Source organism: Kogia breviceps, chromosome 7 (assembly GCF_026419965.1).
Source record: "Kogia breviceps isolate mKogBre1 chromosome 7, mKogBre1 haplotype 1, whole genome shotgun sequence".
Taxonomy (NCBI): Eukaryota; Metazoa; Chordata; class Mammalia; order Artiodactyla; family Physeteridae; genus Kogia; species Kogia breviceps.
In genome coordinates, this window is record NC_081316.1 from 96,752,538 (window position 1) to 96,896,716 (window position 144,179).

At 39.9% G+C, this 144,179-nt stretch overlaps 1 protein-coding gene across 1 annotated transcript; it reads right to left on the minus strand.

Annotated features, from left to right (window-relative positions):
- Positions 1-31,170: 31,170 nt before the first annotated feature.
- Positions 31,171-93,520, minus strand: SLC35F2 (solute carrier family 35 member F2). The gene is made up of 8 exons (XM_059070364.2): positions 93,340-93,520; positions 52,887-53,062; positions 50,799-50,926; positions 38,374-38,533; positions 37,355-37,511; positions 36,758-36,810; positions 35,553-35,707; positions 31,171-32,213 (listed from the first exon to the last, which is right to left on the minus strand). Exons 1-8 carry the CDS (start codon positions 93,447-93,449, stop codon positions 32,028-32,030), a joined length of 1,125 nt encoding a protein of 374 aa, XP_058926347.1. The 5' UTR covers positions 93,450-93,520; the 3' UTR covers positions 31,171-32,027.
- Positions 93,521-144,179: the final 50,659 nt, after the last annotated feature.

Below are 144,179 nucleotides of genomic sequence, written 5' to 3' on the forward strand. Positions count from 1 at the left end.
CATCAATTTTGTTTCCTCTAGCAAAGGTCATTTGGGTGGTATTCTTTCTCTCAAACAGACTGGACTCCCACTATCCCGATATTTTTGCCTCTGAGTTCCTTTTCCCCTGGTGATATACCCAAAGTAAGGAGCTGTGGCCCAGACTCTTGTTTGCACTAACCCTGGGGAGTTGGGGTAAGAAGCTATTCCACTTTTTATACCTTCACCAGGTGACCCTGACCTAACCTCTAGGTTGTTGGAGAGGCTACATAAATCTCTCAAAAATCTCCTTGAAAGATCTTTTTACTCTCTGCATTGTAATTGTCCAATCCTGGAGGTGTGATATTATGATTTATAATAAGAAATAAATATTTGGTCTTCATCCTTCTTGGCACAAAGCTCTTAAAATTCTTGGAATTTCCTAAATGAGAAGAGTGATAAAAGTGAAAGGAATGTCTTTTGTTACTCATAACAAGCCCCTTTCAGCCACACCTGAGTTTATCTTAATGTGATGACTCTTGGAGGATGGGGCCTGGTTATCAGAACCAACCAGTGATTAGAGGGATTCAGCCCCATCCCCTGACATCTGGGGAAGGGAGATGGTATGGAGATTGAGTTCATTCACCAATGGTAAATGATTTAATCATTCATGACTACATAATGAAGCCTCCCCCAAAACTATAACCAAAGTTCAGAGAGCTTTTGGGTTGGAGAACACATCGAAGTGATGGGAAGGCCACCCTGAGTAGGCAATGAAATCTCCATGTCCCTTCCTACAAAACCTTGCCTTATGCACCTCTTCCATCCGACAGTTGTATCTTTGTATAACAAACCAGTAATCCAGTACGTAAACTCTTTTCCTGAGTTCTGTGAGCCATTCTAACAAATTACTGAACCTGAGAAGGCTGTCACTGTTGAAGGAACCCCTACTTTATAGCTGGTCAGTCAAAAGTACAGGTGACAATTTGGGGCTTGTGATTGGCATCTGAAGGGGGATGAGGGAAGTCTTGTGGGACTGAGCCCTTTAACTTGTAGGATATGATGTTAACTCTAGGGTAGATAGGATCATAAGTAAAGCAGCATGAGTATAATAGTAGAGAAAAACAGTGTTGTTTGTTTGTTCTTTTAGGAGGAGATGGGAGGGAGTAGGGAACAAACAGAGGCTCAATAATCTGACTACATCATTGTCATCTGCTCCACACCACGGCCAATCACCCTGCTGACTCTTCAAGTCCTGGACTAGAGCTGCTACATTTCTGTTCTACATTACAACATAGCCATCAGTGATCCACTGTGGGCAATGGATAAAAGAGCATAACTCAAAATTTCCCTCCCTTGTCCTGGTCTTCTACCTCATGCTGAGCTTTCCTTCCCATACTAGGTCATAATCACTTTGTATTTCCCCAAGTGTTTCTCATGGACTTCTCATGGATTTAGCTCCAGTACTTCAAATCCTAATGCTTTTCTCTCATTTCTGTGATATGACTATGGTTCAGTTAGAAAAAGAGCCAACAGTCCTTTAATTCACTATCACGTCTAGAAACAAAAGTAGTTTTGTTCCTTATCAGCACTAGTTGAAGTCTCATTTGACCTTTGATTTTTTTTTTTTTTTTTTTTTTTTTTTGGTATGCGGGCCTCTCACTGTTGTGGCCTCTCCCGTTGCGGAGCACAGGCTCCGGACGCGCAGGCCTAGCGGCCATGGCTCACGGGCTTAGTTGCTCCGCGGCATGTGGGATCTTCCCGGACCAGGGCACGAACCCGTGTCTCCTGCATCGGCAGGCGGATTCTCAACCACTGCGCCACCAGGGAAGCCCCTGACCTTTGATTTTTGAAACTTTATATCTTATAATCCTGTTTCTTCCATCTACTAGCAATTTGATCATGAGCAAATCAACTCTCTACAATCTCTGATTTTTTTGTCCCATCTCATGTAAGATAACATGCCAAATCTTCTGTAAAATGTGTTGTACAAAGTAAATAGAGAGTAATTTAGAAGCAGCATAGTGTTAGCCTTTGTTGCTTAACTATCCCAAATCTTAGGGGTTAAAGACAACCTGTTAACCTTTAGGGGATCAGGAAATTCCTGATTAACTGGTTTAAAATTCTATTTCTGGAAGAGCTGAAAATATGTCTCGGTTGGTGACGTAGAGCTTAACCATAAGTGACTCCATTTGGGGCCTGTTGTCTTGCTTTTAACAAACCACAATTTATTTAGCTCATGATTTTGTGGGTTGGCAATTTGGGCTGGGATGAGCTGGGTGGTTCTGGGAATTGGCTACTGTCAGCTAGAATAAAGGAGTATGGGGAATTAAACTGCTGGGAATTAAAAAGTTACTGCCAGACCCAGCAGCTCTGTGGAACATCATGGACCTGTCCTAGAAAACACAGAGATATGTTTGTCTGGGCCAGCAAGTGAGAGAGAGAGAGAGAGAGAGAGAGAGAGAGAGAGAGAGAGAGAGAGAGAGAGAGAGAGAGAGAGAGAGAGAGAGAGAGAGAGAGAGAGAGAGAGAGAGAGAGAGAGAGAGAGAACAAAACACTGGGACATGTGTTTCTCATCAACCAGCAGGCTAACTCCAGCTTATTCACTTGGTGGCCAGAAAGGTTCTTATAGTGAGAGTGGAAGCATGTGTGGTCTAGGCTTGGAACTGGTACAGTGTTTCTTCTGTTGCATGTGATTGACCGAAGCAAGTCATAATATCAGTCCAAACTCAAGGGGTAGAGAAGTAGACTCCACCTCTTGATGGGAAGAACCATGAAGTCACAGTCCAAGGCCGTGGACACAGAGAAAAGCAATCTGCACCCACTCTTGCAATTCACCACAACTGGTTAACACAATCTCTGGAGACTAATTGCCTGGGTTTGAATGCTGGCTCTGTCTCTTAGTGGTTGTGTGACCTTGAACATTACTCGACCTCTCTGTGCCTCAGTTCCCTCATCTGTTAGATGAGGATAATTATAGCACGTATCTCATAGGGTTACTGTGAATTAAATGAGTCGATGCTTTTAAAGTGCTTAAAGCAGTGCCTGCCACAGGAGGCCTATAAGTGTTTCCTTTTGTTTTGTTTTGAAGTTTGTCTTCCCCTTGTCTCTCTCTACTTCCTTGCCTGTGCTCATCATGTTTCCTATTAGACAAGAGATCAATCTCTATCACCCTCCTTCCCCCGCATCAAAATTCCACCCATCCCTCAAAGTTCTGCTCAGATACTTCTTTCCCTCAGCACTCTCCCTTTTTCCTTTTAATTGGCATTACTGCTTGCCCCTCTGCTTTCCAACATCACTATTTGATAGCAGTTGTCACATTCTGCCTTGCATGGATTATATGTTTATTCATCCCCCCAAAATAATGAGCTCCTCCATGTTCCAGGAATGCGATAAAGGGTGATGAACAAGATATACAAAGTCCCTGGGCTTACTGGACTACAGTAGAGAAGACAATTGTGTATATGTTTATCTATTCTAGATTATACCTCCTTATGGTGGGGTTGAAGTCAAATTCATTTCTTCATCTTTCACATACTCTAGCTACAGTAGGGACTCAAAAGCTGTTAATAGAATCAAAATATATTGAATTGAATTTAATTGACTCAAATCTTATCAAATTGACAATGTTTTATTTAGGTCACTAGTTAACTCTCTTTTTGGTTGCTTGTGCCCAGGTAGCAAGCTAGATTGCACTTAATGCTTCAATAATGTCCCTTCCCAAAACATCTCCTCAAGCTCTCCCTCTTCAGGCACTGAAATTAAGACAGACATTTTCTCCAGCTGAAACCAAAAGGGTTAGCTTCCAGAGCAAGTGTCACTTGTGGCTTTTCATAGAGTTTGTGTGAACAAACCCACTTATCTTCCCCTTGTGCTACTTCCCGTAAGACGAAATTTTGTCCATTACTCAGTGCTATAATAGACCGTGTAGTTAGAGCTCTGACTTGGAAAATACCCTTGTGCCCTGAATCACAGAGAATTTTGATGGTACTAAGCTTGTAGGAGCCCCTACTATGGAGTGGTTTGAGAAGTCAGTGTGGTGTAAGATAAAAACAAACTAAATCACAAAATAAATATTAAAAAATTCATAACGTTCTGATTTTTCCTATGACAGCTATTTTTAAAAATAGAAATTATCAAATTCTTTCAGAATATTTTTTCTCATTTTTTTATGGGTGGGGCTGGGAGGGCCCTAAGCAAACATATGGTCTACATATTTAATACCCCAGAGTGGAGCCAGCTGTTGTTATTACTCAGACTTAACAAAACTGAGATGAAGAAATAGGGTAAGGGAGGTAAGGGATTTAACAAAGTCCACAAGGTCAGTTATTAGCCAAGCTGAAACTCCAGACTTGCTTCTTGCACACTTTCCAATAGAGCATTCTGCAAAAATACCAATGGGTGTGTGTGTGTGTGCGTGTGTGTGTGTGTGTGTGTCTGGGTGGGGGTTATGTGTTGGGATCAGAAGTACAAAGTATCTGCAAAAAAACAAAGAAAAAATAAAACCAAAGAAACCCAAGGAAGACTGGAATTCTGAAGGTCTGGGTTGATCTGTTATCTCCCTGTGGACACAGTTGCTATGGGGAATAAAGATTCCCAGGAGAGTTGGATCAAGGTCTCTGGGACTTGGAATCTCAAAGTGAAGCACAATCCAGAGTACCCTGGGCCAGAGAGGGAGCCAGTTCTTGCCTAACTGCCATGGAGCAAGAATCAGTGTTGCTTTTTGGGGTGGGGAGGGAGGCGGCAAGAGTGTCAATCCATCTGTTGTGTCTGGCAGCGGGGTTGGGGAGAGAGTGTGAAAGAAATAGCAAGTAGAGCAGATTTTCAGTTTCACAGATGGATGGTAAAAGAAATCATAATGCAGTCTTATAAATCTTAGAAGCTTGATGTCTGCAGCCCAAGCTGGGGGAATATGGAGCCGCCAAAGTAATAGTCTTAATCAGAATAATTATCAGGATGTCAGGAACAGGATTCAGCAGAACAAAGTCCCGTACGCCTTTTGTTCAAGCAGGGTTTATTTTCCAAAATTTTCGTTTCAACGCCGCCACCTAGTGTCCAGTTATCTGATTTGTAGTTATCCAACGGATAACTCAGGTTATCCGTTGGAGGAAACACTATTCAACTCTTAGGAAGGTTAATATTCTCTGCCTTAGAAAGATGTCTATGACACCTTGTTGAATGAAAAAATGAAAATTTAGATTGTACTATATAGCTATATATTATATAGTTCCATACATGTAGATCTGTGTGTATATATGTGTGCAAAGTTTAATTATATATCCATATGCATAAAAATCTAGAAAAATATTCTCCAAATTATCGATGGTATCTCTGGTTGGTAGGATGTGAGGAAATTTTTTGTGATTTCCTTATCTTTACTTCATCAGTTTTCCATAACAGTAATAGATCATCTGTGTTAATAAGAGGAAAACTTATTTTAAAAGACCAAATGAACCCCAGGATGAAAATCCACCCAAAAATGGTTATTTTCTGGAGTTAAATAAATTCAACAGAAATTTACTGAGCATCAACTACATACAATGCATACTTTTGATCTGAAAGTATACCTCTAAAGTCATATCACATCCTTCTACCTTTTAATAAGTGCTTACTATGTGTTAGGCACCATGCTGAGTTTTTCCCATTCTGAATCTTAATCCTGAAGGTGAAACTACTAAGGTGAGAGTGCTGAGGCTCAGAGAGATTAAGTGATTTACCCAAAGTCACAAAAAATATATGAGATTCAAATCCAGGTGTTTCTCCAAAACCTGAATACTGAACCACCGCACAATTCCGTTCCAAGTTTCTAAGGAATTCTCCCACATTATCCAAAAGGAATGTTTTTATTTTGTTTTTTTTTTGAATGCTTACTAAGTGCCAGGCACCATTCTTTTTTAAAAAAATATTTATTTATTTATTTGGTTGCGCTGGGTCTTATTTGTGATAGGCGGACTCCTTAGTTGCGGCACATGGGCTCCTTAGTTGTGGCAGGTAAACTCTTAGTTACAGCATGCATGTGGGATCTAGTTCCTGGACCAGGGATTGAACACAGGCCCCCTGCACTGGGAGCACAGTCTTAACCACCAGGGAAGTCCCTTAGGCACCATTCTTTAATCCTCATAGAAATCTATGAAGTACATGTTTTTTCGAGTACAACCACATTATAAGTAAACAAAAGCCCTTCTTTATATGATAACTTTACCTAAGGTCACAGAGATAATAAACACAACAAATAGTGTGCTGATCACTTGCTATATGCCAGGACTTGTTCTAAGAGCTTAACATGTGTTGACAGTTTACTCCCATGAGGTAATAGGCATGATTATCCTTCTCATTTTGCAGATGAAGAAAAGACTCAGAGAGGTTATGTAACTTGCCTACGATTTAAGCCAGTAAATAAGAGAGCTGGAATTTGAACACAGGTCTGACTAACTACAAAACCCAGGCCCTTCCCTCAATCTGATTCTTCTCTGGGCTCAGGGTACTGATCAACACATATTTCAGATAAATAGTTTAAAGATGAGGCTGCCATCATCCCCATTTTACAGAAGAGGATCAGGGCCCAGAGACCTGAACAGAATAATTGTCCATGGTCACTCAGCTAGTTGATAAGAATAGAACCAGGATGCCTGACACTCAGCCCTCTTGTACCCCTATACCACCTGACCCCTGGATGCAAGTGTATATTAACCACAAATGGTTGGTGTATGTTTTCTAGTGCTGTGTAACAAACTACCACAAACCTGAGGACTTAAAACAACACAAACTTACTGTCATATGGTTCTGGAGATCAGAAAGCTGAAATGGATCTCACTGAACTAAAATTAAGGTTTGGGCGGGGCTGTGTTCCTTTGTGGAATCTCTAGTTTTCTTGGCTTTTTCCAGTTTCTAGAATCTACCCACCTTCCTTGTTTCATGGTGTCCCTCCAACTTCGAAGTCAGCAATGGCCAGTCAAGTCTTTTTCATGTTGTATCACTCTGATTCTGCTTTCATTGTCACATCTCCTTCTCTGACTCTCCTTCGTCCTTCTTTCACTTATAAGGAGCCCATGTGATTACACTGGACCCACCCAATAACCCAGGATACTCTCTCCATCTCAACATCCTTAACTTGATCACATCTGTAAAGTTTCTTTTAATATGTAAGGTCACATATTCATGGGTTCCAAGGATTAGGACTTGGACATATTTAGGAGGCCATTATTCTGCCTAACATGGCATACTGACCTTTAAGATTTTTACTTATTTAAAATTATAATTTAAAAAATGTATACCTATATTAGTTTGTCTTCATTAAGTTAATAAAATGTCCTTGAAGGAGGCTGCTATTTGGAGTGTCAAGTTCTCCTCTCACAAAGAGCAGACAAAAATTTCCTTACTTGTTTGGCAGGAGGCTCCTAAACCTCTAGGAGAATTCTAAGGTTGGAAGGTCCTATCCCACACCCACACTTCTGGACTGTATGCTGTTTACCACCATACCAGGGTCCACAGGGAACTGTGTCATCCTTGTTGTGCAACACTTCCTTCACAACCCACTATGGTTTCCCCTTCTGGGAAGTACCAAGACAGGTCACAGCTGGAAGGTGGAAGGTAGAACCCAGGTGGGTCATATAGAATAGGAACAATGCAAGATGAGATAGATTTGAATAGAAGGAATCAGTGGCCATAAAAAGACTATTGGAGACAGACCTTCGAGATGGCGGAGGAGTAAGATGTGGAGATCACCTTTCTCCCTAAAAATACATCAGAAATACATTTACATACGGAACAACTCCTACAGAACACCTACCAAATGCTTGCAGAAGACCTCAGACTTCCCAAAAGGCAAGAAACTCCCCACGTACCTGGGTAGGGCAAAAGAAAAAACAGAGACAAAAGAACAGGGACGGGACCTGCCCCTCTGGGAGGGAGCTGTGAAGGAGGAAAAGTCTCCACATACTAGAAGCCCCTTCACTGGTGGAGGCGGGGGGCAGGGGTGGTGGTGGTGGGGAAGCTTCAGAGACATGGAGGAGAGCGCAGCGACAGGGGTGCAGAGGGCAAAGTGGAGAGATTCCCACACAGAGGATCGGTGCTGACCAGCACTCACCAGCCTGAGAGACTTGTCTGCTCATCTGCCAGGGTGGGAGGGAGCTAAGAGCTGAGGCTCGGGCTTCAGAGTTCGGATCCCAGGGAGAGGACTGGGGTTGGCTGCCTGAACACAATCTACAGGGGGCTACTGTGCCACAGCTAGCCGGGAGGGAGTCTGGGAAAATGTCTGGAACTGCCTAAGAGGCAAGAGACCATTGTTTCAGGGTGCACGAGGAGAACGGACTCAGAGCACCACCTAAACGAGCTTCAGAGATGGTCACGAGCCACGGCTATAAGCGCAGACAACAGAGACGGGCATGAAACACTAAGGCTGCTACTGCAGCCACCAAGAAGCCTGTGTGCAAGCACAGGTCACTATCCACACCTCCCCTCCCAGGAGCCTGTGCAGCCTGCCACTACCAGGGTCCCATGATCCAGGGACAACTTTCCCAGGAGAACACATAGCCTGAGCACGCCTCAGGCTATTGCAATATTGTGTCGGTTTCTGCCACCACAGGCTTGCCCCACATTCCATACCCCTCCCTCCCCCCGGCCTGAGTAAGCCAGAGGTCCCGAATCAGCTGCTCCTTTAACCCCATCCTGTCTGGGTTGGAACAGTTGCCCTCAGGCAACCTACATGCAGAGGTGGGGCCAAATCCAAAGCTGAACCCCGGGAGCTGTGCGAACAAAGAAGAGAAAGGGAAATTTCTCCCAGGAGCCTCAGGAGCAGTGGATTAAATCACCACAATCAACTTGATGTACCCTGCATCTGTGGGATACCAAAATACAGAATGAATCATCCCAAAAGTGAGGCGGTGGACTTTGGGAACAACTATAGACTTGGGGTTTGCTTTCTGCATCTAATTTGTTTTGGTTTTATGTTTATCTTAGTTTAGTATTTAGAGTTTAGTATCTCATTGGTAGATTTCTTCATTGATTTGGCTGTTCTCTTCCTTTTTCTTTTTTATATATACATTTTTTTTCCTTTTTCGCTATGTGTGAGTGTGTATGTGTATGCTTCTTTGTGTGATTTTGTCTGTATAGATTTGCCTTTACCATTTGTCCAAGGGTTCTGTCCGTATTTTTTTTTTTTAGTATAGTTTTTAGTGCTTGTTATCATTTGTGGATTTGTTTTTTGGTTTGGTTGCTCTCTTCTTTCTTTCTTTTCTTTTTTAAATTACTTTTTAATGTTTTTATTTTTAATAATTTTTCTTAATTTTTATTTTAATAACTATTTTATTTTCTTTCTCTCTCTCTCTCTCTCTCTCTCTCTCTCTCTCTCTTTCTATCTATCTCTCTCTCTCTCTCTCTCTCTCTCTCTTTCTTTCTTTTTTTCAGTTTTGGTGCTCCAGCCAGGTGTCAGCCCTGTGCCTCTGAGGTGGGAGAGCCAAGTTCAGGACATTGATCCACCAGAGACCTCCAGGCTCCACATATTATCAAACAGCAAAAGCTCTCCCAGAGACCTCCATCTCAATGCCAAGACACAGCTCCACTCAGCGATCAGCCAGCAAGCTACAGTGCTGGACACCCTATGCCAAACAACTAGCAAGACAGGAACACAACACCACCCATTAGCAGAGAGGCTGCCTAAAATCATAATAAGGTCACAGAGACCCCAAAACACACCCCCGGGATGCGATCCTGCCCACCAGAAAGACAAGATCCAGCCACACCCACCAGACCACAGGCACTAGTTCCCTCCACCAGGAAGCTACACAACTCACTGAACAACACTTAGCCACCAGGGGCAGACACCAAAAACAACAGGAACTATGAATCAGCAGACTGTGAAAAGGAGACCCCAAACACAGTAAGTTAAGCAAAATGAGAAGACAGAGAGGGCTTCCCTGGTGGCGCATTGGTTGAGAGTCCACCTGCCGATTCAGCAGACATGGGTTCGTGCACCGGTCCAGGAAGACCTCACATGCTGTGGAGCGGCTAGGCCCATGAGCCATGGCCGCTGAACCTGCGCATCCAGAGCCTGTGCTCTGCAAAGGGGAGGCCACAACAGTGAGAGGCCCCGCGTACCACAAAAAAAAAAAAAAAGAGAGAGAAGACAGAGAAACACAGCAGATGATGAAGCAAGGTAAAAACCCACCAGAACAAACAAATGAAGAGGAAGTAGGCAGTCTATCTGAAAAAGAATTCAGAGTAATGATAGTAAAGATGATCCAAAATCTTGGAATAGAATGGAGAAAACACAAGAAACGTTTAAAAAGGACTTAGAAGAACTAAAGAGCAAACAAACAATGATGAATAACACAGTAAATGAAATTTAAAATTCTCTAGAAGGAATCAATAGCAGAATAACTGAGGTAGAAGACCAGATAAGTGACCTGGAAGATAAAATAGTGGAAATAACTACCACAGAGCAGAATAAAGAAAAAAGAATGAAAATAATTGAGGACAGTCTTAGAGACCTTCTGGGACAACATTAAACACATGAACATTCAAATTATTGGGGTCCCAGAAGAATAAGAGAAAAAGAAAGGGACTGAGAAAATATTTGAAGAGATTATAGTTGAAAACTTCCCTAATATGGGAAAAGAAATAGGCAATCAAGTCCAGGAAGTGCAGGGAGTCCCACACAGGATAAATCCAAGGAGAAACACGCCAAGACGCATATTAATCAAACTATCAAAAATTAAATACAAAGAAAAAATATTAAAAGCAGCAAGGGAAAGACAACAAATAACACACAAGGGAATCCCCATAAGGTTAATAGCTGATATTTCAGCAGAAACTCTGCAAGCCAGAAGGGACTGGCAGGACATATTTAAAGTGATGTAAGGGAAAAACCTGCAACCAAGAATACTCTACCCAGCGAGGATCTCATTCAGATTTTATGGAGAAATTAAAACCTTTACAGACAAGCAAAAGCTGAGAGAGTTCAGCATCACCAAACCAGCTTTACAACAAATGCTAAAGTAACTTCTCTAGGCAAGAAACAAAAGAGAAGGAAAAGACCTACAATAACAAACCCAAAACAACTAAGAAAATGGTAATAGGAACATACATATCAATAATTACCTTAAAAGTAAATGGATTGTGTCCAACCAAAAGACATAGACTGGCTGAATGGATACAAAAACAAGACCCAAATATATGGTGTCTACAAGAGACCCACTTCAGACCTAGGGACACATACAGACTGAAAGTGAGGGGATGGAAAAAGATATTCCATGCAAATGGAAATCAGAAGAAAGCTGGAATAGCAATTCTCATATCAGAAAAAATAGACTTTAAAATAAAGACTATTACAAGAGACAAAGAAGGACACTACATAATGATCAAGGGATCAATCCAAGAAGAAGATATAACAATTGTAAGTATTTATGCACGCAACATAGGAGTAAGTCAATACATAAGGCAAACGCTAATAGCCATAAAAGGGGAAATGCACAGTAACACAATCATAGTAGGGGACTTTAACACCCCACTTTCACCAATGGACAGATCATCAAATATGAAAATAAATAAGGAAACACAAGATTTAAAGGACATATTTGACAAGATGAACTTAACTGATATTTATAGGACAGTCCATCCCCAAACAACAGAATACACTTTCTTCTCAAGTGCTCATGGAACATTCTCCAGGACAGTTCATACCTTGGGCCACAAATCAAGCCTCAATAAATTTTAAAAAATTGAAATCATATCAAGCATCTTTTCTGACCACAACAATATGATGCTAGATATCAATTACAAGAAAAAAACTGTAAAAGAGCCAAACACATGGAGGTTAACAATACACTACTAGATTACCAAGAGATCACTGAAGAAATCAAAGAGGAAATCAAAAAATTCCTAGAAACAAATGACAGTGAAAACACAATGATCCAAAACCTGTGGGGTGCAGCAAAAGGAGTTCTAAGAGGGAAGTTTATAGCAATACAATCCTACCTACCTCAAGAAACAAGAAAAATCTCAAATAAACAACCTAATGTTACACCTTAAGCAATTAGAAAAAAAGAAGAAAACAAACCCCAAAGTTAGCAGAAGGAAAGAAATCATAAAGACCAGATCAGAAATAAATGAAAAATAAATGAAGGAAACGATAGCAAAGATCAATAAAACTAAAATCTTGTTCTTTGAGAAGATAAACAAAATTGATAAACCATTAGCCAGACTCATCAAGGAAAAAAGGGAGTAGACTCAAATCAATAGAATTAGAAATGAAAAAGGAGAAGTAACAACTGGCACTGCAGAAATAAAAAGGATCATGAGATCATGAGTTTACAGGCAACTATATGCCAATAAAATGGATAACCTGGAAGAAGTGGACAAATTCTTAGAAACGCACAACCTGCCAAGACTGAACCAGGAAGAAATAGAAAATATGAACAGACCAATCACAAGCACTGAAATTGAGACTTTGATTAAAAATCTTCTGACAAACAAAAGCCCAGGCCCAGATGGCTTCACAGGCGAATTCTATTAAACATTTAGAGAAGAGCTAACCCCTATCCTTCTCAAACTTTTCCAAAACATAGCAGAAGGAGGAACACTCTCAAACTCATTCTACAAGGCCTCCATTATTCTGATACAAAAAGCAGACAAAGAGGTCACAAAGAAAGAAAACTACAGACCAATATCACTGAGGAACATAGATACAAAAATCCTCAACAAAATATTAGCAAGCAGAAGCCAACAGCACATTAAAAGGATCATACACCATGATTAAATGGGGTTTATTCCAGGAATGCAAGGATTCTTCAATATATGCAAATCAATCAGTATTAACAAACTGAAGGATAAAACTATATGATAATCTCAATAGGTGCAGAAAAAGCTCTGACAAAATTCGACACACATTTATGATAAAAACTCTCCAGAAAGTAGTCATAGAGGGAACCTACCTCAGCATAATAAAGGCCATATATGACAAACCCACAGCCAATGTCATTCTCAATGGTGAAAAACTGAAACCATTTCCTCTAAGATCAGGAACAAGACAAGGTTGCCCACTCTCACCACTATTATTCAACGTAGTTTTGAAAGTTTAACCATGGCAATCAGAGAAGAAAAAGGAATCCAAATCAGAAAAGAAGTAAAACTGTCACTGTTTTCATCCTAAAGATTTGGTAAAGTAGCAGGATGCAAAATTCATGCACAGAAATCCCTTGCATACTTATACACTAACGATGAAAAATCTGAAAGAGAAATTAAGGAAACACTCCCATTTACCATTGCAACAAAAAGAATAAAATACCTAGGAATAAACCTACCTAAGGAGACAAAAGACCTGTAAGCCGAAAACTATAAGGCACTGATGAAAGAAATTAAAGATGATACAAACAGGTGGAGGGATATACCATATTCTTGGATTGGAAGAATCAACACGTGAAAATGACTATACAACCCAAAGCAATCTACAGATTCAATGCAATCCCTATCAAACTACCAATGGCATTTTTCACAGAACTAGAACAAAAAAATTTCACAATTTGTATGGAAACACAAAAGACCTGAAATAGTGAAAGCAATCTTGAGAAGGAAAAGTGGAGCTGGAGGAATCAGGCTCCTGGACTTCAGACTACACTACAAAGCTACAGTAATCAAGACAGTATGGTACTGGCACAAAAACAGAAATATAGATCAATGGAACAGGATAGAAGCCCAGAGATTAACCAATGCACATATGGTCACCTTATCTTTGATAAAGGAGGCAAGAATATACAATGGAGAAAAGACAGCCTCTTCAATAAGTGGTGTTGGGAAAACTGGACAGCTACATGTCAAAGTATGAAATTAGAACACTCCCTAACACCATACACAAAATTAAACTCAAAATGGATTAAGGACCGAAATGTAAGGCCAGACGCTATCAAACTCTTAGAGGAAAACATAGGCAGAACACTCTATGACATAAATCACAGCAAGATCCTTTTTGACCTACCTCCTAGAGAAATGAAAATAAAAACAAAAATACACAAATTGGACCTAATGAAACTTAAAAGCTTTTGCACAGAAAAGGAAACCATAAACAAGATGAAAAGACAACCCTCAGAATGGGAGAAAATATATACAAATGAAGCAACTGACAAAGGATTAATCTCCAAAATTTACAAGCAGCTCAAGCAGCTCAATACCAAAAAAACAAAGAACACAATCCAAAAATGGGCAGAAGACCTACATAGACATTTCTCCAGAGAAGATATACAGATTGCCAACAAAAACATGAAAGAATGCTCAACATCATTAATCATTAGAAAAATGCAAATCAAAACTATAACGAGATATCATCTCACACCAGTCAGAATGGCCATCACCAAAAAATCTACAAACAATAAATGCTGGAGAGGATGTGGAGAAAGGGGAACCCTCTTGCACTGTTGGTGAGAATGTAAGTTGATACAGCCACGATGGAGAACAGTATGGAGGTTCCTTAAAAAACTAAAAATAGAACTACCGTATGACACAGCAATCCCACTACTGGGCATATACCCTGAGAAAACCATGAATTCAAAAAGAGTCATGTACCACAATATTCATTGCAGTTCTATTTACAATAGCCAGGACATGGAAGCAACCTAAGTGTCCATCAACAGATGAATGGATAAAGAAGATGTGGCACATATACACAATGAAATATTACTCAGCCATAAAAAGAAACGAAATTGAGTTATTTATAGTGAGGTGGATGGACCTAGAGTCTGTCATACAGAGTGAAGTAAGTCAGAAAGAGAAAAACAAATACCATATGCTAACACATATATATGGAATCTAAAACAAAACCAAAAAAATCCTTCTGAAGAACCTAGGGGCAGGACAGGAATAAAGACGCAGACATAGAGAATGGACTTGAGGACATGGGGAGGGGGAAGGGGAAGCTGGGACAAAGTGAGAGACTGGCACGGACTTTATCCTAGAAAGTTCCTTCATGCCCCTTCCAATAACCCTTGTGCTGCCTTAAGGCAGCCACCATTCCAATTCCTATTCCCATAAATTAGCTTTTGAACTTCATATAAATGGAATCATACAATATGTACTCTTTTGTTAACTGACTTCTTTCACTCATATAATATTTTGTATTCATGTTATTACATTTATCAGTAGTGTATACTTTTTTATTTCTGAGTGGTAGTACATTTGCAAATATACCAAACTTTATAAATCCTTTCTCCTGTTGATAGATCAATTGTTTCCAACATTTTGCTATTATGATTAAAGCTGCAGTAAGCATTCTTGTTAATGGAAGGCCACTGGACTGACAATCTCTGTTATCTCAAAGGGCCCCAGGTAGTAGTACCCCACATTTTACTTAGCACAGTAGGGAAGTAAGTAAGTAATGGGGGAGACCTGGTACATATGCCACTTGAACAGTTGTACCTGAGGTCAGATACTTACAAGAAAACTTGTTGAACTGGTCGTTAGCCTTCTTGAAGGTAGGGAAGTAACAGAAATACAGTGGGACATTCTGAATGGAGGAATGCAGTTGCTTATGCTATACAGTTGATAGGTGAATCATTTGCTGTGTTGGTAGGAGATATAGTAATAGAAGAATACTTCCTATACCTGGCGATATTTTCCATTCGCCTGTCAGTCTGGAGATCATTGAATATGGACTTGGAGGGCTTTTGACTCCTCCAAAACCAAAAACCAAACTGAGGATCAATTGCTAAAATCATGGCATTTAGAGTAAATTATCAATGACAAACAATTTGACAAAAGAAAAGTTGGTTGATAGAGTGCATGAAAGTGCCACATTGCAAAGGATCTACCGTCAGGACAATTTGGAATAGAAATGCAGGATGAGCAGTCCAGCCTACCTGGTACAAAAGTTGAATGAAAGCACCCCTCAACCATTTGGAATTGCTGAAGTCCCTGTGTTTTCAGGTAATTCAGGGAATGGGGAGAGCCTCTAAAAAGAGAACTTCTTACTAATAAGATTATGAGTTCTAGAATAATTCATTAGTAAAATAAATGAGACATAACTGTGCCCCAATTTTATGGAGCAGTTTATATTTGTGACATTAATAATGACAAGTTACTTTGCACTTCCTTTATTTTTGGATCTTCCTCTTTCCCTGTCAACAACAGAAACAGCTGGCTGTCTTAAGATAACAAAGAAGGTAGTGAGATTATGAAACTTGAAATAGCCAGAGTGTATGAAGGGAGTGACTGCAAGCCCAGGTAGACAGAACTGGCCCCCTCAGAGGACAGTGGGCCCCAAAAATTGCCAGAGGAGCAGTACCTCATGTGCTCAGCACTTGACATGCATTCTCTCACCTAATCTTCACATTTTCAGATGAGTAAACAGAGACACACAAATGAAATCACTTGCCCGAGGCTCACTCAGCAATAGGAAGAGCCAGGATTGTACCCAGCTGTGCTCACAATCACTATGCCAGCTGCTTTGTGATCCCAAGGCTGATGGTTTCCTCCAGAATAGCTCTCTGGTCAGGTTTGCCAATCTGTTTGTGAACTCCAATTCACCCAGGAGTTTTTTGGTTTGGTTGCTTTTTGGTTAACGTTTTTTTTAAGCTGTAGATGAAGAACTCCATCTCTCTCAGGGTTTAATATAGCAGCACATTAACTATTCTGGCTGGCATTTCTAATAGTTCCCTGGGTAGCAGGCCTGTGTCTGGGAAGCATCCAAAACCTGAAGCTCAGAACTTATTTTCAAATTCCCAAGGACGAAAAACACTCTCTGGAAGGCTTGAATGCTACCAAATCAAGAACTGTCAAATAGTTGTTCTTGAGTATCAATGCTTAAAGCTCAAATTCTCCATGTATCTAAATAATAATTATTTAATTATATTAGGGGCAAGTCCTTCTTCCACTTCTTCTTTTTGTATTTAACGTTTACTTCATTGTCCAAGCTTCAGCTCAAGTCCATCTCCTCCTCCTAGTAGATGGAGTCCACAGGGTTCTCTCCCTTCTCGGAGCGCTTGTAGCCCTTCCTTGCTTGTTCCATTCAGTTGAAAACACATGAGTTATTCCCAACTGCATTATCTATCACTGCTGAAACAGAAAAATTAGTAACGAGGGAAGAAAATTAAAAGGATAACCAAATTGAAAGGTATTGTTTTTTTGCGGTACGCGGGCCTCTCACTGCTGTGGCCTCTCCTGTTGCAGAGCACAGGCTCCAGACGCGCAGGCCCAGCGGCCATGGCTCACGGGCCCGGCCGCTCCGCGGCATGTGGGATCTTCCCAGGCCGGGGCACGAACCCGTGTCCCCTGCATCGGGAGGCGGACTCTCAACAACTGCGCCACCAGGGAAGCCCAAAGGTATTGTTTTTAATTGTTATAAATTGGTCCCCAATTAGGCCTGTGGCCTTAGAATATTCTTTAACCTTCTAAAAGGGACATTTCTCCACCTGCTACGTTAAAAGGTGAGGCAGATGATGAAGTGAAGGGGACAGAAACCATGATGTGCTTCAGTTCAACTTACTGAGCTTAATGGTAGGATAGTCAGCTGGAGAAATGTACATGTTAGAAGGTTAAAGAACATTCTAAGGCCACAGGCCTATTTGAGGGCCAAATTGAGTTGTCTGTCTTTGATGCCCCCAGTTACTTTTCTTGAACTCATCCTAGTACCAGAAGCCTAGGACTCACACCTTCCCCAGTTTCTTCTCCCTGCCCCCTGCATCCCTGTTTGGGGGATCTATGTGAGTGTCCTCCCATAATCTAGCCAGCCTTCCTCTAAAGGATTAGCATGTAGTCACTGAACTCCAGGCAAATTGAGAGTTCCCTGCTCTCTGCAAATAGATCTCCCAGACAGTGTCCTTTGGCCTAGCCTAGATTCCTCCTGCACTGCTCTCCACAAGGAGATGTGGACTTGAACCATGTTTCTACATCATGACCAAAGAGTTCTCAGGACTGTGCTCACTTGCCAAATTTAGCTCTCAACTAAGCCAAATCCCCATGCTCTGGCATGTCTCACACTTTAGTTATCAGATCAGATATTAAGACTTGACCCTCCCCCTCCTATTGAATGCTCTAAATTGATGGGAGACCAAATAAATTTTGTACACCAACTATATCCAAGTAAAGTCACTATATACAGGCATATCTTGGAGATATTATGGACTTGATTCCAGTCCTCTGCAATAAAGCAAATATCACAATAAAGTGAGTCACACAATTTTTTCTGGTTTCCCAGTGCATATAAAAGTTACATGTAGTCAGTTAAGTGTGCAATAGTATTGTGTCTAAGAAAACAATGTATATAGCTTAATTTTAAAATACTTTATTGCTGAAAAGTGCTAAGCATCGTCAGAGGCTTCAGCAAGTCTTAATCTGTTTGCTGGTGGAGGGTCTTGCCTCAATGTTGATGGCTGCCAACTGATCAGGGTGGTGGTTGCTAAAATCTGGGGCAGCCATGGCAATTTCTTAATATAAGGCAACAATGAAGTTTGCTGCTTCACTTTACTCTTACTTTCATGAATGATTTCTCTGTAGCATGCAATGCTGTTTGATAGCATTTTTTTTTATACTTTTTTTTTTTTTTTTTTTTTTTTTGCGGTACGCCAGCCTCTCACTGCTATGGCCTCTCCCGTTGCGGAGCACAGGCTCCAGACACGCAGGCTCAGCGGCCATGGCTCACGGACCCAGCCGCTCCGCGGCATGTGGGATCTTCCCGGACCGGGCCACGAACCCGTGTCCCCTGCATCGGCAGGCAGACTCTCAACCACTGCGCCACCAGGGAAGCCCTGTTTGATAGCATTTTACCCACAGTAGAACTTGTTTCAAAGAGACCCCTAATAAGAGAGTCAGCCGTCCTTTGAAGCCAGGCAATGATTTCTCCTCTCTAGCTATTGAAAGTGCTAGATGGCATCTTCTTCCAGCAGAAGGCTCTTTCATCTACATTGAAAATCTGTTGTGTAGAGAAGCCACATTCATGAATTATCTTAGCTAATCTTTTGGATAACTTGCTGCAGCTTCTACATCAGCACTTACTGAGTCACCTTGCACTTTCATGTTATGGAGCTGGCTTCTTGTCTTAAACCTCATGAACCAACCTCTGTCAACTGCAAACGTTTCTTCTGCAGCTTCCTAAACTGTACCAGCCTCACAGAATTGAAGAGAGTTAAGGCCTTGCTCTGGATTGGTCTTTGGTTTAAGGGAATGTTGTGACTGGTTTGATCTTCTATCCAGGCCACCAAAATTTTTGGCATATCAGCAATAAGGCTGTTTCGCTTTTTTATCATTCATGTGTTCACTGGAGTAGCACATAATTTCCTTCAAGAACTTTTCCTTTGCAGTCAAGACTTGGCTGTTTGGCTCAAGAAGCCTAGTTTTTTCAGCTTTCAACCTGCCTTTCTCACTAAGCTTAATCATTTCTAGCTTTTGATTTACAGTGAGAGACATGTGACTCTTCCTTCCACTTGAACACTTAGAGGCCACTGTAGGGTTATTAATAGACCAAATTTCAATATTATTGTGTCTCAGGGAATAGTGAGGCTGAGGGAGAGAGAGAGACAGGAGAATGCCTGGTTGGTGGAATAGTCAGAATACTCACAACATTTATCAATTAAATTCACTATCTTATATGGGCACAGTTCATGGCGCCTGAAACAATTACAACAGTAATACCAAAGATCAATGATCACAGATCACCATGACAAATATATAATAACAAAAAATTTGAAATATTGTGAGAATTACCAAAATGTGACACAGAAACATGAAGTAAGCAATTGCTGTTGGAAAAAATTGTGCTAATATACTTGCTCAATGCAGGGTTGCCACAAACCTTCAATTTGTAAAAAACCATGATATCAGCAAAACACAATAAAGCAAAGTACAATAAAATGGGGTATGCATGTACACTTAATCCAACAGCTGGACTAGGAAACTGAAGTTCTATAGAAATGCCTCTGGATGTGTGTCAGGGATGAGGGCAGATTCCCTGAAACTGCTGCAATCAATCTTACCAAACAACTGTAATTTCTGGAAAAATAAGATGTCGGGGGGAGTGGTCTACATAGGAGTTGGTGATGCTGGTGATGGTGGTGTGTGTGTGTCCTATCATGTAAAGGTACCTGCGCTGGACTTTTTATGAAGACCAAGGTGGATAAGGTCCCACATGAGACCACAAGACCAAAGTCAGAATATGAATCTGAAAGAATGTGAAACACTAAGGGAAAAGTGGAAAAGCACTGTCACCAAGCAGAAAGAAGGCAACATCTTCCTTAAAAAACTACAAATAGAACTACCATATGACCCCACAATCCCACTACTAGGCATATACCCTGAGAAAACCATAATTCAAAAAGAGTCATGTACCAAAATGTTTATTGCAGCTCTATTTACGATAGCCAGGACATGGAAGCAACCTAAATGTCCATCAACAGATGAATGGATAAAGAAGATGTGGCACATATATACAATGGAATATTACTCAGCCATAAAAAGAAATGAAACTGAGTTATTTGTAATGAGGTGGATAGACCTGGAGTCGGTCATACAGAGTGAAGTAAGTCAGAAGGAGAAAAACAAATACCGTATGCTAACACATATATATGGAATCTAAGAAAAAAAAATGTCATGAAGAGATTAGTGGTAGGACAGGAATAAAACACAGACCTACTAGAGCATGGACTTGAGGATATGGGGAGGGGGAAGGGTAAACTGTGACGAAGTGAGAGAGTGGCAGGGACATATACACCTACCAAATGTAAATTAGATAGCTAGTGGGAAGCTGCCGCATAGCACAGGGAGTTCACCTCTGTGCTTTGTGACCACCTAGAGGGGTGGGATAGGGAGGGTGGGAAGGAGGGTGACGCAAGAGGGAAGAGATATGGGAACATATGTATATGTATAACTGATTCACTTTGTTGTAAAGGAGAAACTAACACACTATTGTAAAACAGTTATACTCAAATAAAGATGTTAAAAAAAAAAAAAAAAGAAGGCAACATCTGAGGTCAAGGAAACTGGGACTCCAAGCTCAGGCTACTAGCACTGCAAGTCCTCTACATCTCACCTGGTATATAGAGTCTGGCTTCCCCACTGGGCAGGCTGTGAAGAATAGCTCATTGAGTGGTGATTATATGGCACCATCTGAATGCTTGTTATGGTAAGTTGGAGCCAATAATTGTTCAAATGGCCCATGTTGTTTATTCGTGTCATTTCTCTCCCCTTTCCAATTTTTTCTCCAGAAGTGTCTGCACTTTAAGATTGCTAAAGAGGGCAATATTTAAACCAGGAATAAAGTGTATGAAGAAAGCATTGGGGGAAGAAATTTTGGGACATTAAATCCTACAGGTAAAGTTTTGCTATCCTAAAGAGGCTTTACTCCTCTCGATATTCCACATATACATAGCCAGACTTCTCAAAACACTCTTTATAAAAATACTATTGAAGAACTGTATGTTCAGCATTACCTAATTTCCTCATAAATCTCTTGCCTTTTAATAAGCTAAGTGGCTATTTGCTAAATTTCCCTGATTTATTGGTATCTTTTGAGGGCTGAGGATATATCCAGATACTGAGTGATTAAATGTGGATGAAAATGGTACATCACTGTAATAATGACAGAAAAGAGAATCGTGACTAGGCATACAGAAGACCTCACAGAGATGCATGTCGACAGTTTCTTAAAAGGGCAGGCTCCAGAGCCGCAGAGAAAACTGCACCATCAAGCTAGTTTTTACAGGAAAATCTTCCCAGTTCCTCTCACTGGAGGTGCATTCCACTGGGACTACGGCCCCCTCAGAACTCAGTTTCAAGAAGCAGTGGGAACTTCAGGCTGCCGACTAAACTGAAGGGAATCCTGGATCCTGTATTCACTTTAGCCACCAAACTATGTGACCTGCAAAGGATATTTCAACTTTTCTGACACCTGCATTCTTCAACTGTTAATCAAAGGCAATCCCTGCTAAGGACAGTCATCATAATACCCTCTTTTAAAACGAAACACTTTGATTGAACAGAACGTTATGGAGGCACTACAAAATGAAAGATTATGTCACAGGTCTTTTTTATAATTGTTAAAGCGCCACCTGCTGGAAATACTGTTCTTACATACCAATTCTCTGTGAGACATTGGTATCAGAAAGGTGAGAAATGTTAACTACTCATCCACAAAAGAGAACCTAGATTAAAAATGCAAATAACGAAAATGGCGCCAGCAAAGCCCTCTCTTCTTACAGTGTTGCCACAGTCCAATTGCACAATTTATTACCCCTATTCAACACTAGGGAATGACCTAGCAACTCTATTATATTATTCAGCAGGATTTTTTTTTAATGGCACGAATATCTACAAAAAAATATAGAAAAATCAATATTGCTCTAATAGGCTGAGAAAGAATTTATAGGAGGTTTTCAACTTAAGAACATGTTGTGTTTCAAAAGCTTGTGTGTCGGGCTTCCCTGGTGGCCAGAGGTTAAGGATCCACCTGCCAATGCAGGGGATACGGGTTCGAGCCCTGGTATAGGAACCCACATTCCATGGAGCAACCAAGCCCGAGCACCACAACTATTGAGCCTGCCCTCTAGAGCCTGCGAGCCACAATTACTGAGCCCGTGCACCACAACAACTGAAGCCCACGCACCTAGAGCCCGTGCTCCACAAGAGAAGCCACCGCAGTGAGAAGCCTGCGCACTGCAACAAAGAGTGGCCCCCGCTCACCGCAACTAGAGGAAAACCCGCGCGCAGCAACAAAGACCCAATGCAGGAGAGAAGATGGTGGAAGAGTAAGACGCGGAGATCACCTTCCTCCCCACAGATACATCAGAAATACATCTACACATGGAACTGCTCCTATAGAACACTGACTGAACACTGGCAGAAGACCTCAGACCTCCCAAAAGGCAAGAAACTCCCCCACGTACCTGGGTAGGGCAAAAGAAAAAAGAATAAACAGAGACAAAAAAATAGGGACGGGGCCTGCACCAATGGGAGGGAGCTGTGAAGGAGGAAAGGTTTCCACACACTAGAAGCCCCTTCACGGGCGGAGACTGTGGGTGGCAGAGGGGAAGCTTCAGAGCCACGGAGGAGAGCGCAGTAACAGGGTGCGGAGGGCAAAGCAGAGAGATTCCCGCAGAGGATCGGTGCCGACCTGCACTCACCAGCCTGAGAGGCTTGTCTGCTCACCCGTCGGGACAGGCGGGGGCTGGGAGCTGAGGCTCGGGCTTAGGTCGGATCCCAGGGAGAGGACTGGTGTTGGCAGCGTGAACAGATCCTGAACGGGGTTAGTGCACCACGGCTAGCCGGGAGGGAGTCCGGGAGAAGGTCTGGAGCTGCCGAAGAGGCAAGAGACTTTTTCTTCCCTCTTTGTTTCCTGGAGAGCAAGGAGAGGGGATTAAGCGTGCCACTTAAAGGAGCTCCAGAAATGGGCATGAGCCGCGGCTATCAGCGCGGACCCCAAAGACGAGCATGAGACGCTAAGGCCGCTGCTGCAGCCACCAAGAAGCCTGTGTGCAAGCACAGGTCACTCTCCACACCTCCCCTCCAGGGAGCCTGTGCAGCCCGCCACTGCCAGGTTCCCGGGATCCAAGAACAGCTTCCCCGGGAGAACGCATGGCGTGCCTCAGGCTGGTGCAGCGTCACGCCAGCTTCTGCAGCTGAAAGCTAGTACCCGCATTCCGTGCCCCTCCCTCCCCCCCGGCCTGAGTGAGCCAGAGCCCCCGAATCAGCTGCTCCTTTAACCCCGTCCTGTCTGAGAGAACAGCAGACACCCCCAGGCGACCTACACGCAGAGACGGGTTCAGATCCAAAGACGAACCCAAAGAGCTGTGCGAACAAAGAGAAAAGGAAATCTCTCCCAGCAGCCTCAGAAGCAGCAGATTAAAGGTCCACAATCAACTTGATGTACCCTGCATCTGTAGAATACATGAATAGACAACGAATCATCCCAAATTGAGGAGGTGGACTTTGCGAGCAGGATATATTATTTTTTCCCCTTTTTCTCTTTTTGTGAGTGTGTATGTGTATGCTTCTGTGTGAGATTTTGTCTGTATAGCTTTGCTTTCACCATTTGTCCTAGGGTTCTACAGTAACTTTTTTTTTTACTTTAAAAAAATTTTTCTTCTTAATAATTATTTTTATTTTAATAACTTTATTTTATTTTATCCTACTTTATCTTTTCTTTCTTTCTTTCTTTCTTTCTTTCTTTCTTTCTTTCTTTCTTTCTTTCTTTCTTTCTTTCTTTTCTTTTCTTTCTTTCTTTCTATTTTTTCTCCCTTTTATTCTGAGCCGTATGGATTAAAGCCTCTTGGTACTCCAGGCAGATGTCAGCGCTGTGTCTCTGAGGTGGGAGAACCAACTTAAGGTACTGGTCCACAATAGACCTCACAGCTCCACATAATATCAAACGGCAAAAATCTACCTGAGATCTCCATCTCAACACCAAGACCCAGCTTCATGCAAGGACCAGCAAGCTACAGTGCTGGACACCCTATGCCAAACAACTAGCAAGACAGGAACACAGCCCCATCCATTAGCAGAGAGGCTGCCTAAAATCATAATAAGGCTACCAAGATCCCCAAACACACCACCAGACGTGGACCTGCCCACCAGAAAGACAAGATCCAGACTCATCCACCAGAACACAGGCATTAGTCCCCTCAACCAGGAAACCTACTCAACCCACTGAACCAACGTTAGTCACTGGGGACAGACACCAAAAACAACAGGGACGACGAACCTGCAGCCTGTGAAAAGGAGACCCCAAACACATTAAGATAAGCAAAATGAAAACACAGAAAAACACACGGCAGATGAAGAAGGAAGGTTAAAAACCCACCAGACCTAACAAATGAAGAGGAAATAGGCAATCTACCTGAAAAAGAATTCAGAAAAATGATAGTAGACGATCCAAAATCTTGGAAATAGAATAGAGAAAATGCAAGAAACATTTAACAACGACCTAGAAGAACTAAAGAGGAGGCAAGCAATGATGAACAACACAATAAATGAAATTAAAAATACTCTAGATGGGATCAATAGCAGGATAACTGAGGCAAAAGAACGGATAAGTGACCTGGAAGATAAAATAGTGGAAATAACTACTGCAGAACAGAATAAAGAAAAAAGAATTAAAAGAACTGAGGACAGTCTCAGAGAGATCTGGGACAATATTAAACACACCAATATTCGAATTATAGGGGTCCCAGAGGAAGAAGAGAAAAAGAAAGGGACTGAGAAAATATTTGAAGAGATTATAGTTGAAAACTTCCCTATTGTGGGAAAGGAAATAGTTATTCAAGTCCAGGAAGCATAGAGAGTCCCATACAGGATAAATCCAAGGAGAAACACGCCAAAACACATATTAATCAAACTATCAAAAATTAAATACAAAGAAAATATATTAAAAGCAGCAAGGGAAAGACAACAAATAACACACAAGGGAATCCCCATAAGGTTAGAGGCTGATCTTTCAGCAGAAACTCTGCAAGCCAGAAGGGAGTGACAGGACATATTTAAAGGGACGAAGGAGAAAAACCTACAACCAAGATTACCCTACCCAGCAAGAATCTCATTCAGATTTGATGGAGAAATTAAAACCTTTACAGACAAGCAAAAGCTGAGAGAGTTCAGCACCACCAAACCACCTTTACAACAAATGCAAAAGGAACTTCTCTAGGCAAGAAACACAAGAGAAGGAAAAGACCTTCAAGAACAAACCCAAAACATTTAAGTAAATGGTAATAGGAACATACAATTCAATAATTACCTTAAATGTAAATGGATTAAATGCTCCCACCAAAAGATACAGACTGGCTGAATGGATACAAACACAAGACCCATATATATGCTGTCTACAAGAGACTCACTTCAGACCTAGGGACACATACAGACTGAAAGTGAGGGGATGGAAAAAGATATTCCATGCAGATGGAAATCAGAAGAAAGCTGGAGTAGCAATTCTCATATCAGACAAAATAGACTTTAAAATAAAGACTATTACAAGAGACAAAGAAGGACACTACATAATGATCAAGGGATTGATCCATGAAGAAGATATGACAGTTGTAAATATTTATGCACCCAACATAGGAGCACCTCAATACATAAGGCAAATACTAACAGCCATAAAAGGGGAAATCGACAGCAACACAATTATAGTAGGGGACTTTAACACCCCACTTTCACCAATGGACACATCATCCAAAATGAAAATAAATAAGGAAACACAAGTTTTAAATGATACATTAGAAGAGGTGGACTTAATTGATATTTATAGGATATTCCATCCAAAAACAACAGAATACACATTTTTCTCAAGCACTCATGGAACATTCTCCAGGATAGATCATATCTTGGGTCACAAATCTAGCCTTGGTAAATTTAAGAAAATTGAAATCGTATCAAGTATCTTTTCTGACCACAATGCTATGAGACTAGATATCATTTACAGGAAAAGATCTGTAAAAAGTACAAACACATGGAGGCTAAACAATACACTACTTAATAATGAAATGATCACTGAGGAAATCAAAAAATACCTAGAAACAAATGACAATGGAGACACAATGATCCAAAACCTATGGGATTCAGCAAAAGCAGTTCTAAGAGGGAAGTTAATAGCAATACAATCCTACCGTAACAAACAGGAAACATCTCAAATAAAAAACCTAACCTTGCACCTAAAGGATCTAGAGAAAGAAAAACAAAAATCCCCCCAAATTTAGCAGAAGGAAAGAAATCATAAAGATCAGATCAGAAAAAATGAAAAATAAATGAAGGAAACGATAGCAAACATCAGTAAAACTAAAATCTGGTTCTTTGAGAACATAAACAAAATTGATAAACCATTAGCCAGACTCATCAAGAAAAAAAGGGAGAAGACTCAAATCAATAGAATTAGAAATGAAAAAGGAGAAGTAATGACTGACACTACAGAAATACAAAAGATTATTAGAGATTACTACAAGCAACTCTATGCCAATAAAATGGACAACCTGGAAGAAATGGACAAATTCTTAGAAATGCACAACCTGCCAAGACAGAACCAGGAAGAAATAGAAAATATGAACAGACCAATCACAAGCACTGAAATTGAAACTGTGATTAAAAGTCTTCCAACAAACAAAAGCCCAAGACCAGATGGCTTCACAGGCTAATTCTATCAAACATTTAGAGAAGAGCTAACCCCTATGCTTCTCAAACTCTTCCAAAAGATAGCAGAGGGAGGAACACTCCCAAACTCATTCTCCGAGGCCACCATCACCATGATACCAAAATCAGACAAAGATATCACAAAGAAAGAAAACTACAGGCCAATATCACTGATGCACATAGATGCAAAAATCCTAAACAAAATAATAGCAAACAGAATCCAACAGCACATTAAAAGGATCATACATTATGATTAAGTGGGGTTTATTCCAGGAATGCAAGGATTCTTCAATATATGCAAAGCAATCAACGTGATATGCCATATCAACAAACTGAAGGAGAAAAACCATATGATCATCTCAATAGATGTAGAGACAGCTTTTGACAAAATTCAACACCCATTTATGATTAAAAGTCCTGCAGAAAGTAGGCATAGAGGGAACTTTCCTCAACATAATAAAGGCCATATATGACAAACCCACAGCCAACATTGTCCTCAATGGTGAAAAACTGAAACAATTTCAACTAAGATCAGGAACAAGACAAGGTTGCTCACTCTCACCACTCTTATCAACATAGTCTTGGAAGTTCTAGCCACAGCAATCAGAGAAAAAAAAGAAATAAAAGGAATCCAAATCGGAAAAGAAGAAGTAAAGCTATCAGTGTTTGCAGATGACATGATACTACATATAGAGAATCCTAAAGATGCTACCATAAAACTACTAGAGCTAATCAATGAATTTGGTAAAGTAGCAGGATACAAAATTAATGCACAGAAATCTCTGGCATTCTTATACACTAATGATGAAAAATCTGAGAATGAAATTAAGAAAACACTCCCATTTACCACTGCAACAAAAAGAATAAAATATCTAGGAATAAACCTACCTAAGGAGACAAAAGACTTGTATGCAGAAAACTATAAGACATTGATGAAAGAAATTAAAGATGATACAAATAGATGGAGAGATACACCATGTTCTTGGATCAGATGAATCAACATTGTGAAAATGACTCTACTACCTAAAGCAATCTACAGATTCAGTGCAATCCCTATCAAACTACCACTGGCATATTTTACAGAAGTAAAACAAAAAAATTCACAATTTGTATGGAAACACAAAAGACCCCAAATAGCCAAAGCAATCTTGCGAACGAAAAATGGAGCCTGAGGAATCAGGCTCCCTGACTTCAGACTATACTACAAAGCTACAGTAATCAAGACAGTATGGTCCTGGCACAAAAACAGAAATATAGGTCAATGGAACAGGATAGAAAGCCCAGAGATAAACCCACACACATATGGTCACCTTATCTTTGATAAAGGAGGGAAGAATATACAGTGGAGAAAAGACAGCCTCTTCAATAAGTGGTGTTGGGAAAACTGGACAGCTACATGTAAAAGTGTGAAATTAGAACACTCCCTAACACCATACACAAAAATAAACTCAAAATGGGTTAAAGACCTACATGTAAGGCCAGACACTATCAAACTCTTAGAGGAAAACATAGGCAGAACACTCTATGACATAAATCACAACAAGATCCTTTTTGACCCACCTCCTAGAGAAATGGAAATAAAAACAAAAATAAACAAATGGGACCTAATGAAACTTAAAAGCTTTTGCACAGCAAAAGATACTATAAATAAGACCAAAAGACAACCCTCAGAATGGGAGAAAATATTTGCAACTGACAAAGGATTAATCTCCAAAATTTACAATCATCTCATGCAACTCAATAACAAAAAAACAAACAACCCAATCCAAAAATGGTCAGAAGACCTAAATAGACATTTCTCCAAAGAAGATATACAGATTGTCAACAAATACATGAAAGAATGCTCAACATCATTAATCATTAGAGAAATGCAAATCAAAACTACAATGAGATATCATCTGAAACTGGTCAGAATGGCCATCATCAAAAAATCTAGAAACAGGGGCTTCCCTGGTGGCACAGTGGTTGAGAATCTGCCTGCCGATGCAGAGGACGTGGGTTCGTGCCCTGGTCTGGGAGGATCCCACATGCCGCGGAGCGGCTGGGCCCGTGAGCCATGGCTGCTGAGCCTGCACGTCCGGAGCCTGTGCTCCGCAACGGGAGAGGCCACAACAGTGAGAGGCCCACGTACCGCCAAAAAAAAAAAAAAAATCTAGAAAAAATAAATGCTGGAGAGGGTGTAGAGAAAAGGGAACACTCTTGCACTGTTGGTGGGAATGTAAATTGATACAGCCACTATGGAGAACAGTATGGAAGTTCCATAAAAAGCTACAAATAGAACTACCATACGACCCAGCAATCCCACTACTGGGCATATACCCTGAGAAAACCATTAATTCAAAAAGAGTCATGTACCAAAATGTTCATTGCAGCTCTATTTACAATAGCCAGGACATGGAAGCAACCTAAGTGTCCACCAACAGATGAATGGATATAGAAGATGTGGCACATATATACAATGGAATATTACTCAGCCATCAAAAGAAACAAAATGAGTTATTTGTAGTGAGGTAGATGGACCTGGAGTCTGTCATACAGAGGGAAGTCAGAAGGAGCAAAACAAATACCATATGCTAACACATATATATGGAATCTAAGAAAAAAAATGTCATGAAGAGCTAGGAGTAGGACAGGAATAACACACAGACCTACTACAGCATGGACTTGAGGATATGGGGAGGGCAAAGGGTAAGCTGTGACGAAGTGAGAAAGTGGCATGGACATACATACACTACCAAACGTAGGGTACATAGCTAGTGGGAAGCAGCCACGTGGCACAGGGAGATCAGCTAGGTGGTTTGTGACCACCTAGAGGGGTGGGATAGGGAGGGTGGGAGGGAGGGAGATGCAAGAGGGAAGAGATATGGGAACATATGTATATGTATAACTGATTCACTTTGTTGTAAAGCAGAAACTAACACACCATTGTAAAGCAATTATATTCCAATAAAGATGTTTTTAAAAAAAGACCCAATGCAGCCATAAATAAATAAATAAGAAGTTTGTGTGTAAGCCAGATGTTTGAAAACACATCTTCCATGAAAGTGGTATTATGCAGGCTGGTTAAAGTGACAATCTTCACAACTTCCTTAAACCTTGCACAGCCTTGCAGTACTATTATTTAGTTGCTGAATTTCATTCATAGCATTGCTTCTTTGGAACACTATTCTGAGTTTTAATTTGGGATGCCCAGATTGGAACTCCTCCGCCCTTTTCCAAAGGGAGCAAGCAAGGGGAAACACCAGGATTAAGGGTGATGGGTAGAAAGAGAGTAGGGTAGGACAACTTACTCCCTACAGACATGTATCTGCACAGAAGGCCTTACTTTAGATCAATCTCCCCTTAAACGTTCTGAACTGAGACCAAAGACAAAGTTCATTTAATAATCACTCAAGAAGTAAGATGACCAAAGGACTAGAAAGATGATAAAAGGCTGTTGACCTGGAAAAGCTCAACCCGTGGTGAGGAGAGGCAGGTAAACAGCAACACCTCAATTCAATAAGTGCTACGAAGAAGATGTGAACAAGCAAGGGCCCTGGGAACCTAGAGGAGGTGGGGGACCCAGCCCAGATGGCCTAAAAAAGGCTTCATAGTAGAGATGACATTTGAGCTTAGCCTCGACTGACATGTGGGATATTGTCACCTGAGATTCTCTACTTCACCACTATCCCTATATATACAGGATATTTTAAACAAAATATATCTTTAAAATAAGCAAGATATTTTAAGAAATAATCAGTGTATTAATCAAACTGGAAGTCTTCCCCAAAAGGCCAAACATTTTAACAATCTTTTTCCACTCACTGACAGCTGTTAATGGTAAGGAGTGAAAACCAAACAATCAGTTTTAATTGGCTGCAGGAAATGAAAGGTTATTTCACTCAAAAAGTTTTTTTTAAAAACCCATTAAGGTAATTCAAAAATTTTAAATGTTTATTCCAGCAAATGATCTGGGAGCTTACTCTGATTTCCCCTCCATTCTGGCAGAGCCCCAAATAGATAGGTTTGCTTCACCTTAAGTAGACATGATTCTGAAAAGTTGGATATGAGGAAATCTTGAATATATTAAGTCATTTAAAATCCACAAGGGGAATTAGGTAATCAAAAAAACCACACAGTAAATATATTTCCATGAAATCAAAATCTTTTAATAATATGAACACTTACCCTCAATTTCTTTATTATATTTTTACCTAAAAAAGTTTACATACAGAGTTTTTGTAAAGTGGCATACTAGTAGTTGATATCATAATGATGCTACATATTAACACTCTGTATTGAAGAAGTATCATAAAAATCTCATGGCACATTATTTGTTAAGAAGTAGCATAATAACAATTGGGAGAAGGTTCCTAGGATTACTGTACTCTACTTTATGGCTTCTATAGTACTCACAGTTGTATCTCAGGATTTCTCAAGTACTGCCCCACCCATGTTCCCAACATGTGCAATCAGTCACCAGACCTCATCTAGTGGCCTAAAGGCCATGAGGCTTGTAGAAGGACAATGACTGCCTCATCAGGACAAAACTTGCCTCCAAATGAGGAAACCTACTCCAAAACCATCCTGGGCTGCCCCTCCTCCAGACTACCCAGCCCAGCCTGGACAGCCTGCTTTCAGGCTCTGTCCTGAGGCTGGCTCACACCCAGGTATCTATCCAATCCTGCTTTCCTACTTGTACCTCTAAGACCCCAGTGTGGGCCCCACTCCTTGTCTCCCTGACACTAATAGGTATTGGCCCTCAAACACACAGAAACACAATTATGGCCTTGGCTTCTGCCCTATTTTGGAATTTCTACTTTTGATACATTATTTTGTATTCCTTTGTAAAATCTCACCACTGGATCCACTCCAATGCTACAGAATATTCACTCTGAGTCTGATCATTTTCCAAGTATCCCAAGGCAGTAGGCTCTGCTTTATCCAGGTGACAGCTTCCAGCTTCCCAGGAAACCCCAGGTGTATGTGTGTGCCTTCTTCTCCAGCTACAAGACTGCAGAGTGGGCCTCCTGGAGGTTCTCCTCAAGCTTCAGTCCCAGGTTGTCGATTCCAGTGCTGGTGACTGGTAGCATGCTGCTTTCAGCCGGCTCTGCAGTGCTTGTCGGGGTGGAGCAGTACAGAATGAACCCCACCATGATGACGGTGAAAGAGAGGATGTAGAGTCCTGAAAACTAGGAGGAGATAATAAGCTATGGACAGTGCTCCCTCACATACACATCTTTGCTGCTGCCTTTTGTCAATGGAACTTTGAGGGTTACCTTCTCATAATTTTTTTTTCTGAAAGTTGCCCAAGGAGATGCTAATGACCAAAACCGTCCCGTGTGTGTGTACTGGTGAATGTGTGAGCTCTGCCCACATCACCCACCACATCAGCCAACTGGATTCTTGGATCTTTAGGAAATGGACTTTTGCCTTTCTCTGTGATAACCCAGCTGCATCCCACCTCACAACTAGTCCCACTTACTTAGTGGAGAGACTAAAAGTTTAGCATGGTACCATGAGAGACCCAGATTCAGACCCTAGGCACAGCTTACAACACTGGTGTGAAACAATAAGAAAACAGAATGGTTTGGAGAAGAAGAAGAGAAAGAAGATTAGAGAGAAGAAAAAGTAAGACACACTCCCAGGCTTCCCTGGTGGTGCAGTGGTTGGGAATCCGCCTGCCAGTGCAGGGGACACGGGTTCGAGCCCTGGTCCGGGAGGATCCCACATGCCACAGAGCAACTACGCTCGTGCACCACAACTACTGAGCCTGTGCTCTAGAGCCCGTGAGCCACAACTACTGAGCTCACGTGCTACAACTACTGAAGCCCACGCTCCTAAGGCCTGTGCTTTGCAACAAGAGAAGCCACTGCAATGAGAAGCCCACGCACCACAATGAAGAGTAGCCTCCACTGGCCGCAACTAGAGAACAGCCTGCGCGCAGCAACGAAGACCCCAGCCAAAAATAAATTTTTTTTTTTTAAAAAAAGACATACTCCCACAGGTAGAAGGAAAAAATGAAATGGGTTTTGAAATGAGTATTCAGTAGATTACAGTCATCTCCAGGTGTGGGCTTCTATGGGTCATCATTGGCTTCAACATGTTAATGTTTCATAGATGCTCAATTGCTTCTTAACCTTAAACCGTTTGAACTTTTTAAGGAATGGAATAGCCACAACCCTCCCCAAAGCTGGAAGGCCTCCACTGGATTCAGTGATGATGCAAAGCCAGTGATAATGTCAACCAGAGCAGCAGCCAAACTAATTTCCTCCACAGGTTTCATTCTTGGATCCAATCTCAGCACAGCACCCAGCACATAGCTGGTATTGAATAAATGTTCTTTTGGGGGAAAAAATGATTCAGAAAAGATTAAAGGGAGTTAAAGCTATTTAAAGTACCCTAAACTTTTAAAGTCAGTATCATGAAGGTCAATCATGCTCTCCAATAGAATATTCACTATTACCTGTGGGAAAACCTAAGTAACTTATTCAAAACATGTCCTGTTGGGTTTGGTGGTTTTAAATGTTTATAAGAAAAAAGAATCTTTTTCCTCTTAAGAAGGCACATGATTAAATGAAGCCACCTTTATTAGAAGAGAGAGACTCTGAGGGAGTGAGATAATAAGTCTCCTGAATCAGAGGCTGTTTTTTAAATTTTATCCTTTGTGTCTGTATCTATACAGGAAATATCTTGTGGCTACTCTGTTCAGTGAGTATTTACTCAAGATCAGTCCAGAGGAGGCAGAGTCTGACACCAATGAATACAGAAATTGTTTAATGTCTTTTTCAACTGTGTTTCAAAATATCAAAGCCAAAGTTATTTTAGATACTATATATTTTTTAATTAGTGACATATTGAACTTATGATTCTGTCTTTAAAAATTTCTTCTAAGATCCTAGATATCATCTTTATGCTCTGAATGATTTCCCACCTCTGTAATTTACTCTGAAGATCACAGCAGACCTCCTCTTTGCTCTACAAGTCTTGAAACAGCCTTTGACCAAAAAGAATAAAATCTGATATGAGTTATGACTGAGCTGCTAGACATGCAGGGACAAAGAAACGTAAAGCAAAAGAACTGCAAAGGAACTTATAGTTTGCATGTTCCACTTTTGAGAATAATAGTGTAAGTCATGTGGCCAAAAAAAAATGACACACAAGAAGGCTTTTTCTCATTAAAGTTAATACAGTTAAAAAGCAAATATCTACATTAAGGGAGCTTATACTAGGCAGCGACAAGTATACTTTCACTTTGAAGCTTTTATTTCTTTAACCTTACTTCCTCCTTGGACATTATTTTACTAATGAGGGAAAAGTAAAAGTTAAACTACTAAAGCTACCTCAATATGTTTAATTAAAAAAAAAAAAAGCACACGTAAGCAGGGCCAAATGTTATACTGCAGAACTCTCAAGCTTTCTCTGGGTATGGGTAGCCATCAACTGGCCTTGAACTGCAGAATAAAAACACCATGGTCCCCTAGTGGTGGCCATGTGAAATGCAAGAACAGAACCACAGAACAGCTAACTCACTTTTTTTTTTTTTCTTAACTCACTTTTAGGGCCACTTTGTACCCCTTAATGATTGCTATCATAGAAAAAAAAAAATCTAGGGCTGTCAGGATCACTTCCCTGATTCACTTTGACATTTGTTACTTTTTAATGATGCCACCAAAAAGCTATAAATACTTCTTCAGTCTTAGTTCAGAAATACCTTAACCAGCAAGTTTGTGAAGGTAACAGCTGGTTCCTGTGACATGTAAAAGCAAAAATGGTTTATGCTTCTTAAGCAGAAATTTCTGAGAAAACACTGAACTAGGCATTGTGAATTCCTGGCCAATTCCTGGGAACAGTGTAAGTCAGTGCCAAGCAATTTCCACCCAGATACAAAATTTTATATGGATAAAGAAATATAGTTGCTATCCTCAGCTAAAAAAAAAATTATCAAGCAACAGCCAACATTCTATTTGTTCAAATGACTGTAATAGCAGCCAAGTAAACAAGCTTTATACTATGGAAAGATGGATTTCTTTCTTTCTTTTTAAAATTTATTTATTTATTTATTTATTTTTGGCTCTTCGTTGCCGCATGCGGGCTTTCTCTAGTCGCAGCAAGCAGGGGCTACTCTTCATTGTGGCATGCATGCTTCTCATTGCAGTGGCTTCTCTTGTTGCAGAGCACGGGCTCTAGGTGCACGGGCTCAGTAGTTGTGGCACAGGGGCTTAGTTGCTCCACGGCATGTGAGATCTTCCTGGACCAGGGCTCGAACCCGTGTCCCCTGCATTGGCGGGTGGATTCTTAACCACTGTGCCACCAGGGAAGTCCCAGAAAGATGGATTTCTAAGGCAGTAGTTCTCAAAGCAAGACTCTTATAATAACATTAACATGCTATTTGCCTGGAGTGAGTGTCCAAAGAAATTCTTGCCAAGAAGATGAGAAGGTTTCATTTTGGGATCTAAAATCTAAAAGAAACTCATTACTTCTTTTAAACCAAAAAAGTGTTCTGATTTGAACAAGATCTACTTGCTCACCTTATAGCCAAACAGAAAGAGTCCAAAGAAAAGACTGTAGAGGTCAGCTGTCAGGATGCCCAGGTTGACAGAAGTGGCACTAGTGACTTTAATCACCAGTGGCATGAAGCTGTACAGGCAAAACATACAGAAGGCAAATGCTACAAACAGCAGGGCTGTGAAAAAAATGGAATATCTAATGTTATAGGAAGAAATCAAAAGTTAAAGGTGCTGTGCTTTTAAAGCTTGACTGATATATAAAATTCCCTGATCCTTTAACATACTATCCACAAAGCCCCTTGTTAACAGTAAGCATTGCAAATGAGACATACAAAGCTCTCAGGAAAAAAATAACAAGATATGATGAAGAACTTAAAAAATTCAACAGAGTGTTAGATGATCGAGGCCATAGAATCTTGCTTATGGTGTAAGTCAACAGCTCTTATCACCCCATGTTATCCACCTGTCCAGGGCAGAGAGATGACAATGATAAAAGGCATCATGGTTGGACATGATTTGTGTGGTTGAATTAAAATAAAGTATTTTTAGGGTATCAAAGATAGTCGTTAGGCCCATTATCTTTTGTTCATCTCATAAGAGCTAGGCATGTGGGTGCTGAGAGATAACTACTTATAGCAGTTATCTCTGCTTCACAACCACTTCTCCAACCTCGCTCAACACACACACACACACACACACACAGGGGCAATCTAAGTTATTTACTTGAATGAAATCATCCAAGCATGGTAAATGAATTTCAATGACATTTCATGTAGTACTTAATTTCTTTCCACGCATCACTAAATAAGGTTCAAATCTTTCCTATCAGATGAGAGTAGCAATGGAACATGGTGGTGATTACACACCATCAGATTATTCAGGTTAATATTTCACAAATTACATCAAGCAGACAACCTTCATAAGAAGTCTGAGGACTCGAGATACAGATCTAGTTGAAAGTTAGTGTGACCAAAGGTCAGTCTTGTTCAGAATTCCTAGTAAAGAAAGGCTATTCCTGAAGGTAAAGATTAAGGATTAACTTTTATGGGGGGGTTTATTTACAAGTTCTCAGAGAAAACTCAATGTAAACCACTATAGTTCTCTGTGTACTAAATTACTCTGTGATTTTATATAAAAATGTCTAAATAGTATTACTAAAATGAAGTATTTATTTCTTGATGTGTGTCAGGGGAAAGACTAACAAGAATTATTATGTATGTACATACCAATTTTCCAGTCCCAGTGAATGCTGGCAATATCCTTATATTCCACAATCAATCTGTGATTAAAACAAGAGGTCACAGAGAGATCTTTACACTAATTTTCACTATTTTATAAGCAATTAAATTGCTTCAAGCTTTAAATACTTCACCAAGGGGATTAATTATGTTGACTGTTGAATTTTTCTTAAAGTATAAAAATAACTATCTTTAATTAAAATGACAAAGAATAAAACCCAGAGGAGTCCATAAACACATGTTTGACACCCTTAGAAGCACTCTACAGTAGTCAACTACAGGAGGAAAACATGACACTATGTGTTCCCTTTGAATAGGAAGTTAATATTTTCTAGGAATAATTGAAAAAGAGAGTCTTCACTGGTAATATAAAGTCTACCACATTATAAGCAGGAATCAAGCATCACACATGTATAAGAAAATGAGGCATAATTCTTGATGTTTCAAAAATCTTCTAATAGATATTTAGCAAGTTACTGATTTCAAATGTGAATTGGGGCCAAATAAACAATGAATATTAGTAGCTGGAAAGTAATCATCTATGACATATTTGCTTATTGTTTTTAAGGATGTTTAGAATCTTACAGCTGTATGCCACTGATAATTGTTCCAAACAAGCCCACCATTCCTAAAAACTCCTGTCTGCTCAGCTTCTTCACGATGTATTCTTCACACACATTAGAAACAGCATAGAGGGAAGCCCCAAGAAGGACCAAGACGTCACCAATCAGTACATCACTACCTATAAGGAGATAAGCCACAAAAGGAACACATTTGTCACTAGGGAAAACTTTCGAGCTTGCTTCCAGGAGTTTATCTGGCTCATATTTATTTAAGTAAGATTTTACAGAAGAAGAAACTGATTTTTAGAAGTTTAAAGACTCTTGCTCATCTCACTTTCTGGCACAATTCTGCTTTCATTTTTTAAATTTTGGATCCTCAGGAGACTAACAGATTGGAAAATGGTGGTGTATACCATAATGTAAGGCCTCAGCAAATGATTTTATGACATGAGAAATTAATGGAAATTATTGATGGGAATTCATTGAAAACTATAGGGAAGGAAGCTAGGTAAGCAAAGTACTTTTCTCAATCAAAGGAGACACTGAAGTCACTTGTATATTGGGTGAAATCATAGACCTTATTTAGATTTTACACTATCAAGTATCTGAACCTTGACATAAAGAATATCAAAATGTTCTCATCTACAGAGTAACTGAAAAAAGAGGTCATTCAGTGAACACAAAGTCTCCTTTTTGATGAAAACAAAAACCAAGAATCTACAGTAGGATTTCCAGTAACTAATCCAAATGTATGGGCCAAAAAAAGATTATTACAAATATATAAAGAAACTTCTCTCTCATGACACAAAACAAACTATTTAGTGTGACAAAACACAGCAAGGACACGGGGCAGGTAGAAACATAAAGACTGCTTTGTGGAAATGGTTATATACCAGAAGCAAGCAAATCTAAAAATAAAACTTTAAAGATAGTTAATCAGGACATGTTCTCTGCCTTTTACTTTATCTTTGCACAATAAAAGTGAGGACATAAGCAAAACTTTTTCTGTGACTAAACCATAAACAAGTAACACAGTCTCACCTGAATTGTCTTCCCTCCCTGCTAATATGTCTGCACCAACCATAGTTCCTACGCCCAACAGACAGACAGCCACAGCGATGAAGTGGATCACTCTGTATCTTGCATAAAGAATAAACCACGAGAGAGCCATCAACACAGGAATCCCAAAGCAATCCAAAAGCTGCATGGAAGGAGAAACAGATGGCTTAAAACATCTCTCATTAGCTAAAAGATGATTAAGTGTTTATTGGAGTCAGTGTTTATTGAGCATTTATTATTGCCAGCCCTGTACTAAATGCTTTACCTGGACTAACTCATTTAATCCTCACAACAACTCTATAAGATTAGAACTGCAATCTCCATTTTACACACGAGGAAATCAAAGGCACAGAAAGGTTAAGTGAGTTGCCCAAATTCACATAGTAAAAGTGGTGGACTTCCCTGGTGGCACAGTGGTTAAGAATCCACCTGCCAATGCAGGGGACACGGGTTCGAGCCCTGGTCCGGGAAGATCCCAATGCCGTGGAGCAGATAAGCCCGTCCACCACAACTACTGAGCCCGCGTGCCTAGGGCCCGTGCTCTGCAACAAGAAGCAACTGCAATGAGAAGCACGTGCACCGCAACAAAGAGTAGCCCCCACTCACCGCAACTAGAGAAAGCCCGCGCGCAGCAACGTAGACCCAACACAGCCATAAATAAATAAATAAATGTGTTGGAGCCAGTTGATGAGCCCAAGGAATTCTGCCCAACAGCCTATGCAGTTTACCTCTACACTCCCACCTGTGTTTATCCTTAAGTCCAGTAGACATGTGCCCATTCACTCAGTCAACAAATATTTAAGTATGTGATAAGTGCGAGACACTATGAGAGGAGCTGGAATATAGAGAACAAGAGAGACACAAAGAGGAGTACACAGAAGGCTAGACAGACAAAGAAGCATCACACAACCAATATTTAAATGCAATTGGGCTAAGAGCTACAAAAAAGTACAGGTTATTATGAGAGAGCAAACAGACACCATCTCCCTGACAAAGTGTCCAACCCCACCATGTAAGACAGATGCTGGCTCACAGCAAATACTCTTGCTCATCTTCATCATATACTCCTCCATCACCTGTCGGTCCTGGGTCCAGAAAATACTTGCTAAACCCCTGATATTGCCAGTCTGAAAGGCAGGGGGATTAAGAGTGCCAAAATTATAGTAAATCCAAAATCTTTGTAAGATAAAAGAAAGAGAGATTTTATTCACTGGATTCTTAAAGTCACAAATTTGGTAAAGTACATTCAAGGATAAAATATATTCCTTTTACTAATAATGTTCCTGATTTTTTTTTTTTTTTTTTTTTTTGGCAGTACGCGGGCCTCTCACTGTTGTGGCCTCTCCCACCTCTCCCATTGCGGAGCACAGGCTCCGTACGCGCAGGCTCAGCGGCCATGGCTCACGGGCCAGCTGCTCCGCGGCATGTGGGATCTTCCCGGACCAGGGCACGAACCTGTGTCTCCTGCATCGGCAGGCGGACTCTCAACCACTGCGCCACCAGGGAAGCCCCCTGATAATGTTTTTTGATTGCTCATCCTGTTCTTTTTTTAACCTTGTCCCTGATTTGCTCTGTATCTGTTTAGTCTTGGACAAGGCAGGCCCCTAAATCTCTAACAGCCTGTTTGATCTTGTCCACAGTTGTTTACTGATCACCTTTCACTGCAATGTCAAGTATAGGAATGGGCACCTTGCCTTGTGTTATTTATTCCAGCTGCAGAACTCCAATCTCTTAAGTCCTTTATTGAGCCTGCCTGAATAACAAACCATTAAACGATGCAAATGATAATAGCTTTGTCCTGGAAGACACCCACAGAATCCAGCCATAATGAAGTAACAAAGTCTAAACTACATTCCTTAAACAAAAAAGTGGAAAAAGTCACTCTAAAAACTATTACAGCAGACTCCCTATCCTCAAATTGTATCTTAAAGTCAAACTTAAATCTGCTCTATTTTTAACAATTGTTGGTGGGCAATGAGTAGCCATATAAGGGAGACACCTACATTTGGTAAGAGCTCCCAAGGCCTCAGGCCCCAGACCTACAATTGATCAGCTGTGTGATCTCTAGCTAGTCACCCTTTGAGTCAAAATCTGAAATCAAGAGGTCAGACCAAATGATCTCACAGGTACCTTCCCACTCTAAAATTCCATGACTTCTAATCTGATATCTATCACATTCAGTCATTTATCTACATTGGATCTTTTCAAAATGTGTTCTTGGTAACAGATGCCTTCTGTTTGATGCTTGTAGTTCTAAGAGCCTCCCTATTTAATTTAATCTTTAAAAATTGTTGTACAGTCACAGTAAGCAAGGAACTAAGTAAGAACCTGGAATGAGGAGAAGGCATGGATATAAACATGATTTAGACTTTATTAGAGATACAGTGGAGCATAGAGGAGAAAGTGAAATTGAATTAGGCCTTAGAGAAGGGGCTTTGAAAAGGCTTCATTCTAGAAAGAACAGAGCAACATAAGAGAGAGAAGCCGCCTGTGGGTAGGGAATGTGTAGATGTGGCAGTGAAGTGAGAAGAGACATGAGTAGAAACCTAGGCCAGCAATGTCAATGGCCACATCAAGAACTACTACATTAATACTTGCAATTACAGAATCTTTGAAGGAATCCTTAAGAAGGAGGTTCAAAGACCATTCAATCTAAACTTCCACATTTTCAAGAGTAATTCCCCAGTGGTCCAGTGGTTAGGACTCCAAGCTTCGACTGCAGGGGACACAGGTTCAATCCCTGCTCAGGGAATTAAGATCCCACATGTCACGTGTGGCGATCAATCAATCAATCAGTAAATAACTTCCACACTTTCAGATTAACAAGGCCAGAGATTTATTCAAGGAGAGAATCCGCTTGAAGAATTCCAATGGGAGGCACTCTCTACTGCTGGAAGCACCTCTAGTTGTTAGATGTGCTTTTTATAATAAGGCTTGCTAGGACCATAAGTACAATTTTTTTTTTTTTTTTTAGTGGTACACGGGCCTCTCACTGTTGCAGCCTCTCCCGTTGCGGAGCACAGGCTCCGGATGCTCAGGCTCAATGGTCATGGCTCACGGGCCTAACCGCTCCATGGCATGTGGGATCTTCCCGGACCAGGGCACGAACCCGTGTCCCCTGAATCGGCAGGCGGACTCTCAACCACTGCGCCACCAGGGAAGCCCAGTACATAACTTTTGACAACCAAATGCTTAGCTTTTTCTAAGAGGATAAGACGGAAGAAATTGTTTGAGATTAGTTTAAGGCATGACCTTTAGTCACAATAACCCAGCTATACATGTTTTGTTTAGCTGTGTTTAGACCTTGTACCAATTCAAAACTTACATTGTCATTAGTCAGAGATCAAAGTTTCTGCAAATTGTAATCAAGTAATTAAACTGTGTGTGAGATTATGAGGGTAGATGTGACTAGAAAAATGCCATTTTCTATATACTTATACTCATTATTCATTGCTATTCATTCAGTACTTAATACTATTTGTGATGAACTGCATCTTCTATGTAACTCCTGGTTTTAATTTTTATGAAATTCTGGGTTTTTCACGTGCCTCCTATGATGTCTGTCTTAACAAATATTTCCTATCTTGGCTTTTTAACCCATGCCAGTCAAAACACAAGAGATTTGCTGAGGAAAATGCTTAGCACAATATTAAAAGGCATTCTGGAAATTTAAGAAGATGGCGGAAGAGTAAGAAGCAGAGATCACCTTCTTCCCCACAGATACATCAGAAATACATCTACACATGGAACTGCTCCTGTAGAACACTGACAACACTGGCAGAAGACCTCAGACCTCCCAAAAGGCAAGAAACTCCCCACGTACCTGGGTAGGGCAAAAGAAAAAACAGAGACAAACGAATAGGGACGGGACCTGCACCAGGGGGAGGGAGCTGTGAAGGAGGAAACGTTTCCACACACTAGAAGCCCCTTTGCGGGTGGAGAATCGGGTGGCGGAGAGGGAAGCTTCAGAGCTTCAGAGGAGAGCACAGCCACAGGGGTGCGGAGGACAAAGCGGAGAGATTCCCCGTACAGAGGATCGGTGTCGACCAGCACTCACCAGCCCGAGAGGCTTGTCTGCTCACCCGCCGGGGCGGGCGGGGGCTGGGAGCTGAGGCTCGGGCTTCCGTTGGATCCCAGGGAGAAGATTGGGGTTGGCGGTGTGAACACAGTCTGAAGGGGGTTAGTGCACCACGGCTAGCCGGGAGGGAGTCCGGGAGAAGTCTGGAGCTGCCGAAGAAACAGAGACTTTTTCTTGCCTCTTTGTTTTCGGATGCGCGAGGAGAGGGGATTAAGTGGGCTGGTTAAAGGAGCTCCAGAGACTGGAAGCGAGCCGCGTCTATCAGCGCGGACCCCAGAGACGGGTATGAGATGCTAAGGCTGCTGCTGCCGCCACCAAGAAACCTGTGCAAACCTCTCTTCCCGGGAGCCTGTGCACCCGCTACTGCCAGGGTCCTGTGATCCAGGGACAACTTTCCCGGGGAGAACAAACGACAAGCCTCAGGCTGGTGCAATGTCACGCCGTCCTCTGCCGCCGCAGGCTCGACCCACATCCGTACCCCTCCCTCCCCCCGGCCTGAGCGAGCCAGAGCCCCCGAATCATCTGCTCCTTTGACCCCGTCCTGTCTGAACGAAGAACAGATGCCCTCAGGCGACCTACACGCAGAGGCGGGGCTAAATCCAAAGCTGAACCCCGGGAACTGTGCAAACAAGGAAGAGAAAGGGAAATCTCTCCCAGCAGCCTCAGAAGCAGCGGATTAAAGCTCCACAATCAACTTGATGTACTCTGCATCTGTGGGATACCTGAATAGACAACGAATCATCCCAAATTGAGGAGGTGGACTTTGGGAGCAAAGATATATTATTTTTTCCCCTTTTCCTATTTTTGTGAGTCTGTATGTGTATGCTTCTGTGTGAGATTTTGTCTGCATAGCTTTGCTTTCACCATTTGTCCTAGGGTTCTGTCCGTCTGTTTTTGTTTTTTATTTTAATATTTTTCTTAATAATGTTTTATTTCAATAACTTTATTTTATTTTATCCTATTTCTTTCTTTCTTTCTATTTTTTTCTCCCTTTTATTCGGAACCGTGTGGAGGACAAGCTCTTGGTGCTACATCCAGGCATCAGGGCTGTGCCACTGAGGTGGGAGAGCCAACTTCAGGACAGTGGTCCACAAGAGAGCACCCAGCTCCATGTAGTATCAAACGGCAAAAATCTCCCACACATCTCCATCTCAATGCCAAGACCCAGCTTCACACAAGGACCAGCAACGAACAGTGCTGGATACCCTATGCCAAACAACTAGCAAGACAGGAACACAGCCCCATCCATTAGCAGAGAGGCTGCCTAAAATCATAATAAGGCCACAGACACCCCCAAACACACCACCAGACGTGGACCTGCCCACCAGAAAGACAATATCCAGCCTCATACACCAGAACACAGGCACTACTCCCCTCCACCAGGAAACCTACACAACCCACTGAACCAACCTTAGCCACTGGGGACAGACACCAAAAACAATGGGAACTACGAACCTGCAGCCTGGGAAAAGGAGACCCCAAACACATTAAGATAAGCAAAATGAAAAGACAGAAAAACACACAGCAGATGAAGGAGCAAGGTAAAAACCCACCAGACCTAACAAATGAGGAGGAAATAGTCTACCTGAAAAAGGATTCAGAAAAATAATAGTAAAGATGATCCAAAATCTTGGAAATAGAATAGAGAAAATGCAAGAAACATTTAACAAGGGCCTACAAGAACTAAAGAGGAAACAAGCAATGATGAACAACACAATAAATGAAATTAAAAATACTCTAGAAGGGATCAATAGCAGAATAACTGAGGCAGAACAGATAAGTGACATGGCAGATAAAACAGTGGAAATAACTACTGCAGAGCAGAATAAAGAAAAAAGAATGAAAAGAACTGAGGAGAGTCTAAGAGACCTCTAGGACAACATGAAACGAACCAACATTCGAATTACAGGGGTCCCAGAAGACAAAGAGAAAAAGAAAGGGACAGAGAAAAAAAATTTTTTGGGGGGGGTACGCAGGCTTGTCACCATTGTGGCCTCTCCTGTTGCGGAGCACAGGCTCTGGATGTGCAGGCTCAGTGGCCATGGCTCATGGGCCCAGCTGCTCCGTGGCATGTGGGATCTTCCCGGACCGGGGCACGAACCCGTGTCCCCTGCATCAGCAGGCGGATTCTCAACCACTGTGCCAACAGGGAAGCCCTGTTTTATTTTTTTTTGGTAAAATATTTGAAGACACTATAGTTGAAAACTTCCCTAATATGGGAAAGGAAATAATCAAGTCCAGGAAGCACAGAGTCCCATACAGGATAAATCCAAGGAGAAACATACCAAGACACATATTAATCAAACTACCAAAAATTAAATAAAAAGAAAACATATTAAAAGTAGCAAGAGAGGGCTTCCCTGGTGGCGCAGTGGTTGAGAGTCCACCTGCCAATGCAGGGGACAAAGGTTCGTGCCCTGGTCCGGGAAGATCCCACAGGCCGTGAAGCAGCTATGCCCGTGAGCCATGGCCGCTGAGCCTACGCATTGGGAGGCCGTGCTCCACAACGGGAGAGGCCACAACAGTGAGAGGCCCACGTACCGCCAAAAAAAAAAAAAAAGTAGCAAGGGAAAAATAACAAACAATGAATCCCCATAAGGTTAACAGCTGATCTTTCAGCAGAAACTCTGCAAGCCAGAAGGGACTGGCAGGACATATTTAAAGGGACGAAGGAGAAAAACCTACAACCAAGATTACTCTACCCAGCAAGGATCTTATTCAGATTTGATGGAGAAATTAAAACCTTTACAGACAAGCAAAAGCTGAGAGAGTTCAGCACCATCAAACCAGCTTTACAACAAATGCTAAAGGAACTTCTCTAGGCAAGAAACATAAGAGAAGGAAAAGACCTACAAGAAAAAACCCAAAACAATTAAGAAAATGGGAATAGGAACATACATATCAATAATTACCTTAAATGTAAATGGATTAAATGCTCCCACCAAAAGACACAGACTGGCTGAATGGATACAAAAACAAGACCCATATATATGCTGTCTATAAGAGACACACTTCAGACCTAGGGACACATACAGACTGAAAGTGAGGGGATGGAAAAAGATATTCCATGCAAATGGAAATCAGAAGAAAGCTGGGGTAGCAATTCTCATATCAGACAAAATAGACTTTAAAATAAAGACTATTACAAGAGACAAAGAAGGACACTACATAATGATCAAGGGATCGATCCATGAAGAAGATATAACAATTGTAAATATTTATGCACCCAACATAGGCGCACCTCAATACATAAGGCAAATACTAACAGCCATAAAAGGGGAAATCGACAGTAACACAAACATAGTAGGGGACTTTAACACCCCACTCTTGCCAATGGACAGATCATCAAAACTGAAAATAAATAAGGAAACACAAGCTTTAAATGATACATTAAACAAGATGGACGTAACTGATATTTATAGGACATTCCATCCAAAACAACAGAACACATATTCTTCTCAAGTGCTCATGGAACATTCTCCAGGATAGATCATATTTTGGGTCATAAATCTCGCCTTGGTAAATTTAAGAAAATTGAAATCGTATCAAGTATCTTTTCTGACCACAATGCTATGAGACTAGATATCAATTACAGGAAAAGATTTGTAAAACATACAAATAAATGGAGGCTAAACAATACACTACTTAATAATGAAGTGATCACTGAAGAAATAAAAGAGGAAATCAAAAACCTAGAAACAAATGACAATGGAGAAACGACGACCCAAAACCTATGGGATGCAGCAAAAGCAGTTCTAAGAGGGAAGTTTATAGCAATACAATCCTACGTTAAGAAACAGGAAACATCTCGAATAAACAACCTAACCATGCACCTAAAGCAATTAGAGAAAGAGGAACAAAAAAACCCCAAAGTTAGCAGAAGGAAATAAATCATAAAGATCAGATCAGAAATAAATGAAGGAAACAATAGCAAAGATCAATAAAAGTAAAAGCTGCTTCTTTGAGAAGATAAACAACATTGATAAAACTTTAGCCAGACATCAAGAAAAAAAAGAAGTAGACTCAAATGAATAGAATTGGAAATGAAAAAGGAGAAGTAACAACTGACACTGCAGAAATACAAATGATCGTGAGAGATTACTACAAGCAACTCTATGCCAATAAAATGGACAACCTGGAAGAAATGGACAAATTCTTAGAAATGCACAACCTGCCAAGACTGAACCAGGAAGAAATAGAAAATATGAACAGACCAATCACAAGCACTGAAATTGAAACTGTGATTAAAAATCTTCCAACAAACAAAAGCCCAGGACCAGATGGCTTCACAGGTGAATTCTAGCAAACATTTAGAGAAGAGCTAACACCTATCCTTCTCAAACTCTTCCAAAATATAGCAGAGGGAGTGACACTCCCAAACTCATTCTACAAGGCCATGATACCAAAACCACACAAAGATGTCACAAAGAAAGAAAACTACAGGCCAATATCACTGATGCACATAGATGCAAAAATCCTCAACAAAATACTAGCAAACAGAATCCAACAGCACATTCAAAGGATCATACACCATGATCAAGTGGGGTTTATTCCAGGAATGCAAGGATTCTTCAATATATGCAAATCAATCAATGTGATACACCATATTAACAAATAGAAGGAGAAAAACCATATGATCATCTCAATAGATGCAGAGAAAACTTTTGACAAAATTCAACACAAATTTATGATAAAAACCCTGCAGAAAGTAGGCATAGAGGGAACTTTCCTCAACATAATAAAGGTCACATATGGCAAACCCACAGCCAACATCGTCCTCAATGGTGAAAAACTGAAACCATTTCCACTAAGATCAGGAAGAAGACGAGGTTGCCCACTCTCACCACTCTTATTCAATATAGTTTTGGAAGTTTTAGCCATAGCAATCAGAGAAGAAAATGAAATAAAAGGAATCCAAATAGGAAAAGAAGAAGTAAAGCTGTCACTGTTTGCAGATGACATGATACTATACATAGAGAATACTAAAGATGCTACCAGAAAATTACTAGAGCTAGTCAATGAATTGGGTAAAGTAGCAGGATACAAAATTAATGCACAGAAATCTCTGGCATTCCTATACACTACTGATGAAAAATCTGAAAGTGGAATTAAAAAACCACTCCCATTTACCATTGCAACAAAAAGAATAAAATATCTAGGAATAAACCTACCTAAGGAGACAAAAGACCTATATGCAGAAAATTATAAGACACTGATGAAAGAAATTAAAGATGTTACGAATAGATGGAGAGATATACCATGTTCTTGGATGGGAAGAATCAACATTGTGAAAATGACTATACTACCCAAAGCAATCTACAGATTCAGTGCAATCCCTATCAAACTACCACTGGCATTTTTCACAGAACTAGAACAAAAATTTTCACAAGTTGTATAGAAACACAAAAGACCCCGAATAGCCAAAGCAATCTTGAGAACAAAAAATGGAGCTGGAGGAATCAGGCTCCCTGACTTCAGACTATACTACAAAGCTACAGTAGTCAAGACAGTGTGGTACTGGCACAAAAACAGAAATATAGATCAATGGAACAGTATAGAAAGCCCAGATATAAACCCACGCACATATGGTCACCTTATCTTTGATAAAGGAAGCAAGAATATACAGTGGAGAAAAGACAGCCTCTTCAATAAGTGGTGTTGGGAAAACTGGACCGCTATATGTAAAAGAATGAAACTAGAACACTCCCTAACCCCATACACAAAAATCGACTCAAAATAAATTAAAGACCTAAATGTTAGGCCAGACACTATCAAACTCTTAGAGGAAAATATAGGCAGAACACTCTATGACATAAATCACAACAAGATCCTTTTTGACCCACCTCCTAGAGAAATGGAAATAAAAACAAAAATAAACAAATAGGACCTAATGAAACTTAAAAGCTTTTGCACAGCAAAGGAAACCATAAACAAGATGAAAAGACAACTCTCAGAATGGGAGAAAATATGTGCAAATGAAGCAACTGACAAAGGATTAATCTCCAAAATTTACAAGCAGCTCATACAGCTCAATAACAAAAAAACAAACAACCCAATCCAAAAATGGTCAGAAGACCTAAATAGACATTTCTCCAAAGAAGATATACAGGTTGCCAACAAACACATGAAAGAATGCTCAACATCATTAATCATTAGAGAAATGCAAATCAAAACTACAATGAGATATGTATAACTGATTCACTTTGTTATAAAGCAGAAACTAACACACCATTGTAAAGCAATTATACTCCAATAAAGATGTTAAAAAAGAAACTACAATGAGATATCATCTCACACCAGTTAGGATGGCCATCATCAAAAAATCTAGAAACAATAAATGCTGGAGAGGATGTGGAGAAAGGGGAACCCTCTTGCACTGTTGGTGGGAATGTAAGTTGATACAGCCACTATGGAGAACAGTATGGAGGTTCCTTAAAAAACTACAAATAGAACTACCATATGACCCAACAATCCCACTACTGTGCATATACCCTGAGAAAACCATCATTCAAAAAGAGTCATGTACCAAAATGTTCATTGCAGCTCTATTTACAATAGCCAGGACATGGAAGCAACCTAAGTGTCCATCAACAGATGAATGGATAAAGAAGATGTGGCACATATATACAATGGAATATTACTCAGCCATCAAAAGAAACAAAATTGAATTATTTGTAGTGAGGTAGATGGACCTAGAGTCTGTCATACAGAGTGAAGTAAGTCAGAAAGAGAAAGACAAATATCATATGCTAACACATATATATGGAATCTAAGAAAAAAAAAATTATAAAGAACCTAGTTGTAAGATGGGAATAAAGACACAGACCTACTATAGCATGGACTTAAGGTTATGGGGTGGGGGAAGGGTAAGTTGTGACAAAGTGAGAGAGTGTCATGGACATATATACACTACCAAACATAAAATAGATAACTAGTGGGAAGCAGCCGCGTAGCACAGGGAGATCAGCTAGGTGGTTTGTGACCACCTAGAGGGATGGGATAGGGAAGGTGGGAGGGAGGGAGATGCAAGAGGGAAGAGATATGGGAACATATGTATATGTACAACTGATTCACTGTGTTATAAAGCAGAAACTAACACACCATTGTAAAGCAATTATACTCCAATAAGGATGTTAAAAAAAAAAAAAAAGAAAAGAAACATAAGTTGCAACTCAAAAAAAAAAAAAGGCATTCTGGTAATAATAGAATTTAAAGCATATTCATATTGGAAAAAATACTGTTTTCATTAATCCTTCTTTTCAAAATAAATCTAATCTCACTTCAATTTTACCATGTTCCTATAATTTGGAGATAATACCACCTCTGTTTTATATTAAAAAGTGATGTATCAGGAATTCCTTGCTGGTCCAGTGTTTAAGACTCCGTGCTTACACTGCTGAGGGTGCAGGTTCAATCTCTCCCTGGTCGGGGAACTAAGATCCTGCAAGTCGTGCTGTGCGGCCAAGAAAAAAAAAAGTGTTGCATCAAAAGTCTTAAATTCAGTAAAGTGTGAGGTCTAAACTTGGTATTGGAATCTATCTTACTTTCATCTCCATTTACAACACATTTTGTTGTTAGCAATGGGGAGTCAGTACTATGATACATCAAACAGTTTGCTAACATTAAGACTACTCTTTTCTTTTTTTTTGGCTACATGACACAGCTTGTGGGATCTCAGTTCCCCAACCAGGGATGGAACCAGGCTACAGAAGTGAAAGCCCATAATCCTAACCACTGGCCCAGGAAACTCCCTAACATTAAGACAACTTAAACAATCTTCCTCAACTCCACCAGGTTGAAAAGTACTGCTATGTAGAAACATTTTTCTTTCAATCCAGTGAGAATAAACCTAGAAAAGGAATAGAGATATAAGTTTTACTTTTGGCTACCATCTCTACCCAAGATGTCTAATAGGTTCCTTCTAATTGTTCCTTTGTCATGAATATCCACTTTACTTGGAAACCTCCAATTTTTCTGTAGCACAATGGTATATCCTCTTTATATGCCATGTTTAAGCAACATATAAAACAGAACTCTTGCCAACATCACAGCATTGCCAACTAAATATTTATGTTTATTTTCGTAGCAACTGTTCTATTCTGCTATAGCATTAGCAGTTTGGGAACTGATTAACTTGTACACGTTTTCAGTAATTCCAGGAAACCTTACTCATTAGCACATATGCTCCACTGGAAAACAGATAGCATCCAACTATGTTTAGGTTTTCTTCAAGTGAACAGGTTCTTAATAAAATTAGTTGAGCACATATGAGCTCAGATTCTTCTCTTAAAGCTATAAAACCCAAACTGGTAAGAGGACTCCTTCTTACCTGGACACTGGTTAGAGTTGTGTACTGGTATGCTCTGACAATCAGGTAATTAGCTTCTACATCTGCTAGTCCAAGCAGGATGTACTTCCACCATTTCTTTTTCAAGATGTATAAAAGGTTATCACTACCTGGTTGAAAGAAATCTAGATTAGTACATGTGCTTGAAATGATTCCATGCATGTTTATTTAGAGATAAAGAGTCAAAGCAAGGGTTTACTATGTATTTTGAACGTGGACCCTCCTAATTTCCATTACTCATAACCCAAACTCCTGCAACAGCTCAGCAGTCAGATTTTTTTCTAGTACCCTCATACTTAGCCCAAGCTAAGGTATCATCATAGACCAAGTGTTCAATGAAAACACCAAAGAGAAAGGAAGTAAGAGAAAAGTGGTTAAATTCCCTTTCCTACTGCAACAGAAATATAACATCCAGATCCCTAGGAAATGAAATGTTTTCTTATGAATTCATTGGTTATTTAACCTCTATTCATGACCTTCTTCAAAGAAAACTCTGCATGTGGTCATTCTTTTGGAAAAGATGTGCTTTCAAGAGAAAATTAAGCCAGTGGTAAGTATGGAAAAACGATTTAGTGGCACCATTGAAGAAATACCTTTTATCCCTTAAATTCTATGTATTCAAGTTAAATGTGATTCATTTCTTTGTAGAATCTAGCATCACAAGGAGATATAGAGTTAGCACATATACAAGAAGGCTTTATGGGTAAGATAACCTGCAAGGAAATAAAGGTAGTGAGAATCGTAGCCAAATAATTATCATGAAATCCCAATCAGTAGCAACATCCTGAAAACACAGTTTGTCTTCCTCAAGATGAGATGGCATGGAATGCATCTAATAACCATCCCTTAGGAGGACTTCACTGATATACTTATGAATCACACTGACTTCCTAAAGGCCAATGCTTACATAGAGGAGAAAAGTCTGAGGCTATTAACCATGTACCAGTTCTATTTCCAACTCCTAAATTTCTTGCCAAATTTGGAATTTTCCCCTTAAGATATCTCTCTACCCCTTCCCACAACTGGTTTCCATTTTCTTTCAAAATAAGTTATTTATCCTGACACATAGAAATACCATTGATATATTAAGGTTCATACTAAAAGATGATTAGCAAATACCACACTGGTGATTTTATTATATGCCTTAAATGTGATGAAAATGGGAGTATTGCACCCTACCAATCAGTCTGGGTTACCCATTGTCTTTACACTCTTGAATTCAATCTTATTTAATTTATTTTATAATACCATGCTCTTCTTTTGTGGGAATGATGGCTCTTATCATGACAAGAAGCCTCTAATACAGCATGGTGTTGAGTGCATGGGATCTGGGGCAGGCTGCCTAGGTTGAAATCTGGCTCCACCTGCATGACTTATAGCAAGTTATCTAAGTACTACATGCCTCAGATTACTCGTCTATAAAGTGGAGATGATAATAATACTCACTTGATTTGTTAGGAGGCTTCAATGAGTTAAGCAATTAAAATGATACCTAGCACAATAATGTTAGCCTAGTTTTTCCCATTTATAAATAGTTAGCTAGAAATGATAATTCTACAATGATTCTAAAACAACTTAACCAGCCAGTAATAAGATGTTAATTCCTTGCCAATTCCTTGTTTTGTTTCTCTCACAACATAGTCTTGATCTATCAATACATGCAATTGGTGGTCCATTTAGCATGCTCCACTTAGCTGGAAATACATATTTTGGACAGTGAGGTTCTTGACTTTTTAAGTGTTTCTAATACTGTCTTTTAAATTTATAAACCATGGGGGGAAAAAAAGAAGACCTAACTTGTAATGGCATTTACACTTCTTTTTTTAGACAACTCCTACGTTACAGTTTGGTGCTACTTATTTTAATCAACAATTTCAAAGAGTTATACACAAATCTCTAGTCACCAATTTCATAGAATTCAAAGGTGTCATACTTTTCTAATAACTTTTATAAAAACAGCAGTAGTTTCCTGTTCTTGGTTTTGCCCCATATTTTATTTTTTGAACGTCAAGAGCCAAAAATTTTTATCAAGATAATTTGTTGAAAAGGTAATTCCCACATTTGACATACCTGATTGAAATGCCAGCATCACTGTGTAAATTAGAAACAGCAAGCAATAGTTGATAAAACTCTGAAGCATGGGTGTATTCACTTTGTATCTTTCTGCCAAATACTGGCTGGTGATGGCTGTCCCACATATACACAAGGACAACATCTGACCCAGGGCAATTGTTTTCAAAATATTCCTAGAAAATAAAGGAGGAAATCAGAGGAACTGGCAAGTAAGTTATATCTTTCACACACACACACACACACACACACACACACACACACACACACACACACACACACACACACTTAGGGCTAAACCAAAAGGAAAATGTTAATAATTCCAGGTGGCTCTTTATTTCATTTTATCACTTACTTCATATGCACAAAAATTAAAGTGTTGGATTTTGAGAGACTACAGTTTTATTCTCTTTTACATTTCTAATTTTCCCCTCATTACCACAAAAATACATATCCCCCGAGTTCACTGATGATCTGTTTAGAAAACATTTTGATTACTTAGCTATGTCATATTTTATTTGAATTATTTGTGTGTGAGTTTTTAAAACTCAACTTTAACTCTAGTTTTAAAGTCTTCCTATTCATTAAATGCTTAACATTTTCTCATCCTTTCATTCTCCCAGAGACTTGGTTCCTTCAACTAGAAGCAGAGGCTTTCAATGTTACCTACATGTTAGAATTATGGAGCTTTAAAAAATGCTAATATCCCGGGCTGCACCTGAGACCAATTATATCGTCGCCTCGGGGGGTGGGTCCAGGCCTCGGTGGAGTTCAAAGGTGCCCAAGTAATTCCAAATGCAGCCAAGATTGTGAATCACTGTTCCAGAGGCTGGCACTTTGGATCCGGAGAAGAATAAGATCTAGACCCTACCCTTTGGCATTTTAAAAGAGAAGTACCTTAACAACCAACTACAAAACTGCAGAAAGCAAACTACACAACAACAGTCTTGGTAACAGTGGTGTGATTAAAGGGCTGAGAGAGCACACAGGTACTACTGGTTAATTCTGAGTGAGGGAGTTAGCAGGCAGGGAGAAAACTGAGAAAAGTTTTAAGGAAAAGGTGATTTTTCAGTTAGGTTCGGAAGTCAGTATATAAGAGATTTCTAGAGGAAGAAGTAGGGAGAAGGGAACCCAGGAAGAAGTAACTGTAGGACCAAATGTAGAGGCACAAACATGCAATGGTGGGTTCAGGAAATATTGAGTGGCCTATGCCTAAGGCATAAGGTCAACAGCAAAGAGTGGAGGGCAAGAAGCCTGGAAAAGTAAATACAGGCCAGACTGTAAAAAGGTAACTCTGGTTACTATGAGAAGGACTGAAGGTTAGAAGGTTAATATAATGATCCATGGCTGAACTAAAGCCACATCAATGTGAATGTTAAGTAGAGAATGATGTGAAAGACACAGAGCCTAGTGATCCATTAAATCTCAGGAGGAGGTATTGAAAATGATCTCTGGGTTTCTGGACTAGATGACTGGATAGATATAAGGCTGCTGACCAAGACACAGAATAGAGGATGAGAAGCAGGTTTGGGCAAGGGGAGAGTACTGACCTCAATTTGAGAGCACTAGAAATTGAGGTGGCTGGAAGGTCTAAGAGAAAAACATTAAGAGGTTTGTGATAGGCGGACTCTAAGATGGCCACCAGTGAATCTCTGTTTCTGGGTAGTTTTGCTCTGTGTAATCTCTTCCACTTGAACATGGATTGGATCTTTGACTTGATTCTAACCATTAGAATACAAGAAAATTAATGGGATACCATACTGTACAATACAGGGAATATAGCCAATATTTTATAATAACTATAAATAGAGTATAACCTTTAAAAATTGTTTATCAGTATATTGTACACTTGTAACTTATATAATATTGTACATCAACTATACTTCAATTTTTAAAAAAAACTAAAAAAAAAAAAAACCAACAAAAAAAAAACAGGATACCACTTCCATGGATACATTACCTGAGGTTATAACTTCCATCTTGCTACCCAACTCTATTGATTCTCTTCCTTGCTGGCTCTGATCAAACAAGCTGCTATATATAGAGAGGTCCACATGGAAAGGAACTAAGGGTGGACCCTGGTCAACAACCAGCAAGGAACTGAGACCCTGAGTCCAACAGTCTCCAAGGAAATAAATCTTGCCAAAATCAACATGAGCTTGGAAGCAGATTCGCTCCCCAGTCATGACTTCAGATGAGACTCTAGCCCTGGCCGACACCATGACTGCAGCCTTATGAGAGACCCTGAAGCAGAGGGAAGAGCTAAGCCACGCCCAGATGCCTAATTCATAAAAACTATGAGATAACAGATGTATATTGTTTTAAGCCACTAAATTTGAGGTAATTTGTTACACACAGTAGCAACAGATAGCAAATACAAGGTTGAAACTCTGGACTTCAGAAAGACCATATCTGTTTTACTCTCCACTACATATCCAGTGCTGGCACTTTGTTGTCACTCAATAAATATTTGTCAAGTGAATGTAAATGGATAAAGAAATTACTAGATACGCCCAAATATATGGTTACCTCAAATATAAGACACTTACCCAATGAAGTTCAATAGTCAGAGAAAGATAAGAAATTATGAGTGCCATGATACAGAAACTAAGAGTAGAAAAACATTTCAAGAAGGATGAGATCATCAATACTACAGTGTCAAAAACTGCAGAGAGAAAAGGTGTCATCATGGCTAAAGAGACACAGTTGGACTGGCAAACTGGAAGCTGCTAGATGGCTTGGAAGGAAAGCATTTTGTTAGTGGTGATAACTAAAGTCAGATTCTAGTGGGCTGAGTGAGTAGAATATGAGCAAATTAATGCACCAAACATATATAGCTCTTTTTTCCTTTTTAATGATGAAAAGGAGAATAGCGATGGGGAAAGAGTTTGAAGAATAAGCAGCAGTGTTGAGGACAAGTTTTTTGCTTGTTTGTTTAATTATTATCTTGTTAAAGGAGCAGGGAAACTTAAACAAGTTTGGGAGATGAGCAGAAGGCAATATGGGTGAAAACTTGAAAGAAACTTAAAAGAAATTAAAAGAGATGATGAAGATATATAGTTCCTGGAAGGTTCAGGGACCAGGATTCAGAATACTGCAACTTCTATTTAAATGTTCTCTACATAAATACTTCCTTCCAGAGTTGCTCTAAACAAAATAGAAAATACCCAAATTGCAGAAGACAGAGAATATCTGTTCTAAGAGTTGACAATGTATTTTTTCTTTGGAATATTTGCTTCAGTAATTTGCAACTAATCTCAAACGATCTTAACACAGGCAAAAAGAAAAAGGGGAAATTTGCTGGGTAAGTCAACCCTAAATATATACTTATAGAGCATCTACCATGTGCCAGGCCATGAAGATACAAAACTGGATAGGCACTCTCTGTGCCTCAGAGGCTCAGAGACCATTGGGGATAAGTAGGCATATAAACTACTAATTAGGGCACAGACAGACAAGTACAAAAATGGGCTAGTTACAAGAACCTCAGGAGTTCACTAGACAGGCACAGTAAGGAAAGATATCTCAAGTAGAAGGAATAGCAGGTACCAAGGCACAGAGTTCTAAAACAATATGGCACATTCAGGGATTTCAAGTGGGTTGGTGTTGCTATAACCCAGAGTATAAGAGAAAAACAAAAGCAGCAGATGGTGGAAAAGTCAACAGAATCGAGATCAAGAAGAGATCTAAAATAGGTTCAAACGCTGGCATCTTATTTTGCTGGTGGTAAGCTCATTGAAATCTTCTGAATAGGAGAAAGTATAGAGATTAGCAAGGCAGGAATTGAGCATTCCTGGGTCCCTAAATATGTCATAGCACATTATGTCATAACACAGAACACCAAAACCTAACCCTGAATTCCTGCCATGGAAGCCAATCAAAGAGGAAAATTGACAGAGACAGATCTATCTAATATAATACCCAGTTTTCTGGATCAGACACCTGTGTAGATAACAATGTAATTAATCAAGATCCCAAAGACAAAAGGAAAAGGCACATTTGGAAAAGAGATTAACTCAATTTTGGACATGCTGGATTTTGTTTAATTATGAGACAGTCAAGAAGAAATTTCCAGTAGACAGTTTGGAGCTGGGAAAAGGGATTGGATTGGAGAAATAAATTTGAGGATCATGATCATAAAAGTGGTAATCGAAGTTGGGATATAAATGAGGTCACTAAAACATATACCTAAAAATTGAAAAGAAAAGAGGGTAAAAAAGAAACTTTCTGGGGGACTTCCCTGGTGGCTCAGTGGTTAAGAATCTGCCTGCCAATGCTCACCACAACTAGAGAAAGCCCACATGCAGCAACGAAGACCCAATGCAGCCAATAAATTTAAAAATAAATAAATAAATTTATTAAAAAAAAAAACCCAACACTCTGGGAAACAGCAACATTTAAGGGGCAGAGGAGGAAGAGAAATTAGAGATGGGGATGAAAGGGCATGGCCAGAGAGAGGCAGGGAGAAAACAAGGAAAAACACTCTGGAAGCAAGAGTAAGTGGCATTTCAAGGAGGAAGCGCTCTACAGTTTGAACTGCAGCAAATTTCTCCTAACTGCTCTTCCTGTTCTACTCTCTCTCTCCACAAATATTGGCAAAATCAACATATCCCCCTTGTGTTCTCCTCAATCTCTTAGCCCTCCTGAGATAAGTACTTTCTAGAACTTGATATTTAACATTCAAAGCATTTCCATATATTTTCATATTTACAGAAGTATCCTTATGCAATGTATACAATTGTTTTATCTTTTTATATAAACAGCATCATACTAAATGTATACTTTTGCAACTTGCTTTTTTGATCAACATTGTTCAAGAGAGTCCTCTATATTGATATGTTAGTTCTAGTTCATTCCTTTCCACTACTGTATAGTACTCCACTGTGTAATTATATCACACTTTATCCATTCCCTTACTGAGTATTAGGTTGTATTCCAATTTATTTTTGCACTTATAAACAATGCCTCTACAAACACTCATATGTATGTCCCCTGACATACATATCTAAGAGTTTTTCTGGGTTTTAGCAAAGTAGTGCAAATGGGTTACTTATGTGCTAACATATAATCTCCTCTGCACTCAGGATGGCCTGATGGGTAGCATCTAGACATCTGCTAGAAGCAGTGAACTCAGAGTACTCTACAAATATAATGAGTTTCTATTTGTGTCATGAAGTTTAAAGGAATCATTTGCTCTGGAGATATACTTAAGAGTAGAATCATTGGTTTTAGGGCATGTCTTCAACTTTACTTGTTTTGCTAAAATGCTCTTCAAAGGGTTATATCACTCCATGTAGTTTACTCTGTTACTTTCAAAAGGAAGGAAATGAAGCAACTTTACCCTTCAACAGGCAGAGATTATATCAGGAAATGGCCAGACCCAAAGACATTTTATTAGGTTACTCAAGGAAATTTTCACCCAGGTGAACAGGAGGTTAAGGACTTGCTCCCACAGAGTAGTATTCTTTTTTTAAAAAAATTATTTATATATTTATTTATTTTTGCCTGCATTGGGTCTTCGTTGCGGTGCACGAGCTTCTCATCATAGTGGCTTCTCTTGTTGTGGAGCATGGACTCTAGGAGTGCAGGCTTCAGTAGTTGTGGCTCACAGGCTCTAGAGCACAGACTCAGTAGTTGTGGCACACAGGCTTAGTTGCCCCACGGCATGTGGGATCTTCCCGGACCAGGGCTCCAGCCCGTGTCCCCTGCATTGGCAGGTGGATTCTTAACTACTGCACCACCAGAGAAGCCCCAGAGCAGTGTTCTTTCTAGGGATGTTCTACCTGTCACAGGCTGATGAGGCAAACCGGATCTGCGGGTTGCTACCTCTTTCTCTTATGCTCATTTCTTCCTGAAGGAGGCATAGTTTGCATCGATTCTGGAGGTTATGCTGCCCTATCCTAGGCATAAGAAATTCAACACTGAGTCCTGTATAGTGTACTGGGAACCTACAGAAGTATAGGCTGAAACCAAAGAGTGAAAAAGTGCATTCATTTTGTGTCATTGTCCCCAGCCACATACTTCCCTCTGGAATCATGTAGGGAAGGGTACCTGGCCAAGGAAATGGTTCCAATTTTCTGGTATTTCATTGTTTAATGACCTCCTTTCTTTAAACTTCTCCTCTCTTCCATGGAACAAAATCTCAGAATTGCTAGATTTTGTTGCTAATGCCAACTTTTTTTAAGTTGAGGAGACTGTGGCCCAGAAGAGGCATGTGTGTTCCCTAAGATCATCTCAGGAGCAGAGTCTGTGCGCAAATTGTCTGACCACTGAACATCTGCTGTGCCCGCCATAGAACGTGATCTTAGGATAGTAAGCGAGGTCATCTCTCACAGCTGATACCTTCTTACCTCCTGTACCTCTTTGTTCTCACTCACCTTTCCACACATTCCTCTCTTTACCCTCCTTCACTTCTCCACAATTTTATAACAGAGCTTATATTAGAAAACACCTTATTCAAAGGATCCCTGCACCTCACCTTGCAGTCAGGAAACAAAGGGTCTAGCCTAATTTCCCTGCTACCAGTATTAACACTGTTTCTCCGTATGTCAGGAGGACATTGGATGTCCAAAGTACAGGGCACTAAAAAGCTAATCAAGGGACTGATAACTTTATCAAATTCAGAACATTCTTTGCACACCATAATGGGCTCGAAAGCAATAATAAATGTGAAATATGTGAGAATAAGAAATGTGGAAGCACTAAGCCCTGTTCACAAATTGACAAAATTCCTCTAATAAGCTCACATTTACATTAAAAAATAGCACAATTAAGCAAGCTGTCCTCCAACTATAAAGTATAACCATCTTCTAAAAAAAAAAAAGAGTCATAAATTGAGTATGGAGATTTAAAGTTACAGGAATGCACTTCTCTTGGCTCCAAATCATAATGACCTCATCTATAATGGAAGAGGAAGAGAGCAAGAATGAGAGCAAGTGAGAAAGAAAGAGAAACTGAAGGAGGTAGAGGCTGAACAAGGGCGAAAGAAGAGAAAACCACTCAGACTCGTAGAGATACCATAGGCCTCAAAACAATTTTTGTTACTTATGGCTTCCAATTTAAGCATTTGGATTTCACAAGGTCCTAGTGCATATGAATTCTGAATTAAACAAAGGGACTCTCTCTACACCATAATAAAACCTGTTACTCTCTAAGGGAAGCTGCCAGAAGCAACATGCATCTAACCATGGGACATATCCTGTCACTGTTTTTCAAACGGAACCTCCACTGAAGTGAACTTCAATGGCAGGATATGATCCAACTCCAAGACATATTTCCCAAGGCAGCTTCATGCTGTGGGAGCTGGGCCACCAGAAAGCAGGGCAAACAAGTCATGGATTATCAGGGGTAGAGGTGGGAAAACACGTAGAAAATAAACTAAATAACATCACTTCTGACCACATTACTATTTGGATATATTGTATGAATTTAAGGAATAAAAGAAGAAAAGACTTTAAGGCATTTTATTTCCCCCCTTCTTTCTTCCAGAAAAGCTAAAGTACGTATTTTAACATCCCTTCCATTTCAAAGCACATACTCATGCACATGCTTTCCAATGAAACTATAACTTCTTTTATTCATTTATTCAGTCAGTAAACTCTTCAGTCATGTACTTACTAAAGTTTCTTGGGTGCCTAATATGTGCTAAGCACAGGGAATTTAGAAGGCCCATGTATTTCATGGTCCCAGGCCCACTTCTCTCCAGAACAGGTCAGCAGACTCTTGTTGTGTGCCCTGAAAAAATACCATATCCCTCTATCCTAGCACCTACCATGCTGCCTGTGGTTCTTCCTCCAAGAATCTAAGCTCCAGGAGGACAGGGACTTTATCATCTCCATGAGTAACACAGTGCCTGATACAGAATAAGTGCTTCAAGTATATTTGCCATTGTTGAACATGCTAAGGAGTTTTCTGTCTAGTCGAGGAAACAGACCTCACAACACAGAACCACAATAAAATGGGAAAGTGTCAAAACAGAGTTGTATGCGTGGCCAAGGGAAGGAAGAGTCAAGACTGCCTGGAAAGCGGTCACAAAGAATGAGACACTTGATCACAGACCAGAAAAGTGAACAACTTCCAGGAAGATTCAGGAATGAAGGAAAGGCTATAATATGGATTTTTGCCTAATTCAAACACTAGCTTTACATAAAATATACACAAGACACAATGACAGGACTGATTCATTTATTCAGCTCTTCTTCATTTGGAATGTCAGGTTAGATCGATAGTCCTCTACCTGGGGGTACATTTAAAAATCATTGGGAGCTTTAGAAAAACACCAAAACTAAGACATCAGCCCAAACGAGTTGAATCATATTCTTAGGAGGTATCATCCAAATATCAGTCTACTTTAAAATTCCCCTAGATGCCTCTAATACACAATGAAGATGACAAACCACAGAATTATTTGAAGAAAAAAAAAGTGTCAAATGACTAATACAATGCATTGTTTGAATGCTAATCACATATTTTTGTTCACTTTATGTCTCAAATCCGTGCTTCTAGGTTGCACATTATCATCTAAAGGCAAGATTTAGTATCAAAGCTAAAAGACTTCTATGGAGCCTTCTTCTTGCGGAGATTTTTAAATCTATCATACTGCCATCTGTAAATACCCGGGATAGAATAATAACTTGAGCACTTCTATAAAAATCCTATTACAAACCTGAAAAGAATAAATCCTCACATTTAGCACATATATTATCCAGTGTCTATTAGTAGAGTATTTTAAACTAGACTGGAAGGAAGCTAAAAAATTATAGCTTTTCTTTATATAGTGAGTAGCAACCTAGAAGACCTGTTATATTCTTTCCTTATCTACATTTCTACGATTCAAAAATTTAGCCATTAGTGTATCATCTAATGCTAACAAGCATAAGTAGCTAGCAGTTTTGAAGAACCCACATTCTGATGTAATAAAGGCATATTCAAAACTCAAAGTGGCCAAGAAAGCCAAATTTCAAAGAATAGAAAGGGCAGTAGTATATATTATTACCTCAAAAAGAAGGCAAGTAAGGAAAGGTAATTTTCTTTTTCCCCCGTTGGATTATGTCTTACTCATTGTAGATGCTCAGTAAATATATACAGACTACTCACTGCAGCACTATTTATAATAGTAAAAATCTAAAGAAAAAACCTGTATGTCTAAAAATATTGTTGCAGGAAAGAAAGTGGGCACAAGAGGATGGTCACGTCCCTGGTATCAGGCGAGTCCCTGGGACGGCTGCCAAGTGTGGGTTCTTAGCTTCACACAGGAAAGAATTCAAGAGTGAGCCATAGTAAAGTGACAGAAGGTTTATTCAGGGATATACACCCTCCATAGACAGAGTGTGGGCCACCTCAGAAGATGACAGGCACTAGGGTATGCAGTGGTCAGTTTTAAAGGGGTGGATAAGTTCATAGGCTAATGAGTGGGAGGATTATTCCAACCATTTTGGGGAACAGGTGAGGATTTCCATGAATTGGGCCACTGCCCACTTTTTTGCCTTTTATGGTCGGCCTCGGAACTGTCATGGCGCCTGTAGGTGTGTCATTTAGCTTGCTGATGTATTACAATGAACATATACTGAGGTTCAAGGTCTAGTGGAAGTCAATCACCCACCATCTTGGACCCAGTTCGTTCTAAACGGTTTATGGCTTATGTCGTGTCCTCAATGGTTGTCATTCTTTTAAAGGTTGTGCCCTGCCACCTTCCTGTCTCAGAGGACTAGCTTAATAAACACAAAGGAATACCGATCGGCTATAAAAAGCAAAGCAAATATCTCTAGACACTATAAAATGACGGCCAGGATATACTAAAAAAAGAACCAAATGAGGAGGAAAATGGGTATGGAATGCAAACATTTACCTATATTTGTTAGTATTTTTAAATGAAAACAGGTAACTGTTTTTAAAGTTACCTATAGGTCAGGAGAGAGAGAAAGTAAGAGGTACATTATGTCTGAATATGCCTTGTTTTATAGATTTGTCTTAGGAGCCATGTAAGTATTTTACATAATTATAAAACAAAAATTAATTTTTTTAAAAAGCTACATATAAAATTAAAAACAAAATTTTAAATGAACTTAAGGATATCTTAAGTTGGTGGCAAAACCAAATAGAAAGGAATTATTTCAAGCGACTTTAAAACAGACTAATTTGACAGTACATTCCTAGTAGAATATACCACAGAAACAATAAGAACTGTAAAATATCTTAAACTGTTTAGAGGTAGTGTTGATATTATTTTGAGACTGTGTGCATACTGTGGAATAAAGCAAACAAGAAATGATATTAATGTATTGATTTTTGGTACAGGAAAAAGGAGATGAAGATGTAAGACTGAAGAGGTTATATTAAAAACCCTATGGTTCTGAACTTTATTAAAAGTTAGAATTAACTCAAAGGGCAATCCCGCCCTTCCTATACAAATTATACCTCAGGGTAATGAGTTGATGACAGGGAGTTTGTAGAAATACTTATATAATAAATAAAAATGGAATGACAGAAATAAAATATCATTTTACAACCCCTAATAAAATAATAATCTAGGCAATAAAACTTGATAGCTCCTAATATAACAACAACAACAACAACAAAAAAAAGACAAGCAAATGTTATGCATCTCCTGAAGATAATACAAAATATCTATGAAATAGTCTTGCCAAAAATATAGGACTACAGGGTTTTTAACAGGGGTCCACTGATCAGGTCCATGAAAAGATTCTGGGAAATATATGAACTTGGATGGGAAAAAGATACATCACAATACGTTCCCTTCGATTGTGAACATGGGTAACAAACTGTAGAAGTATTAGCAGTGCCTATGACTTTGCTGCCAAAGAATTCACAGATATTTTCATACCATATGACAACTGTTGCTGAAATTTCAAAATATCATCACTACTCCAAAATCATGGTAAAGAGCCATTGTGAGATCTTGTTATTTAACATGTTTTTTTTAAAGAAAAGAAGCACATATATTAACATCATAATGTGTTTTTAATAGTTGAATACCTAAAGAGATGTAATTTGTTTCCACTATAATCCTATGTATTTTATTTTCTGCATTTAAAAACAGTATTCTGAGAAGGAAATACTGTACACCCACCAGAAAGATACAATCAGCAAAACTGAGAGTGTGGAAAACTCTCCAAGACAAATGAACTATTTTTTCAAAAATAAACTGCAAGAAAAAAAAAGAGCCAAAGAAAGAAAAAAGACAACAACAACAAAAAAGAGCAAAGAGGAAGAGGAAATGTATAGAAGAAAGAGATGTAGATATAACAACCTGTTGAAATGCATGGGCCTTATGTGCATCTTGATTTAAAAACACTATTTTTAAAATTAAGTTATAATTGGGGAAATCTGAACATGGACAAAATATATGATAGTAAGGAACTATTGTTAATTTTTAGGTGGAATAATGGTACTATGACTATGTTTCTTAAGCCCTTATCTTGCAGAGATTTATACTGAAATATTTATGTATGATATTATATGATGCTTGAGATCTACTTTAGGATAATCCAGAAGGGATGAAGTGGAGCAGTGCAAATGAAATGAGTTGATAATTATTGGGTGATGAGTACATCACAGCAGGTAATAGTATCTATTTTTATTTAAATGTTTCCATAGTATTTTTTAAGCCTAACAGAACCCCCACATTTACCCCTGATAAACCCAAACATCACATTTACTTACTTTCAGTTACCAACTAAGCATGGTAACACTCATTGTCTCTTGCTTATCAGAAGTTTTAGTGTCTGATTAGTTAAAAGAGAGAGAAGGAAAAATAAATTCATTATTACTTAACAAATGCAATTTAGAGGAGTTTCAAAATACATTAATTCCTGGCAGAGAAGTAATGAAAAGGGGTTTATAATGGAGGAAAACCCTAAAGATAGCTGATCTAATAAAATGTCTCACATTATACTCTACTTAGTGTGTGTTTGGCTTCCCAGGTAAGTTGTAGGCTACTAAAAGACAGAAACAATGTTCTATTCATCTTTGTTTATCCAGTATGTGAATCAATATGGGCAGGCTGAATTGCTGCAAAGGGAAAAAATGCCAGCAGAGAAAGAGGACTTTTGAAGCCTCCATTAGCCTATCTTCAGCAGGGGGAACTATTTTTGGGCTACAAAAAGAAATTATTCTACAGTGTAACTTGGAAATGTGTCAATTCTAATGCCACCAGAAAGCATTCAACTTCAGAATATTACTACAGCTAATTAATGAATTTGGTAAAGTAGCAGGATACAAAATTAATGCAAAGAAATCTCTGGCATTCCTATACACTACTGATTAAAAATCTGAAAGAGAAATTAGGGAAACACTCCCATTTACCACTGCAACAAGAAGAATAAAATACCTAGGAACCTAGGAATAAAAAACCTACCTAAGGAGGCAAAAGACCTGTATGCAGAAAACTATAAGACACTGATGAAAGATATCAAAGATGATATAAACAGAGAGATATACCATGTTCTTAGATTGGAAGAATCAACATTGTGAAAATGACTATACTACCCAAAGCAATCTACATATTCAATGCAATCCCTATCAAATTACCAATGGCATTTTTCACAGAACTAGAACAAGAAATTTTACAATTTGTATGGAAACACAAAAGACCCCAAATAGCCAAAGCAATCTTGAGAAAGAAAAACAGAGCTGGAGGAATCAGGCTCCCAGACCTCAGACTACAAAGCTACAGTAATCAAGACAGTATGGTACTGGCACAAAAGCTGAAGTATAGACCAATGGAAAAGGATAGAAAGCACAGAGACAAACTCATGAACATATGGTCACCTTGTCTTTGATAAAGGAGGCAAGAATATACAGTGGAGAAAAGACAGCCTCTTCAATCAGTGGTGCTGGGAAACTGGACAGCTACATATAAAAGAATGAAATTAGAACACTTCCTAACATCATACACAAAAATAAACTCAAAATGGATTAAAGGCCTAAATGTAAGGCCAGACACTATAAAACTCTTAGAGGAAAACATAGGAAGAACACACTTTGACATATATTGCAGCAAGATCTTTTTTGACCCACCTCCTAGAGTAATGGAAATGAAAACAAAAATAAACAAATGGAACCTAATGAAACTTAAAAGCTTTTGCACAGCAAAGGAAACCATGAACAAGACCAAAAGACAACTCTCAGAATGGGAGAAATTATGTGCAAATGAAGCAACTAACAAAGGATTAATCTCCAAACTTTACAAGCAGCTCATGCAGCTCAATATCAAAACAACAAACAACCCAATCCAAAAATGGGCTGAAGACCTAAATAGGCATTTCTCCAAAGAAGATATACAGATTGCTAACAAACTCATGAAAGGATACTCAACATCACTAATCATTAGAAAAATGCAAATCAAACCACAATGAGGTATCACCTCACATTTCTCTGTGTGTGTGTGTGTGTGTGTGTGTGTGTGTGTGTGTGTGTGTGTGCGCGCGCGCGCTAAGCGGGCCTCTCACTGCTGTGGCCTCTCCCGTTGTGGAGCACAGGCTCTGGACGCACAGGCCCAGCAGCCGTGGCTCACGGGCCCAGCCGCTCTGCGGCACGTGGGATCCTCCTAGACCGGGGCACGAACCCGTGTCCCCTGCATCGGTAGGCGGACTCTCAACCACTGTGCCACCAGGGAAGCCCTCACCTCACATTTTGATGAATGGCAATCATCAAAAAATCTAGAAACAATAAATGCTGGAGAAGGTGTAGAGAGAAGGGAACCCTCCTGCACTGTTGGTGGGAGTGTAAATTGATACAGCCACTATGGAGAACAGTATGAAGGTTCCTTAAAAAACTAAAAATAGAACTACCATATGACCCAGCAATCCCACTACTGGGCATATACCCTTAGAAAACCATAATTCAAAAAGAGACATGTGCCACAATGTTCATTGCAGCACTATTTACAATAGCCAGGACATGGAAGCAAACTAAGTATTCATCGACAGATGAATGGATAAAGAAGATGTGGCACATATATACAATGGAATATTACTCAGCCATAAAAAGGAATGAAATTGAGTTATTTGTAGTGGGGTAGATGGACCTAGAGTCTGTCATACAGAGTGAAGTCAGTCAGAAAGAGGAAAACAAATACCACATGCTAACGCATATATATGTAATCTAAAAAAACAGTACTGATGAACCTAGTGGCAGGGCAGGAATAAAGATGCAGACGTAGAGAACGGACTTGAGGACACGGGGGTGGGGAAAGGGGAAGCTGGGGCGAAGTGAGAGAGTAGCATTGACATATATACTCTACCAAATGTCAAATGGATGGCTAGTGGGAAGCTGCTACATAGCACAGGGAGATCAGCTCGGTGCTTTGTGATGACCTAGAGGGGTGGGAAAGGGAGGATGGGAGGGAGGCTCAGGAAGAGGGGATATGGGAATATATGTATGCATATGATTCACTTTGTTGTACACCAGAAACTAACACAACATTGTAAACCAATTATACTCCAATAAAGATGTGGAAAAAAAATTTTTTTAAAGCAAGCATTCAACTTCAAAGTGAAAATGTAATATATGTTGCAATGCATATTGAAATGGGACAAAAGTGACTGTTGTCTGCTCTGCTGGGCAATATAAATCGTAGAAAAAGGAAACTTGCCAAATTATTACAATTTCTCTAGTCCTATACAGGAACAAGAATCCATTAAAAAGTCAATCTTAACTGCTTGGAAGTCAGATACCAAGAGTAGAAGAAAGGATGTCATGAAGTAAGGGGAGACATGTACTTTCTTTTGTCTTTGTTCTAGATTTAACAAACAACATCAGATCTTGTAACTCCTGTGTAGATTTTTCAGTTGGGATGATTTCACTATAACCAGCTGTCAAATTTAACAGTAACAATTCTCATTATAAATTAATACATTTATTTTCAAGTATAAATGTAAGTTTGAATAGCAAGAGCAACTAGAGCCCAATCACCCCCAAATGAACTGACCATGATATACAGACGTGGAAAATTCCACCAGGGAACAGGAATCCAGAGTTTCAGATATCAGCTTTCTTATCTACAATGCTAGAAGCATGTTCATAAAATTTTGCCAAAACCACAGTCTAATATTTAATGAAGTAATGAAGCAAGTTTGTCCAAAAATTGTCCCATAAATTATAACACCCATTATATTTTCTTGTATTTATGATTATTATACAGAATAATGGGATAGGACACTTTGAAATTAGCAAAACATTTTTCTCTACTTAACTTCCCCATATGTCATATGAACTGCTTACACTAGAAGGGGAGGGGAGAAGCTAACCAATTTTGCAGTACTCTATGACAATACAACATAGTTTAGAGAAGAGCAAGCTTAGTGTGGGTCTAGATCCAGCAAGTAACCCACTGGATTACATCCAGTCACTTTAGTTGTAACTCAGGATGTTTTCAAACAAAATGAACTTCAACCTCTGGGACTTAACAACTCTTATAGTTGCTGGAACTCTCATTCTATTCTGACTCTGCAGAAACAAGAGAGGGCCTAGAGCCAAAGGATACTAGTGCAAGAGGTAAGAAAGCAATGACTAGATTGGTCAATGAATCAAACTGCCTGATTGAACCTTAAAATTAATGGAGAATTTGGGTGTGATTATAGGACTTTTGTTGTTTTCTTTATCCTGTTTGTACATAGCAAGTTTTCTAACAATGAGAAATCTATTTTTAAAAATCTATTTTCTTGGGGCTTCCCTGGTGGCACAGTGGTTGAGAGTCCACCTGCCGATGCAGGGGACATGGGTTCGTGCCCCGGTCTGGGAAGATCCCACATGCTGCGGAGCGGCTGGGCCCGTGAGCCATGGCCGGCCTGCACGTCTGGAGCCTGTGCTCCGCAACGGGAGAGGCCACAACGGTGAGAGGCTGGCGTACTGCAAAAAAAAAAAAAAAAATCTATTTTTCTTTCTATAAAAACCTGTAAAGTGAAGGGACCAGAAGAGAACATAACATTAGAAGACTTCTTTGACTCCTCATTTTGAATCCTTGTACTAATGTGGATTCACAGCTCACCTTTGCTTCTCCCTCAACCTCCTTATTACCTGCGATTCTCAGCTGACAATTCAAGGTTTCCAAACTGCTGACTTAAAGCTCCCTGGACTCGTCAATGGGGCATCCGTCATCATCAAATATTATTTATTTATTACATTCACACTAATGATCCCCATCAGAATACCTAACTTTATGTTTTTTATAGTGCCTCACAATTTACAAAAACTTCTCTCTACCCTCTTTGATTTTTGATCCATTTGACAGTGCAGTGGAGTTACAGACGAAGAAACCAAGACTGAGAGAGGTGAAATGGGTCACATCGGTCAACAACCGATGTTGTTCAAAAGCGGCAGAATTAAGTACAAAATACAAACCCCCAACACTAAGTAGAGTGCTTCTGCTAGCCCACCATGTTCCCTCCTACATGATTCTGTTAAAATAACTTCAAAGTAGAGGATTCATCTCTTCTTTTTTTTCTATAACCAAATGTTTGATGACAGTGGATGAGGCTGCAAAAATACAGGTTGGTACCATCTCTCTCTATAAATGCCTGACTTCTTATGTGATCATTGAATATGACTTCAATATTATATTTCTCCATATGTTTTATAATAGATAAAATATTCCATAATAACTGCAGACTCGGTTTGCATAGAATTAAATCAGTTATCATAGAATTATGATTATTTTACTTGGAATTTTGTATATAAATATATCCAAACACACGCCAAGCAATTTAATAAATACTATGCACACTACTGAAGTATATAACCTTCTGCAATACCTGGGAACTTTAATCATCACAGTATCATCCCACAGCCAATAAAAGAGAAGGCTACCAATATCAAGCCCTCTAGAAAAACAGAGTTAAGCAGAAACACACACACACACACACACACACACACACATCCTCACACAAATAGAAAAGTGTGGAGAGAGAAAAGCATTTGAGGTATTTGAAGGTAACTGCACCTGTGGAGTAGAAAGCTGCAGCTTATTCAAGGGAGATGATCTATCTCAGGGATGATCAAATCAAGTTAATAACCGTGTCTTTTTTCAGAAGAGGGGTAGCCTTTGCAGTAGTTCACCACTCCTACCTAGAAACTGCTTAGTGGAAATAGTCCACCAGGCAGGCAATTGCAATAACCCATGGTGACCTTTATTACCATCTTCTTAATGGTATCCTTTTCAATTCAGCAAATATTTTTTTAGTTCCTGACAGTATGTCAGGCTCTGGGAATATAGAAAAATAATAGCTAGAGAGCCTGCCTTCATGAAATTCACAACACAGCAGTGAAGAAAAACAGTAAAGAAACAATTGCGATGGGACCTAACCTAATTTGAGATTTCATGCAAGGCTTTCCTCATGAAGTGATATTTCATCTGACACAAAGAATGAAGTCAAGTTGCTCAGGTTAACAGAAAGGGAATAGGAACTGCTGTTCTGTTACCCGAAAACTGGGTTCGCTTCTTAGTGGGTGTTGAGCTAAAAAACACAGCCAAGCCAAAGAGTGGGAGAAGGAAGGATTTATTACTTGCAGCAAGTAAGAACAAGAGGTATCTTTCCCAAAGCAGTGTCTCCCCAACAGCAAAACTGGGGAAGTCTGAAGCTGAGGGTATATGCATATTCATGAAGGGGCTTGAGCAGAGAAGAATTCAGCATAGAATTGGGACAAAGGTTGACAGAGTCCAAGCTTTAGTTCACCAAAATCTCGTGGGTCAGAAAAGCTCAACATCATCATTCCTTAGGTTCCAGCTTCACTGGGCAGGGGGCGGGTTGGGGGGCTCAATTCTGTAAAACAGCCCAAGAATGTGCTTCAGGCTATCTTTACCATTGAAACAGAACTGAGAGCCTTTATAACTGATTTATTCTTTGCTACTGTTACTTCTCTTGCCTAAGAACTCATTTGTTCTTTTGTTCCCTAAAATCACTAATTACTGAGACCGGTTCAAGGGCATTGTGTCCAGGCTTAGATCACAAAATGGCTTAGGTCTTTCTCTAATGTCAAGAAAGCCATGCCTGGTTCTCTTTTTCCAGGGACCCCCTACCCTATCTGCTTATAGGGTCTCAGCAGAGAGAATGGTATTGTGAATTCTCCAGCATGCCTGGAGCCTAGAGATGCAGTTCATCCAAAGAAATTAGCAGCTACCAAATCTCTTTCAAACCTGTGGTACAACCTGAAAAGAGTATCAATTCTTGGTTGATTATTTCAAACACTGACCATGTGCAGAAGGTGTGGGTTAGATGAGGTGAGAAAAGGTTTTAAAAAGGTTTCCTTGGGCTTCCCTGGTGGCGCAGTGGTTAAGAGTCCGCCTGCCGATGCACGGCGCACGGGTTCTTCCCGGTCCGGGAAGATCCCACATGCCGCGTAGCGGCTGGGCCCGTGAGCCATGGCCGCTGAGCCTGCGCGTCCGGAGCCTGTGCTCCGCAACGGGAGAGGCCACAACAGTGAGAGGCCCGCGTACCGCGAAAAAAAAAAAAGTTTACTTGACATTTTATGAATTATTGCTTACATTTTTACCAGCATCCAGGTGGTCTTTGTGCTCTAAAGCTGTTTTTTTTTAAATTGGAACCAATTTTAGACTCTATCACCAAATGTAGTAGGCATAATGATGTCTCCCCAAAACTGTCCATGTCCTAGTACCCTGGAACCTGTGAATAATTCACCTTACATAGTGTGATATTATGATATAAGAAATACATATTTTAGTGTTGGTTTCTGGCCAGATCCTAAAACCCTTGTAATTTTCTAACTGATAAGAGTGAAAGGAGGGGGAGCGAGAAGATGGCGGAAGAGTAAGACGCGGGGATCACCTTCCTCCTCACAGATACATCAGAAATACATCTACACGTGGAACTTCTCCTATAGAACACCCACCGAACGCTGGCAGAAGACCTCAGACCTCCCAAAAGGCAAGAAACTCCCCACGTACCTGGGTAGGGCAAAAGAAAAAAGGATAAACAGAGACAAAGAATAGGGACGGGACCTGCACCAGTGGGAGGGAGCCGTGAAGGAGGAAAGGTTCCCACACACTAGAAGCCCCTTCGCGAGCGGAGACTGCGGGTGGAGACTGCGAGTGGCGGAGGGGGAAGCTTCAGAGCCGCGGAGGAGAGCGCAGCAACAGGGTGCGGAGGGCAAAGCGGAGAGATTCCGCAGAGGATCAGTGCCGATCAGCACTCACCAGCCCGAGAGGCTTGTCTGCTCACCCGCCGCGGCGGGCGGGGCTGGGATCTGAGCCTCCGGCGGATCCCAGGGAAAGGTCTGGAGTTGGCAGAGTGAAAACAGCCCGAAGGGGTTAGTGCACCAGGGCTGGCCGGGAGGGAGTTCGGGAGAAGTCTGGAGGTGCCGAAGAGGCAAGAGACCTTTTCTTCCCTCTTCACCTCCTGCTGCGCGAGGAGAGGGGTTTAAGCGCGCCGCTTAAAGGAGCTCCAGAAACGGGTGCGGAGCTGCCGAAGAGACAAGAGACTTTTTCTTGCCTCTTCGCTTCCTGGGGCGCGAGGAAAGGGAATTAAGGACACCGCATAAAGGAGCTCCAGAAACGGGCGCGAGCTCCGGCTGTCGGCACGGACAACAGAGACGGGTGTGGGACGCTAGGGTTGCTGCTGCCGCCACCAAGAGGCCTGTGTGCGAACGCAGGTCACTCTCCACACCGGCCCTCCCGGGAGCCTGTGCAGCCCGCCACCGCCAGGGTCCCGGGATCCTGGGACTGCTTCCCCGGGAAAACGCGCGGTGCGCCTCGGACAGGTGAAGCGTCACTCTGGCCTCTGCCGCCGCGGACTCGCCCCACATCCGTGCCCCCCCCCCCCGCCCCCGCCTGAGTGAGCCAGAGACCACGAATCAGCTGCTCGGTTAACGCTGCTCCTTTGACCCCGCCCTGTCTGAGCGGAGGGCAGACGCCCTCGGACGACCTGCGCGCAGAGGCGGGGCCAGCTCCAGGGCTGAGCCCCAGGAGCTGTGTGAACAAAGAGAGGGGGAGGTCCCCCCCAGCAGCCTCAGAAACAGCGGGTTAAAGCTCCACAGTCAGCTTGAAGTGCCCTGCATCTGTGGAAAACCTGAATAGAAAGCGAAATATCCCAGGGTGAGGAAGTAGACTTTGGGAGCAAGATATACTATTATTTTCCCCTTTTTTCTTTTTGTGAGTGCGTATGTGGGTGCTGCTGTATGAGATTTTGTCTGTGTAGCTTTGTTTTCACCATTTATCCTGGGCTTAGACCGACCTTTTTTTTTTTTTTTTGGTTTTGTTTTGTTTTGTTTTGTTTTGTTTTTTTTCTTTAATAGAAATTTTTCTTCTTAATAATTGTCTTGTTATTTTAATAACTGTATTTTACCCTACTTTATTTTGTCTTCTCCCCTTTCTTTCTTCCTTTCTTCCCTCTTTTCTTTCCTATTTCCCTCCTTCCTTCCTCCCTTCCTTTCTTCCTCCCTCCCTTCCTTTCTTTATTCCCTCCTTCCTTCCTCCCTTCCTCCCTCCCTTCCTTTCTTTATTCCCTCCTTCCTTCCTCCCTTCCTTTCTTCCTCCCTCCCTTCCTTTCTTTATTCCCTCCTTCCTTCCTCCCTTCCTTTCTTCCTCCCTCCCTTCCTTTCTTCCTTCCTTCCCTCCCTTACTCCTTTCTTCCTTCCTCTCTTGCCTTTCTAGCCTTTCTATTTTTTTCTCCCTTTTGTTTTGAGCCGTGTGGATTAAAGGCTCTTGGCACTCCAGCCAGGTGTCAAGGCTGTGTCTCTGAGGTGGGAGAACTAACCTCAGGACACTGGTCCACAAGAGACCTCTCAGCTCCACGTAATATCAAACGGCGAAAATCTCCCAGAGATCTCCATCTCAACACCAAGACCCAGATTCACTCAAGGACCAGCAACGAACAGTGCTGGACACCCTATACCCAACAAAGAGCGAGACAGGTCTACAGCCCCATCCATTAGCAGAGAGGCTGCCTAGAATCACAGTAAGGCTACCAAAATCCCCATACACGCCCCCAGACGTGGACCTGCCCACCAGGGAGACGGGATCCAGCCTCATCCACCAGAACAGGGGCACTGGTCCCCCCAACCAGGAAACCTGCTCAACCCACTGAATCAACCTCAGCCACTGGGGACAGCCACCAAAAATAGATAGAAATACGAACCTGCAGCCTGCAAAAGGGAGACCCCAAACACAGTAAGATAAGCAAAATGAGAAGACAGAAAAACACACAGCAGATGAAGGAACAAGATAAAAACACACCAGACCTAACAAATGAAGAGGTAATAGCCAATCTACCTGAAAGAGAATTTAGAATAATGATGGTGAAGATGATGCAAAATCTTGGAAATAGAATAGACAAATTGCAAGAAACAGTTCACAAGGACCTAGAAGAAATAAAGAGGAAGCAAGTAATGATGAGCAACACAATAAATGAAATGAAAAATACTCTAGATGGGATCAGTAGCAGAATAACTGAGGCAGAAGGACGGATAAGTGACCTGGAAGATAAAATAGTGGAAATAACAACTGCAGAGCAGAAGAAAGAAAAAAGAATGAAAAGAACTGAGGACAGGGCTTCCCTGGTGGCGCAGTGGTTGAGAGTCCACCTGCTGATGCAGGGGATGCGGGTTCGTGCCCCGGTCCGGGAGGATCCCACGTGCCGCGGAGCGGCTGGGCCCGTGGGCCATGGCTGCTGAGCCTGCGTGTCCGGAGCCTGTGCCCCGCAGCGGGAGAGGCCACAGCAGTGAGAGGCCCGCATACCACAAAAAAAAAAAAAAAAAAAGAACTGAGGACAGTCTCAGAGATCTCTGGGACAACACTAAACGCACCAACATTCGAATCATAGGGGTCCCAGAAGAAGAAGAGAAAAAGAAAGGGACTGAGAAGATATTTGAAGAGATTATAGTTGAAAACTTCCCTAATATAGGAAAGGAAATAGTCAACCAAGTCCAGGAAGCACAGAGAGTCCCATACAGGATAAACCCAAGGATAAACACGCCGAGACACATAATAATCAAACTGTCAAAAATTAAATACAAAGAAAACATATTAAAAGCAGCAAGGGAAAACCAACAAATAACACACAAGGGAATCCCCATAAGGCTAACACCTGATCTTTCAGCAGAAACTCTACAAGCCAGAAGGGAGTGGCAGGACATACTTAAAGTGATGAAGGAAAAAAACCTACAACCAAGATTCTCATTCAGATTTGATGGAGAAATTAAAACCTTTACAGACAAGCAAAAGCTGAGAGAGTTCAGCACCACCAAACCACCTTTACAACAAATGCTAAAGGAACTTCTCTAAGCAAGAAACATAAGAGAAGGAAAAGACCTACAAGAACAACCCGAAACAATTAAGTAAATGGTAATACGAACGCACATATCATAATTACCTTAAATGTAAATGGATTAAATGCTCCCACCAAAAGACACAGACTGGCTGAATGGATACAAAAGCAGGACCCATATATATGCTGTCTACAAGAGACCCACTTCAGACCTAGGGACACTTACAGGCTGAAAGTGAGGGGATGGAAAAAGATATTCCATGCAAATGGAAATCAGAAGAAAGCTAGAGTAGCAATTCTCATATCAGACAAAATAGACTTTAAAATAAAAACTCTTACAAGAGACAAAGAAGGACACTACATAATGATCAAGGGATCGATCCATGAAGAAGATATAACAATTGTAAATATTTATGCACCGAACATAGGCGCACCTCAATACATAAGGCAAATACTAACAGCCATAAAAGGGGAAATCGACAGTAACACAATCATAGTAGGGGACTTTAACACCCCACTTTCACCAAAGGACAGATCATCCAAAATGAAAATAAATAAGGAAACACAAGCTTTAAATGATACATTACACAAGATGGATTTACTTGATATTTATAGGACATTCCACCCCAAAACAACAGAATACACAATTTTCTCAAGTGCCCATGGAACATTCTCCAGGATAGATCACATCTTGGGTCACAAATCTAGCCTTGGCAAATTTAAGAAAATTGAAATCGTATCAAGTATCTTTCTGACCACAACGCTATGAGACTAGATATCAGTTACAGGAAAAGATCTGTAAAAAATACAAACACATGGAGGCTAAACAATACACTACTTAATAACGAAGTGATCACTGAAGAAATCAAAGAGGAAATCAAAAAGTACTTAGAAACAAATGACAATGGAGACACGACGACCCAAAACCTATGGGATACAGCAAAAGCAGTTCTAAGAGGGAAGTTTATAGCAATACAATCATACCTTAAGAAACAGGAAGCATCTCGAATAAACAACTTAACTTTGCACCTAAAGCAATTAGAGAAGGAAGAACAAAAAAACCCCAAATTTAGCAGAAGGAAAGAAATCATAAAGATCAGATCAAAAATAAATGAAAAAGAAATGAAGGAAACAATAGCAAAGATCAACAAAAGTAAAAGCTGGTTCTTTGAGAAGATCAATAAAATTGATAAACCAGTAGCCAGACTCATCAAGAAAAAAAGGGAGAAGACTCAAATCAATAGAATTAGAAATGAAAAAGGAGATGTAACAACTGACTCTGCAGAAATACAAAGGATCATGAGAGATTACTACAAGCAACTCTAGGCCAATAAAATGGACAACCTGGAAGAAATGGACAAATTCTTAGAAATGCACAACCTGCCAAGACTGAACCAGGAAGAAATAGAAAATATGAACAGACCAATTACAAGCACTGAAATTGAAACTGTGATTCAAAATCTTCCAACAAACAAAAGCCCAGGACCAGATGGCTTCACAGGCGAATTATATCAAACATTTAGAGAAGAGCTAACACCTATCCTTCTCAAACTCTTCCAAAAGATAGCAGAGGGAGGAACACTCCCAAACTCATTCTATGAGGCCACCATCACCCTGATACCAAAACCAAAGACGTCACAAAGAAAGAAAACTATAGGCCAATATCACTGATGAACATAGATGCAAAAATCCTCAACAAAATACTAGCAAACAGAATCCAACAGCACATTAAAAGGATCATACACCATGATCAAGTGGGGTTTATTCCAGAAATGCAAGGATTCTTCAATATACGCAAATCAATCAACGTGATACACCATATCAACAAACTGAAGGAGAAAAACCATATGATCATCTCAATAGATGCAGAGAAAGCTTTTGACAAAATTCAACACCCATTTATGATAAAAACCCTGCAGAAAGTAGGCATAGAGGGAACTTTCCTCAATATAATAAAGGCAATATATGACAAACCCACAGCCAGCCTTGTTCTCAATGGTGAAAAACTGAAACCATTTCCACTGAGATCAGGAACAAGACAAGGTTGCCCACTCTCACCACTCTTATTCAACCTAGTTTTGGAAGTTCTAGCCACAGCAATCAGAGAAAATAAAGAAATAAAAGGAATCCAAATAGGAAAAGAAGAAGTAAAGCTGTCACTGTTTGCAGATGACATGATACTATACATAGAGAATACTAAGGATGCTACCAGAAAACTACTAGAACTAATCAATGAATTTGGTAAAGTAGCAGGATACAAAGTTAATGCACAGAAATCTCTGGCATTCTTATACAATAATGATGAAAAATCTGAGAATGAAATTAAGAAAACACTCCCATTTACCATTGCAACAAAAAGAATAAAATATCTAGGAATAAACCTACCTAAGGAGACAAAAGACTTGTATGCAGAAAACTATAAGACACTGATGAAAGAAATTAAAGATGATACAAATAGGTGGAGAAACATACCATGTTCTTGGATTGGAAGAATCAACATTGTGAAAATGACTCTACTACCCAAAGCAATCTACAGATTCAATGCAATCCCTATCAAATTACCACTGGCATTTTTTACAGAACTAGAACAAAGAATTTCACAATTTGTATGGAAACACAAAAGACCCCGAATAGCCAAAGCAATCTTGAGAACGAAAAATGGAGCTGGAGGAATCAGGCTCCCTGACTTCAGACTATACTACAAGGCCACAGTAATCAAGACAGTATGGTACTGGCACAAAAACAGAAATATAGATCAATGGAACAGGAAAGAAAGCCCAGAGATAAACCCACACACATATGGTCACCTTAACTTTGATAAAGGAGGGAAGGATATACAGTGGAGAAAAGACAGCCTCTTCAATAAGTGGTGCTGGGAAAACTGGATAGCTACCTGTAGAAGTATGAAAATAGCACACTCCCTAACACCATACACAAAAATAAACTCAAAATGGGTTAAAGACCTAAATGTAAGGCCAGACACTATCAAACTCTTAGAGGAAAATATAGGCAGAACACTCTATGACATAAATCACAGCAAGATCCTTTTTGACCCATCTCCTAGAGAACTGGAAATAAAAACAAAAATAAACAAATGGGATCTAATGAACCTTAAAAGCTTTTGCACAGCAAAGGATACCATAAACAAGACCAAAAGACAACCCTCAGAATGGGAGAAAATAGTTGCAAATGAAGCAACTGACAAAGGATTAATTTCCAAAATTTATAAGCAACTCATGCAGCTCAATAACAAAAAAACAAAGAACCCAATCCAAAAATGGGCAGAAGAACTAAATAGACATTTCTCCAAAGAAGATATACAGATTGCCAACAAACACATGAAAGAATGCTCAACATCATTAATCATTAGAGAAATGCAAATCAAAACTACAATGAGATATCATCTCACACCGGCCAGATTGGCCATCATCAAAAACTCTAGAAACAATAAATGCTGGAGAGGGTGTGGAGAAAAGGGAATACTCTTGCACTGTTGGTGGGAATGTAAAATGATACAGCCACTATGGAGAACAGTATGGAGGTTCCTTAAAAAACTACAAATAGAACTACCATATGACCCAGCAATCCCACTACTGGGCATATACCCTGAGAAAACCATAATTCAAAAAGAGTCATGTACCAAAATGTTTATTGCAGCTCTATTTACGATAGCCAGGACATGGAAGCAACCTAAGTGTCCATCAACAGATGAATGGATAAGGAAGATGTGGCACATATATACAATGGAATATTACTCAGCCATAAAAAGAAATGAAACTGAGTTATTTGTAATGAGGTGGATAGACCTGGAATCTGTCATACAGAGTGAAGTAAGTCAGAAGGATAAAAACAAATACCGTATGCTAACACATATATATGGAATCTAAAAAAAAAAAAAAATGTCATGAAGAGATTAGTGGTAGGATGGGAATAAAACACAGACCTACTAGAGCATGGACTTGAGGATATGGGGAGGGGGAAGGGTAAGCTGTGACGATGTGAGAGAGTGGCAGGGACATATACACACTACCAAATGTAAATTAGATAGCTAGTGGGAAGCTGCCGCATAGCACAGGGAGTTCACCTCTGTGCTGTGTGACCACCTAGAGGGGTGGGATAGGGAGGGTGGGAGGGAGGGTGACGCAAGAGGGAAGAGATATGGGAACATATGTATATGTATAACTGATTCACTTTGTTGTAAAGGAGAAACTAACACACTATTGTAAAACAGTTATACTCAAATAAAGATGTTAAAAAAAAAAAAAAAAGAGTGATAGGAGCACCTTTTTTTGTTTGTTTGTTTGTTTCTTCATCCCCAGTTCCTGAAATAGCTGCAGAGTGATAAAGGTGAAAGAATCATCTTTTGTTATTCATGACAGGCCCTCTTCAACCACACCAGAGTTTATGTTAATAATATGACTTTAAGAAAGCCCCTAAGGATGGGGGACTGGCTGCCAAGGGAACCAGCCAGTGATTAGAGGGCTGGAACTTTCAGCTCCACCCCCAGGGAGGGAAGAGGGGCTGGAGGCTGAGTTAATCACTAATGACCAATGAGTTAATCACTTGTGCCTACATAAGGAAGCATTCTTAAAAACCCTAACCAAGGTATTCAGAGATCTTCCAGGTTGGCGAACACACTGAGGTGCTGGGAGGGTCATGTACCTGGAAAGGGCATGGAAGCTCCACGCCCCCTCCTCCATAGCTTGCCCTATGCATTTCTTCTTACTGTTCCTGAGTTGTATCTTTTTATAATAAACTGGTAATCTAACAAGTAAACTTTTCTTGAGTTCTGTGAACTACTCTAGCAAATTATCAAACCCGAGGAGGAGCTTATGGGAACCTCTGATTTATAGCTGGTTGATCAGAAGTACAAGGTGACAACCTGGGACTCATGAGTGGTGTCTGAAATGGGAGGTTGGGGGATGGGGGCAATCTTTTGGGACTGAGTCCTTAACCTGCGTCATCTGCACTAGCTCCAAATATTGTCATAACTAAATTGTAGGACACCCAATTTGTGTCTGGAGAGTTGAAGAATCGGTTGATGTGAGAAAACCACATACCCCCACTCTGACATTTGTTGTCAGAAGTACTGAGTTTAGGAAAATACAGTTTTTTTCCTTTTACATGGCAAAAGGGACTTTGCAGATGTGATTATGGTTAAGTACATTGAGATGAGTCCTTAAAAGGAAGAATCTTTCCCATCTGTGGTTGAGGAAGGTATGACTACAGAAGAAGAGTCAGAGAGATGCAAAGTTGCTGGCTTTGAAGATGGGGGAAGGGGCCAAAGGCCAAGGAATGCAAGCATCCTCTAGAAACTGAAAAAGGAAAGGAAATCCACTCTCCCTAGAGCCTCCAGAAAAGAACAAAACCCTGCTGACACCTTGCTTTTAGCCCAGTGAGACCTGTGGCATATTTCTGCCCTAAGGAACTGTAAGATAATAAATCTGTGTTGTTCTCAACTTACTAAATTTGTGGTAATTTGTTATGACAGCACTAGAAAACTAACACACCAAGTCAACTTAGTTGCATATGACACTTAAAATAATACTTGAATCATAATATTATTTAACTATTTACATTCATCTCAATGAATGGCCTTAAGTAACAAGATAATCACATCAAGTAAAAAGCCTATTAAGTAACTTCAGACAAAGTTGATCAGGAGCCATCCTGGATTAAAACACTTTCATCATTTGCTGGGAAAAAAATGAAACCATGCCATCAAGACAGAAACTACCGAACTAGTTTTATTCAAACCAACAAAAGTAAAAATTGGAAATCCAGTGATTTCCTTACATATTATGTCCTGCATGAATCAAGAATACAAGGGAAACATATTAATACTCACCATCTATACAATAAAAGGGAGACAAGTGCCAGTCACTGTATTGAGCTTTTACATATATTATCTTACTGGATTTTCATACAAACCTAAAATGTGGGTAACATTTTGCAAAAGTTCAAAGTTTTTTAACCAAGTTGATATGACAGATAGTAACACTAGATTAAAATCCAAACAAGATTCTAAAGCCTGTGTTCTTTCCATTCCTCTATGCTAAGAAAATGAAATAATTGTGAGAAGAAAGATAGTAAGAAGTGTGTCCAGTTCCAGAATGATGTCCTCTCAACTCCTACGGCATTTGCATTGTAACCTTCCTTCCCATTTGCTACATCCTGTCTGTAGTGTTTAAACGCCTGTTGTATTTGTTTTACTAGATTATAAATGCAGAAACTGTCACGGATATTTTTGTGCCTCCCCCTTATATACATAGCCACACAATATCTAGTACTGTTATTACTGTTGTTGTTACTATTGTTACCATTACTATTATTACAAGAGTAATAGTAGTAATTATTATTACTATTATCGTTATTGTTTACAGTAGTAATAACAATATCTGACACTTGTTGAGTGCACACTATGTACCAAGCACTGTTCTAACAATTTCACAATTTCATAATCCTAATGCATTTAATCCTCCCAACAATCCTAAAGGTAGGTACTACTTTTTTTTTTTCTGTCTGCGCCACACAGCATGTGGGATCTTAGTTGCCCAACCAGGGATCCAACTGGTGCCCCCTGCAGTGGAAGCATGGAGTCTTAACCACTGGACCACCAGGGAAGTCCCAGGTAGGTACTACTTTTATGGCTCTTTATAGATAAAGAAACTGAGGCACAAGACATTAGGCAACTTGCCCAATATCATACAGCTAGTAAGTGGTAGACCTGGAGAGCAGCCCAAGCAGTGTGGCTCATAATCATTGTTATACTGGAAGTACAGTAGCCCCCTCCCCTTTATCCATGAGGGATACATTCCAAGAACCCCAGTGGAAGCACGAAAACGTGGATAGTACTAAACCCTATATATGCTATGTTTTTTCCTATACCTACATACCTATGATAAAGTTTAATTTATAAATGAGGTTAACAACAGTAACTAATAGAATAGAGCAATCACAACAATATACTGTTATAAAAGTTATGTGAATGTGATCTCTCTCAGAATATCTTATGGTACAAATTTAATGCCTTTTCCATCTTTACTGAGCATTTATTACACACTGCGGCTATAACTTGCAGTTGGAGGTGCTGCAGCAACACTAGCACACATTTTTTTCCTTCTTTACAACTTCACATCTAGAAGATTTGTTCTTACTATGGTAAGAGCATCTTAGCAACTTCAGCTGACAATTTTTTTCCTTATTAAGTAGAGAACTTTCACCTTTTCAATTAAAGAAAACATTTTATGGCTTCTCTGTGGTATATCCAAATTGCCAACATCACTACTCTTTCATTTGGGGGTCATTTTTAAGTAAAATAATGGTGACTTGAACACAAGACAGTCAATCTGATAACCAAGATGCTACAAGTGACTAATGGGCAGGACACGCAGGACAAAGGGATGATTCAAGTCCCAGGTGGGATGGAGCAGACAGCACAGGATTTCATCACGCTACTCAGAGCAGCACGCAATTTAGAACTTATGAATTGTCTATTTCTGGAATTTCCATTTAATATTTCCAGACCTCAATTGACCACGTGTAACTGAAACCGAGGACAGTGGGCATACTACTTGCATTTATTATGAACTCAGAAAACCTTTATTATTATCCTAACAAAAGTGAGGTGGCTTAATAAAAATAACTGTGTGTCAGGTGCCATACTAAGTGCTTATATATGTTGTTTCATTTAAATCTCACAAAAACTTGTAAGAAAGGGATTACAAGTACAGTTGAATAGGTGAGAAACTGAGTTTTAGCTGTTAGGTTTGTATTTTCTCATCCTACACACTGCCTCCTTGATAAGAACAAAAATAAAATATACAATATTGAGTATTATAATACCATACAGGGAGACCAATTGGTACAAATTACCCTGCATCTCTAACAATGGGCATTAACACACTCGTTTGATTATATGTTCTACAATTAATTATTTTAGTAAGGGGTGTTCTAATGAAAAGAAGATGACATAAAATCTATTTATGATATCCTCCCTCTGTCCTCCAATTTTTGATTGGCTGAAATGAGAAGTCTGAAACACATATTCAACTCACCTATTCTCTTTGGACACAAGTCAGAGAAACTTGAGTCCTACAGCCTACAAGGGTGGAGGCGGCAGCACTAAACTGTGTAGAAGATATGGCCTCTACCTCCAGGATTCTCCCTCTCCCCAGACTCCTGTGTGAGAATTTTAAGAGGGGCACCAATGTGAACACCCTCCAAAGGCTAGGAACAGGAGCTCCAGGAGGGCTGACAAGTTGGGATCAGGGATGGGGGAAGGGTAGATTCAGAAGGATGGGATTAGTATTGGGTAATGAGCGTGCTGCTGTTTCAAGAGTCTAGATGACTAGAGTTTATGACCCTGTGACAGATGTACAGCCTACTCTCTACCCAGCCCAGTCCGGCAAATGCACGGAAGAAAGCAGACTAACCCTGTTCTCAATGGGCAGCCAAGAAGCCATGACCCATAAAATTTTAAATTGCTAATACTGCCTGCCCATTGAGGCTGAGGCTGAATAGGAAATTTGAAGACTTTTTTTTTTTAACCGTTGGAAAATCTAAATGTACATCTCTTGTGGATTATCAAACAAAAATACAGATTTCAAAACTTGAGGGTTTTGTGTTTTTTTCTGTTTTGTGTGGTTTAAACTGTAAAACGTAATCCTCAAATGAAGATAATCATCTGGTCTACAGTTAGAAGAATGAAATCAACAGCGAAAGCAAAGCACAAATAAAGAGACAGGCAGAGAATCCTACTGTGGTTTGGGTTCCTGCCTCCAGCTGCTTCTCTGCTCTCTGTGGTTTGGCACTTTTACCCTCCTTGAATTCTGTTAAGTCATAAACCCTCTATTTTACCTAGGACAGTGGTGAGCTGGATTTCTCTGCTAACAATCCAACTAATACACTATTTAAACACAAGCCAGGCACCAAAAGAAAACAGGAGACTAAACCTGAATTAGAAAGTTCCTGAGGACTGGGCCTGGGAGGCAAACAGAGGTGTAAGGGAGATTTCCTGTGAGTCATGTGAGTCTTTTCAACACTCCACAGGCCTCAGACCAGAAAAACTCATTCCCCTCCTTAATCTGCTTCATTTGCTCCTAATTTACACCTCCCAACTCTCAGCTACTCTCAGCATTTTCAACTGAACCACCACTATCAGGCAAGGAGAAGTAAATTAGCATTAGTGGGCAACCTGATACAAGCGCCAATGTTTTCAACTTTCTGGTGGTATCTTTAAAATCTATATAAATTGCATTGTGTATAGATACACCATTTAATATAAAAGTAATGGCAAAATATGGGTATTTCACAGGTAATATGAGTATTTCTCAAAAGTGGAAACAAATAAGGCCAATAAACATACACAGAGACCCAGCTTCATTAGTGATCAGGGATATGCAAATTAAGAGATACTCTTTTACATTCATCTGACTGTCAGAAATTTTAAAGTCTGATAATATCAAGTGTTAGAAAGGTTATTTGTTTCACAGGACCTCTCATACTCAGCTAGTGGGAGTATAAATTGATACAACCACTTTGGAAAAACTTTGGCATTATTTTATAAAGTTGAACAATCACATACCCTATAATACAGCAATTCCCCTCCTAGATGTATGTATATGTGCATGTGTGTGTATAAAAGAAGCTCTTACAAGTGATCAATAGGAGCCATGTAGAAGAATGTTCCTAGAAGTCCTGTTCACTATTGCAAAAAACATAGAAAAAAGCCCAAATGCCCATCAACAAAATGAGTAAATAAAGTGTGGTATACTCACAGGAAAGACTATTATATGAAGCAAGAGGGAGTGTTGGGCTTCCCTGGTGGCGCAGTGGTTGAGAGTCCGCCTGCCGATGCAGGAGACACGGGTTCGTGCCCCGATCCGGGAGGATCCCACATGCCGCGGAGCGGCTGGGCCCATGAGCCATGGCCGCTGAGCCTGCGCGGCCGGAGCCTGTGCTCCGCAATGGGAGAGGGAGGCCCGCAAAAAAAAAAAAAAAAAAAAAAAAAGGGAGTGTTTTGCAGTATCAGGCAACAATATGGATGAAACTTAACAATGCGATATAGGTGGGTAAATAAATCCCAACAGATTATATATAGCATATCCTTTTTAAAAAGTAAAATAATAATAATAATAAATAATTTTTTAGAAATACATAGAGGTATCAAACTATATCAAAATGAGAGCAAGGAAATGGTGAAAGGAGGATTCAGGATGGTGATTATCTTTGGTTGGGGAAGAAGGGATATGAAAGAGGAGATGACCAATAGGTAGATGAAAATTACCATCACAATTCCAGTTTTAGGGCTGGTTGTAGGTATACAGGAACTTACTGCACAAAAAAAACTTAACTTATTCACGGGCCAACAATGAAAGGGTGTCATGAGCCAGGGATTATGATTAATCCACTTCTGTGCAACTGGAATCTAAAAAATAAATTAAATGATGCCCCAGAAAGAGCATTATATTTATCCTGTGACTTTATATACTCTCTGGCACCCCAAGGAGATACAAATAACCCAGAGAAAAAACCCTAGGGGGTAAATTGTCCAAGGCCTTTTTTTTCTGTTTATTGCCCAGCTCATAGGAGGCAGGGTCACCACACTGGTTAGTAGCACAGACTCTGGCCAGACTGACTTGGTGGAGGAGATGAAACCTGGCTGCTTTAAGTTTCTTAAAGTTTAAGAAATATTCTCCTAAACTCTTCTGCGTAGTACTCCTCTGGGAAGCTCTAAGCCTCAAGCTCTCAATAATACTAGCCTCAAGCTCTCAGTAGGATTTGCTGACTGAAAAAACTGAGTTAAAACGTTCCTTAAATACTGTTTTCCAAGAAATGACTAGAAAGAAGTTTGGGACTCAAAGGTGGTTTTTCATGGAATCTTTCTCTGCATCATTAGCATAAATAACCAAGTTTTTGTGACATATTACTTATTTGTGACATATTACTTACCTGTTGACTTTAATTAACATAGACTCCTGTAACCATCCAAAAAAAGTCCCAAAATTTGTGGACTTAAAGTTTTTATAATTTATTAAAATAAAAACCATTTAAATCTTTATAGAGGGCCTATTTATACTTTCACTACGAGCAATTCTAAGAAACTGGGTTACCTGGTTTCTATAGCATTAACAGGTTAGAAGTCATAATTTAGAAAGAATGCAGACTTTCAGAGATATGCTCAGTAATACAGAAAAAAATCATGTGTGACAACTGTCAGAAAGAAGTCAGAAAAAAATAAGACAAAAAATTAACCTCTGATCATATTATGACCACTCGGCATAATAATTTTAATCATCATAATCATCATAATGATGATCCTGAATCATGAAGAAAAGGTGATATGTTGAATGCACTTCGTTTATTAAAAGGCAAGTAGTCTCAAATATCTGTTTTAAATATACCATGAAGACTTCTAAATAATGGGTTTTTTCCCTTGGTAAAATCTCCAGGATTAGTTGCAAATGGACCCACTAAGTAATTCAATGGGTTGGCCTACCCTAGAAAGTTGTTTGATACAAACCAATTAAATGTTGAAGAACTGCTGCCCAAAATTATGAATAAATTAATCAACAGAAATGAGTAATCCATTACATAAACAGTGTCATTTTAATTGGGTTTAAAAGTAAATTTTAATACTTTAAAAGAGTGGGTCATAAGTTTTCTGTAAAACTCACCTGCATGAAATGATTCATTTTCTCTGATGTTCCTCAGTAAATAATAATATAAGGAAGCTTTATAACTTTTTAACAAACTTACCAAAACTTATATATACAAGCAGTTACCTTGAGAGCCAATTCACTTCTTCCACAGCTATGGCTAGTGAAAATTACCTTTTTTGTCACAATATGGTAAATGTAACGAGTTAGGAAACAGGTAACTGAAGGGCATAGAGGAAGGGCACCCAACAGACAGACAGCAAGGAGCCAGGGAAGAAGACTGCCTGACTTGATGCTATCTACAAAGAGTCTTTAAGCAGCCATGAGGTCAGATAGGAAAGCATTCAAGGAGGGAGGTACAGGTGTAAAGATGCAGACTATGATGTGTAACAGCAAGGTACTCAGAGGCATGCCGTTATTGCTGGGCCGCCACATGAGAGATGGATGTTCTGGGAGATAAGCTTGGAGAGGGAAGTGGGCCAGTGATAGGGGGCCTTACAGTTCACGTCAAGAACCTTGAGTTCTCACAAAAGGACAAATATTGCATGATTCCACTTATACAAGGGATCTAGAATAGTCAAATTTGTAGAGACAGAAAGTAGAATGGTGGTTACCAGGGGCTGAGGGGAGAGGGGGATGCAGAGTTAGTGTTTACACAGGTTCAGAGTTTCTATTTGGAATAATAAACAAGTTCTGGAAATGGAGAGCGGTGATGGTTGCACACTATTGTGAATGTACTTAATGTCACTGAAAATGGTTAAAATGGTAAATTTTTTGTTATATATATTTTACCATAATAAAAACCACTAAAAATATAATAATTGTGTTCAGGTAAAGAAGAAAATGAAGGAGGGAGGAGGGGAGGGGGGAGGAGGGTGAAGAGGGGAACAACAGCCAGAAGCAGTAGCTACAGCCACAGCTTGAGCTCCATCCAGTAACCAGTGGCTCTCAGTCTTGTTTTAGCTGCAGAACCCTTTCTTCAAACATCTTGCACAGAAGCCCAACTATAAACCAGGCAAAGCAACAGACTGGTGGGGGCCAGAGGCCAGCCCAGGAGCCACCAGCTTCTGTTTCCTAACTTGCCCCCATAATGACTCAGAGGAGCCTCCAGGGAACCCCAAGAGCTCCCTCAATTTGCAAACCACTGGTGCAGGTGATGGGAGGAAGCCAAAAGGTTTCAGCCTGAACATGGTGCAGTGAGATTTCTGAGATAGTACTGTAAAATAGTCTTGTTTGGAATCAAATGAAACTATTTCAACTCTACCTCTCACTAACCATGTACCCTCAGGCAAGTTACTTCTATGCTATCAAAGGGACTAGGGCTTCCCTGGTGGCCAGTGGTTGAGAGTCCGCCTGCCGATGCTGGGGATACGGGTTCGGGCCCCGGTCCGGGAGGAACCCGCATGCCGCGGAGCGGCTGGGCCCGTGAGCCATGGCCACTGAGCCTGCGCGTCTGGAGCCTGTGCTCCACAACGGGAAAGGCCACAGCAGTGAGAGACCCCGTACTGCAAAAAAAAAAAAAAAAAAAAAAAAAAAGGGACTAAAAAAACTTTTTATAAGGACTGATGAAATGTTAGTAGGATGTGATAGGGGGTAAATTCTCATTTGATGGCAGTTATTGGTACCCTTTAATTTTATTTGACATTACTCTGGTTCTTGTGAAATAAGATGATTTAGGGTAGGTGGAGGCATGGATGGAAGCTGTGACAAAAGTCCAAGTAGTGATAAAGGCCTAAACTGAAGTAGTAGTAATAAGGATTGGAGGGGAAGGTGGACTCCAGAAATATTCTGGAAGTGTTGTCAAGATGGGAAATAAGCACTGGCAGCCATCTCATATTCCTCTAAATCAACCTGAAGAAAGGAGAAGAGATAAGCAGAAATAACCCAAAAGTTATTCCTAGAACTGGTCTGGGGGAGAGAGGGGACTATATCCGGGACACAGAACAGCCAGAGGCCAAGTGGAAGGCTTTTAATGTCAACCCTTACCTCTCCCCTACATTGCATTACTGCCTATCCCTTTAACAACTTTCTGCAGTGTTGAGAAGTTAAAAAGGTTCAGGCTTTCTAGCCAGGAGCCATTCCTCCACCCACCTCCCTCCAAGCTCCTAGGTCTAATGGGCTACAACCTAGAGAGACTGCCTCCTCCTTCTTCCAGAGCAGCTGGTGATAAAGCCATAGTCACAAAACAGCCTGATGGAGGGGTGCCAAACAAAAGCAATCAACAGTGGTTCTGTAATGCCCAAGGATTCTCCATTCTGGGATTCATCCCCTCCCTTCTACTTAAAGTCACCTGGAGGGACTTGGCCAGGCCTGGCCATTGACTCTTCCCCAGTACACAAGGGGACATGTATGAGAATGTTCATCAGTGTTGTTTGTGGCTGGGAGTTGGAAACTATCTGAGTGTCCATCACTGAAGGACCATGGAACCACAGATAGTTAGAAACAACAGGCTAGATCAGTGATTCTCAACCAGGGTCATTTTGTCCCCCAGGAAACATCTGACAATGTCTGGAAAGATTTTTGATTATCACAACTCAGAGGTAAGGAGGTGGAGGGAGTGCTATACTAGCATCTAGAGGGTAGAGGCCAGGGATACTGCTACATCCTACAGTGTACAGGCCAGCCCCCAGAGCAAAGAATTATGTGACCCAAAATGTCAATAAGGCTGAGATTGAAAAATGATGGAGTAGAGAAACCAAACATGACTGGGTCATAAATATACAGTGCTGAATAGAAAAAAAAATTTTTTTAAAGAGATGTGATCTGTTATAAAATTCCTATTTGGAATTAAGGATTCATATAGTCACATCCGATATTCATTGTGTATGTATTTGCAAGCTAAGCGCTACACTTGGCAGAGAATACAATAGTGACCAAAACTAGATTGGATTCCTTACCTCCTGAAGTCTAGTAGAAGAGGCAGATATTAATTAATCTTGCAAATTAAAAGGGGGAAGGGAGAAGATATTCTGGAGACTGGTAGGGTCTAGAGCTCCCTAATCCCCCACTTGCAAAGGCCACAGAAAGTTCTTCAATTTACAGTACCTTTCAGGAGGGCTACATACCAGCTTAGGATTGTGTTGTGCACACAGTGAGTGCTCAATAGATGTTTGTTTAGTGAATAGATGAAGGCTGTACAGTTAAATGCCACTAAATGACTCCATCAAAAGTTTCTGTGCCTTAATCTTTGAAATGAGGAAACCAAACAGAAAGGAAGAACCAAAGGGCCAGGCCCTTTACTAGACAGTAACAAGGAGTACACATGTAGACTGACCAACTACTATTGTTCACTCGTCCTCAAGACTGTGCCCCCCTCAAACCAAGCTATTTGCAGTTCCTTGAGCAAAATACTCTTTGGCATCTCTAAGCCTGGACTGTCCTTCCTCACCTAGTCCACCTGGAAAACTCATTCATGCTTCAAATTCCCAATCACCTTCTCTGTCGAGCTTCCTCATGCTGGTGGACTTGATCTCTGGCATCCTTTGTGCCATCTGTACTTTGTGCTCACCTCTACAGTACATATCATAACTTCTTTTTTTATGATTTTTTAAATCATAACTTCTTGCCATAATTTGATCATGAGTTCTCTGGGAACAGGAACTATATCCTATTCATCTTAATAGCACAGAGACTAGTCTAGAACCTAGAACATTATAGATGCTCAAGGTTTGTTGAATGAAAGACTGAATGAATGAATACATGTCCTGCACTGTACTACAAAAAGAATGGGATAAAACATATGCCCTCAAAAAGCTTACCATCTATCTGATGGGAAAAGGATAAATATGTGAAATAATAATTAACAATTTTTGCTAGAGATATAAATTTGATAGTCATTATAAGAAACATGCATTTTTTCATATTTGAATTAGAGTATACGTTAGGATATAATCTGCTAGATAGTATACATATGATTAAATAAATATCCTCAGGTATTCCTAGAAATCCTTATCCTCCTATCATAGTATTTGCCATTTGAGTTGATAGCAATTGAAATTGAAATTGAAATTGACATTACAAGCAGAGTCTACTTGGAAACATAGAGTGCTCTTTATCATGAATGCCTGGCATGTAGTGGGTCCTCAATAAATGTTTATTGAACGAGTGACCTGATATTCTTAATCATAGAGAAAAAGTTATCTGTCTACTACTGAGGCAGGCATATCAGGAGTTGGTGATACCTAGAATATATCCCTCTCATAATGAAAACAGAACCAGCTCAAGGTCCTAAACTTTTCCTCTGCTATTTAGTACCCAGTTGCCAAAAGAGGTATTATTGCCCCCTTTTGGTAAAAGGAGTAGAAAACAGTTGTGTGGTCACAAACTATTCCTTTATATGCTATCCATATGGTGATAACACATCTACACACCAACCTCTCTCCATCCCATAACGGTTAGGGATTCATGGAGCTAAACTCAAATTTAGGGGATGAGTTTTGATACTGAGAGTTTAAAATACTGAAATATAAGAAGTCCTGGATATCAGGTAAACTGCATTTTTCTGATTGCTGGGTTAGACAAGGAGAAACTGCAAACAAGAATTCATGTTTGGACGGTTGCCAGAGGTAGGACTGAAAATCTTAATGAACAAAAGAGCTCAGCCAACCAAAAAAAAAAAAAAAAAAAAAAACCTCTAGCCCAAGACCCTCAGAATAAAGATCAATAAAGGTTAGAGTGTAGGGAGTATGGCAGAATGGAAAGGAAGCCTCAAGTACCTTAGTCATCCCTCATTCATTCATTTATGGGGTTGTGGGAAATACAAACATTTAAAAGACTTGATTCTTGCTGTTAAGGACTTTGTCCATCAGGAATGCAAGATACACATAAATAGCTATCACACAGGGAAGAAAGTAAAAATCCATAAGGGAGGCACAAAAAAAGTGTGTTCAGAGACAGAAGAAATCTTCTCTCTAGGAAGCTATCAGATGTTCCTGGTAAAACATACCAGATTTTGAAAACATTAGAGCATTAGGAACAAACAATTATTGCTAATCCTTGTTATGTCTTGCATTAGGAACAAACAATTATTGCTAATCCTTGTTATGTCTTGCTCAACTAATCCACCATATTGTCTGTCTCATCATCAGGGTTGCTTGTCATCTCCTGAAGCAACACCACATCTTCCTATCACCCAAGAATGGAGGGCTGATGATGGGTGTAAACTAACCCATGCATAGTACCATGAACGAGGCTGTCTGCCACTCCTGCGTAATCACCACTTAATCTCCACAATAACCCAACAAGGTAGGTACTGTTATTATCCCCATTCTACAAGCAAGACAAGTGGGGCACAGAGAAGTTAAGTGACTCGCCCAAGGTCACCTAGCTGGTAAGTGGCACAAAAACAGGATTTGAGTCCAGAATCTGTACCCTTAGACATTACACTACACTGCCTCCCAGCTGAGAACTTATGGCTAAATTTATCAGACATACTGTATATAGCTGGATAATACAAGGTGATTTTTGGCCCTTTAAACACACACAGCTATTTAAAACTTATTTACATGGAAAAATACATACACCATTATTGATCTAGTTTTGAATATAGTATGACTTGTTAAGACAGTTTTCACAACCTTTCATGGAAAATTCACTTTGTTAATCTTAAAAAAAAAAAAAAAAAAAAAAAAAAAGTGCCAGCGGCCAGGAGTAGTTAAACCCAGTTTAAACTGGGGCTGGCAGGCGCCACCCTTTACAGGTCATCGCATGGCCTTAGGGAAATTGCTTAGCCTTCTTTGTTTCTCCATCAGCAAAGCAGGGATAACAACAGTGCTATCTCATAAAAGGGTAAGGATTAAATGATAGTATCCATATAAATCGCTAAGCACAGTAGGTGACATAGTGAGTGCTCAATGAATGTTGGCTTTCATTATTTAGACCTGAGTTATCTGTATTTCCAGGATGCGAGTCGTCCAGTAACCACAGAAATGCTGTCCCCGTCCCAGAGTCTCTGCCAATCCCTTGAGCACATTCCTCTCTATTTTCTACTAACACAGTGACAAGAGAAGCAGGCTTCCCTGGACCCCCAGACCTGAAGGTGGCTACGTCGCCTCGCTCAGCCCGGGAAAGAGGCAGGCTCTGGATTTCCTCGGGGCGGCACCACAAAACTCAACACAGACTTCTCACTTGGGTGAACTCAACTGTTAGTGAGGGATCACCCGCCCACTCTGCCGGGCTCCGTAGCAAGGAATGTGGGCACCGGCGGCAGGAAGAGGAGCTCACCCACCTACCAAGCCCGAGACTGGATACCCCTCCTTCACAGCAACCCTGGGGACTTCGTCCCCTCCCCGCTGGGAGGCCACTGGGAATCGACTTAACAATGCCAAGACAGTGAATTTCCCCTCAGATCCTCTGAAATACATCCCCACGATTTCTAAGAGGGAGTCAAGGGAGGGACAGCAAGAGCTTCATAAAGCCAGTAAACAGCTACATCCCTGCAGCACATGTTCAGCCGCCTGAACCAGCTCCCCAGTGCCTGCCGCCGCCACGTGCGAACCCGGGCGCTCCCAGCAGCGCCCGCCGCCCAGCCGGTCGCCGTGCGCGGCCTCCACTCACCAGGTGAAGAGTTTGTCCTTGATCCGGTGCAGCAGGCTGGCGGACTCGCCCGCTGCTCCCTGCGCGTGAGGCTGCGGGAGGGCGGATCCCGCCGGCGAGGTGGCCTCCATGGGAGCCCCGCGGTCTCCGGCGCCCGGAACCCCTAGACGTGCTGGGTCCCGGAAGACGGGAGGCGGTGCCTGTGCTGCCGGTGGGGGCTCGGCTCGGCCAGTGAGTCCGCACTCCCGGGTTCGCTCGCGTCCTTCTCGCACCGCAGCCGGCGGGCTCCTTCTGCGGCAAATCATTAACTGTCAAGCCCCTAGGGCCAGACAATACATTTGCAGATTGCAACCGGGCACCTCGGGGAGCCAGGAGCAGGAGGAGAAAGGGCGCTTTTTTTTTCCGCCTTGGCAGTCGAGCTTCACTGTTGGGTGACATCCAATATGCATTTCAAGTTCTTATGGTCCCTTATTTAAAATCAGCAAATGAGGTGAATCGAGGTTATGCCGGTGTGTACTAACCTAAGAAGCAGTGATTTAGCTACTGCCTGACCTTTGCTAACTGGGAATGTCCGGCTGATCCCTCCCTTGACCTAGTCTCCCTCCCTCTGACTAACTTATAAAAGATATTTCCCATCTAATAGAACTGAAGACGCTTTAGTTCTGTGTTTCTTGTTTTCGAAAAACAGATAAAATCCTATGTTTCCTATCCGTAAAAGGATGCCGGAAACATGTCTTCGTGGTCTTTCTGATGTGCCTCCTTCCTTACGGGTGTGTTCGGTTTGCCTTTCAATATTCAGAATTGTCTCTGAGGTGCTAGAGAAGAGTGTCAACCCCTGGCGCTCAGCTAGGGTGTCCTGGGCCTGGGTCATGCCTTCCGATGCTTCTGCGGGCCAGGGAGGGACTAGGAACTGGGGTCCAAAAGTTCCTGACTCACTGACAAAAAGGACGTTAGTGGGTCTGGTAGACTGCTACTTCCGGAAAGGAGATCAGGAAGACAAAAGGAAAGGTGTTGGGACCATTTTTTTCCTGACCACCTCCTTCCTGGGGCAAGGTCCGGGCGGCAGGAGTGGGGAGCAGACTGTGAGAAGATTCTAAGAAAGAAAATAGATTTTGAAAAATGAAATGTAGCTTTAGGAACCCCAAGTTTAGCAACTACAGAAACCCCAAAATTTAAACGAAATGATTTTTTTAAATTGTTTAAGAAGAGAGAAGGTGATACGATAATGGAAGCAGAGCTTGGAGTGATAGCTTTGAAGATGAAGGGGTCTCCACAAGCCAAGGAATAAAGGTAGCCAGTAGAAGTTTAGAGCCTTGAGAAGGAAGTAGCCCTGCCGACTTAAGCCTTAACTGTAGCCCAGTAAAACTGATTTCGGACTTCTGGCCTCCAGAACTGTAGGAGAATAGACTTGTATTGTTTCAAGCTACTAAATTGGTGGTGACTTGTTGCAACAACCGTAAGAAACAAATGCAAATGTAGTATATACACTAACTTGTAAGTGATATGAGGTACTGTCAAGTGAAAAAAGTAAGTTGCAGAGTTGGAGAATAATTGTATAATATGATTCCTTTTTAGTAAAAAACACCAACTAAGTAACTTAATATCTTTATATATACATATACATCTATATGCATACCTTTATGCTCACTTGTGTTTATATGAGCAAAAGAAGGGTGTGAAAGAATACACATCAGGCTATTGATACTGGTTTAAGTTGTGAGGGTGGTGGGAATAGGGGGGGAGTTGAGGAGGGGAATAAGGGAGAATTGTTTTATACATCTTTGTTTTGTGTTTTTACTATGGGCATATACTACTTTTGCAATTTGAAAAATATTCAATTAAGACATTTTTCAGTAAGTCATGTTTGGCTCAACGTATTACCCCCACAGGAAAACTGGGCCAGGAAACGTAGTCGACCACTAATGTGGATTCTAAAGTTATGGGCAAAGTTATATGTATTTTCTAAACAGAAAATGCTCCTCAAAAAGTAATACTAGTAGTATTGCTCTAGCAATGCTCCAAAATGAGCTTACCCTCTTACTGAGGATTATTGATCAGTCTACATTACACTGGTATCAGGATTAAAATACGTTGAGTGGATCTGTGGACACTAATCCACAAGTTTTTGTCAGAGGAAATTTACTGAAAAAAATTGTTTAGGTGTTGGAGATATTGCACAAAATAGCCTTACTTCTTACAAGTACCAAAAAAAGAGCTGCCTCTTATTGAGCACCTACTGTGTGCCAGATAGTATATGTAATTTTCAATCCTTTTCCAGTTATCTATTGTTATGTATCAAGTCACCCCCAATCTTAATGGCTTCAAACAACAATAATTTTATTATCTCCTGTGGTTTCTGTGGATAAGAAATTTAGGAAAGTCTGGGCCAGGCGGTTCTGGCTCAAAGTCTTTCATGCAGTTGCAGTCAGAAGGTAGCTGAAGCTGGAAGGCAAGGGGGTGAGGGTGGGGGGAGTGTTAGGGCTACAGCATCTAGGGGCTGACCAGCGTCTCTCTCTCTCCACTTAGTTCCATGTGGTCTCTTATTGTGGGCTAATTTGGGCTTCCTCACAACCTGGTGACTTTAGGGTAGTTGGTCTGCTTACATGGCAGCTGGGTTCCCCTCCAAGCAAGTGTCCTAAGAGGAAAAAGCCAAAATATTGTTTACGTTCTCCAGCCAAAGACTACCATGAATATACATGTAGTTAAACAAGTTGAATTTATTACTCCTTGCAGTGAGGGAGAACAAACCCATTGGAGAATTATTGGATGTCCAGTAAGAGGATGTTAGAAAGAACCTATTATAGGATTTGGGCTTTGGTTGAGTGGTTTGAAGGAGGGTCTAAGGAAGCAGGGACTGATTCACCCTAGATTGAATGCTGTCAGATTGCATGCAATTCTGATTGGTATCTCAATAAATCAGATGAGGGTGAAGATAAAACTACAATTGATAAGGAAGTAGCAGTCACTCATTTTGACCAAAGGAGAAGGAAAGTTGGTATTTTGGGGGTGTCACAGTGAGTGACCTTGTTTTTGTGTTTAGATAAAATTATTATGAAATGGCCTTTTTTGTCTCATTTTATCATGGTCTCAAAGTAGTCTTGTCTGAGAGTGGTACTCTAAGATTGTTTACATCCAATAAAAGAAAAATATGGCCTAGCTATGAGTACCAGGCCAGCTTCCAAATATTAAAAACTGCTTTTTATTTTCTTTCTCAGTATCTTCTTTCATGACCTAACCACAGAAGTCACATAGTATCATCTTCACCATAACTACAAATCCACCCAGATACAAGGGGAGTGAATTTAGACCCTGTTATGGACTGAATGTTTGTGTTCCTCCAAAATTCATATGTTGAAATCTAATTCCCAATGTGATAGTATTTGGAAGTGGGGCCTTTGGGAGGTAACTAGGTCCTCATGCAAGCCAAAGAGCTGGCTTGCTCTTTTTCTGCTATGTGAGGACACAGTGAGAAATTAGCAGTCTGCAACCCAGAAGAGGGCTCTCACCAGAACCCAACCATGCTGGCACCCAGATCTTGGACTTCCAGCTTCCAGAACTGTGAAAAATAAATGTTTTTTGTTTAAGGCACACAGTCAATGGTAATTTGTTAAGGCAACTCAAATAAGAAAACCCCTACCTCTTTTTATTATTATTATTATTATCTTTTGGCCGAGGAGTGGGGCATGTGGGATCTTATTCCCCATCCAGGGATCGAAGCCATACCCCCTGCATTGGAACCACGGAGTCTTAACCACTGGACCAGTAGGGAAACTCCCACCTCTTGATGGGAAATGTGTCAAAGTCACACGAATATGAGTGCTTGGAATGGGAGCTATTGTTGCAGCCATCTTTGGAAAATATAGTCTGCCACAAATGCTTTCCATAAGCTAGGCTTATTCGCACTGGTTAGCTTATTAGCACTATTTTTTAAGATGAGTAACCTAAAAGCTCAGAAAGATTAAGTAACTTGCCCAAGATCTTCAGAATAATAACTGACTGGCTCTGAAATCAGGGTCACCCGGCTGCCTCTGTGATTTAACTGACAAGCATGAGTGAGCCTCTTTCCCACTATCTTTTCTCCCGTTTATAAAAATAATTGTAAATAAACATACTTTAAAAATCTCACCAAACATAACATATTATATAGTAAAAGCCATTATGGATATTTAAGTGTCATATTAAGATTGTCATCAATCAAAAAACATAAGATTATACTTATAACCGTTTATGATTTTGTGTTATGTTCTTTTATGAGGCATATTTTAAAATATTTATTTATTTGGCTGCATCAGGTCTTAGTTTCGGCACACGGGATCTTCATTGCAGCATGTGGAATCTTTTTTTTTTTTAATTTATTTTTGGCTGCGTTGTGTGTTCGTTGCTGTGCATGGGTTTTCTCTAGTTGCGGCGAGTGGGGGCTACTCTTCGTTGCGGTGCATGGGCTTCTCATCATGGTGGCTTCTCTTGTTGCAGAGCACAGGCTCTAGGCACGCGGGTTTCAGTAGTTGTGGCACGTAGGCTCAGTAGTTGTGGCTCGTGGGCTCTACAGCACAGGCTCAGTAGTTGTGGCACACAGGCTTAGTTGCTCTGCAGCATGTGGGATCTTACTGGACCAGGGCTCGAACCTGTGTCCCCTGCATTGGCAGGCGGACTCTTAACCACTGCGCCACCAGGAGAGACCCCATCTGAGATCTTTTGTTGTGGCGCATGGGCTCTTTGTTGCAGTGTGCAGGCTTCTCTCTAGTTGTGGCACGGAGGCTCTAGAGTGCATGGCACTGGTTGCCCTGTGGCATGTGAGATCTTAGTTCCCCAACCAGGGATCGAACCGGTATCCCCTGTGTTGGAAGGTGGATTCTTAGCCACTGGACCACCAGAGAAGTCCCTGTGAAGCATATTTGAATACTAAAAATACCATAATAGTAATGAAATTCAACTTTTTTATTGAAAAGGATCAAAAAGAAGAAAAATTCTAAAGCAGTTATCAATATTTAAGACTCCCTTAAACTGGAACCAACGTTTAAGATAAACTAAAGTCATTTATAAAAATTTGAAATATAGTGGATTTACAATATTGTGTTAGTTTCAGGTGTACAGCGAAGCAATTCGGTTATATATTTTTTCAGATTATATTCCAATACAGGTTATAACAAGATATCAAATATCATTCCCTGTGCTATACAATAAATCCTTGATGCTTATCTATTTTATGTATAGTAGTTTGTATCTGTTAATCCTGTACTCCTCATTTGTACTTCTCTCCCTCCCTCTCCCCTTTGGTAACCATAAGTTTGTTTTCCATGTCTATGAGTCTGTTTCTGTTTTGTATATAGATTCTTTTTTTTTTTTTTTGCTGCACCACAAGGCTTGCAGGATCTTAGTTCCCCAACTAGGGATCAAACCCGTGCTCCCTGCATTGGGAGCATGGAGTCCTAACCACTGGACCACCAGGGAATTCCTTAGATTCATTTGTATTATTTTTTAGATTCCACATATAACTGTTATCTCATAGTATTTGTATTTCTCTGTTTGCCTTACTTCTCTGAGTATATAGTCCATCCATCCATGTTGCTGCACATGGCAATATTTCATTCTTTCTTATGGCTGAGTTATATTCCAGTGTGTGTGTGTGTGTGTGTGTGTGTGTGTGTGTGTACCACATCTTCTTAAACTAGTCAACTGTTGATGGGCATTTGGGTTGTTTCCATGTCTTGGCTATTGTAAATAGTGCTGCTATGAACATTGGGGTGCATGTATCTTTTTGAGTTCGACTTTTCATTTTTTCCAGATATATACCCAGGAGTGGAATTGCTGGATCATATGGTAGCTCTATTTTTAGTTTTTTAAGGACACTCCATATTGTTTTCCATAGCGGCTGTACCAGTTTACACTCCCACCAACAGTGGAGTTTTCTCCAAATCTTCTCCAGCATTTATTATTTGTAGACTTAGTGATGATAGACATTCAAACCAGTGTGAGGTGATACCTCATTGTGGTTTTGATTTGCATTTCTCTAAATAATTAGTGACATTGAGCATCTTTTCATGTGCCTGTTGGCCATCTGTATGTCTTTGGAAATTTTTCTATTTAGGTCTCCTGCTCATTTTTTTATTGGGTTGTTTGGGTTTTCTTTGATATTGAGTTATGAGCTGTTTGCATATTTTTTGATATTAACCCCTTATCATTTGCATCATTGCAAATATTTTCTCCCATTCTGTAGGTTGTTTTGTCTTGTTGATTTCCTTTGCTATGAAAAGCTTTTAAGTTTGATTAGGTCCCATTTATTTTTGCTTTTATTTGTTTTGCCTTGGAGACTGATCTAAGAAAATATTGCTACAATTATGTCAGAGAAAGTTTTGTCTATATTCTCTTCCAGAAGTTTTATGGTGTCATGTCTTATATTTAAGTCTTTAAACCATTTTGAGTTTATTTTTGTATTATGGTGTGAGGGAGAGTTCTAATTTTATTGATTTACACGTAGCTGCCCAGCTTTCCCAACACCACTTGGAGAGGCTATCTTTTCTCCATTGTATATTCTTGCCTCCTTTGTCATAGATTAATTGACCACAGGTGCATGGGTTTATTTCTGGGCTCTATATTCTGTTCCATTGATCTATATGTCTATTTTTGTGTCAATACCATGCTGTTTTTTAAATAAATAAATAAATTTATTTATATATATATATTTTGGCTGCATTGGGTCTTCGTTGCTGCGCGTGGGCTTTCTCTAGTTGAGGCAAGCAGGGGCTACTCTTTGTTAAGGTGTGCAGGCTTCTCATTGTAGTGGCTTCTCTTGTTGCAGAGCACAGCTCTAGGCACACTGCCTCCAATAGTTGTGGCATGGGGGCTTAGTTGCTCTATGGCATGTGGGACCTTCCTGGACCAGGGCTTGAACCCATGTCCCCTGCATTAGCAAGCAGATTCTTAACCACTGTGCCACCAGGGAAGTCCCAATATCATGCTGTTTTGATTACTGGAGCTTTGTAATATAGTCTGAAGTCTGGACCTGTTATGCCTCCAACTTTGTTGTTTTTCCTCAGGATTGCTTTGGCAATTCTGGCTCTTTTGTGATTCCATATAAATTTTAGGATTATTTGTTCCTGTTCTGTGAAAATTGTCCTGGGTATTTTGATAGGGATTGCATTAAATATGCAGATTGCTTTGAGTAGTATAGCCATTTAAAAAATGTTAATTCTTCCAATCCAAGAGCATGGGATATCTTTCCATTCCTCTGAATCATCTTCAATTTCCATGATCAATATTTTATAGTTTTCAGTGTATAGGTCTTTCATCTCCTTGGTTAAGTTTATTCCTTGGTTTTGTTTTGTTTTGGTTTTGTTTTTGGACACAATTCTAAAAAGGATTTTTTTTTTTACTTTCTCTTTCTGATATTTTGTTATTAGTGTAAAGAAATGCAGCAGAGTTCTGTATATTAATCTAGTTTCCCACTATCTTGCTGAATTTATTTATTAGTTCTAACAGTTTTTGTGTGGAGACTTTAGGGTTCTCTATATGAAGTATCATGTCATCTTCAAATAGTGACATTTTTACCTCTTCCCTTCCAATCTGTATACTATTTATTTGTTTTTCTTGTCTGACTGCTGTGGCTAGGACTTCTAATACTATGTTGAATAGAGGTAGTTAGTTGGGCACCCTTGTCTTGTTCCTGAATTTAGCAGGAAGGCTTTCAACTTTTCACCATTGAGGATTATATTGGCTGTGGGTTTGCCATAAATGGCTTTTATTATGTTGAGATATGTTCCCTCTATGCCCATTTTGGTGAGAGTTTTTATCATGAATGGATGTTGAATTTTGTCCAATGCTTTTTTTTTTTACATCTATTGAGATGATCTTGTGGTTTATGTCTTTCCTTTTGCTAATGTGGTGTATCGTATTGATTGATTTGCTTATGCCAAACCATTCTTGCATCCCTGGAATGAATCCAGATTGATCATGGTGTATGATCTTTTTAAGTATTGTTGGATTTGATTTGCTACTATTTTGTTAAGGATTTTTGCATCTGTATTCATCAAGGATATTGACCTGTAATTTATATTTTTTGTAGTGCCTTTGTGTGGTTTTGGTATCAAGTTGATAGTGGTTTCACAGAATGAATTTGGGAGTGTTCCCTCCTCTACAATTTTTGGAATAGTTGAAGAAGGATAGGTATAAGTTTTTCTTTTTATGTTTGGTACAATTCCCCAGTGAAGCTGTCCAGTCCTGGACTTTTGTTTGCAGGGAGTTTTTTTTATTACAGACTCTATTTCACTGCTAGTGATCAGTCTGTTCAAATTATCTGTTTCTTCTTGATTCAATTTTGGCAGGCCGTATGTTTCTAGAAATTTGTCTATTTCTTGTAGGTAGTCCTATTTGTTGGCATATAACTGTTCATAGTATTCTCTCATTATTTTTTGTATTTCTGTGGCATCAGTTGTTATTTCTCCTCTTTCATTTCTTATTTTGTTTTTGTTTTTTTGGAGGGTCACCTCTCTTTTCTTCTTGGTGAGCTTAGCTAGAGGTTTGTTGATTTCATTTATCTTTTCAAATAACCAGTTCTTGTTTTTACTGATATTTTCTATTGTTTTTTAATTTCTATTTTATTTTTTTTCTCTCTGATCTTTATTATTCCCTTCCTTCTGATGACTGGGTTTTGTTTGTTCTTTTTCTAATTCTTTTAGGTGGTAAGTTAGGTTGTTTATTTGAGATTTTTCTTGTTACTTCAGGAAGCTCTGTATCACTATGAACTTCCCTCTTAGAATTGCTTTTGCTGCCTCCCATAAATTTTATAAGGTTGTGTTTTCATTTTGATTTGTCTCAAGGTATTTTCTGATTTATTATTTGATTTCATCATTGACCCATTGGTAGTAGCATGTTGTTTACTATCCATGTGTTTATTCTATTCCCAGTTTTCTTTCTGTGGTTAATTTCTAGTTTCATACAGTTATGTTCAGAGAAAATGCTTGAAATAATTTCTATCCTTTTAAATTTGTTGAGATTTGTTTTGTGACCTAGTATGTGCTCTATCCTAGAGAAGGTTCCATGCATACTTGAAAAGAATCTGTATTTTTGGTGTTTTGGGGGTTTTTTTGTTGTTATTTTTTTGGGGTGTAGGGTCTTGTAGATATAAATTAAGTCCAACTTGTCAATTGTGTCATTTAGGATCTCTGTTGCCTTATGATCTCTCCATTGATGTCAGTAAGGTGTTAAAGTCTCCTACTATTATTGTATTATGGTCAATTTCTTCTTGTATGTCTGTTAGTATTTGCTTTATGTAGTTAGGTGCTCCTATATTGGGTACATATATGTTAATGAGTGTAATATTTTCTTCTTGTATTGATCCCTTTATCATTAGATAATGCTCTTCTTTGTCTTTTTTTTATGGGCTGGTTTAAAAGTCTATTTTGTCTGATATATGTATTGCTACCCTCACTCTCTTGCCATTTCCATTTGCATGAAATATCTTTTTCCATCCCCTTACTTTCAGTTTGTGTCTTTCGCCCTGAAGTGAGTCTCTTGTAGTCAGCATATCATAGTTTCTTATTTTATTATCTAATCTGCCACTCTGTGTCTTTTGATTGGAACATTTAGTCCATTGACATTTAAAGTAATTATTGATAGGTACATACTTATTGCCATTTTAATCCTTCTTTTCTTGTTGTATTTGTAGTTTTCTTTTGTTGTTCTCTTTGTTGTTGTTTTTCCTTTTGTGGTTTGACGATCTTCTTTTGTAGTATGCTTGAGTTCTTTCTTTTTTGTTTTTTGTGAATGTATTGTATGTTTCCTATTTGTGCTTACCATGGAGTTCAAGTATGTTGACCCATAACTATATCTATTTTCTTTAAACTGATAGTCATTCAAGTTAAAACACAGTCTAAATGATCTACATTTTTATATTCCTTTCTCCCACATTTTGTGACTCTGATGTCCTATTTTAAACCTTCATGCTTATCTTTTTTACTATTTTACATTTTTTAAAGTTGTTTTTTAATCTATGTTCTGGCTTATTTAAGTGATTTTCAACCTTTTATATGTTTGCCTTTCCTATTGTGATTTCCCCTTTCCTATAGACTCTTGCTTCTTTTCTATTTAGAGAAGACCCTTCAATATTTCTTTTGGGGTAGGTTAAGTATTGCTGAATTCTTTTAGTTTTTGCTTCTCTGAGAAATCCTTTCTTTCTCCTTCTATACTAAATGATAATCTTGCTGGGTAGAGTACCCTCGGTTGCAGGTTTTTCTCTTTCAGGACTTTAAATATATCATGTCACTACCTCCTGGCCTATAAAGTTCCTGCAGAGGAATCAGCTGATAGCCTTATGGGGATTCCCTTGTAACTGACTCTTTGTTTTTCTCTTGCTGCCTTTATAATCCTCTCTATCTTTAACTTTTGACATTTTAATCATGATATGTCTTAGTGTGAGTCTGTTTAGGTGCATCTGTTTGGGGGCCCTCTGTGCTTCCTATACCTGCATATCTGTTTCCTTCTTCTTTAAGTTTGGGAAGTTTTCAGCTATAATTTCTTCAAATACATTTTCAATCCCCTTCTCTCTCTCTTTTCCTTCTGAAACCCCTATTATGCATAGGTTGGAATGCTTTATATTATCCCATAGATCTTGTATGTTACTTTCTTCTTTTTCTTTTTTTTATTAGTCTTTCTGTGTACTGTTTGGATTGGGTGATTTCCATTATTCTGTCTTCCAGATCACTTATTAGTTCTCCAGTGTCATTTAGTCTGCTACTTATTGCTTCTATATTGGTTTTTATCATGACAATTGAATTGTCTGTTTATGATTGGTTCATTTTTTTGTCTTCTAATTCCTTGATAAAGTGATCTGCATTTCCATTGAAAATCTTCTAAATTCATTTAGAATTTTTATTACCTCATTTTTGAACTCAGGGTCTAGTAGACTGGTGAGGTCTGTTTCATTCATTGTTTTTTCAGGAGACTTCTCTTATTCTTTTAATTGGGAGTAGTTCCTCTGCCTTTTCATTTTACTTAACTTTTTCTGTCTCTGAATTTTAGAGAACCAGTTATCTACTCTGGTCTTGAAGGGGTGGTTGTTTTTTTTTTTTTTTAACATCTTTATTTGAGTATAACTGTTTTACAATAGTGTGTTAGTTTCTCCTTTACAACAAAGTGAATCAGTTATACATATACATATGTTCCCATGACTCTTCCCTCTTGCGTCACCCTCCCTCCCACCCTCCTTATCCCACCCCTCTAGGTGGTCACAAAGCACAGAGGTGAACTCCCTGTGCTATGCTGTAGCTTCCCACTAGCTATCTAATTTACATTTGGTAGTGTGTATATGTCCCTGCCACTCTCTCACATCGTCACAGCTTACCCTTCCCCCTCCCCATATCCTCAAGTCCATGCTCTAGTAGGTCTGTGTTTTATTCCCATCCTACCACTAATCTCTTCATGACATTTTTTTTTTTAGATTCCATATATATGTGTTAGCATACGGTATTTGTTTTTATCCTTCTGAATTACCTCATTCTGTATGACTGACTCCAGGTCTATCCACCTCATTACAAATAACTCAGTTTCATTTCTTTTTATGGCTGAGTAATATTCCATTGTATATATGTGCCACATCTTCTTTATCCATTCATCTGTTGATGGACACTTAGGTTGCTTCCATGTCCTGGCTATCGTAAATAGAGCTGCAATAAACATTTTGGTACATGACTCTTTTTGAATTATGGTTTTGAAGGGGTGTTTTTATGTGGGGCCATCCCTATGTAAACTCTGTGTGTCCAGTATTTTTGGTGTGAGGGCTGGTTTTGTTATGGATGCTGTGCAAAATGGGTGTGGTTGGTGTTAGGGGATTTAAACCCTGTGCAGGAATGAGGTAGGGCTCCCTCTGTGCTCTGTTGCTATCACAGCCCTGTCAGGGGCAAGGTCTGCTCCCCAGTTTTTGGAGTAGAAGCCCTGAGGCTCAGGTTCTATCAGGCTCCATTGCCCTTGAGTGCAAGACCTGCCACAAAGGATGTGATTGCTGAAGGAAGTGAAACCCATGTGATCACAGAGGACCTATGTGCCACTTGTGTAGGCATCTGTGGTTCCACTCAGAAGGAACCCAATGTTGCATCTCTTTTTCTCTTATGTTCATCCCAGATCTAGTGCAAGGCTGTGGTGTGGAGTAGGCTGGGGTTGGGGGTCAGGGCATTGTGACTGCAGGAATTAAGGTGGCTGTGCTGGCCCGAGATCTGGGCTGCCTCTGTGGCAGACTTCTCCCAGAACTTGTCTGCTCCAGATCTAGTGTAAGCTGTGGTATGGAGTGGGCAGGGCCTAAGTGCCTTCACTGGAAAACAAACCATTGAGTACTCCTGCCCAGGGCCTGTCTGCCCAAGGTGCAGAGCTTAGCCACTGTGCCCTCTTGTGGTACTGCCCTGTGCACACACTGAAGATGTTCACTGCAGCCCCTCCCACCACCTTGTGCACATGCTAACAGTGAGCTCCAAGGTTCACCTGGATCACACCTCAGGTGCCCTAGTGTGTCTCCACATAGCTAGACCAAATCTTTGCCCAGATCTCGTGCCAGGCTGTGGTGTGGGGTGAGCAGGGCCAGAGTGTTGTGCCTTGGAATTGATAAGTGCAGTGAAGCAGCAGCTGCCAGTGCAAGGCTCTTTCTGCCCTGATTGTTAGCAAGCCAGCATGTGTGCACTCCTCACAAATAAAAACCAGGCTTCTCCAGCCCTCTGTCTGTCTCAGCAGATTTCCTAGCAGGCAAGAGGCCTTGCAGGCAAGACCCCAGGACTGGGATGCCCAGATTGTGGGTTGACCTGCTCACTTCCCAGAATGAGGGTCCCCCTGTGTGGACCTTCTCTTCCTTACAGATCCCTCCCAGGGGCTCAGGTCCAACCTGATGCCTTTTTTTTTCATCCTATCCAATTATGTGGAGATCTTTCCTGCAGCTTTGGTTGTATAGGAGTTCTGTCAGTTTTTCCAGTTAGTTATCCATGAGAATTGTTACACACGTAGATGTATTTTTGCTGTGTTTGTCAGGGAAAGGTGAGCTCCATGACCTCCTACTATGCCATCTTGATCCCCCCAGTTCCTGAAGTCATTTTTATGAAAAGTAAATGGGAACTTTCCAAGTGTAATCTGTATTTAAGTTCATCTCAAAGCCCATATTTTAAAAGACTTATTTTAATAAAATGGAATATTATTCAGCCATAAAAAGAAATACTGTCATTTGGAACAACATGAATGAAATTCGAGGGCATTATGATAAGTGAAGTAAGTCAGACAGAGAAAGACAAACTTTGCATGGTCTTAAAATAATTCCACTATGTGGAATCTTAAAAAGTTGAACTAACTCATAGAAACAGAGTAGAATGGTTGTTACCAGCTGCTGGGGGAAATGGGGAGACGTTGGTCAAAGAGTACAAACTTTCAGTTATAAGATGAATAAATTCTGGGGATATAATGTACAGCAAGGTGACAAGAGTTACCAATACTTTATTGTAAACTTAAAATCTGCTAAGAGAGTAGATCTTAAATGTTCTCATCACACACAAAAAATGGTAACTATGTGTGGTGATGGATGTGTTAACTAATCTTAATGTGGCAGTTGTTTCAGAATATATACATATATCAAATCATCACATTGTATGCTTTACTCATACAAACTTATTTGTCAATTATATCTCAGTAAAACTGGGAGAAAACCTTTATTTTTAAAGATCTTGGGACTTCCCTGATGGTCCAGTGGTTAAGATTCCATGCTTCCACTGCAGGGGGCCCAGGTTCGATCCCTGGTCGGGGAACTAAGATCCCACAGGCCACACAGCAAGGCCAAAATATTTTAAAAATTTTAAAAGTAAAAGATATTGTTTGTAAGGTCTACTAAATATATACTATTGCCACTACAGTTGAGGCTTACAAAAACGAATAGTTGTCTTCCATCAGTTAAGTCTCCTTATTTTCTCTCTCAGAGGTGTTCTAAGAATCTTACTGGCAACCTGTCTTTGATTTGACTTACTAAAAGTACACAAGTTACCGAAAATGAAAATGTCAATTATTTGTTGTTAAGCAGAGTAAATCAATAATACTATGTGCTTAGGTGGCAACTTTGTTTGAAGAATTAACTTCATTACCATTATCTTATTATAGGACATATCACAAATCAATCAACCAATATTATCTGAATGCAAATTATGTGCAGACCACATATATGACCACTAGATATGATCAGTGATATTCAAGATATGAAAGATACTTTTACCCTTCCTTCTATCCTTCCTTCCTTCCCTCCACAAACATTTTTGTAATACCTACTATGTTTAGGACCCTGTGCTAGGTGGCAGGGAAAGTGTCATAATAAATAAGACTTGGTTCTTGCCCTCAAATTGTCTACAATTTAATACAGTAAAGAAGAGTTGTACACAACCCTAAAGAAGCTTATTATCTATTAAAGGACAAGGTATTCTGGGAAATGAGTTTTTCCTGTATTATTCCTCAGTCCGAGTCAGCTCGCACTCTTTCCTGCCCACAGTCCCCAAATATTTCTCTTCCTTTCACCTCTTCCAGATGCTATTGTCTGAATCTTTTTTCCTGAGATAGTCCAACCTCTGAAATAATTAGTTAAGCATCGGTGAAAAGGAAACAGACATGGAGTTGAACAAAAAAAATTTTTTTAAATAAGGGAACCAAAAAATCATCTGAAGAAATTTCAAGTATGTAATTAACCATATCTATATATATATATTGTTTAGTTCCATGGTTTTAAATACCATCCTTAGGCTGACGACTCCCAAATTTTTAACTCCAGTACAGGCGTCCCCAGAGCTCCAGATTCATATATCTAACTGCTTACTTGACATTTCCATGAGGAAATCTTAAAAGCATCTCAAACGTGGCCCAAACAAAACTTTGTTTTCCCATTTCCTACTCTTTTCCCATTCACTCCCATCCCAGTATAGAGAACCTCAATCAGTTCTCAAGCTAAGAATCCTCCTTTTCTCTTATCCTCCCCATTCAATCCAATAGCCAGTCTTTTTCCATTTCCAAAACATATCTTAAATTCACTCACTTTTCTCTATGTCCACCACTGAAGGCCAAACCACTAAAATCTCTAGTCTAGACCACTGCAGTAGACTCCCATATCTTCTTACATATTCTATTCTTGCTTCTGTACAGTTAATGCCAAAATGCCTAGGAAATAAGGCCACTCTACAGCTTACAAGCCTCCAATGCTGCCTGTTATATTTAGAATAAAGTTTAGGCTCCTCACTCTGGTTTACAATACTCCTGCCTGTCTCTTCAACTTGAACATGGTACTCGTCTTTCTATTTCTCAAATTCCAAGCCTGTCTTATTTTCTCTGCCTGGAAAAATCTGCCTCCAGATTATTGGAGCATAATCTCAGCAAAGTCTCAGGTCCAATGTTCAGACAAGCCTTCCCTGACATAAATTAATCCATTGTCTCCCAGTCTCTCTCTATCAAATTGATTGATTATATTTTTAACGTAGAAAGTTTTTATGGGCTGAATTGTGTTCCCCCAAAATTTATATGTTAAAGTCAAACAGGACCAAGAAGGCAAAGTCATCACCCTGGTAAACCAGGAAGGAAGGGCCAACCTGGTTGGCCCAAAGAACAAAGCATCAAGCCAAAGAGGATTATTCTCAAGCCTTAAAGTACAATGATACTTTCCCCTGCTAGTTTTTGATTTGCTGGGACTTACTTGTGATGCCTTTTTTCTCTCCAGTTTATTCCTTTTGGAATAGAGAATGTCTGTCCTTTGCCTGCCCACCACTTGTTCAGTTTGGTTTTTGATTTTTTTTAACATCTTTTTTGGAGTATAATTGCTTTACAATGGTGTGTTAGTTTCTGCTTTAAAACAAAGTGAATCAGTCATACCTATACATATGTTCCCATATCTCTTCCCTCTTGCATCTCCCTCCTTCCCGCCCGCCCTATCCCACCCTCTAGGTGGTCACAAAGCACCAAACTGATTTACCTGTGCTATGCGGCTGCTTCCCACTAGCTATTTTACGTTTGGTAGTGTATATATGTCCATGCCACTCTCTCACTTTGTCACAGCTTACCCTTCCCCCTCCCCATATCCTCAAGTCCATGCTCTAGTAGGTCGGTGTCTTTCTTCCCGTCTTGCCCCTAGGTTCTTCATGACCTTTTTTTTTTTTCTTAGATTCCATATATATGTGTTAGTGTACAATATTTGTTTTTCTCCTTCTGACTTACTTCACTCTGTATGACAGACTCCAGGCCCAATCACCTCACTACAAATAACTCAATTTCGTTTCTTTTTATGGCTGAGTAATATTCCATTGTATATATATGCCACATCTTCTTTATCCATCCATCTGTTGATGGACACTTAGGTTGCTTCCATGTCCTGGCTATTGTAAATAGTGCTGCAATGAACATTTTGGTACATGACTCTTTTTGTGTTATGGTTTTCTCAGGGTATATGCCCAGTAGTGGGATTGCTGGGTCATACGGTAATTCTATTTTTAGTTTTTTAAGGAACCTCCATACATTCTCCATAGTGGCTGTATCAATTTACACTCCCACCAACAGTGCAGGAGGTTTCCCTTCTCTCCACACCATCTCCAGCATTTATTATTTCTAGATTTTTTGATGATGGCCAATCAGACCGGTGTGAGGTGATACCTCATTGTGGTTTGATTTGCATTTCTCTAATGATTAGTGATGTTGAGTATCCTTTCATGAGTTTGTTAGCAATCTGTATATCTTCTTTGGAGAAATGCTTATTTAGGTCTTCAGCCCATTTTTGGATTGGGTTGTTTGTTGTTTTGATATTGAGCTGCATGAGCTGCTTGTAAATTTTGGAGATTAATCCTTTGTCAGTTGCTTCATTTGCACATATTTTCTCCCATTCTGAGAGTTGTCTTTTGGTCTTGTTAATGGTTTCCTTTGCTGTGCAAAAGCTTTTAAGTTTCATTAGGTCCCATTTGTTTATTTTTGTTTTTACTTCCATTTCTCTAGCAGGTGGGTCAAAAAGGATCTTGCTGTGATTTATGTCATAGAGTGTTCTGCCTCTGTTTTCCTCTAAGAGTTTGATAGTGTCTGGCCTTACATTTAGGTCTTTAATTTATTTAGAGTTTATTTTTGTGTATGGGGTTAGGGAGTGTTCTAATTTCATACTTTTACATGTAGCTGTCCAGATTTCCCAGCACCATTTATTGCAGAGGCTGTCTTTTCTCCACTGTATATTCTTGCCTCCTTTATCAAAGATAAGGTGACCACATATGTGAGTTTATCTCTGTGCTTTCTATCCTTTTCCATTGATCTATATTTCTGTTTTTGTGCCAGTACCATACTGTCTTGACTACTGTAGCTTTGTAGTATAGTCTGAAGTCAGGGAGCCTGATTCCTCCAGCTCCATTTTTTGTTCTCAAGATTGCTTTGGCTATTCAGGGTCTTTTGTGTTTCCATACAAATTGTGAAATTTTTTGTTCTAGTTCTGTGAAAAAATGCCACTGGTAGTTTGATAGGGATTGCATTGAATCTGTAGATTGCTTTGGGTAATAGAGTCATTTTCACAATGTTGATTCTTCCCATCCAAGAACATGGTATATCTCTCCATCTATTTGTATCATCTTTAATTTCTTTCATCAGTGTCTTATAATTTTCTGCATACAGGTCTTTTGTCTCCTTAGGTAGGTTTATTCCTAGATATTTTATTCTTTTTGTTTCAATGGTAAATGGAAGTGTTTTCTTAATTTCACTTTCAGAATTTTCATCATTAGTTATGCAAATGCCAGAGATTTCTGTGCATCAATTTTGTACCCTGCTAGTTTACCAAATTCATTGATTAGCTCTAGTAGTTTTCTGGTAGCATCTTTAGGATTCTCTATTTATAGTATCATGTCATCTGCAAACAGTGACAGCTTTACTTCTTCTTTTCCTATTTGGATTCCTTTTATTTCTTTTTCTTCTCTGATAGCTGTGGCTAGAACTTCCAAAACTATGTTGAATGAGAGTGGTGAGAGTGCGCAACCTTGTCTTCTTCCTGATCTTAGTGGAAACGGTTTCAGGTTTTCACCATTGAGGATGTTGGCTCTGAGTTTCTCATATATGGCCTTTATTATGTTAAGGAAATTTCCCTCTATGCCTACTTTCGGCAGAGTTTTTATCATAAATGAGTGTCGAATTTTGTCGAAAGCTTTCTCTGCATCTATTGAGATGATCATATGGTTTTTCTCCTTCAATTTGTTAATATGGTGTATCACATTGATTGATTTGCATATATTGAAGAATCCTTGCATTCCTGGGCTAAACCCCACTTGATCATGGTGTATGATCTTTTGTGCTGTTGGATTCTGTTTGCTAGTATTTTGTTGAGGACTTTTGCATCTATGTTCATCAGTGATATTGGCCTGTAGTTTTCTTTCTTTGTGACATCTTTGTCTGGTTTTGGTATCATGGCCTTGTAGAATGAGTTTGGGAGTGTTCCTCCCTCTGCTATATTTTGGAAGAGTTTGAGAAGGACAGGTGTTAGCTCTTCTCTAAATGTTTGCTAGAATTCGCCTGTGAAGCCATCTGGTCCTTGGCTTTTGTTTGTTGGAAGATTTTGAATCACAGTTTCAATTTCAGTGCTTGTGATTGGTCTGTTCATATTTTTTATTTCTTCCTGGTTCAGTCTCAGCAGCTTGTGCATTTCTAAGAATTTGTCCATTTCTTCCAGGTTGTCCATGTTATTGGCATAGAGCTGCTTGTAGTAATCTCTCATGATCATTTGTATTCCTGCAGTGTCAGTTGTTATTTCTCCTTTTTCATTTCTAATTCTATCAATTTAAGTCTTCTCCCTTTTTTTCTTGATGAGTCTGGCTAGTGGTTTATCAATTTTGTTTATCTTCTCAAAGAAGCAGCTTTTAGTTTTATTGATCTTGCTGTTGTTTCCTTCATTTCTTTTTCATTTATTTCTGATCTGATCCTTATGATTTATTTCCTTCTGCTAACTTTGGGGTTTTTTTGTTCCTCTTTCTCTAATTGCTTTAGGTGCAAGATTAGGTTGTTTATTTGAGATGTTTCCTGTTTCTTAAGGTAGGGTTGTATTGGTATAAATTTCCCTCTTAGAACTGCTTTTACTGCCTCCCATAGGTTTTGGGTCATCGTGTCTCCATTGTCATTTGTTTCTAGGTAGTTTTTGATTTACTCTTTGATTTCTTCAGTGATCTCTTGGTTATTTAGTAGTGTATTATTTAGCCTCCATGTATTGGTATTTTTTACAGATTTTTTCCTGTAATTGATATGTAGTCTCATAGTGTTGTGGTCGGAAAAGATACTTGATACGATTTCAATTTTCTTAAATTTACCAAGGCTAGATTTGTGACCCAAGTTATGATCTATCCTGGAGAAGGTTCCATGAGCACTTGAGAAGAATATGTGTTCTGTTGTTTTGGATGGAATGTCCTATAAATATCAATTAAGTCCATCTTGTTTAATGTAAGATTTAAAGCTTGTGTTTCCTTGTTTATTTTCATTTTGGATGATCTGTTCATTGGTGAAAGTGGGGTGTTAAAGTCCCCTACTATGATTGTGTTGCTGTTGATTTCCCCTTTTATGGCTATTAGAATTTGCCTTATGTATTTGCCTTATGTATATATATATGTTTTCTTTGTATTTAATCTTTTTTTTTTTGCGGTACATGGGCCTCTCACTGCTGTGGCCTCTCCCTTTGCGGAGCACAGGCTTCGGACGCGCAGGCTCAGTGGCCATGGCTCACGGGCCCAGCCACTCCGCGGCATGTGGGATCTTCCCGGACCGGGGCATGAACCCGTGTCCCCTGCATCAGCAGGTGGATTCTCAACCACTGCGCCACCAGGGAAGCCTTGTATTTAATTTTTGATAGTTTGATTAATTTGTGTTTTGGTGTGTTTCTCCTTGGATTTACCCTGTATGGGACTCTCTGTGCTTCCTGGACTTGATTAACTATTTCCTTTCCCATATTAGGGAAGTTTTCAACTATAATCTCTTCAAATATTTTCTCAGTTCCTTTCTTTTTTTTCTTCTTCTTCTGAGACCCCTATAATTCAAATGTTGGTGTGTTTAATGTTGTCCCGAGGTGTCTGAGACTGTCCTCAGTTCTTTTCATTCTTTTTTCTTTATTCTACTCTGCAGTAGTTATTTCCACTATTTTATCTTCCAGGTCACTTATCCGTTCTTCTGCCTCAGTTATTCTGCTATTGATCCCTTTTAGAGAATTTTTAATTTCATTTGTTGTGTTGTTCATCATTGTTTGCTTGCTCTTTAGTTCTTCTAGGTCCTTGTTAAACGTTTCTTGTATTTTGCCTCTTCTATTTCCAAGATTTTGGATCAACTTTTTTTTTTTAATTTTATTTATTTTTTTAGGGCTGTGTTGGGTCTTCGTTTCTGTGCGTGGGCTTTCTCTAGTTGCGTCGAGCAGGGTCCACTCTTCATCACGGTGCACGGGCCTCTCACTGTCGTGGCCTCTCTTGTTGCCAAGCACAAGCTCCAGACATGCAGGCTCAGTAGTTGTGGCACAGGGGCCTAGTTGCTCCATGGCATGTGGGATTTTCCCAGACCAGGGCTCGAACCCATGTACCCTACATTGGCAGGCAGACCCTCAACCACTGTGCCACCAGGGAAGCCCTTGGATCATCTTTACTATCATTTTTCTGAATTCCTTTTCAGGTAGACTGCCTATTTCCTCTTCATTTGTTAGGTCTGGTGCATTTTTACCTTGCTCCTTCATCTGCTGTGTGTTTTTCTGTCTTCTCATTTTGCTTAACTTGCTGTGTTTGGGCTCTGCTTTTTGCAGGCTGCAGGTTCATAGTTCCCATTGTTTTTGGTGGCTGTCCCCAGTGGCTAAGGTTGGTTCAGTGGGTTGAGTAGGTTTCCTGGTGGAAGGGAGTAGTGCCTGTGTTCTGGTGTATGAGGCTGGATATTGTCTTTCTGGTGGGCAGGTCCACGTCTGGTGGTGTGTTTTGGGGTGTCTGTGGCCCTATTATGATTTTAGGCAGCCTCTCTGCTAATGGATGGGGCTGTGTTCCTGTCTTGCTAGTTGTTTGGCATAGGGTGCCCAGCACTGTAGCCTGCTGGTCGTTGAGTGAACCTGGGTCTTGTCGTTAAGATGGAGATCTCTGGGAGGTTTTCACCATTTGATATCGTGCAACTGGGCGGTCTCTTGTGGACCAGTGTCCTGAAGTTGGCTCTCCCACCCAAGGCATAACTCTGACTCCTGGCTGGAGCACCAAGAGCCTTTCATCCACATGGCTGCTAGTGTTGGAGGGTCTTCTGCAGAGGCAGGGGGTGGCTGTGTCTCAGCATGAGGACAAGGACACTTGTGGCAGAAGCTCTGCAAAGTACTCCTTGTTGTGAGTACTCCCACAGTCCGCATGTTTTTTTTTAAACATCTTTATTGGAGTATAATTGCTTTGCAATGGTGTGTTAGTTTCTGCACTAAAACAAAGTGAATCAGCTATGCATATACATACATCCCCATATCTCCTCCCTCTTGTGTCTCCCTCCCACCCTCTCTACGTTTGTTCAGTTTTACAGGTTCACAACTAGAGAGGAATTTTGCCTCAGGATGAGTCATATCCCAAATCTCACCCATACATTATTAATATAATATTTAGATGAGATTTTTGGACTTAGAGTCGATGCTGGAATGGGTTAAGACTTTTGAAGCTGTTGGGATAGGGCAAATATATTTTGCATGTGAGGACATGAATTTGGGAGTGGGCAGAGTGGAGAGTGTTTGGGGCTAAATTATGTCCCACCAAAATTCATATGGTGGAAGTCCTAATGCCTAGTACCTCAGAGTGTGACTATATTTGGAGCTAAGATCTTTCAAAGATAATAAAACAAAGTAATTAGGGTAGGCCCTAATCCAATATGACTGGTGACCTTTTAAGAAGGAAGACAATGTGAGGATACAGGGAGAAGATGACCATCCACAAGCCAAGGAGAGAGGCCTCAGAAGAAACCAACCATGCTGACACCTTGAATTTGTACTTCCAGCCTCCAGAACTGTGAAAAAATAAATTTCTGTTATTTAAGCCACCTAGCATGGTACCTTGTTATGGAAACCCAAGCAAACTAATTCAGAAATTAGCTAAAATTGTCTTGTTTATTTAATTTAGTGTTCCCCTGCCCACAAAGCGAGTATTGCCCTTCTAGTAGGAACAGCCCCATAAGTGCCTTGATAATCATGTTAGAGCTCAACAAAGAGGTTAAACCATAAAGCATTCAGGTAACCCCCTCCAGAAAGTTTTTTTAAATCTCTTCATACATATTTTCCACAAATTTTAGTGTGTTAATCTCAATTCCCCTCTCACTACCTTTTTCTTTCTTCACTCTCCTGCACTGATTCTCAACACCCATTCCTTTAGCCATACCGGGTTACTTGAAGTTCATGAAACATGCCATGCCGTTTTGCATGGCTATGCCTTTGCACATGCTTTCCCTTTGTCTAGAATAACCCTCAATATCTGCTTAGGCTAGCTAGTGCCTTCTTATACTTCAAAACTCAGCTCAGGTGTTCCTTCCTCCAGGAAATATTTTTAAAGCCTCCCTGTTTTATATTTATTTTCTATTTCATTAACTTTTGTTCCAATCTATATTGTTTTTTCCTTCTACATTTTTTGGGCTTATTCTTCTTTATCCCTGACTCCTTACGTTGTATGCTAAGCCCATTAATTTTGAGCTGAATCTCACAAGTTGATGATATTTTCACTATCGTTCAATTCTAAGTGTTTTCCAGCTTCCATTATGATTTCTTCTATGAGTTAAAATATTCCTTGATTTCCAAGCATAATAAGCTATTTTTAAGTTATTTTTCTGTAAGTGAGTCTTAATTTAATTGCTTAATTAATGATAATGTAGCCTATAGGTTTCCAAAACTTTGAAATTTGCCAAGACTAGCTTTAAGACCTACTACATAGTTTTCATAAATGTTTTATGTGTGTTTAAAATAATGTGTAAAATAATGTGTATTCTCTAATGTTCTCATATGTCTATTAGACCAAACATTAATGGTGCTCTTCAAATATTGCATCTCCTACTGACTTTTTATCTGTTTGATCTATCAATTATTGAAACATTTGTTAAACCAGTGACTCTCAAAATGTGGCTCCTAAACCAGATACATCAGCAGCACTTGATAACTTTTTAGAAGTGGAAATTCTCAGACTTTACCCTCAGCCTACTGAATCAGGAACTCTAGAGGTGGGCCCAGTAATCTGTGTTTTAACAAGGCTTCCATGGTTTCTGATGTATGTATACTAAAATTTGAACCAGTGCATTAAACAATCCCTCTATAATGGGAGCTTTATCAGTTTCTATGTAGTAATTTTAAATTGTTATATATCTCTAGTGAGTTAAATATTTTATCATTATTACATGGAACTCTTTATCTATAGTAATAACTGTTTGTATTAAAGTCAGTTTTTCTTGATACTAATATAGTCTCTCCAGCTTCATTTTGGTTAGTATTGGCCTGGAATTTCTTTTTCCATTTTTTGCTTTTCAATATGTCTTCATAATAATGATGTTTATACATCTCTTGAAATAACATATAGCTGGATTTTGTTTTGTTTTTCAATCTCACAATCTTTGTCATTTCATTAGAGTTTAGTCTATTTACATATGGAGTGATTACCAGAATATTTGGATTTATTCACACCAAATTATTATGTGGTTTCAACTTGTCTCAAAGTGTCATGAGACACTTTTTTTCCCTCTTTCTTGCCTTCTTTTGGATTGGCTATGTTTTTTCTCCTCTACTTATTTGGAAGTTATATACTCTATGCTTATTCTTTTATGGTTATCCTAGCTATTCTAACATGCAAAGTTAACAAAGTTTAAAATTAATCAGTTTTTATCCTTTTCCCAAACAATACAAGAGAATTAGAGTACTCCAATAACTCCTCTAATTTATATGATATTGTCTAGTAATTTGATTCTAGCTTGCTTTTTCTCCCTCACAAGTAGATAAATTTATTATTGTTTCACAGACTTATTGATTAGTGTCATATACATGGGTTTGTGACATGTGCAGTCACATAGGACCCACTGCTCAGAAGGGCCCCATGCTTGATTTCATGTTCTGCTGTTACCATCTTGAAATCCTTAATTTTTTAACAAGGAGCTCTGCATTTTCAGAATCCTTCACTGAGACACCAAACTTATGTGGCCAAATCTTCCATGAAGAATTTATTTTCTTTCTACTTGAGTTATAGCTTTAGAACTTCCTTTATTTATTTATTTATTTATTTATTTATTTATTTATTTGTGTGTGTGTGTGTGTGTGTGTGTGTGGTACATGGGCCTCTCACTGTTGTGGCCTCTCCCGTTGTGGAGCACAGGCTCCGGATGCACAGGCTCAGGGGCCATGGCTCACAGGCCCAGCCGCTCCGCGGCATCTGGGATCTTCCCGGACCAGGGCATGAACCCATGTCCCCTGCACTGGCAGGCAAATTCTCAACCACTGCGCCAACAGGGAAGCCCAAGAACTTCCTTTAGAGGGTGGCTTTGATGGTAAAATCTCTCTATTATTGCTTGTCTGAAAATAACTTTATTTTACCCTCTTAGTTTTTAAGATAGTTTTGATGGGTATGGAAGTTTAAATTGACTAATATTTTCTCTCACCACTTTGAATATATTTTCCTGTCTTCACTGTTGCAAATGAGAGCCAGCCAACCATCTAATTTACCTTTTCTTTGCAGTTGATCTGATTTTTGTTGTTGTTGTTTGCCGCCAGCTGTGGCGGGTCCTCAAAGTGCAGCAACAATCGATGAGAGGGGGTAGGGAAATGAAAGCACCAAGGTATGGGATCAGAAGGGCACAAGCAACTGATGGTTGCAAGGCAAATTTAATAGCAAAGCATAGCCATATATATACCCCTAAAGCAGGGACTTTGCATAGTCATTGTAAAGCAGGAACTTTGCATAGACATTGTAAAGCAGGGACTTTGCATAGACATTTTTCTATAGAACTGGGCTTTCATCTCGCCATCATATCTGCATCAGCGGGTTTATTGCTTGTTCCACAAAGGCACCAACTTCCCCTTCAGGGTTGCTTTTCCTAAGCTTTAGGGAACAACCAGAGACTCCCAGTAACTGAGCAGGTCTCTGGAGCGATCTGGCCAAAGGCCGTCTCCTTTTTTACGTTCATACCATAAAGTCCAGGATGCATACCAAGGAGAGTACAATCAGGCCCTGAGGCTTATGAGGGTCTTAATGGCGCATTCCTCAGAGGGCAATGCTCGCCACAGTTGTTGGTTATCTATTTTATATTTTTTAATATCTTTATTTGAGTATAACTGTTTTACAATAGTGTATTAGTTTCTCCTTTACAACAAAGTGAATCAGTTATACATATACATATGTTCCCATATCTCTTCCCTCTTGCGTCACCCTCCCTCCCACCCTCCTTATCCCACCCTTCTAGGTGGTCACAAAGCACAGAGGTGATCTCCCTGTGCTATGCGGCAGCTTCCCACTAGCTATCTAATTTACATTTGGTAGTGGGTATATGTCCCTGCCACTCTCTCACTTTGTCACAGCTTACCCTTCCCCCTCCCCATATCCTCAAGTCCATGCTCTAGTAGGTCTGTTTTTTTTTTCCCCATCCTACCACTAATCTCTTAATGACATTTTTTTTTCTTAGGCTCCATATATATGTGTTAGCATACGGTATTTGTTTTTCTCCTTCTGACTTACTTCACTCTGTATGACCGACTCCAGGTCTATCCACCTCATTACAAATAACTCAGTTTCATTTCTTTTTATGGCTGAGTAATATTCCATTGTATATATGTGTCACATCTTCTTTATCCATTCATCTGTCGATGGACACTTAGGTTGCGTCCATGTCCTGGCTATCGTAAATAGAGCTGCAATAAACATTTTGGTACATGATTCTTTTTGAATTATGGTTTTCTCAGGGTATATGCCCAGTTTTGGGATTGCGGGGTCGTATGGTAGTTCTATTTGTAGTTTTTGAAGGAACCTCCATACTGTTCTCTATAGTGGCTGTATCAATTTACATTCCCACCAACAGTGCAAGAGTGTTCCCTTTTCTCCACACTCTCTCCAGCATTTATTGTTTCTAGAGTTTTTGATGATGGCCAATCTGACCGGTGTGAAATGATATCTCATTGTAGTTTTGATTTGCATTTCTCTAATGATTAATGATGTTGAGCATTCTTTCATGTGTTTGTTGGCAATCTGTATATCTTCTTTGGAGAAATGCCTATTTAGTTCTTCTGCCCATTTTTGGATTGGGTTGTTTGTTTTTTTGTTATTGAGCTGCATGAGTTGTTTATAAATTTTGGATATTAATCCTTTGTCAGTTGCTTCATTTGCAAATATTTTCTCCCATTCTGAGGGTTGTCTTTTGGTCTTGTTAATGGTTTCCTTTGCTGTGCAAAAGCTTTTAAGTTTCATTAGGTCCCATTTGTTTATTTTTGTTTTTATTTCCATTTCTCTAGGAGATGGGTCAAAAAGGATCTTGCTGTGATTTATGTCATAGAGTGTTCTGCCTTTGTTTTCTCTAAGAGTTTGATAGTGTCTGGCCTTACATGTAGGCCTTTAACCCACTTTGAGTTTATTTTTGTGTGTGGTGTTAGGGAGTGTGCTAATTTCATACTTTTACAGGTAGCTGTCCAGTTTTCCCAGCACCACTTATTGAAGAGGCTGTCTTTTCTCCACTGTATATCCTTCCCTCCTTTATCAAAGATAAGGTGACCATATGTGTGTGGGTTTATCTCTGGGCTTTCTATCCTGTTCCATTGATCTATATTTCTGTTTTTGTGCCAGTACCATACTGTCTTGATTACTGTGGCCTTGTAGTATAGTCTGAAGTCAGGGAGCCTGATTCCTCCAGCTCCATTTTTCGTTCTCAAGATTGCTTTGGCTATTCGGGGTCTTTTGTGTTTCCATACAAATTGTGAAATTTTTTGTTCTAGTTCTGTGAAAAAATGCCACTGGTAGTTTGATAGGGATTGCATTGAATCTGTAGATTGCTTTGGGTAATAGAGTCATTTTCACAATGTTGATTCTTCCCATCCAAGAACATGGTATATCTCTCCATCTATTTGTATCATCTTTAATTTCTTTCATCAGTGTCTTATAATTTTCTGCATACAGGTCTTTTGTCTCCTTAGGTAGGTTTATTCCTAGATATTTTATTCTTTTTGTTTCAATGGTAAATGGAAGTGTTTTCTTAATTTCACTTTCAGAATTTTCATCATTAGTTATGCAAATGCCAGAGATTTCTGTGCATCAATTTTGTACCCTGCTAGTTTACCAAATTCATTGATTAGCTCTAGTAGTTTTCTGGTAGCATCTTTAGGATTCTCTATTTATAGTATCATGTCATCTGCAAACAGTGACAGCTTTACTTCTTCTTTTCCTATTTGGATTCCTTTTATTTCTTTTTTTACTGTGATTGCTGTGGTTAGAACTTCCAAAACTATGTTGAATAAGAGTGGTGAGAGTGTGCAACCTTGTCTTCTTCCTGATCTTAGTGGAAACGGTTTCAGGTTTTCACCATTGAGAACAATGCTGGCTGTGGGTTTGTCATATATTGCCTTTATTATGTTGACGAAAGTTCCCTCTATGCCTACTTTCTGCAGGGTTTTTATCATAAATGGGTGTTGAATTTTGTCAAAAGCTTTCTCTGCATCTTTTGAGATGATCATATGGTTTTTCTCCTTCAGTTTGTTGATATGATGTATCACATTGATTGATTTGCATATATTGAAGAATGCTTGCATTCCTGGAATAAACCCCACTTGATCATGGTGTATGATCCTTTTAATGTGCTGTTGGATTCTGTTTGCTAGTATTTTGTTGAGGATTTTTGCATCTATGTGCATCAGTGATATTGGCCTGTAGTTTTCTTTCTTTGTGACATCTTTGTCTGGTTTTGGTATCATGGCCTTGTAGAATGAGTTTGGGAGTGTTCCTCCCTCTCTATATTTTGGAAGAATTTGAGAAGGATAGGTGTTAGCTCTTCTTTAAATGTTTGTTAGAATTCGCCTGTGAAGCCATCTGGTCCTGGGCTTTTGTTTGTTGGAAGATTTTGAATCACAGTTTCAATTTCAGTGCTTGTGATTGGTCTGTTCATATTTTTTATTTCTTCCTGGTTCAGTCTCGGCAGGTGGGGCATTTCTAAGAATTTGTCCATTTCTTCCAGGTTGTCCTTTTTATTGGCATAGAGTTGCTTGTAGTAATCTCTAATAATCTTTTGTATTTCTGCAAAGTCAGTTGTTACATCTCCTTTTTCATTTCTAATTCTATCGATTTTAGTCTTCTCCCTTTTTTTCTTGATGAGTCTGGCTAATGGTTTATCAATGTTGTTTATCTTCTCAAAGAAGCAGCTTTTAGTTTTATTGATCTTTGCTATTCTTTCCTTCATTTCTTTTTCATTTATTTCTGATCTGATCTTTATGATTTCTTTCCTTCTGCTAAATTTGGGGGTTTTTTGTTCTTCTTTCTCTAATTGCTTTAGGTGCAAAGTTAGGTTGTTTATTCGACATATTTCCTGTTTCTTAAGGTATGATTGTATTGCTATAAACTTCCCTCTTAGAACTGCTTTTGCTGTATCCCATAGGTTTTGGGTCATCGTGTCTCCATTGTCATTTGTTTCTAAGTATTTTTTGATTTCCTCTTTGATTTCTTCAGTGATCACTTCGTTATTTAGTAGTGTATTGTTTAGCCTCCATGTGTTTGTATGTTTTAGCAATCTTTTCCTGTAATTGATACCTAGTCTCACAGCGTTGTGGTTGGAAAAGATACTTGATACAATTTCAATTTTCTTAAATTTGCCAAGGCTAGATTTGTGACCCAAGATATGATCTATCCTGGAGAATGTTCCATGGGCACTTGAGAAAATTGTGTATTCTGTTGTTTTTGGGTGGAATGTCCTATAAATATCAAGTAAGTCCATGTTGTGTAATGTATCATTTAAAGCTTGTGTTTCCTTATTTATTTTCATTTTGGATGATCTGTCCTTTGGTGAAAGTGGGGTGTTAAAGTCCCCTACTATGATTGTGTTACTGTTGATTTCCCCTTTTATGGCTGTTAGTATTTGCCTTATGTATTGAGGTGCTCCTATGTTGGGTGCATAAATACTTACAATTGTTATATCTTCTTCATGGATCAATCCCTTGATCATTATGTAGTGTCCTTCTTTGTCTCTTGTAATAGTTTTTATTTTAAAGTCTATTTTGTCTGATATGAGCATTGCTACTCCAGTTTTCTTCTGATTTCCATTTGCATGGAATATCTTTTTCCATCCCCTCACTTTCAGTCTGTAAATGTCCCTAGGTCTGAAGTGGGTCTCTTGTAGACAGCATATATATGGGACTTGTGTTTGTATCCATTCAGCCAGTCTGTGTCTTTTGGTGGGAGCATTTAATCCATTTACATTTAAGGTAATTATCGATATGTATGTTCCTGTTACCATTTACTTAATTGTTTCGGGTTGTTCTTGTAGGTCTTTTCCTTCTCTGTGTTTCTTGCCTAGAGAAGTTCCTTTAGCATTTGTTGTAAATCTGTTTTGGTGGTGCTGAACTCTCTCAGCTTTTGCTTGTCTGTAAAGGTTTTAATTTCTCCATCAAATCTGAATGAGATCCTAACTGGGTAGAGTAATCTTGGTTGTAGGTTTTTTTTTCCTTCATCACTTTACGTATGTCCTGCCACTCCCTTCTGGCTTGTAGAGTTTCTGCTGAAAGATCAGCTGTTAAGCTTATGAGGATTCCCTTGTGTGTTATTTGTTGTTTTTCCCTTGCTACTTTTAATATGTTTTCTTTGTATTTAATTTTTGACAGTTTGATTATTATGTGTCTTGGCATGTTTATCTTTGGGTTTATCCTGTATGGGACTCTCTGTGCTTCCTGGACTTGATTGACTATTTCCTTTCCTATATTAGGGAAGTTTTCACCTATAATCTCTTCAAATATTCTCTCAGTCCCTTTCTTTTTCTCGGGCTTCCCTGGTGGCGCAGTGGTTGAGAATCCGCCTGACAATGCAGGGGACACGGGTTCATACCCCGGTCCGGGAAGATCCCACATGCCACAGAGCGGCTGAGCCCGTGAGCCATGGCCGCTGAGCCTGTGCGTCTGGAGCCTGTGCTCCGCAACGGGAGAGGCCACGACAGTGAGAGGCCCACGTACCACAAGAAAAAGAAAAAAAAAACCTTTCTTTTTCTCTTCTTCTTCTGGGACCCCTATAATTTGAATGTTGGTGCATTTAATGTTGTCCCAGAGGTCTCTGAGACTGTCCTCAGTTCTTTTCATTCTTTTTTCTTTCTTCTGCTCTGCAGTAGTTATTTCCACTATTTTATCTTCCAGGTCACTTATCCGTCCTTCTGCCTCAGTTATTCTGCTATTGATCCCATCTAGAGTATTTTTCATTTCATTTCTTGTGTTGCTCCTCATTGCTTGCTTCCTCTTTATTTCTTCTAGGTCCTTGTTAACTGTTTCTTGCAATTTGTCTATTGTATTTCCAAGATTTTGAAACATCTTTACTATCATTATTTTGAATTCTTTTTCAGGTAGACTGCCTATTTCCTCTTCATTAGTTAGGTCTCGTGTGTTTTTATCTTGCTCCTTCATCTGCTGTGTTTTTTTCTGTCTTCTCATTTTGCTTAACTTACTGTGTTTGGGGTCTCATTTTTGCAGGCTGCAGGTTCGTAGTTCCCATTGTTTTTGGTGGCTGTCCCCAGTGGCTAAGGTTGGTTCAGTGGGTTGAGTAGGTTTCCTGGTTGAGGAGACTAGTGCCTCTCTTCTGGTGGATAAGGCTGGATTTTGTCTTTCTGGTGGGCAGGTCCACGTCTGGTGGTGTGTTTGGGGATGTTGGTAGCCTTATTATGATTTTAAGCAGCCTCTCTGCTAATGGATGGGGCTGTAGACCTGTCTTGCTCTTTGTTGGGCATACGGTGTCCAGCACTGTTCGTTGTTGGTCCTTGCATGAAGCTGGGTCTTGGTGTTGAGATGGAGATCTCTGGGAGAATTTTCCCATTTGATATTGCATGTAGCTGGGAGGTCTCTTGTGGACCAGTGTCCTGAGGTTGGTTCTCCCACCTCAGAGACACAGCCTTGACACCTGGCTGGAGTGCCAAGAGCCTTTAATCCACACGGCTCAAAATAAGAGGGAAAAAAATAGAAAGGAAAGAAAGGAAGGAAGGAAGAAAAGAAGGGAGGGAAGAAGGAAGAAAGGAGGAGAGGAAGGAAGAGAGAAAGGAAGGGAGGAAGAAAGTAAGGAAGGAAGGGAGGAAGGAAGGAAGGAAGAAAGGAGGGAAGTAGGGAAGAAAGGAAGAAAGAAAGGGAGAAGACAAAATAAAATAGGATAAAATATAGTTATTAAAATAAAAAATAATGAATAAGAAGAAAAATTTCTATTTAAAAAAAAAAAAAAAACGGGTCGGTCTAACCCTAGGACAAATGGGGAAAACAAAGCTATACAGACAAAATCTCACAAAGCAGCACACACATACACACTCACAAAAAGAAAAAAGGGGAAAATAATAGTATATCTTGCTCCCAAAGTCCCCCTCCTCAACTTGGGATATTTTGCTGTCTATTCAGGTTTGCCACAGATGCAGGGCACTTCAAGTTGACTGTGGAGCTTTAATCCTGCTTTTGAGGCTGCTGGGAGAGACCTCCCCCTCTCCTCTTTGTTCGCATAGCTCCTGGGGTTCAGCTTTGGCCTTGGCCCCGCCTCTGTGTGTAGGTTGTCCGAGGGCGTCTGCCCTTCGCTCAGACAGGACGGGGTCAAAGGAGCAGCTGATTCGGGGGCTCTGGCACAGGTCGGGGGGAGAGAGGGTCACGGATGCTGGGCGAGCCTGCGACGGCAGAGGCCGGCATGACGCTGCACCGGCCCGAGGCGCACCCCGCGTTCTCCCGGGGAAGCTGTCCCTGGATCACGGGGCCCTGGCAGTAGCGGGCTGCACAGGCTCCCTGGAGGGGCGGTGTGGAGAGTGACCTGTGCTCGCACACAGGCCTCTTGGTGGCGGCAGCAGCAACCCTAGCGTCCCACACCCGTCTCTGCTGTCTGCGCCGACAGCTTCGGCTCGCGCTCGTTTCTGGAGCTCCTTTACGCGGTGCCCTTAATCCCCTCTCCTCGCGCCCCAGGAAGGAAAGAGGCAAGAAAAAGTCTCCTGTCTCTTCGGCAGCTCCACGCCTGTTTCTGGAGCTCCTTTACGCGGTGTGCTTAATCCCCTCTTCTCTCGCACCAGAAGACAAAGAGGCAAGAAAAAGTCTCTTGTCTCTTCAGTAGCTCCGTGCCCGTTTCTGGAGCTTTTTTAAGCAGCGCACTTAAACCCCTCTCCTCGCCCACCAGGAAGCAAAGAGGGAAGAAAAGGTCTCTTGCCTCTTTGGCAGCTCCAGACTTCAACCGGACTCCCTCCCGGCTAGCCGTGGTGCACTAACCCCTTTAGGCTGCTTTCACTCTGCCAACTCCAGACCTTTCCCTGGGATCTGACTGAAGCCCGAGGCTCAGCTCCCAGCCCCGCCCACCCCAGCCGGTGAGCAGACAAGCCTCTCGGGCTGGTGAGTGCTGGTCGGCAACGATCCTCTGCGGAATCTCTCCGCTTTGCCCTCCGCACCCTGTTGCTGCGCTCTCCTCCGCGGCTCCAAAGCTTCCCCCGCTCCGCCACCCACAGTCTCCGCCCTCGAAGGGGCTTCTAGTGTGTGGGAACCTTTCCTCCTTCACGGCTCCCTCCCACTGGTGCAGGTCCCGTCCCTATTCTTTGTCTCTGTTTATTCTTTTTTCTTTTGCCCTACCCAGGTACGTGGGGAGTTTCTTGCCTTTTGGGAGGACTGTCTTCTGCCAGCGTTCGGTGGGTGTTCTATTGGAGAAGTTCCACGTGTAGATGTATTTCTGATGTATCTGTGAGGAGGAAGGTGATCCCTGCATCTTAGTCTTCCGCCATCTTCTCGCCTCCCTGATTTTTTTTTCTTGTTACTTTTTACTTCCTTTTCTTTTTCCCTGGGGTTGTGCATTTCACTATGATGTATCTATATGTAGATTATTTTGCTTGGGATTTGTTTGGCTTTGTTGGGCTTCCTGGACCTGAAAATACCTTTTAATAATTAATTTTTTTTCTGCATTATCTCTTTGGATAATGCCCTTTCCCTATTTATTATCTTCTTCAGAAACTCCTTCTAAATGTAGATCAGACTTTCTTATTCTCTTCTCCTTATCTCTTCATTTCTTTCATATTTTCCATATCCTTGTCTCTGAATTTATTCTGGATAATTAGTTCAAATCTATCCTCAAGAATGTTAATTCTCTTTTTAATTGCATCTGATTGTGGTTTAAACCAATTCTGAGATTTTCATTTCAATTATTTCTAGAGGTTATTATGCAAATCTATTTGTTTCCTCCTCATATATTCAAGCTTCACCCATTTTAAAAAACCACATTAAATAAAGTTATTTTACATTCTGTCTTACAATTCCCAAAGCTGGAATTTTCATAGGTGAATGTCTGCTGTTCATTGCTTCTATTATTTCTCATTAATGGTGTCTGATTCCTTTTGAACTGTTCTAGTCTTCAGAATATTATCTGTGAATTTTTAAAAATATTTATTTATTTGGTTGTACCGGGTCTTAGTTGTGGCAGGTGGGCTCCTTAGTTGTGACTAGCCAGCTCTTTAGTTGTGACATGTGAACTCTTAGTTGCAGCATGAATGTGAGATCTAGTTCCCTGACCAGGTATCAAACCCATGCCCCCTGTATTGGAAGCATGGAGTCTTATCCACTGCGCCACCAGGGAAGTCCCTATCTGTGAATATTTTGATATCTAGATTAGAGCTGAATTCCCTCGAAGATGAGTTACTTCTACCTGGGGGAGCTACCAAACTAGGACCATTTTAAATTAAATTCCACACTGGAGGTTTTTTGAGTCACACACAGGTAGCATGAATTCGAATTGCAAAACTCATATTGGCTAGCTTGTGTTATGAATCTTTGAAGGCTATTTTTCATCTCCACCAAGTTTCAAACAGGCAACTTTATTTGCTGATCTCTTCTGCATAATGAGATTTATTTTTTATTCAAATTTACACTTCAAATATAGGTCTCTGAGCCTCCAGCTTTACTCAGAAGGTTTATGACTGGGTCCTGTCAACAAAAATAAATAATACAGGAGGCTGCAAATGAGAAGAGTTTAGTGAATTCCCTGGTGGTCCAGTGGTTAAGACTTTGCCTACCAATGCAGGGGGTGTGGGTTTGATACCTGGTCAGAGAGCTAAGATCCCACATGCCTTGTGGCCAAAAAAACTAAAACGAAACATAAGCAATATTGTAACAAATTCAATAAAGACTTTAAAAATGGTCCACATCAAAACAAATCTTAAAAAAAAGTTATTTGGGGTCTTAAGAATTGCAATTTGCATGGAAAAGACTGACAAGTACAGGTTTCTGGTAACTGACTACACTGCTGAACTGAATGAATAATCATTTTCAGAACTCTAATGGAAAATGATGAATTCATAAAAGTACTAACAAAAGATCAAGATGAAAAAACATAAATTACATGGGACTGAGTGAACTGATGAGGATGATTGTAATTTTTGTGACTTTCTGTTTGAATTTTTTAAAAAATCCCCAGACAAAAACCAAACAAACAAACAAAAAGAATTGCAATTTGAAGGACTTCCCTGGTGGTGCAGACATTGTGCTCCCAATGCAGGGCACTCAGGTTCAATCTCTGGGTGGGGAACTAGATCCTGCATGCATGTCACAACTAAGAGTTCACATGCCACAACTAAGGAGCCCACGTGCCACAATTAAGACCCAGAGCAACCAAATAAATAAATAAATATTTAAAAATAAAGAAGAATTGCAATTTGAGAGACACAGATTCAGGTAACCCTGAATTACTGCTCCAAGGAAGAGAAAGAGTCAGAAGCTTAAAAAAATAAAAAGCCATGGGAATTCCCTGGCAGTCCAGTGGTTAGGGCTCTGAACTTCCACTGCAGGGGGGACATGATCGAACCCTGGTCGGGAAACTGAAATCCCACAAACCCGCATAGCCAAAAAAAAAAAGATAAAAAGCAACAGTGTTGTTAAAAGTTGCCTGACAAGAACTGTGATTGACTCTGATGCAAGCTAGAAAATATTTGTCCTTAGAAATCAGGAGCTGTTTTAGAGTAGGGTTCTGATAAATAGGTAAACTATTACAAGTTATATTAGTGTAAGGGTCCAATAAGTATCTTGAGTTTCTGGCAGGTGCTCTGGATGACTTCATCAGATCAAAATGTCAGATTCCATCCAAACTGAGATGTGCAGTGCATAAGTCCACTTCCTTAATGGCTCCCTGGTTCCATTTTAGAGACCTCTCTCAGCAATACTGACTCCATTTTGATTTTCCTTTCAGAGACCCTCACCTTAAGCATGCCCTGAACTTTAACTTTTACACTTAAAGAAGTAGCACCAAGAAGTCTTCAAAGCAGAGGCTCACATTCTTTAAGAGTTAGCAGAAACCTTCAGGGCAAAAACTGGCTTTAGCACATTATTAGTTCCCAGGATATCTGAGTTCACTTCATTTGGAGTTCTCTGCAGAGTTGTTACTTTCCTACTAGCCCAGCAATGAATTTTTTAAAAATTTAATTGAAGTATAGTTGATTTACAGTGTTGTGCCAATCTCTGCTTTACAGCAAAGTGACTCAGTTATACACATATAGACATTCTTTTTTTTAATATTCTTTTCCATTGTGGTTTATCAAAGGATATTGAATATAGTTCCCTGTGCTATACAGTAGGACCTTGTTGTTTATCTATCCTATATAAGTTTGCATCTGCTAATCCCAAACTCCCAGTCTTTCCCTTCCCCACCCCTCTACCCCTTGGCAACCACAAGTCTGTTCTCTATGTCTGTGAGTCTGTTTCTCTTTTGTAGATAGGTTCATTTGTGCCATATTTTAGATTCCACATATAAGTGATATCATATGGTATTTGTCTTTCTCTTTCTCACTTACTTCCCTTAGTATGATAATCTCTAGGTGCATCCATGTTGCTGCAAATGGCATTATTTCATTCTCTTTTATGGCTGAGTAGTATTCCATTGTATATATATATACATACATACATCTTCATTATCCATTCATCTGTCGGTGGACATTTAGGTTGTTTCCACATTTTGGCTATTGTGAATAGTGCTTTAAGTAGCAAGAGTTTTATTAAGCAAAGCAAAAGTACACTCCCAAGAAAGAAATGAGAGTGGGCTGTCTGGAAACCAGAAGCAGCCCCGCAATGGGGGTAGGGTTGGGTTGTTTAGAGTGGTGGTCCCTCCCTGTGTCCTGTGTCATTTGACTGAGAAGCCGATTGACAGCTCTATGTTATATAACTTTTCTCCTAGTGTGCAGGCACATATCCATAAGCACCTAAGCAAAACCCATGAGGGTGAGGGGGAGGCAAAAAATGCAATGCCTATTTATTCCAAATACAGCATAATGAACCCCGGGTTACTTTGAGTCACCTTATAGGTTTTGGTGTACCTGTGCCAACCTGTGCTGGTGGTTTTATCTTGCTTGGTCCTGATAAGGCTGGAAACTTAGTGGTGGTCCTTGACTGGAAGAGGGAAGATCTCTGGGCATTCTCTAATTACCTGTGTAATTAGGAGGGGGAGGGAAAGATGACCCCATCCAGGTTGGGGTGGAGACCCACTCATGTCTGACTAACTACCTAACAAATCAGTTAGCAATGGATTTTAAATGACTTTGTATTCTTTATGTTTTATTTGTTTAGTTTGGAGGGTCATTCACAGTATCTAATTGACAACATGCCTGAAATGTAATTCTGCATTTATTTAATCTATAATATAAAAGTTTTGAATCATTAAAATAATTTAAGAAAAAAAATAGTGACAGACTGGGAGAAGATATTTATAATACATATATATCTGACAAAAGACTCAAATCCACAATACATTAAAAAAAAACTCCTACAAATCAAGAAGAAAGAGACAAACCAAATAAAAAGTGGGCAAAATATTTTTAGAGGCACTTCACGAAATAGGATATACAAATGGCCAATAACTATAAGATACTCACCATTATTAGTCATCAAGGAAATGTAATGACATTCCAATGAAACAAAAAGGAAAGGGGCAGGGCACAACCTTTAAAAGAATGGCATAGCCGTAGGACATGACAAAAACTTGTTAGAACCAACTACGTCCAAGATGGCGAAGATTTGACTTTCAGTGGACCTTGAGCTTAATTATATGCTTCATTGTAATATATTAGCATATGTGTCACACCCACCAGTGCCATGACAGTTCCAAAGCCGACTATCAAAGATCAAAAAGTGGGCTGTGAGGGCTTCCCTGGTGACGCAGTGGTTGAGAGTCCGCCTGCCAATTCAGGGGACACGGGTTCGTGCCCCAATCTGGGAGGATCCCACATGCCGCGGAGTGGCTGGGCCCGTGAGCCATGGCCGCTAAGCCTGCGCATCGGCAGCCTGTGCTCCGCAACGGGAGAGGCCACAGCAGTGAGAGGCCTGCGTACCGAAAAAAAAAAAAAAAAGTGGGCTGTGGCCCAATTCCTGGAAATCTCACCCCTTCCCCAAAATACTTGGAATAATCCTCATGCTCATTAGCCTATGAAATTACCCAGCCAATAAAAATTAACCACCTCATATTTCGGGACCTCTTGCCTTCTGAGATCGTCCACATTCTGTCTGTGGAGAGTGTTTCTCTCTAAATAAATCCACTTCTTACTTATCACTTTGCCTCTCACCGAATTCTTTCTGCGATGAGACATCAAGAACCTGAGCTTCATTATGTTCTGAGACCAGGTGTGTGGTCTCAATTAAAAGACCGTGGGTTCATGTACCAATCTGGGTTTTGGCTGGATTCGAGTCCCAGTATGTGCATTCAAGTCCCAATCTGAGTTGCAGTTTCACCACTATACACCCAACAGAACTTCTAAATTCTTAAAATGACAATGCCAAACATTGATGAGGCTCTGTAACTACTGGAACTCTCATACACTTCTTTTTTTTTTTTTTTTTTTTTTTCGGTATGCGGGCCTCTCACTGTCGTGGCCTCTCCCGTTGCGGAGCACAGGCTCCGGACGCACAGGCCTAGCGGCCATGGCTCACGGGCTTAGTTGCTCCGCGGCATGTGGGATCTTCCCGGACCAGGGCACGAACCCGTGTCTCCTGCATCGGCAGGCGGACTCTCAACCACTGCACCACCAGGGAAGCCCTCTCATACACTTCTGGTGGTAATATAAATAAGTACGACCACTTTAGAAAACTGTATACCAGCTAAAGCTGAACATATGCACACCACATGACCCTAATATCTCACAGGTGTATACCCATGAGAAAATTAATACATATTTTCATCAATGACATATACAAAAATGTTCATAGCATCTTAATAATACCTCTGTGTTATTGTGATATAATAAGAAATACATATTTGTTCTTCATCCCCAGTTCCTGGCATAGAGTTCCTAAAAAGTTTGGAATTTCCTGAGTGATAGGGGTAAGAGGAACATTTTTGTCGTTCATAATAAGCCCCTTTCAACCATATCTGAGTTTATGCTAATGTGATGACTCTCAGAAGATACAGTCTTGTTGCCAGAGAAACCAGCCATGTGGCTAGAGAGTTGGAACTTTCAGCTCTACCCCCTGACCTCTGGGGAGGAGAAAGAAGCTGGAAGTTTAGTTAATCATGAATAACCAATGAATGAGTCAACCATGCCTACATAATGGAACCTTTATAAAAACACTAAACAATGAGGTTCACAGAGTTTCCAGTTTGTTGAACACAAGGAGTGCTGGGAGGGTGGTGCACCCAGACAGAGCATGGAAGTTCTGTGCCCACCCACCCACCTCCCACATATTGCCATATGCATCTCCTCCATTTGGCTGTTCTTGATAATCTTTTATCCTTTTTTAATAAATTTTATTTATTATATCCTTTATAATATATATATAATATATCCTTTATAATAAATTGATAATAGTAAAAAACTATTTTCCTGAGTCCTGTGAGCCCTTCTGGTAAACTCTCACACCTAAGGAGGGGTCATGGGAATCCCCTGACTTTGTAGCTGACTATGCAGAAGTATGTGAGGCCCAGACTTGCAATTGGCATCTGAAGTGGAAAGTTTCTTGTGGGACTGATCCCTTAACCTGTGAAGTCTGTGCTCACTCCCAATAGTTAGTATCAGTGTTGAATTGAGCTATAGAACACCCAGATGGTGTCTGGAGAGTTGGAGAATTGATTGTTAATGTGGAAAATCCACATATTTGGAGTCAAAAGTGTTCTGTGGGTAAAAACAGATTCTAGTAATCCATGTTGGCAAAAATTAATCAATAGTCACTCTAAGAAAGAAATGGGAAATTTTATTCAAGCCAACTAGAGGATTATAATCCAGGAGACAGTCTTTTAGAACGCTCTGAGGACTGTTCTACACTTAGAGGTCAAAGCACAGTTATATGTGTTTTTGAGACAAACAGTTATATGTCAAATGACATACTGACAGTTTACACAATCCAGATCAGCACATACAAGGTGAATAGTGGGTCATCATGACCCTCTTACAAGATTGAAAATGAAGGTTATATCCTAAGGAGTTATCAAATAGTGGATCATCATGACCTTTTACAAGATTAATAAGGCATGTTATCTCCTAAGGAGGTCTAGTTATGCAGATGCACAATACACACTAAAGGGGAGGGCAGAGGCCCAAATGGCCAGAGAAAATATTATGTTCAAATTTTTCTTGTCTTGCCATAAAATATGGATTTTACTTAATCAATTTCCCCTTTTTGATCATTAATCTTTTGAAAGAAAGCAGTAGGAGACCAAATATTTGTTCCCTTGATGTCACGGTGGTTGCTTACCTATCCTGCATCCATCATGTTCCTCACTGTCAGGTCTTAATAGCCCAGTGCTTTCTTTCCTTTCAGGAGGTTGTACCAATAAGATGTTTGGCAAGGACTAGCAGTCAATTCCAAGTTGTCCAATAGGACTTATGCTAATTTTACCTTGCATGTGCATTGTGCATGTTCATTGATGTATAGAGAACTACAGATGTGATCAATAGTTTCAAGTTGTTTAGATATTGTCTTGGTAGGAGTAGGTGATATACAGTTGTAAGGCAAGAAACTATAACTTTATAAGTTACACAAACTGTAATCAAAATTGCCAATAAGAGTAACAATGTCACTAATAAAAGTTTAAGCAAAGATCCTCCTAAACCAAACCAATTTTCTAGTATTTCCCCTAAACTGGGAAGAGGATCATTTAGAGTGGAAATTGATTCTTCATATGTGTCATAAGATGAGTTACATCAGAAGATATGTCAGGTATAAAACCCAACATTCAGCATGGATTATAGCACAAGTTTCCCCTTGGGAAATAGAATATCAAGGGCCATGTGATTCTGTAGGATCACTTTTTCATTACAGAGACTTCCAAACTGAGCAAGCTGATAACTTGATTACTATCATTCAAAGCTGGCTGAGTACATTTTGTTAAAGCTTCTATGTGAGTAATAATATCTCTCTTCCAAGTGAAGGAAAAAAATATCATGGCCAAATGATCATAGCATTGGAAAACTGATCAAACCCAATGCATTTGCATTAAGGTCAGATTGGCAGGCCTACCCCTAGGTGACCTTGAGACCAAGGGGAACCAATTGTTCATCTTCCTAACCAACCTGGGGAGAGCCAAGGCCAAAATTTGTTCCATAAGTCCTGGGTCCTATTAAAAGCCACTCAATATTTAACATCTAGTGAAAAGGAGTATTTATGGCCAGATTCAGAACAGGTGTCATTAACTGGCCAGGTAAGAGGGTCTCACATAGTGATATTGGTGGCAGCAGTATCTTACAGAGTACTAGAGTTTCTTTCTTCTAAAATAAAATCTCTAAGGGCAATCCAATTAGAGCCTTGAAGAAGAGAAATCCACCAGTAACCAGTAACCCAGGAGTATTGTATGTGGCCCATCTCATCTGATCTTGGAGGCCAAACAGAATCGTACCTGATTAGTACCTGTATGGGAGACTATCTGGGAGCACAGGATGCTGGATGTAGGCAATTGGCCACAAACCCAGCAACTGGATTGATTTTTGAAACTCACCTATGATTTCTTCCAAGGAAGAAATACATTTGGTTCATAAGCAAAAGTGTGAGCAATTATCAAAGTAATTAGTGTACAGGCCTGATCTGGCATCTTGTGTCAGCTGTCTATTTCAGATGTCCTGGTCTGGTAGCGTTGGTCTTAGTTGAAGTTGGGTGTCAGGAAAAGGAGTTGCAGTTCAGGAGAGGAGGCCTGATATGGCTCCTTCCAATGTCTGTACAGAGTTCTTTATCTGATGTGTTTTTCATTATGCATAATCTCCTATCTGCAGGTCATGAGGCATCTGATATTCATCCAAAGATAGATTGCTGTGATAAGCTTTAGAAACAAACTTAGAATATCCTTTTAATAATTCAATTAAACTTTACAACAATGTAACATAGTAATGAGGAGCCAACTGGGAAGTGAGTCTTAGGCAGTAAATACAAAAAACCTCAAAGACAGCAACAGTAGAACTTAATGTCCACTGAAACGTTCATTTTTTTCTCTCTAAAATACTCTCATTTCTACCAAATATGGCCAAATAAAGACTAATTTGTGGACTTCCCTGATGGCACAGTGGTTAAAATCTACCTGCCAATGCAGAGGACACAGGTTCAAGCCCTGGTCTGGGAAGATCCCACATACCGCAGAGCAACTAAGCCCATGTACCACAACTACTGAGTCTGCTCTCTAGAGCCCATGAGCCACAACTACTGAAGCCCCCATGCCTAGAGCCCATGCTCTGCAACGAGAAGCCGCCACTATGAGAAGCCCGTGAACTACAAAGAGTAGCCCCCGCTCACCGCAACTAGCTAAAGCATGTGTGCAGAAATGAAGACCCAACACAGCCATAAATAAATAGATAAGTAAATGAAAGTACATTTGTTAAAATCTTTTTTAAAAAAGACTAATTTGTTTGAAAAATACGCCTGACTTCAATAAACTTGGTCTCATTATTTACATAAGTTGATCCTGCAGGCTCTTTTAAATTGGCTGCACTGCATGAAAAGATACTCACCATCACTAATTATCAGAGAAATGCAAATCAAAACAACAATGAGGTACCACCTCACACCAGTCAGAATGGCCATCATTAAAAAGTCTACAAATAATAAATGCTGGAGAGAGTGTGGAGAAAAGGGGACCTTCTTACACCATTGGTAGCAATAAAAATTGGTGCAGCCACTATGGAAAACAGTATAGAGGTTCCTCAAAAAACAAAAAATAAAGTTGCCATATGATCCAGCAATTCCACTACTGGGCATATACCCAGACAAAACTATAATTCAAAAAGATACATGCACCCCTATGTTCATAGCAGCACTATTCACAATAGCCAAGACAACAAAACAACCTAAATGTCCATAGACAGATGAATGGATAAAGAAAATGTGGTGTGTATATACACAGACACACACACACACACACACACACACACACACACACACAATGGAATATTACTCAGCCATAAAAAAGAATGAAATAATGCCATTTGCAGCAACATAGATGGACCTGGAGATTATCATACTAAGCGAAATTAAGTCAGAAAGAGAAAGACAAATAACGTAAGATATCATTTATATGTGGAATCTAAAATATGACACAAATGAATATATGTACGAAACAAAACAAACAAAAAGAAGACTCACGGATATAGAGGACAAACCTGTGGTTGCCAAGGGGAAGGGGAGAGAAAGGATTGGGAGTTTGGGATTAGCAGCTGTAAACTATTATATACAGGGTGGATAAACTATTATATACAGGGTGGATAAACAACAAGGTCCTGCTGTATAGCACAGGGAACTATATTTAGTATCCTGTGATAAACCAAAAAGGAAAAGAATATGAAAATAAATAAATGTATATGTGTGTGTGTGTGTGTGTGTGTGTGTGTGTGTATAACTGAGTCACTTTGCTATATGGCAGAAATTAAACATGACATTGTAAATCAACTATACTTCAATAAAATTTTTTAAAAATAAATTGGCTGTGCTGGACCTTTTTATAAGGAATCTCAAATTGCATTTTTAAAAAGTCTCTCAAGACCAGGAAAGCCACACCAAGGGCTTGCCATCAGATTCCACCTGTGAAATCTATAGATTTTGGTAGATTCCTCTTCTTGAGGTCCCCCAAATATCTTGAGATTCCTGCAGCTGCTAGGAGGTAGCATTTTTGATTCATCTGATAAGGCTGCTGTTCCCAGAAACCTAAGAGTTTCCGATTTCTGAAGGAAATAGGTAGAAAGAAAAGATAAATGTTTCAATTCTACTTACAAAGATATAATCTACCAAATTGCTGTAAGTCATAATAGCTTGAGGGGAAAGGTTTCCTTATATCTGGAAAACACATATTAAAATGTCATATTTCAGACAAAACAAAAAACAAAATAATTATAACCATATTTATCAGTTCACTCAGTCTTATGTGACTAGTCCTTGATTTTTATCCTTTGTTAACAGCTTCATGAATCCATCAGATTTTCTACTAGAATTCTTTAATTTCTTACCCAGTTCAGTGGTATGATCTGAAAGTTATCAGAAACCTGTACTTGCCAAAAAGTCCTTTCTATGAATCTTCTTGAAGATGAAACATTTTTTGCAAAAGCATCAAAGTAAAGCAGTAACTGTCTGTGAATGACAAAAGACTTTCTGATTACAATTATAAATGCTTAATTTCCTTTAAGACCAATTAAATAGAGTTCTTTTACAAATTAATTTTGGCAATATTACACACACAAACACACACACACTGACACCACAGTTCCCATTGCAAAACTTCAGTCATGAATCAGGTACAATCATACAAAATCCATCAGTTACAAAATAGGTTGAGTTCAAATGGGTTTCTGGAAGATGGAACAAATCAAAGTCACCTGTTTAGATGGCTAAACCAATTTTTACTAATATTTATGGAGAAGACACTTAAGATTTGTCCTAGTCCAAATTACCTTCCCCCCACCTTTTTTTTTTTTTTTTTTTTTTGGCTGCGTTGGGTCTTCATTGCTGCGCGCAGGCTTTTCTCTAGTTGTGGCAAGTGGGGCCCACTCTTCATTGCAGTGTGCGTGCTTCTCGTTGCGGTGGCTTCTCTTGTTGCAGAGCACAGGCTCTAGGGGTGTGGACTTCAGTAATTGCAGCACACAGGCTCAGTAGTTGTGGCCCGCAGGCTCTAGAGCACAGGCTCAGTAGTTGTGGTACACGGGTTTAGTTGCTCCGCAGCATGTGAGATCTTCCCAGACCAGGGATCGAACATGTGTCCCCTGCATTGGCAGGTGGATTCTTAACAACTGCACATGCCAGGAAGTCCCATATTTTCTCCCTTTTATTTTTTCTTTTGATAAGAGTTACCTTCCTGAAATTTGCATTTTAAAAAGATGACCTAGATGAGAGTTCCTGGAGAAGACCAGGTAGAACATTTGCATTTCAAAGGCATAGGAAGAGAAATGCAAGTTCCTCCTAGGAAAAACTTTTGTTCTCTTAATGCCAGATTTATTTTTCAATACTTATAAGCCTCTTAAGATAAATAGGGGAGGTTTGGGGAGTGGTAAAAGGATTGTTGGGTTTTGGATTGTTTCTGGAGCCACCCCTCTTGTCCTGTAAAGACTAGATTTGTAGAAACAAGGCAACTGTTTTTAATTCCTCAAAGAATCAGGTGGCCACCTCAGTGACATCAAAGGACCAACATACCCATCCACCTACACTGAAATTCCCCGCCCCCCGCCCCCTCCCCCCCCCCCCCCCCCGACTCATTTAGCCTAGGGGAGGCCAAAAAAAAAAAAAAATCCTATCAGGCTCTGAATTTCAGGTGTGGTTATGAGTTAGGTCAGACCAGTATCCTCCTATCTTGGTAATCTAACTACAAAAACTTTTTGAGAATCCTCCCTGGGTTTAAGAAATACTTTAACTATTCTTTACCTATGGCCTTTGATCTGAAGAAGCTAGCTTACAGCCTCAGGTGGTCTCATTTCTAAAGGTAACTGTTTGAAAGTCTCTTCAGAGTGGAAGGGCAACTCAGAGAGGATCACTAGAATGATCAAGTAAAGGAGGATAGAGTAGAGCAGGAGTTATGTCAGTCTTAAAGTTTTTTGTTTGTTTTAGGTATCTTTTATATTATTAATCCTTCATTAGCCTGCTACAATAAATCCTTCAGTGAAGCTATTTTGGAATTTTGAAGCCTTTGGGGGTTTCTGCATACAAATTAAAATAGGTACAATAGTTTAACTTGAGAGCTCTCTAAAATTTTAACAAGTTAGACGTCTTTCCAAGTCAAAGGGTTCAAGAAGCTAGCCTTACAAATATTTTTTCCTGCTAATCTAATTTTAGAAAAGAGAAAAAAAACTCTTACCATTCTTGTTTCCAGTAGACACTGCAGGCAGAGATCCAGAAGATTGACTGATATGGTAAGAACTTAACCTTCTGCTTTAATTGCACACACAAAAATCAGTTTGGGAATGCCAAAAAAAAAGCCCAACCTTGACCATTTCAAGGCAGGATTTCTTTTAATTCCCAATTAAGTAGGCACTTGCAAGCGTACATAAACAGCTGGTATCCCCATAGGTGTCTGTCCATCAGTGGACTGTTTGGCTTTTTTTTTTTTTTCATATATATATATTTTTGCCTGTGTTGGGTCTTCATTTCTGTGCGAGGGCTTTCTCTAGTTGTGGCAAGCGGGGGCCACTCTTCATTGCGGTGCGCGGGCCTCTTCACTATCGTGGCCTCTCTTGTTGCAGGGCACAGGCTCCAGACGCTCAGGCTCAGTAGTTGTGGTTCATGGGCCTCGTTGCTCTGCGGCATGTGGGATCCTCCCAGACCAGGGCTCGAACCCGTGTCCCCTCCATTAGCAGGCAGATTCTCAACCACTGCACCACCAGGGAAACCCAGACTGTTTGGCTCTGAGGCACAATTTCCCATTATTGGTAGTCTAATTCAAATATAAAATATGATCTGAACAACTTTCTGAGATCAGGATAGTGTGCTGCTTCTGATTCTAGCTCCCCAAGGAGTTAGCCTTAAGTCAGTTTGACTCTTTTATGTGTCTCAGTTTCTCCCTCTGATAGTCTAAAACTGCTGTGGGTGCTCAGAGGACTGGATGATCAGTCCTTATCTCATGCATCCTCAGGAAAGCAGTATTTGGGACTTCTCTGGTAGTCCAGTGGTTAAGACACCACGCTTCCACTGGAGGTGGCACAGGTTTGATCCCTGGTCAAGACACCACGCTTCCACTGCAGGTGGCACAGGTTTGATCCCTGGTCAGGGAACTAAGATCGCACTTGCTGCTCAGCACAGCCAAAAAATATGGAAAAAGAAAAGAAAAAGAAAAAAAAAAAAACGAAGAAGAAGAAGAAAATCAGTATTTACTTAATGGTTGTAGTGGGGTTCTCCTGTAGGACAGCTACACATCACAAGGAATAATCATCAGAAAATCCACTAGGTCCTTACTTGCCTAAGGGCACCTTGTAGCTAGAAGGAGCAAATGTCCCTTGTTCATCAGAGCTGAATATTCAGTCTCTCACTTCACTAGCAAAAGCTTTATTCAAACCACATGTCAACTTTGTTATTTTTTTTTTCCAATTTAAGCGAAATTTCACAAAAAATCCTGCCACCTATATTTCCCTGGGCCTCCTGCCCAGATCCCCCTAAGTCCCTGCTTAGGAAATGCACCTGTGCCCCTTAAGACTCCAAGTCTTAAGTAAAAACAGCTCTAATAAAAATTTTTTGGATCATCACTTAAAAGTAATGAGATCCAGATATCAGGAGAATTCATCAGAACACCTGAGGTGTACCAAGAAGCCATTGGGTTTCAATGGGCCTGTGCTGGTACTGAGTGCCAGTTTGGGGAAGACTCCAGATATCCTCTGGTGGGTATCTCTGATATTCTGCCAGCTACACAATGCTAATGGTGGCAAAAATTAATTAGCAGCCAAACTAAGAAACAAATGGAAAATTTTATTCAAGCCAACCTGACAATTACAACCCCAGAGACAGTCTTTCAGAAACCTCTGAGGACTGACAGTCCTCAGAGGTCAAAGCACAGTTATATAAGTTTTTGAGAAAAAAGGTTATACAACAAATTATGTATTGACAGTTTACATGATCCAGGTCTCAAGTAGTGGGTCACCATGACCCCTTACAAGATTAAGAAGAAAGGGTATCAATCTTGAGAAAGAAGAACAGAGCTGGAGGAATCACATTTCCCTGACTTTAGACTATACAGACTACAAATATTCAGTAATCAAAACAGTATGGTATTGGCACAAAAACAGACACAATCAAACAGAACAGAAAACCAGAAATAAACCCAAATACTTATAGTCAATTAATCTATGACAAAGGAAGTAAGAATATACAATGGAGAAAAGACAGTCTCTTCAATAAATGGTGCTGGGAAAATTGGACAGCTACATGTAAAAGAATGAAATTAGAACACTCTCTAACACTATATACAAAAATAAACTCAAAATGGATTAAAGACCTAAATGTAAGACCGGATACTATAAAACTACTAGAGGAAAACATAGGCAGGACACTCTTTGACATAAATCGTAGCAATATTTTTTTGGATCTGTCCCCTAAAGCAAAGGAAATAAAAGCAAAAATAAACAAATGCGACCTAAGTAAACTTAAAAGCTTTCTGCACAGCAAAGGAAACCACTGACAAAACAAAAGGACAACATACTGAATGGGAGAAAACATTTGCAAATGATGTGACCAATAAGGAGTTAATATCCAAAATATATAAACAGTTCATACAACCCAACATCAAAAAAACCCCCAAACAACCCAATTTAAAAATGAGCAGAAGACCTGATAGACTTTTTTCCAAAGAAGATGTACAGATGGCCAGCAGGCACATGAAAATCTGTTCAACCTCATTAACTGAGAAATGCAAATTAAAACCACCTCAGATATCACCTCACATCTGTTAGAATGGCTATCATCAAAAAGAACATAAATAAGAAATGCTGGCGAGAAAATGGAAACCTAGTACAGTGTTGGTGGGAAAGTAAATTGGTGCAGCCACTAGGGAAAACAATATGGAGGTTTCTCAAAAAACTTAAAATCAAACTATCATATGACCTAGCAATTCCACTACAGGGTATCTATCCAAAAAATAAAAACAAATCAAAAAGATATATGTACCCCAACGTTCATTGCAGCATTATTTATAATTGCCAAGGTATGGAAGCAACCTAAGTGTCCATCAACAGATGAATGGATAAAAAAGATGTGGCATATGTATACAATGGAATACTACTCAGCCATTAAAAAGAACAAAATTTTGCCATTTGCAACAACATGGATGGACTTAAAGAGTATTATGCTAAGTGAAATAAGTCAGAAGAGAAAGACAAATACCATTTATACCACAAATATCAGTGCATGATGCCACTTATATGTGGAATCTAAAGAATACAATAAACTAGTGAATATTTTTTTAAAAGGGACTTCCCTGGTGGTCCAGTGATTAAGACTTCCCCTTCCAGTGCAGGGGGTGAGCGTTCAATCCCTGGTCAGAGAGCTAAGATTCCACATGCCTCGTGACCAAAAAACCAAAACATAAAATGAGCAATATTGTAACAAATTCAATAAAGACAAAAAAAAAAAAAAAGAGGAAGACTCACAGATATAGAGAAAAAAACAGTGGTTACCAGCAGGAAGCAGGAAGTGGGGGAGGAGCAAGATAGGGGTAGGGGATTAAGAGGTACAAACTCCTATGTATGAAATAAATAAGGTATAAGGATATATTGTACAGCACAGGGAATATAGCCTATAGTTTATAATAACTATAAATGGAGTATAAATTTTTAAAATGTGAATCACTATGTTGTGTGTCAATCAACTATACCTCCAAAAAGTATTTTAAAAGATTTTTTAAACTACTGAAGAAAAAGAAGGAAGGCTATCTCCTAAGGAAGTCTAGTTAATGCAATGCACAATACACAGCAAAGAGGAGGGAGAAGGCTCCAACAGGCAGAGAAAAACTATTGTTTAACTTTTTTCTTCTCTTGCCATAAAATACAAACTTTATTTCATCACCCCAAACTGGAAAACACATAAATGTCCATCAATAATAGAGTAGGTAAATTTCTACAATGGAATACTATAGTGCATCAGTAAAAAAAACCAAAGTACTGATACATGAAATAACATGGGATGAATCTTACAGATGTACATTAAGTGAAAAAAGCCAGAATTACTGTACACTTCCATTTATATTAATTTCAAGAAGTTCAAAATTTGAAATGAATCTTTTAGTACTGGAATCTTAATAGTGGTTACTTTTGGTGTTATGGGTTGAATTTTGTCCCCTAAAAAGATATGTTGAGGTCTTAACTCCAGCACCTGTGAATTATTTGGAAATGGAGTCTTTAAAGATGTAATCAAGTAGGATGAGATCATACCAGATTAGGGTGGACCCTAATTCAGTGACTGATGTCCTTATAAGAAGAGGGAAATTTGGGCACAGAGACATAGAGACATAGAGGAAGAATGCCATGTTATCAGGAAGACAGAGATTGGAGTGATGCAGCTGTAGGACAAGGACCTTTAAGGATTGCTGGAATCCAGCAGAAGCTAGGAGAGAGACATAGAACAGATTCTCCTTAAGAGCCTCTGTAACAGAGAAAGAATAAATTTCTATTTTTTAAGCCACCTAATTTGTGGTAATCTGTTATGGCAGCTCTAGAAAACTAACATGCTATGGGGGGATATAAACTAGGAGAGAACTTGAAGGAAACTTCTGGGTTATTAAAAATGTTTTGTATCTTGATCTGGGTAGTGGTTATGATATATACATATGTAAAAATTCATTGAACTACACTTTTATATGCACTTAAATTTATACCTAATTTAAAATTAAATAAATAAGAAATTAACAGAAAAAAATAATGCATAAAGTAAACTGAGGTTTCTGAAAGATATCTTTTATATGCCTCTAGACCTAAACATTCTTGAAAAGAGCTTTTGTTTTAGTAGAGAACACAAATCATAAAGGGAGCCACAGAATGACATCACTGTGGTGGCGCAAGAGTACTTCAGGTCCAGACCCTCAGCTCTGCTGATCCAGAAGCTCCATCTGGTAATAAACCCTAAGATGACACAGCACAGAGATACGTCTCATTCTAATTTTTTCAGTCAGGGTCCAGTTGCAGAAAACAGCAACGAGGAACTATTTTAAACATAAAGCAATATAAACCAGGGAATTAGGTGCTTACAAAAAACCCTTTGGAATGCCTGGAGAAGCTGACTCTAGTCTATTCTCCAGAGATGATTTCCAGATAGAACAGAATCACAAAACTAGCCCACCCGAGGAGTTTCAGCCTCTGCAATAGGCAGGAAGGTGGAGAATCAGAGGCTGTGTCTCAAACACAATGTAGAAGCTCCAATTCACAGATCAGGAAGTCACTGCTGCCACAAATGGTGATTCTGAGCTCACTCCATGCCTGCCAGGTGTCCTGTGCCTTGTCTCTTGTTACCAGCAAAGCTAGAAACCGGACACTGATGTCTTTATAAGAATAAAACAACATCCCCATGACTATACTTGGTAGAGGAAAATACTAGTGAGGCCTTTGCCTCACTTCCACCTTTAAATTGTAATAAATGCATCCAATTTGTGGAACTTATATCACAACAATGATCATAAATACAAGAGAGTCCCAAAAGTGCAGTTTGTAGATTTTCAGACTCAAAGTATAGGAAGAGAAAATAGAAGGAGTTGGAAATGGAGGCTGAATTATTAATTGTTTCTCATAATGCAGCTCTTTGGCTACTCAATATTCATGCACACTTCTACTTCTGTTTAAACTTCTAAACA

Excerpts from the sequence above, each read along its gene's own strand:
- SLC35F2 (XM_059070364.2), bottom strand. The coding sequence starts at position 93,449 with ATGGAGGCCACCTCGCCGGCGGGATCCGCCCTCCCGCAGCCTCACGCG. Across the intron at positions 50,927-52,886 it reads GATGCTGGCATTTCAATCAG|GTAGTGATAACCTTTTATAC; the intron begins GTATGTCAAATG and ends TCTTTCAACCAG. Across the intron at positions 32,214-35,552 it reads TCTTTCTGTTTGGCTATAAG|TTTTCAGGACTCTACATCCT; the intron begins GTGAGCAAGTAG and ends ATCTCCTCCTAG.